Source organism: Henckelia pumila, chromosome 4 (genome assembly GCF_033568475.1).
Source record: "Henckelia pumila isolate YLH828 chromosome 4, ASM3356847v2, whole genome shotgun sequence".
NCBI classification, from domain to species: domain Eukaryota; kingdom Viridiplantae; phylum Streptophyta; class Magnoliopsida; order Lamiales; family Gesneriaceae; genus Henckelia; species Henckelia pumila.
Genome location: NC_133123.1, coordinates 151516063 through 151660241, shown reverse-complemented (window position 1 = coordinate 151660241; position 144179 = coordinate 151516063). Strand labels below are relative to the sequence as shown.

The 144179-nt window shown below is 36.8% G+C and overlaps 4 protein-coding genes across 7 annotated transcripts; 1 reads left to right on the top strand and 3 right to left on the bottom strand.

Moving 5' to 3' along the window:
- Positions 1 to 3171: 3171 nt before the first annotated feature.
- On the bottom strand, positions 3172 to 3867 carry LOC140862077 (uncharacterized). Its single transcript, XM_073265080.1, has one exon. It carries the CDS (start codon positions 3865 to 3867, stop codon positions 3172 to 3174), a length of 696 nt encoding a protein of 231 aa, XP_073121181.1.
- A 41659-nt stretch (positions 3868 to 45526) lies between these two features.
- On the top strand, positions 45527 to 122421 carry LOC140862926 (1-acyl-sn-glycerol-3-phosphate acyltransferase BAT2, chloroplastic-like). Of its 4 annotated transcripts, none has more exons than XM_073265955.1 (7): positions 45527 to 45663; positions 45754 to 45791; positions 119632 to 119701; positions 120465 to 120662; positions 120751 to 121157; positions 121361 to 121462; positions 121955 to 122421. In XM_073265955.1, the coding sequence occupies exons 1-7, from the start codon at positions 45597 to 45599 to the stop codon at positions 122159 to 122161; spliced, it is 1089 nt and encodes a 362-aa protein (XP_073122056.1). In that variant the 5' UTR covers positions 45527 to 45596; the 3' UTR covers positions 122162 to 122421. The 4 variants fall into 4 exon arrangements, with proteins under 4 accessions (XP_073122056.1, XP_073122053.1, XP_073122055.1 ...); XM_073265952.1 differs by having other exon boundaries at positions 119632 to 119707; positions 121955 to 122418; XM_073265954.1 differs by lacking the exons at positions 45527 to 45663; positions 45754 to 45791 and adding exons at positions 118714 to 118880; positions 118972 to 119009 and having other exon boundaries at positions 121955 to 122420.
- Positions 122422 to 122818: 397 nt separating this feature from the next.
- On the bottom strand, positions 122819 to 125526 carry LOC140862076 (putative late blight resistance protein homolog R1A-3). Its single transcript, XM_073265079.1, has one exon. It carries the CDS (start codon positions 125489 to 125491, stop codon positions 122819 to 122821), a length of 2673 nt encoding a protein of 890 aa, XP_073121180.1. The 5' UTR covers positions 125492 to 125526.
- Positions 125527 to 127090: 1564 nt separating this feature from the next.
- Positions 127091 to 129167, bottom strand: LOC140867509 (putative late blight resistance protein homolog R1A-3). Its single transcript, XM_073272586.1, has 2 exons — positions 129113 to 129167; positions 127091 to 128767 (listed from the first exon to the last, which is right to left on the bottom strand). Exon 2 carries the CDS (start codon positions 128090 to 128092, stop codon positions 127190 to 127192), a length of 903 nt encoding a protein of 300 aa, XP_073128687.1. The 5' UTR covers positions 128093 to 128767; positions 129113 to 129167; the 3' UTR covers positions 127091 to 127189.
- Between the last annotated feature and the right edge of the window lie 15012 nt (positions 129168 to 144179).

Genomic DNA, 144179 nt, shown 5'->3' with positions numbered 1-144179 from the left:
GCAAGCCGTTTTGAACTCACTGTCTCGCATGGTGAGGTGCTGCGCCCGCGCGGTAATAATTTACCGCTCGGGCATACTCAATAAAATAATAAAATATTATTTTAAATAAATTTTATTCAAAAAAAATAATCGGATCAGAAGACCACACCACACCACACCACACCACGCCTCGCCGCGCCGAGCCGGCCGCGCGTGTGTTTGTTGCATCGATTAGCGTCTTGCCCCTTTACAAAACATCAGGTGCCCTAAGGGCCCAATCCCATAAACCAAACATGGGTTATTTAAGGTGAACAACAAATTTGAGTTGTTCCAATGTGGGACAACCATTTTTCCATTTCCCTCCAATTTATTTCACCAAATTTTTGAATTTTTCAATAATTTGGACAAGGCTTTACAAGGCTTCAAAGCCTATTTGGGTCAATCATTTCAAACCCTTTCAAGCCCAATCACAATTCATTCAATATTTCCAACAGAGACGACCATCAGGAGTCATCCTCTGCTTGTATTGAACGAGATCCGAGGAAAAAAACACATATATATGTGAATATAATGTTAATCTACGAGATGAGATAAGACGTTCATATCTGAATATGAGACCTTATCAACCAGATATGTTAATGGAGTATCCGGGTACAAAATTTTGAAATCCAGAATCATCGTTTTCAAAAAAAAAAATGGTTTAGAGATTTCATTGGTTGGAGTATTCACCTTCAAAAATAAGGCATAATATTGTTTTTATTGTTTTATTTTAATGAATGATCGATGTTAATTTGACTAATATTTTAGCACTTGTCAATGAAGGATTTGACAATTGAAAAAGAGTAAACCAATGAAAAACATGTGCATTTCTTGCTCATATTGGTTCTGCAGCTTCTTCAGCTCACAATATGTGAAACTTCGGATGAAAATTTGATGAGAACCTCACATCATATTGACAAAGTTATGCATTCTCAATCTAAGGAGAAAAAGGAAAAAAAAAATCGTTTACGTTTGAGAACCTCAATTGTAGTTGTTTGCTGGCTAGCATTTCAAGGTTGTATCTTTAGAGGTAACGATGAATCTTAATCTTCATCTAATCGTGAGAATTTACTTAAATTGGTGAAGAGTTTTGCAAAAATGAATACAAACATTGATGAATTGTGACATTGATGAATGATATTTATGGTATTTATTAAATTCTAGAGACCTAAATAATCACATATCTACATAAATATACTTATCATTTTTTAATAATATTAATATTTATTTAAACAAAAACAAAAATATCTACTTTAGTAAGTATATATTATATACTAAGTAATAACATATTAAAAATACGACAATAAATTGTAGAAATGAGGCATTTGCGTAAGTACACGAAACGGAAAATATAAAATACTATCCTCAAATATATATATATATATAGAACCTCTCTTAGTGTCGTTAAAAGTGAGCTTTGATATCACTTGTTAGATGGTTTCTGCATGTTCTGGGAAAATTGCAAATTTAGTCCTGTATGTTTGTCACTTTGCGATTTTGGTCCTTTATGTTTTCACATTTCAGTTTTAGTCCTGTATGTTTCGATTTTTGGCAATTTCGGTCCTTTTTCTTCGAAAATGCTGACGTGGCACTGTACACGTCAGCTCCACATCAGCATTGAATTTGTGCCACGTCAGCGCCACATCGGAAAAAGGACTAAAATTGCCAAAAAAATAAAGATAGCGGACTAAAACTGCAATCTGAAAATATAAAGGACCAAAATCGCAAAGTGACAAACATACAGGACCAAAAAAGCAATTTTCTCGCATGTTCTTGACCGTAATAGACATACTTCAAATATCAGATTTTTAAAGATGTTATGTTTAGATGTTGTTGACAGTACTTGAGACAACATGTTTCGTAATAAATTAAAATATAAATAAAAACAAAAAATAGTAACAAACAAGTCAGATATAATTAATTATTAATTATTCATAAATACTTACAAGTACTTGCGCGCGCGATGCTAAATCCACCAACGATTCCTTACAGTAACGTAACTCGATGAGTTGAAGTGAATCTATTTGTATACGAAAACAATTTTGGCCTTAAACATCTTTTAATACTTAAATTCTGGAAAATTATAACAAAATTAGCCTTATCATTAATTTTACGGTTAAATATATAAGTTTATTATTTTTCTTAATTAAATTAAAATATCTACTTTAGTAATTAGATATTTTATACGAATTATTAACATATTAAAAATACGATACGAAATTGTAGAAAATAAATGAGGCATTTGAAAACAAAAAATATTTTTTGCGTTAATTAATTTTATTTTTATTTTTCATGAGTTAAATATTTAATATCATTTTTACATGAGTTAAATAATACAAAACTAAATTAAGATAGATTAAGACAAAATAATATTTACCAATTACAAAAATTAAATTAAAAATCAGATCAGATATGATAATTATAGATTAAATTACAAAAAAAAATTAATTATCTTTTATTCTGTAAAACATCATTATAAAAATACAAAAACATTTAATCGTAATTTAATTAAAAAAATCTCATAAAAACCTATTACAGTCAATTTTTTTATTTATCCAAAACTATCACAACTAAACAAATATTCTTTTATCTTATCTACACTTATGAATTTTTAAATGATTAAGTCTTAATTAAGATAAAAAAAAATATTACAATTTTTTATTTTAAAAAATCTATTTAAATATCATATGCAGGAGTTTTACAAAATTATAATATTTGAGACTTTTAGTCTTTAATATTTAAGATCATTTATATGAAAATACTTTAATTAAATATATAAATGTGTTATATGTCATATATAATATCTATATATTATGTCATATCTGTAGCAAGTGTGTCTCATCCTGATTAGTATTATTGTATAGACGAAGGTATAAATATATTATTTATTTAATTTTTACCAATATATTCAAGTATTTTTGGATCATCATCTTATTTGAAAGAAGAAAAAAATACAAAATTAATGATCCTAAATATTTGTTTTTAAACGAGATGATCAGTTAATCGTGTCAAAAAGTCCTCCGATTATTAACTCAAATAAAGGATAAAACAAAACTCTCGCTTCCAATTATCTATTCTATTCCATACCCCAAAAGAAAATAACATATAATAATATATACATAGTAAACTTGATGCATGCATGCATGCACCAAATTAAACTCCATCGAATGATGCAATGAAATCGCTTTCTCTCTTAATCACACAATCTTCCGGTTTTTTGGCTAGCTCGCCGGAGCTTCCGTCGCTCGGAACCCGGACGACCAAATCCGGGCAAAGAACCCTGTAAGTACCGTCTTCCGACGAATGATGACCCCACACTATCCCAGAAATGAACCACAAGTTGAAACTCACGTTCCCTTTCCTCCCAATCTCCCCTTTGATCCCATCTACCACCCATTGATCCACATCACCTGCAGCAAACTTGATCACCAGCGATGTCTTGTTCCGGGCCTTGTGGGAGAATCCGGGGATCCCTCTCTGGGAAAGCAACTCGTACTTGTAATACACGGAGGCCACAGTGTTTTCGTAGCTCAGAGAATATCTCACATTGGGATTCGACACCTTGAGCCGGACTTCGGAGTCCATGAACAACAGGCGGGATCCGTTGGTGGTGAAGGTGAAATTCGAGAGGGAGAATGAATCTACCGAGAAATCGGGCTCGATAGGCGGCGACAATCTAAGGATCAACGTGATGGCGACGATCGCTGATACTACCACAAAGGTAATGGCGATAAATATTCCCAGAGCTACTAAGATATTGCTTAAGTTGGCGATGAATATTGGTGCGGAGTAATTGGGGCGGACAATGTAGTCGGAATTATGAGAAGGAGCGGCGGCGGAGCCCTCCATCGGAATAAAATCTACCTGGAGATTTTTCTGTTTCTAAAGCCTGTTTCCTTAGAATATTAATCTCAATATATAAACATTAATAGAGTTTTTGTTATAGTAAGCTAAGGAAACTATCGACAAGGATAAGATTGAATATTTTAAAATAGGTAAAAACTTCTATGAGACGGTCTCAAGGTCATATTTATGAGACTGATCTTTTATATGGGTTATCCATTAAAAAGTATTACAATTTATGTCAAAAGTATTAGTTATTATTATAAATATGAGTACAATTGACCCGTCTTACGGATGAAACTGTCTCACAAGAGTGTTACTCTTAAAAATAAAAATTACTTTAAGATGATTAATATATATATATATATATATATGTGTGTGTGTGTGTGTAAATATGTCTTATTTATGACTAAGATATTGTAAAAAGTTATTTATTTTTCTTTGTCTGTAATTTTGAATTTTTAAACGATCCTATAATACTCGTAGTTCTAACATTAAGACATCGTTCTGTTCACGGTATTACTAATATAAGTATAACTCATTTCATCACATTCCACGTTCTTCTCATCATATTATTTATCTATATATTAACTATTTATTTTACATCAATCAAATCATTAATTATTTATCTAACATCTATCAAATCATTGAATTCAAATTACTATATTACCCCATATAAATAATATAATTTTTATTTTATTTATTGTTAAAAGGACAAAATAGTCATTTAACATTTTTATATAAAATTTAATCAATCAAATCAAATAAACCATAATCTATCAATCAAATCCAATATAATTTTAACTATCATTTTTTATTTATTTTTATTACATTATACTACTTATTTATATATTACTTATATCATACCTCAAACCAAACGGTGCCTAAAGAATGTTATAATCTAGATTTTTCACACACAATTATTTAACACACGGAAATTTTTTTTTAAATTATGTCTTTCTCTTCAAGAAATTTTTAGAGTTGTTTTGGGAAAAGTTTTGTCTTTCTCTTCAAGTAATTGTCGAGATGACAAAATCTCATTAGGGAAACTAACGTCCTTTAATTTGTACGTTTTTTCACTACATTAATCGAATTTCCCTTTTTTTTTTAATTCCATAATTATTCTTTAGTAGTGTCTTGAAATTTAATAATTCCAATATCATATATGTCCCATATTTAAAAAATTATGAACTTAATTTTCACCATGTCATTGAAAAAAATAATAACAAACGGATATCGAATTTTTAAAATAATTTTTTTAAAAAATCATCGGAGCAATGCATAAATATGCATGCTTTTGAATCAGTCATGTCAAATTTCGAATTTTTAATTTGGAATTGAATTTGATATAATATTCAAAATTTTACTTTGGATTGGGTAAGTATGGCGAGATAATGTTCGAATATTTGATACCTCAACGTTCAGTTGGCAATTACATTAATGACTGGGAGTCTGGGGACTGGGAGGGGTCTGCATAGATGAATAAGTAACAGAGAATTATCATATTTGAGACGATACGTGTCATTAGGATAATTTTGCAATTTGCAATCAAATTTGTACGTTACATATTTTTTTTTATTAACGAGATCCTACACTAAAGGTAATACTCAAATCATACGTCCAATTATTCATATATCTACACAGAGTACACATTGACGTAATTAATGATATATAATAAATAATAAAATATTAAATATATAATTAGGATAATACTCGTAAGATAGTGCGAACTCTACCACATTTTCTTTGGATTATTTGTTTATATCATTAAAGATTGGGAAAATTACTTTTTGGTTCTGTATATTTATCACTTTGCGATTTCAGTCTTTTATATTATCAAATTTCAGTTTTAGTCCGCTATCTTTATTTTTTTGGAAATTTTAGTCCTTTTTTCGACGTGGCGCTGACGTGGCACCCATTCAGTGCTGATGTGAAGCTGACGTGTACAGTGCCACATAAACATTTTCGAATAAAAAGGACCGAAATTACCAAAAATCAAAACATTCAGGACTAAAACTAAAATATGAAAACATAGAAGATCAAAATTGCAAAGTGACAAGTGTACAAGACCAAATGTGCAATTTTTCCTTAAAGATTCTTATATTTACAGAATTTGATTGATAGATTTGACTGCGTGACCTATGCATGGGCTCGGGTCGGTGGCCACACCACTGAGTTCCTCTCCCCGTGGAATGATCGTCTTAAAGTGAGACTTGCGTCTTGATTCTTGTTGGGCCAACTATTCTGGGCTAGCGATTCAGTAACATGTGAATTTCTTTTCCTTTTTTTTTTACTCCCAAAATTGAGTTCGAAATTGTAGTTGTGTTTAATATTGATAATGAATACTTGAACACAAAAATTCTAGTGAATATGGATAGATTGTTCAGGACCCGTGGGTCTTCTACCTCCACGCAACATTGCTACGTCAAGGCTTTCGCCCATTGCCGAAAATTTCTTACTGCTACCTCCCTACAAGAGTCTAGGCCGTGTCTCAATCCCAATGTGATTGATCATCCTCTCGCACCAGCTACTGAAGCTATTGTTTCATCACCAACTAGATAATCAGACACAAGTCTCTCCTAAGGCGAATTCCTCTTTTTGCTTCTCAGCCCATGGCGGAGTTACCCCAAAGGCTATGGTGAACTCTAGTCCTGACTTAATTATTTTTATTATTAGGTATATTGACATTTAATCTCAGCTCACTTTAAAATTTAGTCCAGCCCATTTAAAGATTTGGCCAACCCACACCAAAACATTATATTAACGCAGACCAATTTTAAGATTTGATCAAGTCCACTTCTCTCTCTCTCTCTCTTTTTTTTTTTTTTTTTTTTTTCCTGACACACATATTGATTATTTAATTATTGATGAAATCATAAAATATACTATTGAAATTGAGACTTAATTAAATTGCAAACTAAATATTTGGATCTATAAAATCATTGATGAGAGCAGAATATGATAAGAAAATTCAATTAGTGAAAGGTGAAAATTACATAAGGTGTTTTATCATCATGTTATATACAAATACCTGCATATTAATTATTGAATATCCGATTGTGTATTTTGATTTTTAATATGCAGTTGTTTTTATATAAGATGATGATAAAGAACACCTTCTGATTTTTAAATGACGAAAGCTAACTTTCACATTATAATCTCAATCCAAGTAAACAAATTGTCATGATTTTTGAGTTACTAAAATATTTATCTCTTTTTCTCTCGCTAATTCCACATGAATGTTTGAAAACTAAAGAATCATTTAGAGCTAGCCAGATAGTCTCTATTAAATATCGAGCAATAGTTGTAATTTTGGAGTAAAACGATAATTTAAGAATATTATTTATAGTCGAGATCAAGATAGATTTTTGGACTAATTAAATTATTTATTATATTATGTCATTGTAAAATATATTTGTAACTTTGACATTGTTATCATTAATTTAGCCTAGGAATATTTTTAAACAAAATTGACATTAAAATGATTTAATGATGACCACATCCCGCAAAATATAAAGAGTGAAAGATTTTATATTTATCCTAGTTGTTATGTTCAACTAAATCTGGCAATGTGTACACTAATATCGCAATATGGTGTTAATGAAAGAGATGCAATACTTATTTATCAGTCCAGGGTGGAAAAAAATTATGACTACGCCCCTGTGGCTCAGGCTACGGGGTATTAGCGGCCGTTTTCAACTGTTGTTCCCCTCCGAAAAGCAATTTCGTATGTGTTACTCACCTATATGTCACCAAAAACTTGTATCATGTATAGATAAAGATACGTAAAAATGTCATATAAAGGACCTATTCATACTTAAATAGGTAGTTCGAAAATACATGGATATTTAAGAGAAGAAAATTTCCTATCTGGCTGAAAATTTATAAAACAGGGAAACCCTTTAATTATTATTATTTTTTTAGAGTACAAGTATTACATGAAAACCCTTTAATTATTGAAAGGATTTTAATGCATAATTTGTCCTAGTTAATAAACATACATGATACATATTGTGTGCGTACATGTAAAATATTTTTTATGTAAATTATTTTTTGAAAAAAATGTTATATATATAAAATTCAAGATAAATAGTTACTAACCAATAAACCTTAAATCAAATTAACGTATAGAATAGTTATTTTGTTACTCATAGTTTCGTGTATTGATGTTTTTTTTTAAAAAAAAATTATTGCTTATGCATCCACTTCTAGTTAACTTGAGTTATTTCTTATAATATATATATATATATGGATTTTTTTTTATTTTTTTTAAATCTACGTATATTTCTGCGGGGTGAGTATATATTAATTCGGTTCAAAAGAAATCAAATTGCCATTTTCAATCCAATTTCATCTCAATTTGTGTTTACTGTAGTTTGATTTCGATTTATAACTTCATTAAAATCGAAAACAATTATTTCGATTAAACAAACGAGAAGATATCTTATATATAACAGGGTCTTACGCATGTAATTTATAACCCTGAGCTGGATGGATGGATGGATCTGGTGTATGTCTATGTCTTCAATTCGATAAATCCATCTATGATGGCATTTTGGGAAAATAAGTTTTTTAGGTTTTGGTTTATTAACTTTTTCGACGTGGATTTTGGTACACTAACTTTGCATTTTCGGTGTTTTTTTAGATAACTTGTGAAGCAAAATTAATCTTCCATCCAAGCAAATACAAATTCATTCAATTTCCTCAAATTCAAATACTCCCACATTGTTGTTCCAAAAATCAAACATTAATCACACGAACTTGGAAATCAAAGTTTCCGTCTTCACGATGCTGCATGCTCCCGAATTCGCAATGCTGAATCCACCAAAGATTCCTTACGGTAATGTAACTCGATCGATGGGTTGAAGTGAATCTATTAATTTCTCCTATCCGCTTTCGAGGCTTGGAAAGTACTCCTTTTCCAGTACTTCTCGTTTCACCAAAGAATCCAAGGGAAATTTGGGGAATTAAATATATATTTATACAAAAAAAAAAAAGAAGTAGACGAACATGTATTAAATATTTACTATTAATTATTTACATGAGTTAAATAATAATATTTAAATAAAGATATATTAAGATAATTAAATAGTATTGAGTAATTCAAAAAATTTAAAGGCAGATTAGATATAATCATTATAGATTAAATTACAAATAAGTTAATTATTTTCTATTCTTTAAAATTATTGTTATTATTTTATAGATGATGATATAGTTATACTTTTTATTTAATTTTCACCTACGTATTTAAGTATTTTCGCTCATCATTTTACTTGAAAAAAAAAAAACTATTCCTAAAATGTCCAATGCGAAGACCTGATGTAACATTCTATGTCAATGTGACAATGTGTGTTGAGTTCTATATATATATATATATATATATATATATATATATATATATATATATATATATATATATATATATATATATATATATATATATAATGCCTATTACATCATTAAAAACTTAACTTTAACAAGTAAAATTAACTTGTTTGATATGTGAAATTTTCTCCATAATTATTATCTATTCCATACCCGAGAAGAAAAAAAAGATAGAAAAAATTGTTTTTAATTTTAGTTTGGTATGTTTTTCATTTTGCGATTTTGATCCTCTATATTTTTAGATTTCAGTCTTAGTCCATTATCTTTATATTTTGGCAATTTTAATTCTTTTTCTGATGTGATGCTGATGTGGCACCATTTCAATGCTGACATGGAGCTGATATGTATAGTGTTATGTAAATATTTTCGAATAAAAATGACGGAAAAATTATTTTTTTGGTCCTGTATGTTTGTCACTTTGCGATTTTGGTCCTTTATATTTTCAGATTGCAGTTTTAGTCCGCTATCTTTATTTTTTTTTGGCAATTTTAGTCCTTTTTCCGATGTGGCGCTGACGTGGCACCAATTCAATGCTGATGTGGAGCTGACGTGTACAGTGCCACGTCAGCATTTTCGAAGAAAAAGGACCGAAATTGCCAAAAATCGAATCATACATGACTAAAACTGAAATATGAAAACATAAAGGACCAAAATCGCAAAGTGACAAACATACATGACTAAATTTGCAATTTTCCTTAAAAATGACTGAAATTGTCAAAAATCGAACATGCAGGACTAAAACTGAAATATGAAACGTAGAGAATCAAAATCGAAAAGTGACACACATGAAAGACCAAAATTCTTTTTTTTTCCAAAAAAATAATACATACATACATAGTAAACTTCATATGTTTGCACCAAATTAAAATCAATTGAATCCAGGGCAACGTCTTTCATTCCGGATCGCACAAATAGTGTTCGACTCGCCGGTTAGCCCGCCGGGGCTTCCGTTGCTCGGAATCCCGACTTCCAAAGCCCTGCAAAGAACCCTGTAAGTACCGTCTTTCGATCGAATGATCAGGCCAGACTATCCGAGAAATGAACCACAAGTTGAATTTCACACTCCCACCCATCCCAATCTCCCCATGGATCCCATCTACCACCCATTGATCCACAATATTCCCATCATCACATGCAGCAAACTTGATCACCAGCGATGTCTCGTTTCCGCCTCGTGGGAGAATCGGGTGATCCCTCTCTGGGAAAGAAACTCGTACTTGTAATACATGGAGGCCACTGGGTTTTCGTATCTCAGAGAATATTTCACGTTGGGATTCTTCACCTTGAGCCGGACTTCGGAGTCCATGAACAGGCGGGATCCGTTGGCGATGAAGGTGAAATTCGAGAGGTAGAACGAATCTACCGAGAAATGGGGCTCCATGGGCGTCCATCTAAGGATCAACGAGGCGACCACGAAAGCGGAGACTGCAATGAAGGTCAGGAGGATGAGGGTTCTTCCCACAGTTTTTAAGATCTTGCGTAAGTTGGCGTTGAATGGGACGGAGTTGGGACGGACATTGTAGTCGGAATTCTGAGAAGGAGCGGCGGCGGCGGAGGAGCCATTCATCGGAATAAAATCAACCTCGAGATTTTTTCTGTTTCTAATTATCCGGTTAATCCGAATATATTAACATTAGAGTTTTTGATGACAAAAATATGTAAATATATCTTATTTATGATTAAGATATATTCTAAAAAGATATTTATTTTTCTTTCTCTGTAAGTTTGAGTTTTTAAATGATCGTAACACTCGTAGTTCTAATAACATTAAAAAATTTGTTATAATCTAGATTTTTCATACACAATTATTTAACACACACACAAAAAAAAAAAAAAATTTAAACATGTCTTTCTCTTCAAGAAATTTTTAGAGTTGTTTTTTTGGGAAATTTTTGTCTTTCTCGATCTTCAAGAAATTTTCGAGATGACAAAATCTCATTAGGGGGGTAAATTCCTTCCGAGTAATGCTACATGTACAACTAAATTTGTACAACAATTTTTACACCACAAAAAATTCAATACAAAATTTAAATTTATCAAATCTCACGATACATTGAATGCAAAATCTCACGATATCATATCAAAATCTCACGAGATAATAGCAAAATATTACAACATAATTCTTGTAAATATCGTTGTGCAATATATTGGTTGTACCTCTAGCATTATTCATTTCTTTAACAATTATAAATATAAATATAATTGAGCATTTATTAACAATATTTATTCTAATTACATAATTATAAATATGCATTAACTAAATTATTAATTTAATAATAACTTTGGTGATTTCGAGAATTTTTGTCAAACTTAATTATAATAATAACTTTGACAATAATTATATAAATTAAGTATTCGACAACAATAAATAATAATAATAATATTCCCTCCGTCTCAAATACATAGTCCTACTTTTTATTTCATACAGATTAAGAAAAAATTATTGGGAAAGTAAATTTTATACAAACTTCCTATTTTATCCCTATTTAATGTATTAAAAAATGATTTCACAATTTTCAATGTGTAGTTAATAGGGGTATATTAATAAATGAGTGTACAAAAAAATTACTAAATATGGTATATGACTATGTATTTGGAACAAACAAACAAGAAAACGTGGACTATATAATTGAGACGAAGGGAGTACTAATGGTTAGATGTTAATTAATACGATAATAAATTTTTTATGAACGACTTATTTATGAAAATAAAAATAAAAATAGTAATGGATAGATATTAATAAGATTAATGAAAAAAAATATTTAATAATACTATTAATCTAAAATAAAAGAAATAAATTTCATAATAGCGAAAATTGTAATTTAATACCAGAGAAACATTCACAGATTTATAAATACAACATTACTTAATCACTTTGCACGTCGAAGTTTTCGTCGCTACTTTCTTGTACATCTCCGGTCCCGCTGTCTGTGCTTAACGCGGCAATTTCATCGTCAAAGTTAACAGTGGCATCGACAAGGTTTTCTGAATTCAAAAGAAATTGTGTTTCAACTTCATGAACTTGACTTTCATTATTTTGAAACGCACTTGTCGCGTCGGTCTGTACGTTATTGTTAGTTACGATGTCTGCAACATAAGCCCTCTGTCTCAAACCGCTTACATAAAGCCAAGCATAAGGGGTTCTACCTGAAGTTGGGTATTGCAAGAACACGACCTGTGAAGCTTGTGTAGCGAAAACGAAGGGTTCGTTTGTGGGAAGATGTCTGGTCCGGTTCACCTCAACAATTTTGTACTTATGGTGTACGCGCTGTTATGGATTATGCCGGAGCGAACATGACGATAATAATAATTGCGGAATAAAACAATCAACAAGAACACCAAGATTTACGTGGTTCACCCAATATAGGCTACGTCCACGGAGCTGCTGCAAATATTTATTATCAGAAAAATATTACAAGTGTAAACAAAACACTATATCTCTCACACGATCCCAACCCCGAGTATTACTGAGAAAAATTGTTTCTCTAACTCACACAAGAGAAACATTCAACAAAACCTAAGAAAATATTTTCTTTCTTTTTTTTCTTTTTCTCTCTATTTAAGAAGCTGATTTGCTTCTTGTTGGGATAATACGAATGGGGGGAGAGACTGCCTATTTATAGGGGAAAAGAAACGCGTGAATTAAATGCAGAGGCATTTAATCCACTTCCCCCACTCCCAACCACTACCATCCACCTTCCATCATCCTACCAATCACCTAACAAATCTCCCACTTGAAGACTTGATTTCAATCATGGCTTCACACAGTCAATGTAGCAGCTCATGTCTTTTCTCTTATATTTGCATTCCATCTCGTCTTTCATGGCTAACTCCCACTTGATTGAATCATCATTTTGCATCGCTTCTTCAAAGGTCTCCGGTTCACCTTTATCAGTCAACAAAATATAGTGAAGTGCAGGGGAGTATCTCTCAGGTGGTCTAATTGTTCTTGAAGATCTCCTGAGTTCAATCACCGGAGTTTGTGGATCAACTTCTTGTGCAGTTTCTTCTTCCTGGTTACTATACTCCGACTCATTCATAGGAATATCTATCAATGGCACTTCATTTGACTTCTGGACTTCTGGACATTTATCTCCTGCTGCAATGTCTGACTTGTCATTGTACAAAACTTGCTCATTAAAAATGACATCTCTGCTCCGAATGATCTTCTGATTTTGTTCATCCCAGAACCGATAACCAAACTCATTATCTCCATAACCAATAAAGAAACACTTCTTTGATTTTGGATCAAGTTTCGTTCTGCTGGCTGAATCAATGTTAACATATGAGAGACAACCAAACACTTTCAAGAACGAAAGGTTTACTCCTTTGCCGCTCCAGACCTCCTCTGGTATTCTGCAATCAAGTGGTACCGAAGGTCCTCTATTGATCAGATATGCTGCAGTGTTAACTGCATCAGCCCAGAATGATTTCGGCAGTCCAGCGTGCAATCTCATGCTCCTGGCTTGTTCATTTAGGGTCCTGTTCATCCTCTCAGCTACACCATTCTGTTGAGGGGTACCTGAAATGGTTTTCTCCATCTTGATCCCGTTCAGTGCACAATACTTCTTGAACTCAACATCTTCATATTCTCCTCCGTTATCAGACCGTAAACACTTCACCTTCAAGTTGGTCCCATTCTCCACCATGACTTTCCACCTCTTAAAGGTTTCGTAAACATCAGATTTATTTTTCAAAAAATAAACCCAAACGTTCATGCTCGAATCATCGATAAATGTGACATAATATCGTGAGCCTCCAAGGGATGTCACAGGTGTTAGAGTAGATGCCCTGCAAGCCAAATGTTGGTCAGGGATTTTATTGACTTAAGTGTAATAACAATCTTTATTTTAATATAATTAATCTTTTATTTGACATTTTCTTTATCTGTATACCCATGCAAGTTGCATAGATAAAAACCTTGAATATACTATAGTAAGATATGAGGTTGTACATGTGATGGCAATCATGAAACACATATTATTAATTAATGTATATTCTAAATCAAGTTCCTAGTCGATTGAGCCGTCCAAAATAAGGATAAGGATCGCTCGAGCTCGAGACTAGAATCTGTGATGATGTGTACCACATTTCATTGGTATGGACATAGAGATGTTCAATCATACAGATTGGTGCTCATACGATGAGTTCACTGAACTACCCTCCCTCTAACTTTCCAAGTGGTTATCATTCATCGAGTGGATAAGTCCGTGGTTATGGTTGTACACCATTAGTCCTTACGACCCGGGACAACACTGAGGCTCTACATGCTAGGACTTTACTTTGACTCGTTTACCGACTCCATGAGGGTCATCAGGTGGCGAGGTTGGGTACAGTTGCGACACATGTAGGAGCCAGTGCATTGTAGTCGGGGATTCACTGCTCACCTACGGGTGTGGATATCCTATGTGATCAAGTGAGATAATAGTGCATGTAATCTCTGGCCAGAGTGTAAGATGTGTAGTAGAGTAAAATGTTTACCAAGTTACACATGCGATGCCACTATATATTCTAAAAGACATCACATCGTTATCGAAATTCATATGCAACCCTCGATGAACCAATGGTTGCAGTTTCGATCGGGATATATGAGATGAAGGGACTGTACTGTACGTTAACCATAATCGACTGGTTCTTGCAGGCACTATCAGTGATACCTAGAGAATCATGGGGCGGTGCTACTTAACGCTCTTACCATGATTCGATAAGTTAAATCAAAAATGAGTTCTGACATTTTATGATCAAGGAGTTGATGCATAGAATGAGGCTAATAAGGGTAAGCCTAGACCCACAGCTAGCTGTATCCCTGAACCATTGAGGGTTACACAAGTACTGGTTTCCCTGTTCCAGTTGAGATAATAAATTCAAAGAGTTGAATTTATGATAAACAAATTTGACTGGATCGATAGATAAGCTTTATAAATGGTTTATAAAGGCTTATAGAAATTTTGAGAGCAAAAATTAATTAAAATGGTTTAATTAATTTTTCCGAGTTGGACTCGGATTTAATGACTCACACAATATATATATAAATGCATATATATATATATATGGATATATATAATAAATATATATTTATGGATGTGGGACCTTATGTTTATAATAATATATTATATTATTATAATAATTTAAAAAAAATTAATGAGTTGTCGGGAGACAACTCATTAAATACATTGCAATTGTGAATTGCAATCAGAATTTGATTCATTCAATTTCCTTCGGCTTCCTCTCTGCTCTCTCTGTTTTCGCTCTGGTTAATTAGAATTGATACGATCAATTCTTAAGTTCGATTTCAACGCAAAATTTCTTCTTCTTTTAAGTGCAATTTAGAAGAGGAACAGGAAATCCGGTCGTGGACCTGATTCGGAGATTAAAAAAGGAGATAATCCAGTTGATCGTTCGTAGGGATTTACAACAAGAGCTAATTTCGAAATCGTTTCGAAATAGTTGGAGCCATCGTCAATCTTTTAAGATTGATAGATATAAATTTCATAAACACCCTACGTACATTTATTTAAACCATACGAGTGTCCAAAAAAATTTTGAACGTCAAAATTAAATTTAAATTTCCGCTGCGTTTTGGGCACGATAGAGATCCGAGATCCAACAGTGGTATCAGAGCCAGGTTCTCTATATCGTATGGTTTATTTCATGTTGAGTATTTTTATTTCTAACCGCATAAGAAAATTCATATTATTCATATATATGTGTTTAAATATATATATATATATATATATATTAATAATGATAATAATAAATATGTGGGACATATATGTTTATTATCGTTATCAATAATAAATATGTGGGACACATATGTTTAAATATATATATATATATACGACATATATATATATATTGATAATTATAATTATAAATATCGGGATGCCAAAAGGTTTTGGACCCAATGCGATTTTAAAATTATAAAATTTTCTTATGAAATAAATAATTGGAATGTGATTCTAATTATTTATAGTAAAAGGAGTTTTACAGAAAATCAATTATTATTGAATTTATTAGAAATTAAATAAAGGAGTTTATTTAATTTATTAATTCGTTTAATAATTTTGGCGGTTAGTGATAAAAATTACAAGATACATGAAATTGATGAAATATATAATATGTGATATTATATGCATGAATGATGATCGAGAGCCATGACCAATATGCTAGGTGTATGTTAGGATATTTTTCATGTCTCAACTTGTATAATTTTATTTGATAAAATTAAAGTGAGCCTGGTTTATGGCTCGTTCCCACCCCTTGATATGTATCCCTTATGTGTCATGACTATTCAAATGTAAATATTTGTAATAGTGGGAGATCAAGATTGGAAGATGGTGGACCCGATGATCAATATGACGACATGTAAAATATTGGAAGCTTATGTAATAAGTTGCAATTGCATCCCTGCATTTACCTAGGATTTGGACCTTGATCCATGTTTGGCTCACATGGATCAAATAGTATTGGCAATCGGTCATCCTTATTTAATTGTCATATTATGATATATGCGATATATAGTAATATTCATGTATGTATATTATTCGATAATATAGTTGCATGAATCCGGCAAACATACAAACTCATGGCACGCGATTCTAAATAAAATGATGAGACAATTTCAAAATTAAAATCCCTCATTTTGAATATGATTCAAAATTTATATCAAGCCATAAAAGTAAAAATTAAAAGAGTTTAATTTATTCTTGTCTTCCATCAACGGTGGTTGCATGATGAACGCTACCCGCGGTCAGTGTCTGGCTCATATTATTGGGGAGACCTGGACGCCGGAAAGCTGTGACTTCCACTGACATAGGTGATGTGAATTGGGTGGAACTCCCATGACTTTGGCTTATATTATTGAGGGAAGTCATGGCGACCGTCTACTACGATTCAACATTGATGGGTCGGCTTGACACTCGAAGATAAACGATGTCATATTATTGGGTCTTTATCAAGAGTGAGACGAAACACGTAGAGGTTGCATGGGGATGCAATTGGGCTCTATCTTTTAGAAATTATGATTGGCTGATATTATTCGGGATCATAGTTGTCTAGATTGGACTCTACGTGCTCACTAAGGAAATACGATTTCCCGTTTTCATCAGAGTGTGGTGAAAATGTAAAAATAGTGGGAGGAAATTTATAAAATTAAAGTCCATATTTTATATCTTATAATTATTTTAAAATAATTAGTAACGATTATCTGTTTTCAATTTCAGTATGTTTAAGATGTCGACGCGCAATCCACTTTCTGCTATTCTCGAACAAAACAAGCTAACCGGACCTAATTATCAAGACTGGCTAAGAAATCTAAAGATTGTTCTAAACTCTGAGAGGATTGCGTATGTGCTTGAAAAGAAGCCACCGAAGGAAGCAGCTCCTAACATCAGTGAGACTGAGTTAGCCAAGCTTGAGAAATGGTGGGACCATGATCTCCAAGCTAAGAGCTACATCCTGGCTTCTACGTCGAATGAACTGCAAAGGTGGTTCGAGGATGCTGCGAATGCTGCTGACATTCACTTTCATCTGAAAGAGTTATACGGTGTTCAAACTCGATCAAAAAGACACGCAACTGTGAAAGAACTCATGACTACACACTTGCGAGAAGGGGCTTCGGTCCATGAGCATGGTGTTAGGATGATTGGGTTAGTTGAGAAATTAGTGGGACTCGATGTGGTTATGCCTCATGAGCTCTCGACTGATATTCTCTTGTTGTCTTTACCTTCCTCGTTCGACGGATTTGTGGTTAATTTTAATATGAACAAGATAGAGACCACCCTTGAAGAGTTGGTCAATATGCTTGTTAATTATGAGGCCACAATCAAGAAAGAAAAGCATATTCTGCTTTTGGGCTCGTCGTTTGGGACGAAAAAGGGAGCCCAAAACAAGGGAAAGAAGCGTTCTGCCCCTACAGTTAAGAACAAGACTAATAAGAAGCCATACAAGAAACCTGCTCAAGGGCCCAAAAGGCCAAATAAATCAGAACAAGTCTGTTTCCACTGCAACAAGCCTGGACATTGGAGGCGTAATTGCACTGAATATCTTGCCCAGAAGCGTCCTGGCCATGGTATGTTTTATATTGAAATTAATATCTCAATGAATTCTTCTTCTAGGGTATTGGATACCGGATGTGGTTCTCATCTATGCAATGATTTGCAGGTGATGACAAGAAGCAAGAAACTTAGAGAAGGTGAGACCTTTCTAAGACTTGGAAATGGAGCAAGGGTTGCTGCCAAGGCCAAAGGAGATATTATTTTAATATTAAACAATGATTTTAAGTTGCTTTTGAGAGATGTTTTGTATGTTCCTGATTTGGTTAAAAACATTATTTCTATTTCTATGCTTGATAGAGATGGTTATTCTTGTGTTTTTGCAAAAGGTGTTTGCAATATATATAAGAATGAATGTTTGATTGGAACTGGTGAATTACAAAATGATCTCTATAACTTAAAATTAAAAGATATTCCATTAAACAATGTCCAAACAATAACAACAAACAAAAAAAACAAGATAGTCAAAACCCTGCACATATATGGCACGCTAGACTAGGTCATATTTCTCAAAGAAGGATGCACAAGTTAGTGGGAGAGGTCATGTTCGACATGTTAGATATAAACTCTCTGCCTACTTGTGAATCTTGTCTGAAAGGAAAAATGACCAAGAATCTATTTAATGGGAATGTAGAACGTGCACATGGTCTTTTGGATTTGATCCACACGGACGTATGTGGCCCGCTAAATGTTAGCACTAAATATGGGCAGTCCTACTTCATTACCTTTACCGATGATTTTTCGAGGTATGGGTATGTGTATTTGATGAAATACAAGTCTGAAGCATTTGAAAAGTTCAAAGAATTCAGATCTGAAGTAGAGAAACAATTGGGTAAAAGTATTAAAACACTCCGATCTGATCGAGGTGGAGAATACTTGAGTACTGAATTTTTGGAGTATCTTAAAGAGAATGGGATTCTCTCACAGTGGACTCTACCAGGAACGCCACAATTGAATGGTGTTTCTGAACGTCGAAATCGAACTTTGATGGACATAGTTCGATCTATGATGGGATTCACTGAATTGCCTAGATCATTTTGGGGCTTTGCGCTTGAAACTGCGGCAATGTTGTTGAAAAATGTCCATACAAAGGCAGTGGATAAAATACCATATAAGATATGGATGGGAAAGGTTCCCAAATATTCTAATCTGATAATATGGGGATGTCCTGCTTACGTGAAGCAGACAGTGGGAGACAAATTGGATAGTAAATCCATTTTGTGCTACTTCGTGGGATATCCAAAGAACTCTGCTGGATATTATTTCTATCATCCAAAAGAAGCAAATGTGTTTGTTTCTAGAAATGCCACCTTCTTGGAGAAGGAGTTTCTATTAGATAGAAAAGGTGGAATGATAGAACTCGAGGAAATTCGAGATACGACCACGACTATAGAAGTTGAACCCAATCTCCAACAGCCAGTAGTTGAATCACACATACCTAGAAGGTCTGAAAGAATAATCAGACCGCCTGCAAGATATACTCTTCTTCATGAACAAGGCCATGATGAGCCTAGCGATGGATGTGATCTACGAAACTTCAAAGAAGCAATATCTGATGCTGAATCATCTAAATGGCTTGAAGCTATGCAGTCTGAAATGGACTCCATATATTCGAACCAAGTATGGACTTTAGTAGATCCACCTGAGGGAATTGTTTTCATAGGATGCAAATGGATTTACAAGAGAAAACTTGGGGCGGATAGGAAGGTATTGACCTTCAAAGCAAGACTAGTGGCAAAAGGCTATACTCAAAGACAAGGAGTTGACTATGAGGAAAACTTTTCACCAGTTGCTATGTTCAAGTCAATTAGAATATTGCTAGCCATAGCTGCATGGTATGACTATGAAATATGGCAGATGGATGTGAAAACAGCATTCCTCAATGGAGACATTAAAGAAGAAATCTATATGTCTCAACTTGAGGGTTTCACATCAGTGGGAAGTGAGCATAAGGTATGCAAACTTCAGAGATCGATCTACTGTCTCAAGCAGGCATCTAGGAGTTGGAATCTCAGATTTGATAACACTATCAAAGAGTTTGGTTTTGTTAAAAATCCTGAGGAACCATGTGTGTACAAGAAAGTTAGTGGGAATGCAGTGACATTCCTAGTACTTTATGTTGATGATATCCTCCTCATTGGGAATGATATAGGATTATTACAATCAACTAAAGTATGATTAGAAAGTAAATTCTCCATGAAAGACATGGGTGAAGCATCTTATGTATTGGTAATACAAATCTATAGAGATAGATCAAAGAAGATGTTGGGGCTCACCCAAGTCACGTATATTGATACCATACTTAAAAGATTCTCTATGGAAGAGTCCAAGAGAGGATACTTACCAATGTGTCATGGTGTTACTCTATCTAAATCAATGGGCCCTAAGACTGATGAAGAGATAGAGATGATGACACGTGTTCCCTATGCATCAGCAATTGATAGTATCATGTATGGTATGATATCAACGCGTCCTGGTATAGCATATGCTCTGAGTGTTGCAAGAAGATATCAGGCTAACCCTGGTCCATTGCAGATATCAGGCTTAGACAAAGAAGACATAATTTGATTTACAAAGTATCCAAAAGGGAAATGGCAATCCCTATGGAGTTAACAAGTAATCAAATAGATGCAGTTAATTCCTTTTGAAGAAAGAAGAGAGGAATTGCAAAATTTGAAAGGTGAGGTAGCAAGGACGATGTCTTGGATTCATATTGGAGCAATCCAAATAATGATTAAGGCAACTTTTAAAGAAGGAATAGATTCACCCATAGATATCGTAGTATGCGATAAAAGAATGGGGAATATTCAAAATGCTGTCCTAGGTACTATCTCGGGAAATCTTTGCGCAGGAAAAATTGTAAGAGTTATTTATCCAAGAATAGCCTACAATTTAGCTGACAGAGACTTTAGTCGAGCCTTGATGTTGCACCAAAACTTCAAGGAAAAAAGACTAATGAAGGAAGGTAATAGGCCATATTCTATTACGTATCAAATTTCATATGCTCTTTCTAATACCCACCATTCTGAATTATTTATTAGAAATGAGTTCATTGAAATTCCAGAGATCTTTGGGAAAGTTGCTCAAGCAATATACCCGGAAAGAATTGAGTTTTCTTTAATTCAGGAAACAGACATTCAAATTCAAGACAGACCGGTTCTATACAGAGACCTTAAAATAGAACCCCAAAGGTTATCTTTCCAAGGAGACCGAATGACAAGCAGGAGATGGGACAAATCTCCTATTCAAGAAATTCCACCAGAAGAAAAAGAGTTTTCTATAATAGGAAAACTTAGATCTCCAGAATGATGGAAAGAAGTGAAAATAGTATTCGAAATTACTAGTCATCAGAACCAGTTCCCTTGTAACTCGATTTACTATTTGTAACAACAGGAAAAAGGAACTTACCAAGGAGTGATAAATATTGGAGAATTGGAAGTTCAAATATGGGGAATTCCAGGAAAAGAAGTGGATCAGCTCATTCTTGGTCTAGAGTTCCTGGAGGATCATAAACCATGGAAACGCCTTGAAAAAGGAATAGAGTTCATGGCAAAATAAAAGACTTGGAGGATTCAATAAGAATTCTACAAGATGAAAAACTAAGAGAATCGGATAAGGGACAATCCCTTAATCAAATTCGAGAACTCTGTTCACAAACAGAGAAATAAGCAACTTTTGAGATTAGTAAATCATGAGCATGATTTACTAGAACGCATTGAAGAAGTAGAAAAGAGTTACAATACTCTACCTACTGAGGCCTTAAAATTATTAAGGCTAAATAGTCTTAATCGGATTACTGAGTTACAATACAGTTTACTAAAAATGGCAGGACCATTTAGTAATCCCTTTAAGTAAAATGACAACAAGTCCTTTCTCCATCTACATTCCAATTGGGATGTTATACGAACAATATAAGGCTGAATACTTTGCAGCTTATATTGACTCGGGAGCAGGATTTGTACATCAAAAAGATGAGTCTTTCCTTAAGATTGTGAAGAGGACTTGCCAAAAATTGCTGGACGAGATTTGTCTCGAAGAATTTTAATTATTTGCAAAGGAATAAAACAAGCAGAAATCCTTGTGGGAGGAGCAGGTCAAACACCTTGGTACAAGGTAAAGACACCACCAATCTATTTCCATGATACAGAAGCTGATATCCTGCTAGGAAATAACTTCTTACAAATATTTAAGAAGTACACACAAGACAATGAGTCAAGAAGACTTATGTTCACTACAATTTGTGATCATAAAATTATCGTTCAAAGACTCAAGATTGCTTTTTATCAACAATTGCCGATAATATTTCGCAGCCAGCGTGGTGTTAAAGGAAAATTTTTTCACCCAAAAATAAAAGATCCAAGAAGGTTTGGAGAAACCATGTTGAAGATAACAACAGAATAAGAACTCCGAACAGAGGATATGGAGCTTCTCAACGTAACTCTAAATCACAGAGATATAGAGTTAGAAAATAATGTATCCCTTGAAGATGTCAAAAAGAGGCTCAAAGAAAGTTATAATGAGCATCCTTTGGAATGGTGGGATAGAAATCAACTCAAAGCCAGCCTTACTCTAAAGAAAGACAAAGAGTATGAATTCGTCAGATATAAGCCTATCCCGATGAACATAACAGATCAAAGGGATATGAGAATGATTATCAAGGAATATTTGGAACTTGGTCTAATCAAATAAAGAGTTTCACCATATAGCAGCCCAGGTTTTCTGGTAAAAAATCATAGTGAAATAAAAAGAGGGAAAACCAGGTTAGTTATTAACTACCAAGGTATTAATAAAATTCTGGAGTTTGATGGGTACTTCATACCGAGTAGAGAACACCTAATTAGCTGTGTACAAAATGCTAGAGTATTCTCAAAATTTGATTGTAAGTCTGCATTTTACCAGATTCGAATGAAGAAAGGCAGTAAGAAATTCACAGCCTTGTCTACTCCACAAGGGCACTATATTTGGGAAGTTATGCCTATGGGATTGGCTAATGCACCCCAAATATTTCAAAGAAAGATGGATAATCTTTTCAAATATTATTTCAATTTCATGTTTGTTTACATTGATGATATTCTTATAGCATCAAAAAACATCGACGAACATGTTAAACACTTAGAGATTTTCTTTAAAATTTGTAAAGAAGAAGGACTGGTTTTATCTGAAAAAAAGCAGTTATAGCAACAAGGAAAGCAGAGTTTTCTAGGAGTAGTTAATTTTGCAGGGATATTCATTAACAACCTAGCAATGTACAGAAAGGTGTTCAGTCCTTTGTTAAAAAAGGATGCTAGGTTTATATGGACCGATGACCATACTAAAGGGGTAAACCAATTAAAAGAGATATGTAAGAATCTCTAAAAAATGGCTATACCCGTAGATGAAGATGATCTGGTATTATTTTCGGATGCCAACGACGATTGGTGGGCAGCGGTCCTTAACAAGATCACTCCGGATGGAGAAATACCATGCAGATACTGTAGCGGTCTTTTTTTCAGAATCAGAGGCCATCAGATGGCATATCAACGAGAAGGAGTTTTATGCAGTAAAAAGGGATTTCGAAAAATGACCATTATTTTTACTTGCTAAAAAATTCATACTGAAGGTTGATAACACCCAGGTAAAAGCTTTCCTGAGAAATAAGATTGAATCTAAACCTGAGAAAGCTAGGTTATTAAGATGGCAAGCATTATGTCAAAATTATATTTTTGATATTATTATTATTAAATCTCATGAAAATATTCTTACAGATTTCTTAACAAGAGATGGAAGGCAGTGAAGTAGATTTCATCATGAAAATGCAGAGGCATCTCAGGGAACACCTTGGGTTGCTTCAAACCGAGTTCAACCAGTTAGCCATTAATGCTGAAATGGCCGGCAGGTTACAACAAGCTGATCGGATCAAAGTATCTAATCGAATTACAGGATGTATGCAAGCTCAAACACAACTATGGGCTGCTATTCAAGGGCCAATTGTGAAGGCTATAGAGAAACCATTGGTTTCTCATAAATAAGATATGCTAAAACCATTGGTTTTACAAAAAACAAGAAATACAACCACAGGTTGTGAAACTAGATGTTGAGGAAACAAAAACTCAAGAAACAAGTGCTAATCTATCATCAACCTTTAATGATCTAGATAAAGCAACAATTGATGAGGTGAGGATTCCTCATCAAGTCAACCCTCCGCCTTTGGGATAAAAGAGGAAGAGATCAATCTTAGGTCCAACACTGACAAGGGCAAATCTAAGATCGATACTAACCCAGCTATTATTTCTTCATTTCAGGTTTATCAACAGAGGTGGGAGAAATTAAGTACAAGAAGTGAAATTAACCCTAACACTTGCAGGGTTGATGTTGCAGGAATATATCCAAGGGTTTGGCTAAAAAACAATGTCAATCCTAAGGATGTAAAGCTCTGGTATGAATTTGGGGCTTTGGCCTCAGTTTATACAATGTCACCAAACTTCCCGGAGATATCACAGTTACCAAAATGGATTCAGGAAGCAGTTCAAGAAACATGGACAAATAACGATCATTTGTCCAGAGGAGATGTGCTTGAATTATATTTCTTTAGTGCAGCTCCAGAACCAACAGGGAAAGGATCACACGAGCCCTTTCATTTCATCAAGCTAAGGAGACCTGACATGAATAATCAAAGATTCATCAAGGACCCTCTATCTGAAAAAATACCATTAGTGTCCACATTTGGAGAAAATGAAATTTCAACCAGAAGGGCATGGGGTATTTGGGTTTCTCTCACCGAGATGGACAAAGTCAAGTTTTCATTCAAATTTTATCAGAATTCTGTGAACGGATCATTCCTGTTAAACACAATGACAGGAAAATCTACGGTTTTTGCGGAAGAACTCTTCGAAAAGAAGAGAAACTTTTTGTGGAACAACAAGCTGCCGGGGAGTAAAGAGACTCGCCGAAAATTTTGTAACATGACTCATATCGGAATATGGTCAGAGAACATCTGCCCAGAGTGTCCAAACCAGAAGGAGCCAGAATTCGGAAAAAACTTCAAACCCCGAACGGATCGAAAGGAATTTTCCGAGACAAGCAAAGGTGGACATGGACCACCAAAGATGCGTTTTCCCAGGGAACCACTGCAAAAGCAGAAGATGCCCCGACAACAATAAAGAAGTCATGTGAGGAGGATAGAGCCAAAAGAAAAAGGACGGCATGTGACTCCTCCACCAAACGATGCCATCAATAATGGCATAACATGACAAAGTGGATAACGGGTGACTCATCCAGTAGCTAAAGATGCCATTAATAATGGAATAGAAGGACAATACTAATGAGTTGTAAGATTCCCTGAAGTTTCTCGGTGAAACGAGTGGAACCTCAGCTATAAATATAAGCGTTCAAGGAAGCTGAAGACATCGATCATTTCCTTCAGTTTTCTTACAAATAAATTGTTGTAATATTTCTCTCTCTATTGTATTAAGTTTTTTTTATGTATTTCAAGAACAAGGCTACTATGAGTAGCTAAACAAGTTGTCTTCTCTTCTTCAAAGGAGTTGATTTATGTAATAATATTATGTCTGAATAATTTTTCTAAAGTCTCCTGTTCTTTCATGCTCATAATTTATAATTAAATTCATATACCATACGCCTTAAGGTAGAAAACGAATTAAGGCTGTGCTGGGTGTCGTTGAAGGAGTTTGTGCAGAAACCATCTGTTGCGACTGTGTGGTTGGAGTGTGAGGATCACTTCGTAAAACTCGGCAGGTATGACCCAACGACACTTTGGTCAAAGAGGTTTTTGAATTTAATTCATCTTACGGAAGCATGTTGGACCCTAATTAGGAGTATATCGGCTGGAAACCTTGCGTAACTGATAGTCTTGCATGGCCGGGACTGGTTCGATAGGTTAACAATGCCACGTACAAAGGATTAGTTGCTAAATAATATTTAATTAAAAAATGAGGACCACTAGGGAGTTGAAATAAAGAAAATTGTGGTTAGGGAGTTAAGATAAAGTTTGAAGGGTTGGTAGGGATTTTTAAATCATTTACCCATAAAATAAATTAATTAACAATAAAATATTTTTTTTAGGTTTTTTTTCGTCATATTTAAAACATAAATTAATTTGAAATAAAGTTTTATTAAAAAATTATAACCGTCAAAATAAAATAAAAAATTAATAATGATAACTAAAACGTAGATCGTATATTGTATAATTATCTGAACGATTTTTTAAAAATGTATTTGAATATCCTTAATCAACACATTAATAAAGCAATGTAAATAATAACCTATAATTCACTAGCTATCGATCAAGAGACAAGCCAAATTCATCAAGAAAGAAATATAAAAAAAATAAGATCCAAAGTTGTACTTACTTCAGCGAATTAAGAAGCCGCAAATAATTTTGTAAGTGAAGGCAAGCAAAGACGGCGATGAACGATGGCTGTAGGAATTGGGTTCCATGGAAGAAATTCTAAAATAAGAGAAATTGATACTAAAAGAAAGGCCCAAACAAGAGGATTTCGGAACAACTCTCCGATCTAAACTTCGATCACCGACGAAATTTTTATTGACGGTCAAAGCTGCTTTTTGTTGACAGAAGAATATGAAAAGAAAAGAAAGAAAGAAAGAATAGCGATCGGGAGAGATGAAGTGTGTGTATATAAAATGGTTATTTAGCCACGCTTTCTAAAACCGTGGCTATTTTAGCCACGTTTTGAGGACCATGGCTATTTAGCCATGCTTTTTCAAAAACCGTGGCTATTTTAGCAACGGTTTTTTAAAGCGTGGCTAAATTTAACCACGGTCAGAGTAAAATGTGGTTAAAATTAGCAACGCTTTTTAAAACCGTGGCTATTTTAGCTAGAGGTGGAATAGGGTCGGGACCCGTCCCGTAAACCCTTTACCCATCTCTCGTTCCGAAAAGAATCGGGAAACTTCTTTTTTCTACCGATTCCGTACCCGAAACATTTCGGGACCCGACTATTCGGGATCCCGAATGTTCGGGATCCCGTCGGGTTGGGAGAGAAAATCCCAAATTTTTTTTTCATGTTCAAGATTTCGTTTAAAAAATAAAAAAAAAATGTGATAATTTTTTTAAATATACTATTTAGAAACTTATATTTATAAATAAAAATAAATATTCAACTTAAAGCATATACTATTAAAATATTCCGAATAATGTTTCAAAGTTTTGTTAAGATAAAAAATGCTTCGGATAATTATTAATAAAATGTTCGGATATAATTATTAAATAAATTTTGTTAAATAGATTGTCAAATTAATATTTTGAGTCTTTTTCTACATATTTGTTCTAATTAGATAATTATAAATATGAATTAATTAAATTATTAATTTAATTTTTTAAAAAAAATACACAAAAATAAAATGACATTTCGCGATTTTACAATTTGATCGTCCCAACAATAAAAATTATTCGAATTAAGTCCACAATTAAGTGTTATATGAGTTGAAACCTAATAATATTTAGCTTATTATATTAATAAAGTTATTAATAAAATATATTATTATATTATTTCAGGACGGGTCGGGAATCCCGTCGGATTAAGGTTTTATTCCCGATCCCGCTCCCGATATTAATCGGGATGGGAAAAATCCCGAAAGTTTGGGTCGGAAAAATTTCGGGTTAGAATTTTTTCGGGACGGGAATGGGATGAGATTCGGGAAGAGTCGGGATTTCGGGAATTTTTGTCACCCCTAATTTTAAAAACCGTGGCTAAATTTAACTACGGTCAGAGTAAAATGTGGTTATTTTAGCCACGGTTTTTTAAAGCGTGGCTAATTTTAACCACGGTAAGATTAAAACGCGGTTAAAATTAGCCACACTTTTTAAAACCGTGGCTATTTTTAGCCACATTTTTAAAAAACCGTGGCTATTTTTAACCACGCTTTTAAAAAACTGTGGTTAAATAACCACGATTTTGTAAATCGTGGGTAAATTTAACCACACTTTTTATAAAACCGTGGTGAATGTAGCCACGTTTTTTTAAACCGTGGCCGTTTAACCACGGTTTATATAAAAGCGTGGCTAAAATATCCACGGTTTAAAAGGCGTGGTTATTTTAGCTACGGTTTTTAAAAAAGCGTGGCTAAATAGCCACGATTTTTTTTTAAACGGTGGCTAAATCAATGTTTTTTTTTTGGCAGGAATCGAATTTCCCTTTTTTTATTCCATAATTATTCTTTAGTAGTGATCTTGAAATTTAATAATTCCAATAGTCATTCATATATGTCTCATATTTAAAAAACTATGACCTTTTCATCATGTCATTGAAAATATAATAATGACAAAGGGATGTCGAATTTTTTAAATAATTTTTAAAATATCATCGGAGCAACGCATAAATATGCATGCTTTTGAATCAATCATGTGAAATTTCGAATTTTTGGAATTAAAGTTGATGTATCAAATTTTACTTTGGATTTGGTATGTCAATATGAGATTAACATATTTGATTCCTCAATGTTAAAGTCAACAACCCCGATATCTGAGCGGTGACCCATAAATACGAGCCATTTGATCGAAATATGTTAAAATTATCCAAAGTTCTTTGCATTTTATTTTCAGTTTTATCATTCACTCATTAGTTTTAACTGAAAAACTGAAACTTGAATGACAATTGATTTCGAAACATGGATGCTGATTAAATAATTTACAAATCGTGCCAATCGGTTTCATAAATGTTACGATCAGAACTATATCGCATGAACTTGCCAGTAGCACGAACCTTAAGGTGGGTATTTCCAAGGTCTTGTTGTTCCTCTCTTATCTTCTTTGCAGAAGAATCGGCTGAATCACTGCAGTACGCTAATGAAATTGATCCAAGTGTTGGTATTTCTCCGATACCATATGGGATTTCCTTCAAGTAACAAAGAAAGCCAAGATAAAGTTTTTCAAGGCGTGGGAAGTGAGAGCTGTCTGTTATCCACTCCTCAAGATTTGAATATTCAACTCTCAAGGACTTCAATTCAGGGAATTGTCCTTCCACAGGATTCCACACACGCCCTTTTACTGCATAATGCTTCAAATTCAGAACTTGAAGATGAGGCAGTGACCCAACCACCCTCAAATATTCCCAAGGCAATTCGCAGTTCTCCAATGTCAACTTCTTGAGGGAATGTGGAAAGCTGAGAGTTTGCGGCACTTTTTCTGCACTCTTCAAGAATAGTGATTCCAGGTTATGTAAACAGGCAAGATTATGAACTTCATAGTCATCCCATGATCCTAAGCCATCGGGGAATTCCCTGTAAGTGATTCCCAGTTTTCTCAAGTTTGGGATTCTACCAACAACCTCATCCGTACACCTCAAATTCCTTATCTTGTAGAGTTTTTGCAGGTGTTTCAAAACAATAATATCTCGCCTCCCATTTTTGCTCGGAGGATCAGGCAAATAAAAGTCTCCTTCTTCCTTCTTTAGATACCTGAGTTGTGGCATTTCCCATATTTCAGCCGGTAGATTCATTGGCATCTGACTCAAACGGATATTCGAACTCCAACTCGAACTCCAACCAGTAACAATAATAGTCTGCAGATTCCATATCATGGATAGAGATTCCAAGGTATTCAACAGATTTGAAAAACTGTCAACATGGAAATCAATGTATCTAGAGTTCACTAATCGCACAATTTCTTCATCAGAGCAGATATAGCCCATCTTCACTACTTTCCGCAGTCTCTGCAGCTTTGCAAATGTGGATTTTAATTCCTCTTCTTCAGAACTTTGCTGAATAACAAGCCGACGCTCATCATCTATGACTCTGCTGTCATTGTTGCTATGCATCGTAGTGACACAACGAAATTTCTCCTTTTGAGCTTCCCTGAGGCATAGGTCTCTGAACAGATCATGGATGGTGCAAGTTTTGATTTTGTTTGTAGGGCCGTAATCATGAACCTGAATAAGATTTCTATCTATTAGTTCTTTTAAATTTTCCTCCGCAATTTCCTTCAAACCTCTATAACTTTTCGGTTTAAGAATCCCCTCCGCTGCCCACAGTTTAGCAAGCTTTGGAATTCTGATCTTATGGTCTTCCGGAAATATGGCCAAATAAAGGAAACACGGTTTTAGATGAACAGGTAAATGCTTATAGCTTAAATATAACATCTCAAAACAGACCCCATCACCTTCCTTATGTAATGCCGCATATGTATCCTTAGCAACGTACTCCCAATATTCAACTGTTCGACTAGATCTTGCAAGAAGTCCACTGATAGCAACAATGGCTAAAGGTAGTCCTCTACAATTTATCACAATTGTCTCTCCTACTTTAACTCCGGAGGGCAACTTTCTTTTCCAAACATCTTATCACAAAACAAAACCCAACTTTGATCCTCGTCTAGAAAATGTAGTTGATGAGGGGTACAAGCATGGCTCGCAATCGCGGTCACGGACATCGTCGCGGAGACCACCGTTCCAGTTACAATGAAATTTCGCGGAACGGTCGCGGAACGAATTTTAATTTTTAAATATTTAAAAACTTAAGATTTCATAAAATTATTTAGATCTACCAAATTGAAATGAATATCATAAAAATAGATTATTTGAAGTAAATAAGAAATTAAATTAATTTATAAAATTTTATGTAACACAACTTAAATCATTAATACATATAAAATATTCGCAACTCTTCAAAATTTAAATATATTATTTAAAAAATTTAGTATGTAACCCTTTGAATTTTTGAAATTTTTTCAGTTGGAAATTTATATGTTCATCATAACTAAGATCAATTTAACGTGATAGACTAATATTATGCATAAAATCTTAAATAACATGGTGTTACAAACTATTAAACATCAATTTAAATAGAAATACTTTAGAATTAACTTGGTTTATTTTTATCACACTTTCTAATGAAAATTTCTCAATAGAAATAGTTAACTCTTGGTCTCCTCTTTATTAATCTTTCGTCGATGGATGAGCGGAAAGAAGACCGAGATTCACCATCTTACATCGATTGTTGTTCTTTACTTTCCAATGTTCCTAGTCAAATCAATGTTAAACATACTAAATTACACTTATGAAATGAGAATAAAATGACACTGCTAAATGAAATATAAGTCAAAAAAAACTAATATATTTACATATAAATTGTTTTAACAATATTTATATAGAAAAGTACCTGTAATGTCATCGACATTAATACCATGATGAATGGCGTGGAGGAACAAAATCATCAGTGTACTCTCTACCGAGATTAAGTTGAGAAAATTGATCTCCATCATATCTTTGTGGATATAAACTAGTGTTCAATTGTTCACCTGGATATTGACTGAATAGGGGATTTGAAACCGAATTGGTATTGTGTGATGAACGTGGATTTAATAATGTGTCGTCACGACGGTGATAGCCTCCAAATTCTTGATGCCCAAAAGAATTACTAGCGCCACTTGAAGATATCGAATTATGATCATCATGTCTAAAACCAGTTGCTGCGAATGATTGATGATCATTATATGTATTTTGTCCACTACTAGAATACTCTTCAAATTGATTATTTTTGGAACTGGTGTATTTAGATGACCCATCAAATCCATAATTTCCGATTCCCCTTGCTTGAGATGATAAATGATCCCGTCTTGTGTTATAACCATGAGAATACCCAAATCCTGGTTCATCATATCCGCTGGCACTATGACCAAAAGATTGAGAGTTCCAATAGTAGTTTCTCGAATCATCTCCAGATTGATATTGATGGTGACCCCCCAAGCCAAGATTTTTTACTTGTTCTTCTACACCCATATATGAATGTGAAGATCCACTCAAATTTTCATCATCTTCGGCACTCGAGAACCCTGTCAAACTTGCTAAAAAGCGACGTTGTGCCTCTATCCCAGGGCGATACCCATGATCAGTGTCTTGTGTGGCATAATAATTCTCTTTCCCTCGTGCCCATGACATGCTAGTATCATATTCATTATCTTGACGTCCTTGATCATCATCTTGATTTTTTTTACCACTTTCTTGATTGTTTCCATCACCACTAGCATCACTGTCATCACTGTCATCATTTTCAGATTCATCCCTGTCACTTAAGACGATTTCTTTGCCTTTTGATAATCTTGAGCTCCTCTCGTTGTTCGTCTTCTTTGAATGACTTTGACCACTAGGTGTGATGTTGTGATGTTGGGAATTTGAAGTTTCATGGTCTTGATCTAACCATTCTAAGTCATCGTCTTGCAATACAGGAGGTTCATTATCTCTTGTCCATTCATTTAAAATATCATCATCTTTGAATATGTGATCAAGATCTATAGGACTGTAGTAATCATCATCTTCATTTTTATGCATCAAATTTCGCACTCTTAATCGCATATTGTAATGGACATATACCAATTTATGCAATTTTGCTATTGCCAAACGGTTGCGAAGCTTGGTATGTATCAAAGACCATGTACTCCAATTTCTCTCACAACCAGAAGATGAACATGTTTGGCTAAGGACTTTAATTGCAATTTTTCTCAGATGAGGAGCTTCTTCACCATACTCATTCCACCATTCAGCTGATAGAAAAACATATGATATATATTGTACATATTTAATATTTATGGAAAATATAAATAAGCTCAAACCTGGAAGACTTTTTTTAACTGCCATTTTTGCAAGTGGGGACCCAAACTCTCCAATTTGTTCCGTGAACAATTTAATCTGTAAAACATGTTTCATAAAACAATAGTGTACTCAATATAAAACATGTTATGTAAAATTTATAACTATCATACCTCATTGATCATTGAAGCCTGTGCATTTAAATCGGGTTCTAATCTCTTGATTACTATCTTCAATCCCCGTCTTACTTCATCGGTATAAACACAAGTTCCAGAATATTGGAGCATTGGATTCAGAAAATACGCTGAAACAATCAATATATTAAAAATATATTATCAACTAAAATAATAAATTTGTTTTATGTAAATATAACCTCATTTACCTGCAGCATGTAGGTGTTGGTGTAATTGATTATACCAACGATCATCAATCACATCCCAATACAATTTCCAGTCCTTGACACTTTCTTTTATAGACAACTTAGCTCTATCCATTGCTTCATATATAATTGACAGAGTTGGCTTGTTGTCTTGGTCAACCAACTTCAGAACTTTTACAAGAGGTTCCATTGCTGCGCAAATGTCACGAGCTGACTTCCAAAATCTCGTGTCCAAAATGATTGCTGAAATTTTTTCGGCAACGTTCCTTCTCTTGCTTGTATTGTTGTACTCAGTCCACTCAACTGAAGTACACAATCTCTTCAAATCTTGACAATACCGAACGAGACTTTCCAAGGAAATGAATTCCGTAGCAAAGCGAGTGATTCCAGGTCTCAGTAGTTCACGATCATTTGTGTAGATTTTCATTAAGTTCACGACTTTGTCACTGTTATATATGAAACTTGTTATCTGCTTTGCTTTGTCAATGCACTTCTTTACCTTTGTCATCTTACCAATATCTTCAAGCATAAGATCAATGCAGTGTGCTGCACAAGGTGACCAAAATATGTGAGGTCTTTCAATCATCAATTTCTGACCAGCAGCCTTATTTGCACTTTCACTATCTGTAACCACATGCACAATATTTTCCTCTCCAACCTCGTCAATGACTTTATTCAAAAGAGATAATATAAAATCAGATGTCTTCCTTTTGTTGGTGCAATCCACTGAACTATGAAATATCATGTTGCGGTCACAATATATCATGAAATTGATGATAGGGTGTTTGTTGCGTGTGCTCCAACCATCGCACATTATTGTACATCCATACTTTGGCCATTTGAATTTTAATGTATTTAAATATCCATTAATATCCTCCACCTCCTCTTCCAAGAAAACACCACCTATTTGACGTCCTGAAGGACCTTGTATTCCAGGTCCAACATCTGCGATAGTATTAATCATTGCTTGGTAGTATGGACCACTATCTGCCGCATGAAATGGAATTGCATTGTATATAAACCACTTGAAAATAGCCTTTCCAACATCTTTAACCTTTTCAGGAGCAAACCAACTTTTTATACTCTTTCGTTTCGATGGAAACATGTAAGAATCAATTCCTTTCGATGCTAGCTGAGCTCCCTCTCTCACGCTGAAGCTACGAGATATTTGTTTTTGTAATTTAGGATTTGCACCAAGTGATGATGAACTACCACCAAAATTTCCTGAAATTAAACAATAAGTTAATAACAAGCATTGGTATTTTTATCTATAAAAAATATTACTTATATATATATATATATATATATATATATATATATATATATATAACGAGCATTGTCTTAGCCTTTATTTACCTGGACCATATCGTTTATGCATCTCTTCTTCAAATGCTCTTGTTTTACGACTTTCTTTCATCGCTTTTCGCAATGCCCTATTTTCCATATCTTCTAAAGCATCTTCATTGGTATCATCAAACGTATCATTATCTTCACTCTCACTGCCACTATCGAGTCCATGTATGCTCTGTTGAATTGCATTGATTGCAATCTCTCTCTTTTTTTGGATTATATTTTTTTGGGTTTTAGAATCTTGAAGATGTTTTCGTAACATCAATAATATCTCCTTCGGAGCTTTAGTGCACGACTCAACATTTCCAGAAATATGTGCAATATGTTGTTTTAATCTTGTGATTCCACCCGTTACAACTTTTCCACAAAATTTTCATTGTATTGTTTTTCGATTATCTCCGATGGGTTTACCAAACTCCCAACCAATATCGAGTTTTGGATCCATTGTTCAAAAAGGTTTACTGATTCACACTATATTCTGGTTTGAAATGTAAATACAAAAGATAGAGAAATCAAATGATGATATTATAATTTCGTTGAATTCTTTCAATAGTAATTTATTAATCATATCTAATCTTAGAATTATAATTTTAACGTTTACAAATTTAAATTAAATATAATTTCTATTAAGTAGACACCATATTTAATTTTGTTGCCATAAATTCACAACCGTGGCCTTTAATTAAAAGTTATATTAAGTCAAAAAAAAAATTAACTTTACGTGATCTTACAAAATTTCTATTAACCTTACGTATGCAAATATGTATGATTTTCCTACACTATTTTAGCACGTAAAGTTAATGGTGTACGAAAATACATAATCTAAGATTCAATAATTATCTTTAATCTAAGCACAAAATTCTTAAGGAAAATTTTTAATTAAATTAAATTCATTTTCAATATTATATCTCAATAAAATTAACCAAAAATATAATTTACAGGAAAGTAAAATTAAACATAGATGATACTTACCTTTAACATGTACGAAGAAAACACGAGAAGATCAAGAGATGCGTAGCAGAGTTCAACGAACTAATTAAATTACACTATGATGAGTAATAAAAAAATATTAGATCAAAATCTAACTAAACAAAAATATCATTATAACAAAAAATTATTATTATAATAATCGAAATTTAAACATTACTTATCTCTTAGGAAATAATGAAGACAAGAATAACACTGAGAATAAGAGCAGAAATCGATCGAATATATATAGAGAGAAATAGAATGCATAGGAAGATGTTGGTTTTGCCGTGAATTATGATGAGAATGAGAGAAGAAATCGATCCGATATATAGAGAGAAATAAAAAGATGAGGAAGGATAATTCACGGGCGAACTGTTTATTGAATAAAAACATCCGACTTTTTACGAAACAAAACAAAAAAAAAAGTTTTCATCATTTAAAAACAATAAGATAGGACATAGTCAGTGAGTCACAAGACTCACAAGTTACAACATGCTAATGTCTCTTTTTCTTCTTAGTTTTAATTTTTTTATTTTCACTAGTCAATAGTCATGTCTCAATAATTTTCCTCTACTAAATGTCTATCTTCTTCTGCCTTCTGGGCCTCGCAGAAAAGACTGGATTTCCATTTTCCAAATATTAATACATGGAAATGGGCAGAAATTTATCTTCAAAGTTCCCCTTGTTCCGATCCCGATCCGTTCCACCGTTCTATCGCCCGTTCCGTCGTTAAATCGTCGTTCTCATCACGGAAAACGCCGAGCCAAAGCATCTACCATCGTTCCAGTTACAATGAAATTTCGCGGAACGGTCGCGGAACGGATTTTAATTTTTAAATATTATAAATATTTAAAATAACCTCTTTATGCCATCCCAAACCTCGATACTCCACATGTCATCCATTACAATGAAATATCTTATATAGAACAAACTTCTATGCAGACGTAATCCTAATTCGTCATCATTCTCTTGAGCGATTTCTTCACCTCCCCACGCAAGAACTCCGATATTCTTTAATAGGCCAAGAAGAATTTCGTGGACACTATATTGTTGAGATATTGTAGCCCAAGCACAAAGATCAAAGTGATTCACAATTAATGGATTTTCGAAAACATTTTTCGCGAGGGTAGTCTTCCCAATGCCACCCATCCCAACAATGGGAATAATCTGGAGATTAGATTCGTCCCCAGTGAGCATCTCCATTATTTGTATCAAATCTTCATCAAATCCCACCATAGTGTTCTTGCTATTGGAAGCACCTCGTATGAAAGAACCAGCAGTGGCAGCTTTTCTTGGCTGCTCCATGATTTTGATCCCTTCAGTTTCCTTGATCTATCACATCTTTCTTCATAGAATCAAACTCTTCGATCACTTTCTGCAAATCTTGACAGAACAGAGTGGAGCTGCTACTTTCACTTCCAGCGTCAGAATCTTCAAGAATTTTATCCACCACACGTCTTTCGATGATATCTTCTGCTGCATGTGCTGAGCTAGCAATTTTTTCCTCCAATGCTTGAATCTGATGCTTTCAAGCAGAGAGTCGATCTGGGCTTTGTGAAGAAGAGCCATTTGGTTCGGTGGGTGTTGCAATAAGTGGTCAAGAATATGTCCGATAGAGAGAAGAGATGCATAAGCTGCCATTGTTTGATTTCTGATTTCTCCGTACGCAAACTCAATCAACCTGTGATTCCTTGCATCCACTTTGAGTTATTAGCACAAATAATAACTTAGTCCTTTTGGTCGAGCACAAATTTTTACTTTAAAAAAAATAAATAAAAAGAGAGAATAATAATTGAGTGAGTTCGGCTGTTCGGGCCATTTTCAGGAATATTTTCCTATTTCAATTTATTAATTAAATTTTACATTTCTTTCTAATATTTTTAGGGTTTTAGCAGGGTGTCAATTCGGGTGGATTCTGATTAGGTTGACGAAAATAATTTTTAAAAATTTCTCAACTCAAACCCAAATCCGGCTAACCCGAATAATCCAGTCAATCCGAATCAACCCGATCTTTTAAATTTTTTTAACAAAATAATTAAATAAATTTCAAAACACACAATAATAATAATATTTAATTTATCTCAAAATAATAATAATAATATTTAATTTAATCACATAATAACAAAATTTAAGATTATATCTTTACTATATTTTCTTGTAGATAAAGTGAATATATTTTTTTCACAAATATTTTTAAAAAAATTCCACAAAAATCTTAATTAAATACTATTCAGTTTGTTAAAAGATTGAAACACCAGATACTTGATTTTATTTTTATTTTGCAGATAGAATAAATATATTTTTTAAATTTTTTTTACATATTTTAATTTGTGTAAGGACCTATTGAGGTAAATAATTATATCATGAGTTCATATTTAAATATAAAAATTATTAAATAAATTTAATTAGAGTCAAGTTTTAATTTAAAATAATAAATAAAAAACACACCAACACACACATCATATATATAAAGTTGAAATTAAAAAAGTTAGCTAATTTTTCTCCTCATAAAAGCTAAAACCATTAAAAAAAATTATGAGACAATCTTGCAATTAATGAATAAATATTAGATACACCAAAATAAATAAGAATATGCATTTACTCTCAAAATAAAAAAAAAGATTGAAATAAAAGATGAAATGTAAATGTTTTTAATTAATGACATTTAAAATTCAATCAAAAATTTCAGCAACGAAAACAATATAAGAAAAAGAAAATAATTAGATTTTGAAAAACAATAAATTAAAAGAAAAGAGGATGTCCAACAATTACATTAATCATTAACGATATTGACATACAAGTAATAGAAGACGATACATACCCGAATGTAGTTGAAAACGATGCAATTATTTTTATTCTTGTAACTAAAACTTTTAGCAATGAAAAAAGTATGTCCAACGAAAAAATAAAATAATAACGATAGAAAAATGTAAATGATTGATGGAGAAATAAATCATCACAAAAATTCTATTAAGATAATGTATATATTGATTCTTTCATAGAGAAATAAAAAAACGGATGATAAATAAATAAAAAGTGAGAGAGAAAAATTCAAAATATAAAAGGACAAAATAATTGTGCAATAATTTAAATTAAGAATTAGAAATTTAGAATACATTATCTATATTACATTTGTTTTCCATAAATCAATAGTTACAAAATAAATAATCAACACATAAGATAAGAAATTATAAAATAAATATTTAATTTAATTAACTTATCTCACTTATTAACAAATACAGAATAAATAACATTGCTTGAAGCATACCTACATGAGTTAGAAAATAAAACGAATTCATGATACAAAACAAACCATAATTGCTCAAAATTAATTAAAAAAAACAATAGAAAACACTAGTTGTAATAATTGCATAGATTTCACTATCAATATTGTGACAAGGCAAAACTACATTAAATATTATATTAATTTTAAGCTTACATGAGTTATTGATAATGTCTTATTCTAAATTGTTAATGTAAATATAAAATAATGATGATCATAAAAAATAAAAATATATATTGAAACTCGGGGGTCATATTGTTCGAAAATATTGCAAACTTTTTTATTAATTGCAATGTTAAAGATTATATTGATTCCATAACTAAAAATTTTTAGTTACAAGAATAATATTATTTATAAAGGGTAATACAATAATTTAAATTCAATTATTGATGTAAGAAAAATAATTAATGATTTGATTGATGTAAAATAAATAATTAATAAATGGATAAATAATATGACAAGAAAAACGTAGGATTAGATAAGATAAATTATGCATAGATTATTAATATAGGTAACCAAACGATGCCTAAATTTAATCATGGTTGTATCTCGATGATTTGTAGTTAAAAAGCGATGTACTAGATTGAAAATTGTGTATTAACAATTTAGCATATTAAATTTTTATGTAATAATTGGGTTTCGGTTGTATATCCATTAAAATTGTTTTAAATGCGACAAGATTCCTTTAAAGTTCAACCTTTATACATTCGAAGATCTATTTTTTTTTTAGCTAACTAGAACTCGTCCATCACCATGAGATCTAGCCATCAATGAGAACATTGCAAATTGTGTCTATCTTTTCAAATTTAAAAAAAGACTATTTTTTTGGGGTAAAATATATATATGTATATGAAGATATTTTTCTTGACCTTGTACGATTGACAAAGTTTCTGTAGAATTTTTCTCTCTGCTCCTCCATTCATAGCAACGAGGAATATAAATACAATTTACAAAAGACTTCCTAAACCACAAAGATTTATTTACCTAAAATACAAAAGCTAACACAGAAAAATATACGGAGAATAAACCTCAAACAAAGAAAACAAAATCCTTCCTAATACAGACCCTCTCAAGTTGGAGCGTGAAGATCTCGAACACCCAACTTGCCGAGCAGAAACTCAAATTTAGCTTTTCCCAGTGCTTTGGTAAAGATATCTGCTAACTGAACACTGGTGGAAACATATGATGGACAGATCATCCCTTCATTCACCGCATCTCGAACCAGATGACAATCAGCCTCTATATGCTTCGTTCGTTCGTGAAAGACTGGATTTTGAGCAATATACAATGCCGACTGACTATCACAATACAAATTTTATACCTTTCGAATGATGCACACCCAAGTCACCTAAAAGTTGTTGAAGCCATTTTAACTCACACACGGTTGCTGCCATGGATCTATACTCAGCCTCTGCAGATGATCTAGACACTGTCTGTTGCTTCTTGGTCTTCCATGACACCGGAGAGTTACCAAGTAGCACGAACCATCCTGTCAAAGAACGACGGGTAAGTGGACAGCTAGCCCAATCTGAATCGCACCACCCTTCGAGACACAAATCACTATCAGCACGGAGCAAAATCCCTTGCCCTGGACTTTTCTTCAAATATCTCACAACCCTAAGAGCGGCCTCCCAATGGTCATCACGAGGTTGTTGCATAAATTGGGACAGAACATGAACCGAATATGCAAGATCAGGTCTCGTGACAGACAAGTAAATCAATCTCCCAACAAGTCGTCTATGCGGTGCCGAATCCGTAAGGAAAGCGCCCTTAGCAAGAGCCAAATTATGATTTTGCTCCATAGGGAATGCTGCAGGTTTTGCTCCCAATAAACCTGTTTCAGCAAGTATTTCGAGATTGTATTTTCTTTGGCAAAGAAATATTCCTTCTAGATTACGGGCTACTACTAACCCCAAGAAGTATTTCAAAACGCACAAATCCTTCATATGAAAACACCTTCCAAGGTAATCTTTAAAGATTGCCAAAGCAACTTTATCATTCCCTGCAATAATTAAATCATCAACATAGATCAACACGTGGATCTGAGTTTTTCCTTTGCACAACCCAAACAGTGAATAATCGGAATAGGCATGCACAAATCCATAGTTCTTTAATGCTGCGGACAGTTTTGCAAACCAACATCGTGGAGCTTGTTTCAAGCCATACAAAGACTTTTTCAATCTGCAAACCATGTTCGGATTTGTATTTTTGAAACCTGGAGGAACCTTCATGTATACTTCTTCACGTAAGTCACCGTGAAGGAAAGCATTATGTACATTCATTTGATGGACCTCCCAATTTTTAACGGCAGCAATCGCAAGAAAAACACAAACTGTTACCATTTTCGCCACAGGAGAAAAAGTCTCGTTATAATCAATTCCTTCCACCTGATGATTGTCAAAGATCACAAGTCTTGCTTTGAGTCGCTCGATGCTACCATCGGACCGATGCTTGATTTTATATATCCACTGGCTCCCGAGTGCTTTCTTTCCAAGTGGAAGAGGCTCCATTACCCAAGTCACATTGTCTTCAAGTGCCCGTATCTCCTTATTCATCATGTCTCGCCATCCTGCGTCTTTCATAGCTTCCTTAAAATTCCTTGGCTCATGCCCCGCTGTTATTGCTGCAAGAAAATTTCTATGTCTCACATAAAAACGTTCACAATTCACAAAGTATGTTATAGGATAGGGCGTACCGGAAGAAGATGAAGTAGCAGATGAACTCTTAGATGGACTTATTTTCCGTACAGTATGAGTAACAAAATCACGATACCGTGTGGTAGGAATTCTGGCTCGTTTCCCTCGTCCAAGCTCGTCTTCAATATGCACATCTTGATTAATCAACACATTCTCCAGCCCTGTATCATTTACTGACTCATGATCAGGATGCTGTACGGGCTGCGCTACACTAATACCAGACTCCCCCTCGAGGGTGGCCGCTGCCTCCAATCCCCTTCCAACGCCCACAACACACTCATCGAAATCCTCATCTTCACTCCATGCCCCATCCTCACTATTCATCAGCACAGGAGTCACCATATTTCATGATGAATTTGGCGCAAAAGGAAATTCTTTCTCAAAGAATTTCACATCCCGTGAGACAAAGTATTCATGTGTTTCTAAGTCATACAATTTCCAGCCTTTCTTCCCAAACGGATAGCCAACAAAGATACACTTACGACTTCTGCTTGCAAATTTATCACCTTTGTGTCGTAGATTATGAGCATAGCAAAGGCAACCAAACACATGAACAGCAGCATAAAAAGGCACTTTTCCAAACAACAGTTCATACGGCGATTTAGTTTTAAGTAAAACAGATGGTGTTCTATTAATCAAGTGGCATGCTGCCAACACACATTCTCCCCAAAATTTGATTGGTAAGTTTCCTTGAAATCTTGAAGCTCTAGCCACATTTAAAATATGTTGATGTTTTCTCTCCACCCTCCCATTTTGTTGTGGAGTCCCAACACAAGAACACTCAAAGATAATTCCATTATGTTGAAAATAATCACGCAAACACTTAAATTCGGTTCTATTATCACTTCTCACATGTTTTATGACTTTCTCAAATTGACGTGTAACCATAACAACAAAATTCAGAAACACAGATTCAACTTCCATTTTATTGCAAAGCAAATATACCCAAACTCCTCTTGAAAAATCATCTAATATTGTCAAAAATTAGGTAGCCCCACACGAAGAACGAGTCTTGTAAGGCCCCCACAAATCCAAATGAACAAGTTCAAAAATTCTACTAGCTTTATTTGTGCTAATTGGAAAACTTGATCTAGGTTGCTTGGCACGCAGACACACGTCACAAGCTTTATTGACGTTCTTACAATCACTACTCACCACTGGAATCATCTTCAAGATTTTATCAGACGGATGTCCCAACCTCTGATGCCACAATTCGAATGATGAAACACTATCCAATGTCAAGACCTTCACTAGAGGAACACCACGGAAAAAAATAAAGTCCATCCAATCTTTCACCCGCTCCAATCACCTTCCTCGTCGGTTGGTCCTGTATAACACACAAATTATTAGTGAATTGTACAACGCAATTTGATTCATCAATTAACTGAGTCACAGAAATTAAATTGCATGTTAATTGTGGAACATAAAGCACATTTTCAAGCTTTAATCCTCCTGGTAGCACAACACTTCCCTCTTTATTAGCTTCTGCCGTATTTCCATCCGGTAATCCCACCGGACAGTGCTTCACCGATCTCATATTTTGCAAAACAGACACGTCGCATGTCACATGGTTCGATGCTCTAGTATCGATAATCCAACTAGAATTAACATTCTTACCATGTAGTCGATCATTTGATTTTGCTAGATTCAAAAAATCGTGAAGTTGTTGTAGTTGTGTTGCTGAAACACCCGCAAGACTAGCAGCTTCAGTCGCACTCGACAGCCCCTGTGAGTTTCCTGCCTGCTGTCTAGAGGAGTTTCCAGCCCCTCCAGTTTCATTTGCACGGACAGACGGTGCACCATGCCCTCTACCACGGCTAGCACCTGTACACCCACGTCCTCTTCCTGTTCGTCCACCACGACCTGGTCCCTTTCCTCCACGAGGTCGGTCCCCCCACCACTTGGGGAACCCATGTATTTAGAAGCAAGATGATTCGTCGTGTCCGTATCTATCACAATGATTGCAAAACTTGTCAGTATTATCCACAATACGAGAGTTACCTCGTGTATCAGGTTGAATTGTGAAGGCCATGATATTATCTCGTGCATCCTTTGAAGAAAACATCTCTCCACCATGCAAACGTTCTGCTTGAATCACTTGTTGATACGCTCGATCAAGTGTTGGCAATGGTTCTTGTCCAAGCAGATTTGTTCGAATTGAAGCATATGCTCCATCAAGTCCGATAAGAAAGTGATGTAGATAGTCCTCTTCTCTCAATTTTTCTACCTGCGTGACGATGTCACACTTGCAACTTCCACACTTACAAATCGGCACTTTTACATATGTGATCAGTTCGTCCCAGAGTTTTGTCAAGCGACCAAAATAAATGGCCACGGTCTCTATTTTTTCTTGCTTGCACTCCCCCAAGGACATTTTTAGTTGGCAGATTCGAGTGCCACTGACCACACAAAACCTGTTTTTAAGATTGATCCACAGAAGTTGTGCATCATCATACTCTCCGAGCGTCGACCGAACGGAGGGCTCAATGGTATTGGTCAGCCATGATACCAACATAGAATGTACAGCTATCCAATCTTCAAGTTTCTCCTCTGTTGTTGGCTTTGGAATCGTCCCTTCCACAAATCCAAATTTACGCTTTGCTTTTAACGAAGTTCGGATTGCTCTTGCCTATTCATCATAATTCTCACCACGTAATTGAATCGGGGTGATGATATTTCCCGGACCGTCGCTAGATCCAAGGTGATATGTCATATCCACCCTTTTTTCACTATCTCCTTTCTTCTCTCCCTTTTCTTCAGCCATGCTCTCTCGTGAAGCGGAGACACTACAGAAAGAGATTTGTGTGTGCCCTAGGATCTCCCTTGAAGCTTTGATACCATGACAAAGTTTCTGTAGAATTTTTCTCTCTGCTCATCCATTCATAACAACGAGAAATATAAATACAATGTACAAAAGACTTCCTAAATCACAAAGATTTATTTACCTAAAATACAAACGCTAACACATAAAAATATACGGAGAATAAACCTCAAACAAAGAAAACAAAATCCTTCCTAATACAGACACAATAATATCGGTAATATTTATGCTATATATAAAGCTTGAGATACTTATAATAACCGATTTAGTGATGTGACATCAAAGTCAAAGTGCAGATCTGATCATTCATTTCTATAGAATAAGAGCAAATGGTTGATATCAAAATTTCTCTCTATTATTTGATATAATCATTATCTTATTGAATTTAAAATTTTTAAACTGCTGATCAACTTCTTTTCATTTGATATATTTTTTTATTTCCTTCTTCGATTTTTTATTTACGTAGTTTTTTTAATTATATTGCATATGTATATTAACTATCAATGCACACACAATACATGTCATTTGGTTTTCATCAAATTTGATAATTCTCTAACATATAAATGTCCATATTATCATGTCCACGAGAAATTTATAATTGTTTATATTCCACGAACTAATTACAAAAATTGATGAAACTAAAAAAAACTACAATATAGACATATAACGCATGCATTATGATAGAAGCTATACTTTTAAGAAAATGTTTAAATAAATTCAATTTTTAAGTATTTTGATAAAAAAAATATAATAAGGATTTTATCGTTCAGATAAATGTTAAAAAAATATATATGTTTTTATTTTAAAAATAATTAGAATCAAAATATTAACAATTAGGAGAATACGATTTTAAGAAAAATGTTTTTTCTAACCCCCAAAAAAAAAATGAAAAAATTTGACCATCTGACTTCTCAAACAATAATAAATAAATGCTAACCAACATGTCTATTAGAAAATGGTGACTTATTGGAAAAATTTTGGAAGAAGAAATAAAAGAAACAAAAGAAAAGTAATTTGGCGTAATTCTCAATGCGGAAAGTCTCGAAGGGTTTGGACCATGCTATCAAATTCGGGCCCGAACGAGGATCCAAGTACTCATGTTTTTTGAGATTTTATATGATCTTATTTCAAATAAAATTATATTAAATCTAAAAAAAAATTGGGTTCTTGATGCCGCACATGAACCACCGTGCTAAAGCCGTCTCGAAGATGAAAATGTTAGCGACCCAAAGTCTCAAAATACCCTCGAACAACGAGAAATGGAGCTCTCCTTGCAATTCAGCCGTATCCACTTCCCCACAGTTTCATCGTCTCCACCTCACCCATGTGAGCTCTCCGTGTTCCCAACAATCTAATCACTATTTGCTGTCCAATGAATTCAATTTTATGGAATTATTTTTTTTCTTGATTTTGTAGCCAAAAGAGTACATGGGTTCTTTGTTCCTAGTCGATCAGTAAGTTCCCAACTTCTCTCTTGTATTGGTTTATTCGTGTGTGATTAGTATGAGTTCTACTTTCGAACTTTTCTTTAGATTAGATATTTTAGTTACAGAAGAAATTTGTTGTTAATCAACGGTTGGAATGATGATTTCCATCCTTGATTGTTTCTCACCCTATGTTTATTATGTTTCTTGTGGGGGGAAAGGGACAATCACGCGGCTTTGATGAATTTGATGAGATTTTCTTGGTTGCAGGCTCACAGCTTGTTCAGTGGTTAATCCGTAGCGTATTAGGCTTTGTAATATTGCACGTTCACTAGTAGATTTATGTACGGTAGAAATGTTGCACATAGCTCGCATACGTATTTGAGTGTTAAGGAGTGTGATGCGAATGTCCGGGGTGGGTAAATTGCCTGGAGAAACAACAAGTGAGTTCCTCGTCTTTTTGAAGATGAAGCCTACACGCTGGAAAACAAGGAAACTCGTAAGTGGAGAGCCGGAATGGTTTCCGGCGTCGTCACTCCGATGCTTAAGTCAGACTCAGATGTATGGAATGAGCTTATAGTATTTGAGAGAGTGAGTGTGTGCGGAAAAAATGATAATGATAAGTGAAATATTCTTGAAGAAGTTACCTAGGCCAGGCGCCCGAGCCTGATCTTTATACTCGTCCGCCCAGGTTATCAATGTTTACTGGGTATGGACTTGCTGACAACTTTTAGGGCGATGGGATAATTACCACGTGTGATTTAGACATCCCATAATCTCAGGAAAGAGCTCATTCCGTTGAAACGTGATTGGTAATGATTTGGTCTGGGTTTAGAACCTAAAATACTCCAAGTAGACATGGCCACTTCCTGGCCCTAGGAATAGAAAAGCTCGGGTCCTACCAGCTTCCCTTCTTTTCCTACCTTTCGAAGGCTTATTCCTAGATACCCGACTCCCGTGCTTTTACCCAGGCTCCTCTCGGTCTTTTGGGATCTCCTAGACTTCCCGGGTCTTTGAGATGGCCCGGCTGCCTAAACCCTTCGGGTTATCTTACCAAGATATCACCACGGGGTTCCAACACCCGGGTGATCTTACCTCGGCTGTCCCGAGGACTATTTGTAAGCCTGGGCTTCTCTCAATCTCCTGGGACATCTCTAGAACTTCCCGGGCCTCGGACTTTGCCCGGGTCTTTTAAACCTCCCGAGCTATCTTATCAGCCGGGTTATCTCTTGAGGATATCACCTCACTTCCTAAAGATAGTCGGGCTAGGACCCGCTCCGCTGTCCCGAGGACTCTTTGTAAGCCTGAGCTTCTCTCAATCTCCTAGGACATCTCTGAAACTTCCCGGGTCTTTGAAACCTCCCGGGCTATCTTATCACCCGGGTTATCTCTTGAGGATATCACCTCACTTTCTAAAGATAGTCGGGCTAGGACCAGCTCCGCTGTCCCGAGGACTCTTTGTAAGCCTGGCCTTCTCTCAATCTCCTGGGACATCTCTGAAACTTCTCGCCTGGGTATTTAAAACCTCCCGGGCTATCTTATCACCCGGGTTATCTCTTGAGGATATCACCTCACTTTCTAAAGATAGTCGGGCTAGGACCCGCTCCGCTGTCCCGAGGACTTTTGTAAGACTGAGTGGTCTACAAGCCTGACGTCAACTCTAATCGCTTCGTAGTGTGTGTGTCAGAGGTTTTGTCAGGGATCGCTTCAACTTATTGAGCACGCTTCGCGCATCGCCATTGTTTATTTCAAAATGATTGGCCTAGATTGCTTAGCTATTGAACGCATTTAATCTTCACATCCTTTCATTTCTCTTCCCACCGTCTTCTCCATCACGTATTTGTCTTTGGGTCTTCTGCAATTCTTCTCCAACATCTGCCGTTCGTCCTTTGCGATCCGCCATCTCGTTTCCCCTCTCTGTAAGTTCTCCTTTTTTCTTCATGTCTTCTGGCACTTCTTCTACCTCTGGTGCAAATGCCAAAGGCTCACCCAGAGATGAGGAGCCAAGCGGTAGCTCGAGTGATGCTCTCTCCATTTCTGCTCTTCCCACCTCCCTCTCCAAGAAATCCTCCCGCCTCACTACTCGTGCTACTGCTACTTCCTCCTCTCACCCCAAAGGAAAAGGAAAAACAAAAATCCGCAACCCAAGACCTCTTGCCTCTATTCCCCCTTCTCCTTCTAAATCCCCTACCCTAGGGTGGTTCACCTTCCTCCCCAGTGCTTTATCACAGGGTGCTGCGGAGGAGCTTCGTAATTCAGGGGAGATCCCTTTATCTTATACTATTTACCGCCCCTTGAAAGGGAGTACCCCCGATACACCACCTGAAGGTTGCTACACTTTTTTTAGGGATCAGGTTCGTAGTGGCCTCCGTTTTCCTATCCCCCTTTTTTTTCTGGCCGTTGCAGATTTTTTTGGTGTTCCGGTCAACCAATGTCATCCAAACTCTTTCTGCATTATAACCTCTACCTTCATTCTTTTTAGGATGCACAATCTGGCCATCACTCCTCTTGTTTTGCACTACTTTTTCACTAGCCGTTTTAATGAAGGAGTCTTCTCCTTGGCCGCCCGGCTGAATAGTCGCTTCCTTGCTGATATTCCCTCCTCCATGAAAGGGTGGAAAGAGAGGTATTTCTTCATCCGTCCTCCAGTCCCTTTTCCTTTTAGGACAGGGTTCATAACGGGCCTCTCGCATCAACCCGAGCTCCCGGATCACTATAAAACAGAGGAGCCGTACATTCGTAGTCTGGTGTTAGTAAAGAATAGAACCTTCTCCTCCTCCACTCTTCTTACAAATGAAAACATGGTTTCTTACGGGTTGAGTGCCCGGGTGGCAAATCCCCTAGACCAGGTGATCGACGCATATCGTGTCCCGGGGGCTCAACCTGGTAATCTCTCCCGCTTTTGTTATGTACCCTGCCCCCATATTACGCATACCATTGAACTTACGTATTTCATTTTTGCAGTTTTTCTGCCGTAGATTCGGCCGACATGCTGAGGGAGAGTTTGCGAAGCGGGTAACTGAGAGACAGACTGTTAAGGAGAAAACCCAGGCACTTGCAGAGAGGAGAAAAAAGGGCCAGAGTAGGGGAGGGAGATTGTTCCTCCCTTCCAGTGGTTCAGGAGAGAATGTGCTCTACTCCTCCAAGGCAATCCACCCCACTGCCGTCTTCTCCCCCGGCAAACGTTGAAGTCCCGGGCACCAGAGCGTTGATAATGGCCCCTCCTTTGCTAGGGTCCCAAGTCCAGCTGTCTCTTACTACAGAAGACTTGGAGGATGAAATCCCCCTTTCCCAACGGAAGAGAAAAATCACTGGAGCGCCAGAAGTGGTTCTTTTGAGTGATACAGAGGAGAATCTGCCCAAAGAGACTCCCTTCCCTGCGGCTTCGAACTTATCTATTGTCCCTACTGCAGTAGGCTGGGAAGTACCCGCTTCCAGCGGCAGGCCAGATGACCGTTCCTGGGGTGGTCAGATGAGTGTCACCACTTGGGGTTCTCGATACCCCCTCTTTTTGACAGGGACAGCTTCCTCCAAGGTAGCGACGATCCAGAGCCTACTGGCCCCTGAGGACCATGCCCTGCTATCAGCCGGGGCATTACGTTCAAACTCTCCGAGGGCATATCCCATGCTTACACGGTAAGTTTTATATTCTTTAGATTATAAATAACGGCCGGTCTTTTACTTTCTGACCGTTTGTGCTTCCAAGTACAGGGTCTATGCATAATGGTCAATGCTCTGGACGAAGCAAATTCTGGGCTTATCAGGGAGGGTGACAAGATTAGCTCTTTCGAGGAATATATTGCTCGACTTCGTCGCAGATGACTAACGTGCAAGAGGTCCATGAAGCAGAACTTTAATCTTTGCGGGGGGAGTTGGAGAGCTCCCGGGCAGACATGGCTTGGGTGCAAGAGACATGGAGGCTGAAGCTGGCTGAGGTCCAGGATCGTCGATCAAGAGAGATGAAGGCCCTTCAGGGCCAAGTAGAGAAAGCCACTGAAAAATTTCTCCTGGTGGAAGAAGAAAAAATCCTGGCTATGGAGGAAGAGAAGAAAATCCGGCTATCGACGACCATAATGCAGGATAAATTGATTATGGCTCATACAGAGGCAGACCTATACCACTCCCTGGCCATGGATGCTGCCACTAATTTGGAGCGATCTGTCTCTAAAGCCGGGTGGAAGGAGTCTTTTCTATCTTCCAAGGAATTTGAAAATATAGTTATAGACAGATCCTTTGACTTCTTTGCTCAAGGCTTCGAGCTGTGTGCTGCCCAGTATGAAGAAGCCGGGCTGCTTCAAGAAGGAGTTCCGGACCTTAATCGGGCTATTGCTTCCCTCCCGGCTGGACCTATTGATAACGAAGGAGCTCCTCCAGAGGCAGGACCTTCAGAACTTGAGCCAAAGGCTGACCCCCCCACCCCCACCCCCCCCCCCCCCACTCCCGTCCAGTATTTTAAGCAATAGATCAGGACAATTATTAACTCTGTGTAATTTTTTGAATATTGTTGGTGTTTGTTTATTCTTGCAACAAGATTTTCTTGTTTTCCATTATTCTATACTTTGTGTTATTCTTTTGATATAAAAACCATAGGGTCGCGCCCAAAGAATAAACCTTAGTATATAATTCGCATCTAAGGACGTCAGGACGATGGTTCGCTATAGGCGCCAGGGTGATAGACCACATTGACTTATATTGCTCGTGAATTACCACGGGCTTTGAGTACCAGGGTGGTAGATCACTTGGGTTTTACGGTGCCAGGGTGGCGGATCACTTGGACTTACATTGCTCGTGAATTACCATGGGCTTTGAGTACCAGGGTTGTAGATCACCTGGATTTTACGGTGCTAGGGTGGTGGATCACATGTACTTACATTGCTCATGAATTACCACGAGCTTTGAGTACCAGGGTGGTAGATCACCTGAGTTTTACGATGCCAGGGTGGTGGATCACCTGGACTTATATTGCTCGTGAATTACCACGGGCTTTGTATGCCATGGGGCTGCCATGGGCTTAAAGTATTTACAATAGACCAAAATGCATTTTTATTCATATAACAGGAAGAAACATAATTTACAAGGGAGCTTGTGCTTCAAGAATAGTAAAACTTAAGATGCACTGTGTTTTGTAAGGTCCTTCCCACTTTACTTCCAGCTTTTTTACCTCTCCTGCGGGTTAACCTTTCTCAACACCAGGTTTCCTATCTGGAATTCTCTGGACTTGACCTTTTGGTTGAAAGCCTTTATTATCCTGCCCGAATAAGCTTCCATTCGTATAGCGGCCCGTTCCCTTTTTTCTTCAATCAAGTCTAGCTCCTGTGTCCGGACCATGTTTTCTCCTTCCTGGTAAGCTTTTACCCGGGAGGACATCTGTCCAATCTCCACTGGCAACATAGCCTCAGACCCGTATACCAAGCTGAAAGGTGTTTCTCCTGTGGCCATCCTTGGGGTAGTATGATAAGCCCATAGTACACCAGGAATTTCTTCCACCCAACTTTTACCAGCACAAAAAAGTCGAGTCTGCAAAGACTGGATGATTGTCCTGTTGGTTACTTCAGTTTTCCCTTGGCTCTGGGGGTAGGCTACTGAAGTGAATGCCTGTTTTGTCCTCATCTCGGTGCACCAATCCTTTATTCTCCGTACTTGAAACTGCCTCCCATTGTCTGAGATGAGCTTCCGGGGTAAACCAAATCGGCAAACAATGTTTTTCCAGATAAACCCCAACACAGCTTCTTCAGTAATTTTTGCCAAAGGCTCAGCTTCCACCCATTTAGAAAAATAATCCACTGCAACCAGCAAGAACTTATTTTTCCCGGGACCCATAGGGAAAGGCCCCACGATGTCTAGACCCCACTAATCAAAAGGGCAAGACGCCCACACCGCCTGCAACTCTGCCGCTGGTTTGTCAGAAAAGTTTCCAAACCTTTGACATCCTTCACATGTTCTGACTGTCTGCCGGGCATCCTGCTGTAGAGTAGGCCACCAGTATCCTGCCAAAAAAGTACGCCGGGCTAAGCTCAGAGCCCCTCCATGATCTCCACAGCACCCTTCATGTACTTCCTGAAGTACATAACCCACTTCTTCCTTGGACAGACATCTCAATAAAGGGCCCTGAAAAGATCGTCGATATAATTTTCCATTGATCAGGGTAAATAGAGTTACCTGTCTTTTGAGCTTTCGGGCCTGTGCTTCTTCTGCATGAAGGATCCCTGTTTGCAAAAAATTGATGAGGGGAGTCATCCAGGATCCTTCCAAGGCTTCTTCTACTCCTTTTCCTATGGCCATCACTGACCCCTACTGTTGTATCACCTCCCGGATATCAATACTAGTCAGAGATGCTGCCATTTTGGCTAGGGCGTCCGCCTCAGAATTATGCTCCCGGGGAATTTGCTCTATGCTCCAGCTAGAAAATTTCCCTCCTTGTTGCCTGACAAGCCCCGCATACTCCTGCAATATTATTTCCCTGATGCTAAAGGTTCCCTAGACTTGTTGCACTAACAACCGAGAATCAGAATACACAATTACATGTCCGGCTCCTGCCTCCCGGGCCAATTTCAAACCGGTGATTATTGCCTCATACTCTGCTTCATTGTTAGATTTAGAAGGCGGTAGCCTTACTGCCACCTTGGTTTTCTTTTGGGTGGGGGAAATTAGGATCACGCCTACCCTGCTTCCATACAAACTTCTGGCCCCATCTACAAAAATTCTCCACACCTCCTCCTGACCGAAGGTGATAATCTCAGTCAAGAAGTCGGATAAATCTTGTGCCTTGATAGTTGTTCGAGGCTTGTACTCTACATCGTATTCTCCCAACTCCATCGTCCACTTGACCAATCGACCTGAAGCATCCGGATGAGTCATCACCCGGCCCAAAGGGCTATTGGTTAAGACTGTGATCGGGTGAGATAGGAAGTAAGGTCTGAGCTTCCGAGCTATCAGGATGAGGGCCAAGGCCATCTTTTCCATTTCACTGTATCGGATCTCTGGCCCTTTCAGAGCATGACTCACATAATAAACTGGTTTTTGGTCTCCCCCCTCTTTCTTTATCAACACCGTGCTCACGACATACTCTGTGATGGAAATATAAACCCATAACCTCTCTCCGGGATCGGGTTTAACCAGGATGGGCAGATTTGCCAAATGCTCCTTCAACTTCTGGAAAGCTCGTTCACAATCTTCACTCCATCCGAACATTTGAGCCTTCCTCAACACCTGAAATAAGGGATGACTTTGATGGGCAGACCGGGCAATGAAACGAGACAAAGCGGTGATTCTCCCGGTCAACCGCTGGACTTCCCTGACGGAGGAGGGTGATGGCATCTCTCTCAAGATCTTTACTTTCTCCGAGTTCACCTCTATTCCTCTCTCAGTTACTACAAATCCAAAAAACTTCCCACTCTTAACCCCGAACACACATTTAACCGGGTTAAGCTTCACCCCGTACCTTCGCAAGGTGCCAAAAGTTTCTTCCAAGTCAGAGATAAAATTATCCCGGGTTCGAGATTTCACCAAAATATCGTCCATATATACCTCCACATTCCTGCCTAATTGGCTTTGGAAAACTTTGTCCATCATCCTTTGATATGTGGCTCCTGCATTTTTTAACCCGAAAGGCATAACCACATAACAAAACGTTCCTCCGGATGTAACAAAACTGACCTTATCTTGATCCTCCCGAGCTAAAGGGATCTGATGATATCCCTGATAAGCATCCATGAAGCAAAGCAGCTCGAAATCGGAAGTAGAATCCTCCAATTGATCAATCCGGGGTAGAGGATAGCAGTCCTTGGGGCAGGCCTTGTTCAAGTCGCGGAAATCAATGCACATTCTCCACTTTTATGTACTCTTAGGTACCAACACCACATTAGATAACCAAGTAGGAAATTGTACCTCTTTGACGTGTCCTGCTTCTAACAGCTCTCGGACTTGATCGGCAATGACCTTATCCTTCTCTGTCCCGAAGTGTCTTTTCTTTTGCTTAATAGGTCGGGATCCCGGGAGGATATTTAGCTTATGCTCAGCCAAATGAGCCGGGATTCCAGTCAGCTCTTTGGGAGACCAGACAAACACATCCATGTTCTGAGCCAGGCAAGCTCTTAACTGCTTAGCCAATGCAGACTCCAAACCCCGAGCAATCCTGGCAATCCTCCCCGACTGTCAAGGCACTAACTCCACCTCCTCGTATTCTTCTTTCACTTCTCCCACTGCGCATACCTCTTCCCACCTAGAACCGTCCCTTCATTTCTTTCACCGGGCTTTCTTATTGTCCACTCGGACGGTTTCCGCATAACACCGCCAGGAAGAATGCTGATCTCCTTTTACTTCACCAACTTGATTGCCCACCGGGAATTTGATCTTTTGGTGATACGCAAAGGCGACAACCATAAAGGAATTTAGGGCCAGTCTCCCTAAGATAATATTGTAGGAAGATGGGGCTTCCACCATGGTGAAAAGAGCCATGCCGGTCTTTTTTATGTCATCCGATCCCAAGGTGATAGGTAATCACACTTCCCCTCTAGGCCGGATGGTATGTCCAGCGAACCCATACAAAGACATTTTTACAGGATTGATCTCACACCCCTGCAAGTCCATTTGCTCGAATGCTTCCTGGAATATGACATTTACAGAACTCCCGGAATCCAAAAACACTCTTCTTACATCATAGTTAGCCACTCGAGCCCGAATGAGCAAAGAGTCGTTGTGAGGTAAACATACTTCTTCTAAATCTCTCGGCCCAAAGGTAATGACAGGGCAGGGATCTAGCCTCTGGGTCTCTACTCCCAGAATTTCTCTTTTACTTCAAGATTTCCAAGCCCTATTAGAATCCCCATCCGTAGATCCCCCTGAAATCATGTTAATCACCCCTTTGGAAGATCCTTCTCAGGGTTCTTTGTCTGGCCTCCGAGGTGTCACTTCTCGGGCCCTTGGTGGGTTGGGCTTATTGATCCATGGGGCGACAGGTCTCGGTGCCCAGGGGAGTCCCCTATGCTTCTTCTCCACGTGTCTTGCTTCCTCGGGTATTAGGCCGTTCTGGCTCTACTATGAGCCTCCGACACTCACTGGTGTCGTGGGTATTTACTCGATACACCGAGCAATATTTTCCCGTTCTTTTCGGAGGCAGTGGTTGGGCATTCTCCTCACACAGATGAACCCCTTGATCCCGGGCTATCCTATGAGGAGCGTAGGCGGCAAGCCTCCCCGGTTGATCCTGCCTTCTCCTCCCTTGACTACTCTGGTTCCCCTTCTCTCTGTGTCCTTCCTTCCTGTCTTTCTCCCTCTTCTGTCGTTGGGATTCCTCCATATTGATATATTTCTCGGCTCGAGCCAAGAGGTCCTCAAATTACCGGGGGGCCCTCTTGACTAAAGACCGAAAGAATTCTCCTTCTCTAAGTCCCTGTGTGAAGGCGGTGATTTTGATTTCTGGAGCACACGCAGATACCTCTAGGGCTATTTTGTTGAACTTTTTAATGTAAGCTTCAAAGATTCCTCGCCCAGCTGCTTTATTTCAAAAAGGCTGAGAGTAGTTTTTTTTATACCACTTGCTGCTGCTGAAGTGTTGTAAGAAGACTTCTCGAAATTCTTTGAAAGTATTAATACTACCCTCTTCCAAGTTTTCGAACCACCTTTGAGCGGAGTCCACCAAGGTGGTCAAGAATACTTTGCACTTGATTTGATCTCCATAACAATGTAACATGGCTACATTTTCAAATCGAGTCACGTGCTCCTCCGGGTCGGTGCTACAATCATACTCCTTGATTTAGGCAGATTTGAAATAGACCGGCAATGGATCCCTAATGATCTCCGGGGAGAAAGGGCAGCCCAAACTTTTGACCCGATTTCAACATTTCCAGTTCTCCTGCCATAGTGATATTTGCAGACCCAGCATGTGAGTTCCCCTCCTCTTCTAAATGTATGCTTTCTTTGTTCCTATCTTTTTTAGGCCTCGGCTCCTGTTCTTTTTCTCCTTCTAGCACTTTTTCGTTCTCCTTCCCTTGGCCATCATTTCCTTCTTCTTGTTGTATATCCAAGATTCTTTGTACAACAACGTCTACCATAATGTTAATTTGTTCTTGAATTGCAGCAACTGCTCAACGAGAGCCTTCTGGATCATCCATGATGGTCATATCTGAAAGAGTGGGTGCCCGGTTAGCCAACTTGTGGCTAAGGGCTTTTATGACTCTATGTATAAACAATCTTTGTTTAATATAATTTACATTCATTAATGGCATTTTCTTTGTCTTTCTTCATATTGTTATATTGTGATATACTATTGTTGTTTTGATAAAGACCTTGAATATACTATAGTGTAAGTAAGATGAGATAGTGAATAAAGAGAGATCACTATTATGAAACACATCTTATAGTCACTGTATATTCTAAACAGTTCCTAGTCAATTGAGCCGTCCGCTAATAAAAATAAGGATCGCTCGATATTGAGACTAGCATTTGAGATGCCAAGTACCACGTTTCATTGGTAATGAACATGGAGATGTTCAAAGCATGCAAATAGATATTTATATGATGAATGAACGAACTACCCTATTCGAACTTTCCAAGTGGTTATTATTATTTGAGTGGATAAGTCCGCGGTTTTGGTTGTATACCATTAGTCCTTACTACTTGAAATATCATTGAGACTCTATATGCTAGTACTATACTTTGACTCGTTTACCGACTCTATTGGGGTCATCAGGTGTCGGGATTGGGTACAGTTACGACACATATATTGAAAGAGTGGGTGCCCGGTGAGCCAACTTGTGGCTAAGGGCTTTTATGACTCTATGTATAAACAATCTTTTGTTTAATATAATTTACACTTTTATAATGGCATTTACTTTATCTTTTATCATATTATTATGTTGTGACATACTATAAGATGTTTAGATGAAGACCTTGAATATACTATAGTGTATGTAAGATGTGGTGGCACATAGGGATGGCTATCATGAAACACATCTTATAGTCACTGTATATTCTAAACAGTTCCTAGTCGATTGAGCCATCCGTTAATAAGGATAAGGATCGCTCGAGATTGAGACTAGCATTTGCGATGCCGAGTACCACGTTTCATTGGTATGGAACATAGAGATGTTCAAAGCATGCAAATGGATATTCATACGATGAATGATCGAACTACCCTATCCGGACTTTCCAAGTGGTTATCACTTATCGAGTGGATAAAGTCCGCGGTTTTGGTTGTACACCATTAGTCCTTACTACTTGAAACATCATTGAGACTCTATATGCTAGTACTGTACTTTGACTCGTTTACCGACTCTATTGGGGTCATCAGGTGTCGGGATTGGGTGCAGTTACGACACATATAGGAGTCGATGCTTTGTTGTCAAGGATTCACCACTTACTTTCTAGTATGGATATCCTATGCAATCTGAGGAGATATTAGTGTGACGAATCTCTGGCCAGAGTACATGATGTGTTTTAAGAAATGGTTTCTTAGTAGCACATGCGATGTCACTATTTGATCTTCAAGATGTATTGCATAGTTATCGAATCTCGAACGACTCTCGATTTACCAATGGTTGTTGATTCGATCGGGATATTTGGATGAAGGGACCGTACTGTACGCTAACCAAAATCTATTGGTTCTTGCAGGCACTATCAGTGATACCTAGGGAATCATGGGGCGATGTTGCTAGGCGCTCTTACCATGATTCGATGGGCAAGTCGAAAATTGTTGTTTCGAGTCACAAGGAGTTGTGAGCCCACGGCTAGCTGTATCCCTGAACCATTGAGGGTCACACAAGTAATGGATTTTTAATCCCCGTTGAGATAATTAAATTTAAAGAGTTAAATTTAGTGAATAAAGAAGTGGGACTTCTTATTTAAGAGTAGAGGGAGTAAGATTTTCTAAAATGACATAGTGATGGACATTTTTGGAAACCACTGAATTCGGATTCAGAAAATTTATCTTGACTCTAAAAGATGCAGAAATGGTTTCTGTGCACGTTGGTGAAATTGTTTTATCAATCTGAGTCACGATGAATTTTATATTAATTTCTGAATATGCGGGCTTTGCTTGTCAGGCTTGAACTTATGACTAATGGGCCCTAAGCTGTTAGCAGCCCACATTATAAATAAGTTATTGCAGTATAGAAATTACACAACAGAGGTCACAAAATTTTTCCGAAAACCCTAGTTTTTCCCTACTGTGGCCGCCGCCCCTCTCCCTTTCTGCTCGAAAAATTCCAGCCTGTGAATTTTGAATTTGCAGTCTGGTTTAACGGATCAAATTCGTTAATTCTCTTCGTAGAAACTTCTGATAGATTTTCTAGTGCAATCTATCAGAGGGATTAAACTTCTGTTCGTGGACCTGATTGAAGAATTGTTCGTCCATCAGTTCCTGGGATATAAAACAAGAGCAGAGTAATATGTTGGTGTTCATAATCTCGTTTCGAGATTTCAAGGTAAAAATTTAATTGTTATTTAATTTTTACACGCACAATTTAATCGTAAAGTTTTGATACCCATGATATGGAATCGTTCCATATAAAATTTTAAAACTTCCGCTGCACCGGGTATAATTCTGATTGATCTGATCACCGTTCTCCAACATATAGGAGTCGATGCTTTGTTGTCAAGGATTCACCACATACTTGCGAGTGTGGATATCCTATGCGATCTGAGGAGATATTAGTGTGACGAATCTCTGGCCAGAGTACATGATGTGTTTTAGGTTACTCGGTTTTCCTAGTAGCACATGCGATGTCACTATTTGATCTTCAAGATGCATTGCATAGTTATCGAATCTCGAACGACTCTCGATGCACCAATGGTTTTTGATTCGATCGGGATATATGGATGAAGGGACCGTACTATACGCTAACCAAAATCTACTGGTTCTTGCAGGCACTATCAGTGATACCTAGGAAATCATGGGGCGATGTTGCTAGACGCTCTTACCATGATTCGATGGGTATGTCGGAAATTGTTGTTTCGAGTCACAAGGAGTTGTGAGCCCACGGCTAGCTGTATCCCTGAACCATTGAGGGTCACACAAGTAATGGATTACTAAACCCCGTTGAGATAGTTAAATTTAAAGAGTTAAATTTAATAAAAGAGAAGTTGGACTTCTTAACCAAAGGGAGTGGAATTTCCTAAAATGACATAGGGATGGACATTTTTGGAAATCACTGAATTCGGATTTAAAAAAATTATCTTGACTTTAAAAGGTGCAGAAATGGTTTTTGTGCACATTGGTGAAATCGTTTTATCAATCGGAGTCATGATGAATTTTATATTAATTTCTATAATAACGGGCTTGACTTGTTGGACTTAAGTTATGGATTATGGGCCCTAAGGAGTTAGAGTCCTAATATATTTATAACTTAATCTAGTCTAGAAATTATCTATAAATATAGGTGTAGTGTTCGAAAATTGAAGGCATTCCATCCTTGAGATTTTCGAATTACACAAAATATTTTCAAGGGGATTTTTAGAAAATCCTCTACTCCCTTTTGAGGAAAATTCGGTCTGTGATTTTTCTGAAAATCACTTTCTGAATTAACAGATCAAATCTGTTTATTCTCTACGATAAACATCTGATTGATTTCTAGTGCAATCAATCAGAGGGTTTTTGTTGTCTATTGTGGACCTAATTCCGGAGATTGATCGAGCAAGTCATCAGTTTCCGGGATTTACAAGAAGAGCAGATTGAATTCTGTTGGAGTCCATAATCAAGCTTTATCTTGAAGAGGTAAAAATATTTAATTGTGTATTTATATTTTTACTTGCAAGATTTTAATCGTTAGGATTTGATACCCACGATATGGAATCGTTCCATATCGAAAAATAAAATTTTTAAACTTCCGCTGCTCCGGGTATCACATCCGTGTGAACAGAGAACGCATGTTCCAATAGTGGTATCAGAGCCAGGTCGTAAACTTTGATCAAACGATTAAAATTAATCAATTGTACAAAATTTTTAGCCTCGGTTTTTGAAACAAAACGAAAAATTTTTAAAATTAAATTTGAAGGGAAACAAGGGCAATCGGGCAGCGACGAGCTGCCCACCTCCACGTGGGCAGCCCTGTCCCACGTGGAGGCGGGGCTGCCCGGAAATGTCCCGGGCAGTCCGGAAATTTTAAAATTTGATTTTTTGGATTTTTTGAAATTTTAGTTTTTGGTCCGATCGAAAATTGTTTTTGATTGGTCCACGAGGCATCAGATCAAATTGTTTGAGTGCGAAATTTTTAAAATTGATTTTTGGATAAATTTGAATTTTTGGAAAATTTATAAATTTTATCCGTTAAATTAGATTTTATAAAATTAATTATTTTGGTACAATTGATGATAAGATATGATCTTATGAAAGGATAAGATAAAATTTGATTTTATCTTTTTAATTATGATGTCATTGCATGTTATCCAATTATTTAATTGTTGAATTAATTATTGGATAAAAGGATGATCGATTGTCATGACCAATATTATAGGTGTATGTTAGGTTGTTTACATTTGGTTTTATTGTTGTTGGGTTTTATTAATGGGCTTGGTTTATGGCCCAATTTGAATTGTCATTTGTAATAAAAAGTTGGCCTGGTTTATGACCCTTTCCCACCCTTAAATATGTATCCCCTACTTGTCATCGAAATTTATTGTAAATTTATTAGACGTAGTGGGAGATAAAAATTTAAAGACAAAGGTGAGCCCATCAGATAATAAAGACCGAAGAAATGTAAATTGGAAGCTCAATATAATAGGATTGTACTACATACTTGCATATCACCTAGGATTGGACTTAGACTCGTGATTGGCAACCATAGGTCGATTAGTGATTGGGATCGATCATCCTTTAAATAATATATGATATTATTGTTGTATGCATGTTTAGACTAAATTGTATGAATCCCGCAAGCATACAAATATTGCATGATGAGACAATTTTCAAAATTAAAAATCCCTCATTTTAAATATAATTTAAAATTGATATCAAGATAAACAAAAGAGAATTAAAATATTGTTTAAATGTTCCTACCTTCCATCAACGATCAATGTATGAGATGCTACCCACGGGCACGGTCCAGCTCATATTATTAGGGGGGCCCATTCGTCGAAAAGGTGTACATTTGATCGACACATGTTGTAAGTTGGGTGGAACTCCCATGGGATTGGCTCATATTATTGGGGATCCACATGGCGACCGTCCATCACAACTTAATATTGATGGGTCATCTTGACATGTCACATTAAACGACGTCATATTATTGGGCCCTTATTGGACATGAGGTAAAAACATGGGGGTTGCTTTGAAAGCAATTGGGCTCTATCTTTTGAAAATTATGGTTGGCTGATATTATTCGGGACTATAGTTTGTCAATTGGACTCCATGTTCCCATTAAGGAAACAAGTTTCCCGTTTTCACTAGAGGGTAGTGAAATCGTTAAAATAGTGGGAGTGAAATTCATAAAATTAAATCTCGCCATATTTTATGTCTTAGTAAATTAATTAAACTATCATTGATTATTGTCTGTTTTTTTTCAGTATTTCATTACAATGAATTCGCGCAATCCACTATACTCAATTCTCGAACAAAACAAATTGACTGGCGCAAACTATACGAAATGGTTCCGTAAATTAAAGATTGTTCTAAACTCGAAGAAAATTTTCTACGTGTTAGAAAAGAATCCTCCAAAGGAAGCACCGGCTAATATAAGTCCGGAAGAATTGGCAAAACTTGATCAATGGTGGGACCATGATATCATGGCTAAATGCTATATGCAATCTTCAATGTCTGATGAACTCCAGAGGCGATTTGAGGATGCCGTGAATGCTGCTGACATACACATGCACCTCAAGGAACTTTTTGGAGCTCAGTCAAAGTCGGAGAGGTATGCCACCGTCAAAGAGCTCATGAAATGCCGCATGCGAGATAGGACTTCTGTCCGTGAGCATGGGGTACACATGATTGGGCTAATTGAGAAGTTGGTAACACTCGATTTTACATTGGAGCATGAATTGAATACGGACTTATTGCTTCTTTCACTTCCTTCGTCGTTTGACGGATTTGTGGTTAACTTCAATATGAACAAGATAGAGGCCACCCTTGAAGAGATGATCAATATGCTTGTGTCTTATGAGGCCACATTAAAGAAGGAAAAACCGATACTCTTGGTTGGCTCCTCTTCTTACTCTAAGAAGGGGCCAAGTGGAAAGGGTAAGAAACGTTCTGCCCCACCCAAGAAAATTGTACCAAAGAAGAAGGGCAAGACAAACGCTTCAAACGTGAACATATCTGGAGATGTTTGTCATCACTGCAAGAAACCCGGTCATTGAAAACGTACCTGCAAGGAATACCTCGAGCAGTTGCAAACTGCAAAGGGTATGTTTTACATTGAAATAAATATTTCACTTAATACTACTTTTTGGGTATTGGATACCGGATGTGGATCTCACATTTGCAATGATTTGCAGGTGATGACAAGAAGTCGTAAGCTTAGGATGGGTAAGACCCAGCTGAGGCTCGGAAATGGTTCCAGAGTTGAAGCCAAAGCAGTGGGAGATGTTTATTTAGTTTTGCAGAACAATTTTAAGTTATTTTTTAGAGATGTTTTATTTGTGCCAGATTTAGTTAAAAACATTATTTCTGTTTCTATGCTTGATAGAGATGATTTTTCTTGTAATTTTGTGAATAGGATTTGCAATATTTACAAGAATGAATGTTTGATTGGAAATGGACAACTTGAAAACGATCTATATAACTTAAAATTAAAAGACGTTCCAATTAATTATGTTGATAAACCGGTAACAACAAATAAAAGAAAAAACGATAGTCAAAACCTGGCAAACCTTTGGTATGCTAGGCTAGGTCATATTTCCTTAAGGAGGATGAACAAGCTAGTGGGAGAGGGCATGTTTGATATGTCTGATATTAACTCTCTACCTACTTGTGAGTCCTGCCTAAAAGAAAAAAATGACTAAATCTCCTTTCAAAGGGATGCCTGAGCGTAGTCAAAACCTGTTGGATTTGATCCATACAGATGTTTGTGGACCATTTAGTATCGGTACTAAATTTGGACACACCTACTTCATTACCTTTACTGATGATTATTCTAGGTATGGGTATTTATATTTAATAAAATATAAGTCTGAATCATTTGAAAAGTTCAAAGAATTCAAGGCTGAAGTAGAAAACAAACAAGGTAGAAGTATTAAAGCACTTTGATCGGATCGAGGTGGAGAATACTTAAGTACCGAGTTTTTGAGCTATCTAAAAAAGAATGGGATCCTCTCTCAGTGGACTCCTCCTATGACACCTCAGCTGAATGGTGTCTCGGAGCGTCGCAATCAAACTTTGTTGGACATGGTTCGATCTATGATGAGCTTCATTGAGCTCCCTCCTTCGTTTTGGGGCTATGCACTTGAAACGGCGGTATTAGTATTGAACAATGTTCACACCAAAGCAGTGAATAAAAATTCATACGAGTTATGGAATGGCAAAACTCCTAAGTATTCGTACTTGAGGATTTGGGGATGTCCTGCTTACGTGAAGCAGACAGTGGGAGATAAGTTGGATGGTCGATCCACCTTATGTTATTTTGTAGGATATCCAAAGAATTCAATCGGATATTATTTATATCATCCTACCGAAACAAAAGTGTTTGTTTCGAGGAATGCCACCTTCATGGAGAAGGAGTTCTTATTAGATAAGAAAGGCAAGATAATGGAACTCGAAAAAATTCAAGAAGAATCCAAGATACAAAATAACGATCCCACACCTCAAGAACTTTCAGTGGACACGCCTACACCTAGGAGATCCGAGAGGACTTCTAGACCTCCTATTTGATATGCTCTTCTTCTTGAAGGGGATCAAAGTAAGCCCGACATTGGATGTGATCCTAAAAACTTCAAGGAAGCAATTTCTGATGCGGATTCGAATTTATGGCTTGATTCTATGCAGTCGGAAATAGACTCGATGCATACAAACCAAGTTTGGTATTTAGTAGATCCTCCCGATGAAATTGTTCCAATAGGGTGTAAATGGATCTACAAGAGAAAACTTGGGCCTGATGGCAAGGTACTAACCTACAAGGCACGATTGGTAGCAAAAGGTTATACTCAAAGACAAGGAGTTGACTATGATGAAACCTTTTCACCAGTCGCAATGTTCAAGTCCATAAGAATCCTTATTGCCATAGCAGCATGGTATGACTATGAGATATGGAAAATATATGTGAAGACTGCATTTCTTAATGGAAACATTAAGGAAGAAATCTATATGATGCAGTCCGAGAGATTCACATCCATGGGAAGCGAGCATAAGGTATGCAAGCTTCAGAGATCAATTTATGGTCTCAAACAAGCATCAAGAAGTTGGAACCAGAAATTTGATGAAACAATAAAGGACTTTGGTTTCATCAAAAACCCGGAGGAACCGTGCGTGTACAAGAAAGTATTTAAGGATGCGGTGACGTTCTTAGTGCTTTATGTTGATGACATCCTACTCATTAGGAATGACGTAGGGATGTTGCAGTCAACAAAGATATGGTTATCAGGTAGATTCTCGATGAAGGATTTGGGTGAGGCCTCCTATATTCTAGGGATACAGATCTATAGAGTAGATCTAAGAGAATGATAGGACTCACTCAAGCAACCTACATCGACACCATATTGAAAAGGTTTTTTATGGATGAGTCCAAGAGAGGACATCTACATATGTGTCATGGAGTTTCTCTATCCAAGTCTATGTGTCCCAAGACTGATGAAGAGATATAGAAAATGACACACATACCATATGCGTCAGCCATAGGTAGTATTATGTATGGGATGATATCTACCAGACCGGATGTAGTCTTTGCTCTGAGTGTCACGAGCAGATATCAGGTCAACCCCGGTCAAATGCATTGGAAAGCCGTGAAGGATATTCTTAAGTACTTGAGAAGGACTAAGAATATATTCATGGTTTATGGAGGAAGAGAATTGAAATTGGAAGGCTATACCGACTCTAGCTTCCAAAGCGACGTGGATGACTCAAAGTCAATCTCTGGATTTGTATTCATGCTCAATGGCGGTGCTGTCTCTTGGAAGAGTTCCAAGCAGGATACCACAGCGGATTCCACCACTGAGGCAGAATACATTGCAGCATCAGCTGCTGCTAAAGAGGCCGTTTGGATGAGGAATTTTGTCCAAGAGTTAGGCATAATTCCTGAAGCTGTTGGTCCAGTTCTGGTGTACTGCGACAACACTGGTGTCGTTGCTCAGTCAAAGGAACCAAGGTCTCATCAAAGATCCGAACACGTACTGAGGAAATACCATATCATCCGGGAGATTGTGGAAAGAGGAGACATCACTGTCGAGAGAGTGGCCTCTACAGACAATATCGCTGATCCACTTACTAAGCCCTTGCCAGGACCATTGTTTGACAAACATCGCGAAGCAATGAGATTACGTAGTATGACTAGTTGGCTTTAGGGCAAGTGGGAGATTGAAAGGGTGGGTGCCCGGTTAGCCAACTTGTGGCTAAGGGCTTTTATGACTCTATGTATAAACAATCTTTGTTTAATATAATTTACATTCATTAATGACATTTTCTTTGTCTTTCTTCATATTGTTATATTGTGATATACTATTGTTGTTTTGATAAAAACCTTGAATATACTATAGTGTAAGTAAGATGAGATAGTGAATAAAGAGAGATCACTATTATGAAACACATCTTATAGTCACTGTATATTCTAAACAGTTCCTAGTCAATTGAGCCGTCCGCTAATAAGGATAAGGATCGCTCAAGATTGAGACTAGCATTTGTGATGCCAAGTACCACGTTTCATTGGTAATGAACATGGAGATGTTCAAATCATGCAAATGAATATTCATATGATGAATGATCGAACTACCCTCTTCGGACTTTTCAAGTGGTTATTATTATTTGAGTGGATAAGTCCGCGGTTTTGGTTGTACACCATTAGTCCTTAATACTTGAAACATCAATGAGACTCTATATGCTAGTACTGTACTTTGACTCGTTTACCGACTCTATTGGGGTCATCAGGTGTCGGGATTGGGTACAGTTACGACACATATAGGAGTCGATGCTTTGTTGTCAAGGATTCACCACATACTTGCGAGTGTGGATATCCTATGCGATCTGAGGAGATATTAGTGTGACGAATCTCTGGCCAGAGTACATGATGTGTTTTAGGTTACTCGGTTTTTCTAGTAGCACATGCGATGTCATTATTTGATCTTCAAGATACATTGCATAGTTATCGAATCTCGAACGACTTTCGATGCACCAATGGTTGTTGATTCGATCGGGATATATGGATGAAGGGACCGTACTGTACGCTAACCAAAATCTACTGGTTCTTGCAGGCACTATCAGTGATACCTAGGGAATCATGGGGCGATGTTGCTAGACGCTCTTACCATGATTCGATGGGTAAGTCGGAAATTGTTGTTTCGAGTCACAAGGAGTTGTGAGCCCACGGCTAGCTGTATCCCTGAACCATTGAGGGTCATGTTGGAAAACAGTGTTCAAATCAATTAGAATTGATACCCAATGCAGCGGAAGTTTAAAAATTTTATTTTATTAATATGGAACGATTCCATATCTGGGTATCAAAACTTTTACGATTAAATTTGTGTAAGTAAAATAAATAATCACAATTAAATATTTTACCTTAAAATCTCGAAGCGAGATTATGGACACCAACAGAATTTAATCTGCTCTTGTTGTATATCCCCGGAACTGATGAACGAACGTTTCTTCAATCAGGTCCACGAATAAAAAACAAAACCCTCTGATTGACTGCACTAGAAATCAATCAGAAGTTTGCGTAGAGAATAAACAGATATGATCTGTTAATCCGGTTTGTAATTTTTCACAAAAATCACAAGATCGAATTTTCTCCGAAAGGGACAGAGGATTTCGAAATTCCTCTTGAATAATCTAGACTGATTTTCGAAAATTCAAGACTGAAAATCACACACAATTTTCGAACACTGCAGTCCTATTTATAGATAATTTCTAGATTGGATTAAGTTATAATTATATCAGGACTCTAACTCCTTAAAGCCCACAATCTATAACTTAATCTCAACAAGCCAAGCCTGTTGTTATAAAAATTAATATAAAATTCATCGTGACTCCGATTGATAAATTGATTTCACCAATGTGCACAAAAACCATTTTTGAATCTTTTAGAGTCAAGATAATTTTTCTGAATCCGAATTCAGTGATTTCCAAAAATGTCCATCCCTATGTCATTTTAGAAAATTCCACTCCCTTTAGTTAAGAAGTCCAACTTCTCTTTCATTAAATTTAACTCTTTAAATTTAACTATCTCTACGGGGTTTTAGTAATCCATTACTTGTGTAACCCTCAATGGTTCAGGAATACAGCTAGCCGTGGGCTCACAACTCCTTGTGACTCGGAACAACAATTTCCGACTTACCCATCGAATCATGGTAAGAGCGCCTAGCAACATCGCCCTATGATTCCCTAGGTATTATTGATAGTTCCTGCAAGAACCAGTAGATTTTGGTTAGCGTATAGTACGGTCCCTTCAACCATATATCCCGATCGAATCAACAACCATTGGTATATCGAGAGTCGTTCGAGATTCGATAACTAAGCATAACATCTTGGAGATCTATTAGTGACATCGCATGTGTTACTAGGATAACCCATTAACCTAAAACACATCATGTACTCTGGCCAGAGATTCATCATACTAATATCTCCTCAGATCGCATAGGATATCCACACTCGCAAGTATGTGGTGAATCCTTGAAAACAAAGCATCGACTCCTATATGTGTCGTAACTGTACCCAATCCCGACACCTGATGACCCCAATAGAGTCGATAAATGAGTCAAAGTACAGTACTAGCATATAGAGTCTCAGTGATGTTTCAAGTAATAAGGACTAATGGTGTACAACCAAAACCGCGGACTTTATCCACTCGATAAGTGATAACCACTTGGAAAGTCCGAATAGGATAGTTCGATCATTCATCATATGAATATCCATTTGCATGCTTTGAACATCTCTATATTCCATACCAATGAAACGTGGTACTCGGCATCGCAAATGCTAGTCTCAATCTCGAGCGATCTTTATCCTTATTTGCGGACGGCTCAATTGACTAGGAACAGTTTAAAATATACAGTGACTATAAGATGTGTTTCATGATAGTCATCCCCATGTGCTACCACATCTTACATACACTATAGTATATTCAAGGTCTTTATCAAAACAACAATAGTATATCATAATATAACAATATGAAGAAAGATAAAGTCAATACCATTATAAAAGTGTAAATTATATTAAACAAAAGATTATTTTACATAGAGTCATAAAAGCCCTTAGCCACAAGTTGGCTAACCGGGCACCCACTCTTTCAATCTTCCACTTGCCCTAAAGCCAACTAGTCATACTACGTAATCTCATTGCTTCGCGATATTTGTCAAACAATGGTTCTGGCAAGGGCTTAGTAAGCGGATCAGCGATATTGTCTGTAGAGGCCACTCTCTCGACACTGATGTCTCCTCTTTCCATGATCTCCCGGATGATGTGGTATTTCCTCAGTACGTGTTTTGACTTTTGATGAGACCTTGGCTCCTTTGCCTGAGCAACGTCACCCGTGTTGTCACAGTACACCAGGACTGGACCAACAGCTTCAAAAATTACACCCAACTCTTGGATGAATTTTCTTATCCAAACCGCCTCTTTAGCAGCAGCTGATGCTGCAATGTATTCTGCCTCAGTGGTAGAATCCGATGTGGTGTCCTGCTTGGAACTCTTCCAAGAGACAGCACCGCCATTGAGCATGAATACAAATCCAGAGGTTGATTTCGAGTCATCCATGTCACATTGGAAGCTAGAGTCGGTATAGCCTTCCAACTTCAATTCTCTCCCTCCATAAACCATGAATAAATTCTTAGTCCTTCGCAAGTACTTAAGAATATCCTTCACGGCTTTCCAATGCATTTGACCGGGATTGGCTTGGTATCTGCTCGTGACACTCAGAGCATAGGCCACATCCGGTCTGGTAGATATCATCCCATACATGATACTACCTATGGCTGACGCATATGGCACGTGTGTCATCTTCTCTATCTCTTCGTCAGTATTGGGACACATAGACTTTGATAGAGAAACTCCATGACACATTGGTAGATGTCCTCTCTTGGACTCATCCATAGAAAACCTTTTCAATATGGTGTCGATGTAGGTTGATTGAGTGAGTCCTATCATTCTTTTAGATCTATCTCTATAGATCTGAATTCCTAGAATATAGGATGCCTCACCTAAATCCTTCATCGAGAATCTACCTGATAACCATATCTTTGTTGACTGCAACATCCCTACATCATTCCCCATGATTAGGATGTCATCAACATAAAGTACTAAGAATGTTACCGCATTCTTAACTACTTTATTGTACACGCATGGTTCCTTTGGGTTCTTGATGAAACCAAAATCCTTTATTGTTTCATCAAATTTCTGGTTCCAACTTCTTGATGCTTGTTTGAGACCATAGATTGATCTCTGAAGCTTGCATACCTTATGCTCGCTTCCCATGGATGTGTATCCCTCAGGCTGCATCATATAGATCTCTTCCTTAATGTTTCCATTAAGAAATGCAGTCTTTACATCCATTTGTCATATCTCATTGTCATACCATGCTGCTATGGCAATAAGGATTCTTATGGACTTGAACATTGCGATTGGTGAAAAGGTTTCATCATAGTCAACTCCTTGTCTTTGAGTATAACTTTTTGCCACCAATCGTGCCTTGTAGGTCAAAACATTTTCATCAGGCCCAAGCTTTCTCTTGTAGATCCATTTGCACCCAATTTGAATAATTCCATCGGGAGGATCTACTAAAGACCAAACTTGATTAGAATGCATCGAGTCTATTTCTGATTGCATAGCTTTAAGCCATAAATTCGAATCCGCATCAGAAATTTCTTCCTTGAAGTTTCTTGGATCACATCCAATGTCGGGTTCACTTTGATCCCCTTCAAGAAGAAGACCATATCTTATAGGAGGCCTAGAAGTCCTCTCGGATCTCCTAGTAATAGGCGTGTCTTGTGATGATTCTTGAGGTGTAGGATCACTATTTTGTATCTCGGGTTCTTCTCGAATCTCTTCGAGTTCCATCATCTTGCCTTTCTTATCCAATAAGAACGCCTTCTCTAAGAAGGTGACATTCCTTGAAACAAACACTTTTGTTTCATTAGGATGATAGAAATAATATCCGATTGAATTCTTCGGATACCCTACAAAATAACATAAGGTGGATCGACTATCCAACTTATCTCCCACTGTCTGCTTCACGTAAGCAGGACATCCCCAAATCCTCAAGAACGAATACTTAGGAGTTTTGCCATTCCACAACTCGTATGGTGTTTTATTTACTGCTTTAGTGTGGACGTTGTTTAACAACAATACCGCCGTTTCAAGCGCGTAGCCCCAAAACGAAGGTGGGAGCTCAGTGAAGCTCATCATGGATCGAACCATGTCCAACAAAGTTCGATTGCGACGCTCCGAAACACCATTAAGCTGAGGTGTCATAGGAGGAGTCCACTGAGAGAGAATCCCATTCTCTTTTAGATAGTCCAAAAACTCGGTACTTAAGTATTCTCCACCTCGATCCGATCGAAGTGCCTTAATACTTTTACCTAGTTTGTTTTCTACTTCAGCCTTGAATTCTTTGAACTTTTCAAATGCTTCAGACTTATATTTCATTAAATATAAATACCCATACCTAGAATGATCATCAGTAAAGGTAATGAAGTAGGTGTTGCCACATTTAGTACCAATCCTAAATGGACCGCAAACATCTGTATGGATCAAATCCAACAGATTTTGACTATGCTCAGGTTTCCCTTTGAAAGGAGATTTAGTCATTTTTTCCTTTAGGCAGGACTCACAAGTAGGTAGAGAGTTAATATCAGACATATCAAACATGCCCTCTCCCACTAGCTTGTTCATCCTCCTTGAGGAAATATGACCTAGCCTAGCATGCAAAAGGTTTGCCGGGTTTTGACTATCGTCCTTCCTTTTAATTGTTGTTACCGGTTTATCAACATAATTAATTGGAACGTCTTTTAATTTTAAGCTATATAGATCGTTTTCAAGTTGTCCATTTCCAATCAAACATTCATTCTTGTAAATATTGCAAATCCCATTTACAAAATTGCAAGAAAAGCCATCTCTATCAAGCATAGAAATAGATAAAATGTTTTTGACCAAATCCGAAACATATAAAACATCTCTCAAAAATAACTTAAAATTGTTTTGCAAAACTAAATAAATGTCTCCTATAGCTTTGGCTTCGACTCTAGAACCATTCCCGAGCCTTAGCTGGGTCTCACCCATCCTTAGCTTACGACTTCTTGTCATCACCTACAAATCATTGCAAATGTGAGATCCACATCCGGTATCCAATACCCAAGAAGAAGTATTAAGCGAAACATTTATTTCAATGTAAAACATACCCTTTGCAGTTCGCAACTGTTCGAGGTATTCCTTGCAGTTACGTTTCCAATGACCGGGTTTCTTGCATTAATGGCAAACGTTTTCATCTTTTATCCCAATTGAAGCCTTGGCCTTTTCCTTCTTATTTGGTACAATCTTCTTGGGCGGGGCAGAACGTTTTTTACCCTTTCCACTTGGTCCTTTCTTAGAGTTAGAAGAGGAGCCAACCAAGAGTACCGGTTTATCCTTATTTAGTGTGGCTTCATATGTGACAAGCATATTGACCATCTCTTCAAGGGTGGCCTATATCTTGTTCATATTGAAGTTCATCACAAAACCGTCAAACGATGAAGGAAGTGATAGAAGCAACAAGTCCGCGCTAAGTTCATGCTCCAAAGTCAAGTCGAGTGTTATCAACTTTTCAATGAGCCCAATCATGCGCACCCCATGCTCACGGACCGAAGTCCCATCTCGCATGCGGCTCTTCATGAGCTCTCTGACGGTGGCATACCTCTCCGACCTTGACTGAGCTCCAAAAAGTTCCTTGAGGTGCACGTGTATGTCAGCAGCATTCACGGTATCCTCAAATCGCCTCTGGAGTTCATCAGACATTGAAGCTTGCATATAGCATTTAGCCTTGATATCATGGTCCCACCATTGATCAAGTTTTTCCAATTCTTTCGGACTTATATTAGTCGGTGCTTCCTTTGAAGGATTCTTTTCTAACACGTAGAAAATTTTCTCCAAGTTTAGAATAATTTTCAACTTACGGAACCATTTCGTATAGTTTGCGCCAGTCAATTTGTTTTGTTCGAGAATTGAAAACAGTGGATTGCGTGGATTCATCGTAATATAATACTGAAGAGGAAACAGACAATAATCAGTGATTTGTTTAATTAATTTACTAAGACATAAAATATGGCGAATTTTATTTTATGAATTACACTCCCACTATTTTAACGATTTCACTACCCTCTAGTGAAAACGGAAAACTATTTTCCTTAGTGAGAACATGGAGTCCAATTGACAAATCATGATCCCGAATAATATCAGCCAACCATAATTTTCAAAAGGTAGAGCTCAATTACTTCCAAAGTAACCCCCATGTTTTTACCTCATGTCCAATAAGGGCCCAATAATATGACGCCGTTTATTGTGACATGTCAAGATAACCCATCAATATTAAGTTGTGATGGACGGTCGCCATGTGGATCCCCCAATAATATGAGCCAATCCCATGGGAGTTCCACCCAACTTACAACATGTGTCGATCCAATGTACAACTTTCCGACGAACGGGCCCCCCCCAATAATATGAGCCGGACCGTATCCGCGGGTAGCATTTCATACATTGATCGTTGATGGAAGGTAGGAATATTTAAACAATATTTAAATTCACTTTTTATTAATCTTGATATCAATTTTAAATCATATTTAAAATGAGGGATTTTTAATTTTGAAAATTTGTCTCATCATGCAATTTATGTATGCTTGCGGGATTCATACAATTTAGTCTAAACATGCATACATCAATAATATCATATATTATTTAAGGATGATCGATCCCATTAACTAATCGACCCGTGGTTGCCAATCACGAGTCTAAGTCCAATTCTAGGTGATATGTAAGTATGCAATGCAATCCTATTACATTGTGCTTCCAATTTACATTTCTTCGGTCTTCATTGTCTGCTGGGCCCACCATTTCTTCAAATCTTTGTCTCCCACTAAGTCTAATAAATTTACAATAAATTTCGATGACAAATATGGGATACATTTTTAGGAGTGGGAACGGGCCATAAACCAGGCCCACTTTTATTACATATGACAATCATATTGGGCTATAAACCAAGCCCATTAATAAACACCAACAACAATAAGACAAATGTAAATCACCTAACATATACCTAAAACATTGGTCATGGCAATCGATCATCCTTTATCTATTAATTAATTCAATAATTAAATAATTGGATAAACATGCAAAGGCATCATAATTAAAAGATAAAATCATATTTTATCTTATCCATCCATAAGATCATATCTTATCATCAATTGTACCAAAATAATTAATTTTTTATAAAATCTAATTTAACGGATAAAATTTATAAATTTTCCAAAAATTCAAATTTATCCAAAAATCAAATTTAAAAATTTCGGACTCAAACAATTCAATCCGATGCCTCGTGATCTAATCAAAAATAATTTTCGATCGGATCAAACACTAGAATTTCAAAAATTCAAAGTTTTTTTAAAAAATTTTAATTTTCTGGGCTGCCCGAGACAATCCCGGGCAGCCCGTGCCCCTACTGGGGCTCGGGCTGGGCAGCCCGTCACTGCCCATTGGGCAGCGCCGTGCGCTGCCCTTGGGCAGCGATTGGGCAGCGATCCGATCGCTGCCCGTGTTTTGCCCATCAAAATTTTGATTTTTTAAAAAATTTGTTTTGTTTCAAAAACCGAGGCTTAAAAATTTTGTACAATCGATTAATTTAATCGTTTGATCTGAGCAACCTGTCTTTGATACCACTGTTGGAAAACGGTGTTCAGATCAATTAGAATTGATATCCAGTGCAGCGGAAGTTTAAAAATTTTATTTTATTAATATGGAACGATTCCATATATGGGTATTAAAACTTTTACGATTAAATTTGTGTAAGTAAAATAAATAATCACAATTAAATATTTTACCTTAAAATCTCGAAGCGAGATTATGGACACCAACAGAATTTAATCTGGTCTTGTTGTATATCCCCAGAACTGATGAACGAACGTTTCTTCAATCAGGTCCACGAATAGAAAACAAAACCCTCTGATTGACTGCACTAGAAATCAATCAGAAGTTTGCGTAGAGAATAAACAGATATGATCTGTTAATCTGGATTGTAATTTTTCACAAAAATCACAAGACCGAATTTTCTCCGAAAGAGACAGAGGATTTCGAAATTCCTCTTGAATAATCTAGACTGATTTTCGAAAATTCAAGACTGAAAATCACACACAATTTTCGAACACTGCAGTCCTATTTATAGATAATTTCTAGACTGGATTAAGTTATAATTATATCAGGACTCTAACTCCTTAAAACCCACAATCCATAACTTAAGCCCAACAAGCCAAGCCTGTTGTTATAGAAATTAATATAAAATTCATCGTGACTCCGATTGATAAACTGATTTCACCAATGTGCACAAAAACCATTTCTGCATCTTTTAGAGTCAAGATAATTTTTCTGAATCCGAATTCAGTGATTTCCAAAAATGTTCATCCCTATGTCATTTTAGGAAATTCCACTCCCTTTAGTTAAGAAGTCCAACTTCTCTTTCATTAAATTGAACTCTTTAAATTTAACTATCTCTACGGGGTTTTAGTAATCCATTACTTGTGTAACCCTCAATGGTTCAGGAATACAGCTAGCCATGGGCTCACAACTCCTTGTGACTCGGAACAACAATTTCCGACTTACCCATCGAATCATGGTAAGAGCGCCTAGCAACATCGCCCCATTATTTCCTAGGTATTACTGATAGTGCCTGCAAGAACCAGTAGATTTTGATTAGCGTACAGTACGGTCCCTTCAACCATATATCCCGATCGAATCAACAACCATTGGTATATCGAGAGTCGTTCGAGATTCGATAACTATGCATAACATCTTGGAGATCTATTAGTGACATCGTATGTGTTACTAGGATAACCCATTAACCTAAAACACATCATGTACTCTGGCCAGAGATTCATCACACTAATATCTCCCCAGATCGCATAGGATATCCACACTCGCAAGTATGTGGTGAATCCTTGACAACAAAGAATCGACTCCTATATGTGTCGTAACTGTACCCAATCCCGACACCTGATGACCCAAATAGAGTCGGTAAACGAGTCAAAGTACAGTACTAGCATATAGAGTCTCAATGATGTTTCAAGTAATAAGGACTAATGGTGTACAACCAAAACCGCGGACTTTATCCACTCGATAAGTGATAACCACTTGGAAAGTCCGAATAGGGTAGTTCGATCATTCATCATATGAATATCCATTTGCATGCTTTGAACATCTCTATGTTCCATACGAATGAAATGTGGTACTCGGCATCGCAAATGCTAGTCTCAATCTCGAGCGATCCTTATCCTTATTTGCGGACGGCTCAATTGACTAGGAACAGTTTAGAATATACAGTGACTATAAGATGTGTTTCATGATAGCCATCCCCATGTGCTACCACATCTTACATACACTATAGTATATTCAAGGTCTTTATCAAAACAACAATTGTATATCATAATATAACAATATGAAGAAAGATAAAGTCAATGCCATTATAAAAGTGTAAATTATATTAAACAAAAGATTGTTTTACATAGAGTCATAAAAGCCCTTTGCCACAAGTTGGCTAACCGGGCACCCACTCTTTCAGGTCACATAAGTAATGGATTACTAAACCCCGTTGAGATAGTTAAATTTAAAGAGTTAAATTTAATGAAAGGGAAGTTGGACTTCTTAACTAAAGGGAGTGGAATTTCCTAAAATGACATAGGGATGGACATTTTTGGAAATCACTGAATTCGGATTCAGAAAAATTATCTTGACTTTAAAAGGTGCAGAAATGGTTTCTGTGCACATTGGTGAAATCGGTTTGTCAATCGGAGTCATGATAAATTTTATATTAATTTGTATAATAACGGGCTTGGCTTGTTGGGCTTAAGTTATGGATTATGGGCCCTAAGGAGTTAGAGTCCTAATATAATTATAACTTAATCTAGTCTAAAAATTATCTATAAGTATAGGTGTAGTGTTCGAAAATTGAAGGCATTCCATCCTTGAGATTTTCGAATTACACAAAATATTTTCAAGGGGATTTTTTGAAAATCCTCTACTCCTTTTTGAGAAAAATTCGGTCTGTGATTTTTCTGAAAATCATTTTCTGAATTAACAGATCAAATCTGTTTATTCTCTACGATAAACATCTGATTGATTTCTAGTGCAATCAATCAGAGGGTTTCTATTTTCTATTGTGGACCTAATTCCGGAGATTGATCGAGCAAGTCATCAGTTCCCGAGATTTACAAGAAGAGCAGATTGAATTCTGGTTGAGTCCATAATCAAGCTTTAGCTTGAAGAGGTAAAAATATTTAATTGTGTATTTATATTTTTACTTGCAAGATTTTAATCGTTAGGATTTGATACCCACGATATGGAATCGTTCCATATCGAAAAATAAAATTTTTAAACTTCCGCTGCTCTGGGTATCACATCCGTATGATCAGAGAACGCATGTTCCAACAATATCTACGCCTTGAACTCACTTTCCCATAGACGGCGCCAATGATGCGATTATCATAAAAATGGATGCCCAGGGGTGGGTAAATTCCCAGGCAAAACAACAAGCGAGTTTCTCGTCTTTCTCGAGATGAAGCCTACACGCTGGAAAACAAGAAAACTCGTAAGTGGAGAGCCGGAATGGTTTTCGGCGTCGCCACTTCGATGCTTAAGTCAGACTCAGATGTATGGAGTGGGCTTATAGTATTTGAGAGAGTGAGTGTGTGTGGAAAAAATGATAATGATAAGTGAAATATTCTCGAAGAAGTTACCTAGGCCAGGCGCCCGAGCCTGGTCTTTATACTCGTTCACCCAGGTTATCAATGATTACTGGGTATGGACTTGCTGAAAACTTTTAGGGCGATGGGATAGTTACCACGTGTGATTTAGACATCCCGTAATCTCAGGAAAGAGCTCATTCCGTTGAAACGTGATTGGTAATGATTTGGTCTGGGTTTAGAACCTAAAATACTCCAAGTAGACGTGGCCGCTTCCTGGTCCTAGGAATAGAAAAGCTCGGGTCCCACCAGCTTCCTTTCTTTTCCTACCTTCCGAAGGCTTATTCCTAGATACCCGGCTCCCGTGCTTTTACCCAGGCTCCTCTCGATCTTCTGGGATCTCCTAGACTTCCCGGGTCTTTGAGATGGCCCGGCTGCCTAAACCCTCCGGGTTATCTTACCAAGATATCACCACGGGGTTCCAACACCCGAGTGATCTTACCTCCGCTGTCCTGAGGACTCTTTGTAAGCCTGGGCTTTTCTCAATCTCCTGGGACATCTCTAGAACTTCCCGGGCCTCGGACTTCGCCCGAGTTTTTTAAACCTCCCGGGCTATCTTATCACCCGAGTTATCTCTTGAGGATATCAGAGTGCGTGTAAGGATTGATCATGTATTGGCAGGCATCCTAAGGACAAATCTACTAATTAGTGTTATTTTCTTATACCTTCCAACATTATGCCATTTTAATGTTACTGGATATTGATGCAAGCAGTTGGGCTCTCATCATGATGGTTTTCAGTGACTAATATATGAATGTATAAAAATATAACTCATGCATAATATTTATATGAATGAGGAGTCACACTCTTGTGAGAATGTGTCATCCGTGAGACGAGTCAATCATATCCATATTTATAATAATAAGTAATACTTTTGACATAAAATGTAATATTTTTTAATATATAACCCATATAGGAGATCCGTCTCAGAAAAATGATCATTGAGACCGTCTCATAGAAGTTTTTGTCAAGAATGGGAGGGGTCAATTACTTTGTTAGGCTATAACTCTAATTTGTAGAGGTTTCCTTAAGAAGATAAGGTAATTTACTAGATTTGATGATCCAAATCGGAGCTTAGAATATTATAGTAGTAGTTTCTATAGAGATTTTCGGCTCGTGTCAGTCGCCACGCTATTGGGCTGGGCTCTTCACCTCTTGATCGAATGATCGTCTTAAAGTGGGACTTGGGTCTTGAATCATGTTGGGCCAACTATTCCGGGTATGGATTCAATAGGGCCTAGAGTGTATTGGTCTTAAAAATGGATGACGTTCATGTGCTAGATCTGATGACTTTTTTTTTGGTACGCAAGAGGAACATCTCACGCAGTGGCGGAGCCACGTTCAAGGGCCACCCAGGCTTTAGCCCGGGTGGCTCGAATTTTTTTTTTGAATTTTATATATAAAAATTTTGAATAATTTTGGTATAATTTGGTGTTAGTTCAGGTAGCTCAATTCAAAATATTAAAGGATACGAAAGCTTCGAATTTTAGCCCGGGTAGACTAAAATTTTTGGCTCCGCCATTGATCTCACGTCTAGAAAAATTTAGCTATCGGATTCTCATTTGGCTACTGTCCAAATGGTGTAACATCAAAAAATCCCTAGAGATTGATTGGGAAATCATGTACCTTTAGATTGATGAACATTGCGATTACATCAGATAAATCTAGCCAAATTTTATTGAGATACCAATGTAAAACTTAAAAAAACAAGTTATATTTAAACTTTAAAGGAGTGGTTGACATGCTCTAGAAAAACTGATTATTCAACTTTCATTATAAAATAAAAAATAAAAAAAATTGTGTATGTTAACCCCAAATTTTATTTTTGATCATCATTAACTTTATGAGTAATGCTACAAGTACAACAAAATTGTCCAACAATTATTACGCTAAAAAAATCTATACAAAAATTTTATTTATCAAATATCATGATATAGTGAATGCCAAATTTTTACGATATAGTTATTGTAAATGTCATTGTATGTATGATTTATTGGTGGTAGAGTTAGCGTTATTCTAATTTTATCAAAGTCGAGAAATTGTTCACTTTGTGATTTTGATTTTTCAAAAGTAATTCTGGTATTTTGGTAAATAAATGAAATTTTTCAATAGAATTTTTTTTTGGTTTAATTAACAAACTAATATTAGAATCACTTAATTATCAAACACATGGAAATTCATCTTTTCATGACCTCATTTTCAATCTATACATTTAATCCATTACACTAAAAACATATTTCTTAACCAACACTCCACAGACCCGGCCTTGTGGTCTCCTGCCATCACTGGTGTAATTGTAGCCAAGATGTATTTCCCTGACACACAAAAGAGGGAATAAAGACACATTAATGACTCACTAAATTTGATGGCACTTGGTCACATTGATTCTCAATTTTATTGCAAGAACATATATTGCACGCTAACGTTGTAAATATTAGATTAAAATAGAAAGAGTTGTGAGTGAAGATTCGGTTTTTCTTAAACAATTCGATTTCGTGCACTTGATTGAATTTTGGATATGATATGAATGGAGGAAATGGCCCCCATTGCTTTTGCTCATAGCTTTACTTGAATTGTGAAAGATTTTGGCTCAAAGAGATTAGATATGATCATTATATATTAAATTACAAATAAGTTAAATATTTTTTTATCCTTTTTTTTTTTTTGAAAAGAAAAGAGGATTTTATAACTCCACAAAATCAGAAATTACATCAGAAATCAAAGAAGGCGATGGAATAATCCTGCCTTCATAACCAGACAAAGAACCAGCCACTCTAGCTAAAGCATGAGCCGCATAATTCACTGATCTACGTACAAAAGAGAAAACACAAGCTTGTAAGTCAAACGTTAGGACTAAACAATCTTCCAAAATCAAACCATGGCTAGAAGCATCCCCTGATGGGTTAATAAGAGCATTAATAACCACAAGTGCTTCCAATTCGACAATCACATTTGAAACATTAATATCTTTTATCCAGCTCAAAGCCTCACGAATGCCCAGAGCTTCTGCTGTAGACGGAGAAAAAGACCCAAGAATAACACCATGAATAGCAGCTAAAACCAACCCAAGATGATCCCGTACGATACAGCCAAAACCCATCCTTGGAGGATTCTCAAATAAAGCGGCATCAACGTTGCATTTAAGAGAAGGATAAGTTGGTTTTAACCAATGAACATCAGCCAAAGACTCTTGAGGAAGACTCGAAGAAGATTGCCTCTGATGCGCTAGCCCCCACTGAGAAAGCAAATCCAATGCAAATTGAAGAATTAAAGCTGCTAGTTTATGTTTGACATTCCAAACAACTTCATTTCTATTAAGCCAAATACTCCATAATACCACTGCCACCACTTCTAAATCTGCTCCACCACTATGCATCACCCACTGATTCCACCAATCTCTAATTGAGCCTGTGACCCCCATGTATCTACCAAGAGAAGTGAGATTCCAGACACTACGCGCAAAAGGGAAAGAAACTAAAGCATGTAACTCATCCTCCGGATCATGGCGACAAATGGTACACCACTCAACATTGACTCGACGTCGTTTTAACGCCACCATCGTCGGGAGACAAAAAGAAAGGGTTCTCCAAAGAAAATTCTTAACTTTAGCAGGGACCTTTAGTTTCCAGATCAAAGTCCAATTAATCCCTGAGCTTTCAACAAATGGAAACTGAGGAGATGTCAACAAGTTATATCCACTCTTGACAGTATAATGACCCTTACGATCGTCACCCCAGCACCAGCTATCCTCACTACCTCTTCTACTCAGTGGCATAGAACAAATTAACCTCGCATCCCTCTCTTCAAAAAGATCATAAAGAATATCCAAATCCCAGCTACCATCCACCAAAGACCGCAGAGAGCCAATAGCGGAGCTCTGCAGAGAAGCCGGGCAAGGAGAAACAATATACGGAAAATGAGGGTCTGGTAGCCATGGCTGTCCCCAAATCAAAGTATCATTGCCCGTACCTATACCTGGCCCCTTTCCTAATCAAATCCTGCGTCGACAAAATGCTACGCCATACATAGCTCGGATTATATCCAATCTTAGCTTCAAAAAAAGTCGAACGAGGATAATATCTGACCTTGATGACCTGAGACATTAGAGAGTTAGGCTCAGTAACTAGTTTCCAGCTTTGTTTTGCCAACAAGGCCTGATTGTACTCATGAATTTTCCTAAAACCTAGACCTCCATTTGCCTTGTGAGCTATGAGTTTATCCCAACTCTTCCAGTGTAGGCCACCTCTGTTTTGACTTAAGGACCCCCACCAAAAAGAGTTCATCATACGCTCCAGATCCTTGCATAGCATCAGAGGCAGTAGAAAAACACTCATAACATAGGACGGCAAAGCTTGAACCACTGATTTAAGAAATATTTCCTTACCGGCACGAGACAAGATTTTATGCCTCCAACCATGCATGCGGCGCCAGGATTTTTCTTTAATGAAGGCTTACATCCGATTTTTTGCGACCAATGAGGGAAGGAAGGCCTAGATAATCACCATGGTTAGTAGTATATCTCACTCCAAGAGATTCACAAATATAATTCTTCATATCGGCAGTCACATTTGAGCTGAAAGAAATTGAAGATTTTGAAAAATTTACCATCTGACCTGACGCCGACTCATATTTCCTTAAGCAATTTTTGACATGATCACTTTCAATCTCCTTGGCTCTGAAAAATAGAAAGCTGTCATCCGCAAAAAATAGATGGGATATAGAAGAAGCATTACGAGCCACTTTAACCCCATGAATATTACCACGGATCATTTCAGCTTGTAGAAGCAAAGATAAACCTTCAGTACAAATTAAGAAGAGGTACGGTGATAAGGGGTCTCCTTGACGAAGTCCACGATGAGGAGTAATCGGACCAATATAATGTCCATTGTGATTCACCATATACCTTACTGAAGAGATGCAAACCATGATGAAATTCACGAGCTGACTATGAAAACCCAATTTCAGCATCATATTTTTAAGAAATAACCATTCGACACGATCATACGGATTTGACAAATCGATCTTCAAAGCCACCTCCCCTTTTAATCCTTGAGTTTTACGCTTCAAATAATGTCCAATTTCAAAGGCTATAATCACATTAACTGTACTACCTCTTCCTGGAGTGAATGCACTTTGCATAGGAGATATAATAGAATTCATAACACTCTTCAATCTATTCGCCACCACTTTAGACACAATTTTGTAGATCACATTACATAAATATATGGGGCAAAGATCAGATAAGGTAATCGGCCTTTTTTGGTATAAGAACTATAGAAGTTTCATTAATCACATATGGGAGGAAACCTTGGTTCAAGAAAGCAAGACAGGCGGCAGTAACATTCGAACCCGTAATATCCCAGAATTTTTGATAAAAACCTGGGTTCATCCCATCTGGACCAGGGGACTTATCATGATGCATAGAACGTAGAGCGCTCACTATCTCTTCTTCCACATATGGTTGAATAAGAAATTGATTCTGCGCATCTGAAATGCGACAAGTGACATGATCCAAGATATCTTGGTCATTGCACCCTCTAAAAAAGTATACAGATCCGTAAAATATTTGTAAATAAGCTCTTGCAACCCCTCTCCCCAAGAACACACATTCCCTTGCTCGTCTTGAATCTATAGCACAGTATTTTCCTACGACGAGAAGAGGCATAGCTGTGAAAAAGTTTGGTGTTAGCATCTCCTTCTTTAAGCCAAAAAATTTTTGCTCTCTGTTTCCAGAAAATCTTCTCTTGTGCCAATAAACCAGCTAGCTTCGATTTCCACTCCTGAATTTGAGTATCTGCCATATAAGTTCTTGACGCTTCAGAGCCTTTATATGATCTCGACAATTTGAAATAGCTTTTTTGAAACGAATCTTCACTTTCTCCCCCCATATTTGTAAATGTTGGCCGTATTCAACTATCTTTTGTTGTATATCCCCTACATCATTCGAGCGCCATCCCTGCTGCACCACTGCCTTACATTCTGGTTCAAGTGTCCACACATTTTCAAATCAAAATCTTTTCCTCCTTTGAACTACCATGGGAACAGTTTTAAGGAATATAACACTATGATCAGATGAGGCTACTTCCATATTGATAACTTCGGCAGTGCTAAACTCATTCATCCATAAACCATTAGCCAATGCCCTATCAAGCCTTTCTTCCACAAAATTATTTGTCCCGCGACTCCTTTCCCAAGTAAACCAGTGCCCTTTCATCCCAAGATCCACCAACCCACAATCTTCTACCGTTTCTCGAAAACCATTAATAAGATTACTAGGGTGAAGAAGTTTACCTCGCTTCTCTGTCTGTGATAAAAGATCATTAAAATCACCTATACAGCACCATGGAAGACTAGAGCGACGAGATAACAAACGTAATTGTGAGACCTTGCTTCTAAACAACTAATCTCGGATTAAACATTTAATAAAGCATACAATAATCCAAGGTCCATACAATAAAAAAAATTAAAATTTTCTTTTAAAAGGCCTCGCGCTTGCGCGAGATGAACCTCTCGCGCGCGCGCAGGCTAAGCATCCAGAGTCCCAATTGAAGGCTCGCGCCCACGCGAGATTTCATCTTGCGCGTGCGCGGGCCATCAATCCAGAACTCTGGATAGCCACCCCGCGCTCGCGCGAGGTACCATCTCGCGCGTGCGCGGGTAGTCTGGGCAGAAATGCCTAGACCAAAAATCAAATCTTCCCGCGCTCGTCTTCAACATGCATTCCAATCCCAATTCAAATCCATTAATACAACATACAACATGCATAAATCCAATACAAGGTAGTTATAAAGTTATACAATCTCAAACTAGTAGAACATGCTTCAATCTAACTTATTCAAACAATACAACAACAAGAGTTCGAATACAATCTTAGTTCGATTACAAATTCGACTCCCAAAACACCAAGTCTCACTTCTAATCGACTCAACCCTTAGCCATGCTGCCTCTGACTCGGTCTTGCCCCACCTGTTGCCAATCACACATACAAAGACAAGACAAAAGCCAGATAATCCGGTGAGAATAATATTCCCAATAAAAGAGACTAACATGCAATCTCACATAAACATATCACAACATGATATGAATGAACTTCCACATAATATATCAACTCAAGATATACATAAGAAAGCCGTTCAAATGCGGAATTAAAATGATATGCATGACTTTAAAAATCCGGGATTATCAAGACTCGATAATCAAAAGGTACTCCGGTTATTCTCTTCCTCTTATTGGGATCCCGAGGATAAAATATCACACAAATCACACCGACTCTCCCCTAGAGGTGGATAGTGTATATTTCAATCCTCTAGACTCTGAAGCAACTATATAGAGTTAAGTCGGTCATTGCAGTAAATCCCCTGCCAATGCCTCCTACTATAGTTCTCAGAACGTCTAACTCAAAATGAAATAAAATCCATTGGCTCAATATGAATGCAATGCAAATCATAACTCATTCAATAAATTCAAGTAAATCAATTAACATGCAAGTAAGTGATTTTTCCGGAACACTAAAATCAAGTCGGATTCGAGTCACTCGTTCCATTCCAGCCTAAGTCGTCTTATACCTCTTTCAAATGCCGATGCTCCAACCGACTAAAATCTCTAAAACGATACAACTCCTGCAACCTCGCAACTCAACGGCCTTCAAACGAATCTTCAAAAGAAGTAATAAAGGCCCGAGATTAACATACAACTCAATCGAAGACTTGGCTCAAACAATTCAAACCGATTGACAATCCAAAACTCAAACCGGCGGCATAACGGCTTGATTCTGATCAAACCAAAAACGTAGACAGCATTAAAATATCGATACCAACTCATATCAACACCAATACAGCAAATAGAACTCAAACCCATCAAATCTAAAAATCCACATTTTCGAATAATCTTCCAAAAATCATAACAAATCCAAACGACGGTCTATTTCAAAATCGACAGAGAATAAACGATCAGAACTCTGCCAAGAACAACATACTCGAAACCCAATCAATTCTAACAACATCCAAAAACTAGAATGTATCTGATCGGAGAAATACTTATGATAGAATGAAGCTCTCGCAGCCGTGATCGCTAATCTGCCTTCAAAAATAAATTCCAACGGACGGATCAAGCTCGGACTGAAATCCCAAAGCTTGGAAGGGGTTTGGGGCATCTACAATGGAGGAGGGAGACGTTGGAAGGGATGAAGAATGGAGGAGAAGAAGTCAACCATGCTTAAATATCTATTTAAGTCCAAAATTGCATTTTAGTCCCTGAAAAATCCAAAATTTGCCAAAAGGACCCTGATCAAAATCAAGTCGGCTCTTGAACTCTGTAATCTCCTATTATCTCAAATAAATTAAATTAAGATAATATTGGGGCGTTACAATTCTCCCCCTCTAAAAAAATATTTTGTCCTCGAAATCATCCACGGCTCCTACACAACTCTGTCTCTCAAATTACTCCTTCAAGTCAGTCAATCAAAAGTCAACTCATCTAATCTGGTTGTCCGTCGTTCTGAGGATATTGAACTAAAATAAGTTGTAAAATCAAACAACAAAAGTCTCTTCGAAGTCTATGCCGAAAGAACGAGTGCATCGAGGATCTCTGTCTAAACTGACAGACTTCGGCAAAACAAGACATCTGATGACCTCTGACAAAATATCAATCCTCTGATCCTGAATAAAAGTCATTCTGTATGGAATACGGTAGCAGATTTCATCAATCAGACAATCATAAACAGATAATAGATAAAATAAGATCAAATCCTATGGCTCAAGACATCAGTTGTTGCATTCAATTCCTCAGGTAAAGATTCGCAGTCAGAAATCTCAAACAATCTAATTCTCTTCTCTGCCTCCAAATCAGTTCTGTTTGCGAAAAACGAATATTCCAACTCTTAAGATTAGAAAAGATCGCTGAAATCTCCTCATAAGAAAATAGATAACAGATCTTCTAATCAATAAGATCGCTGCGAGCTCAAAGTCCAGATTCAGAAATTGAGTCTCGAGCTTCTTCAGTTGTCTCGATGTCTAGACTAGAGCGTGATTCCTCTGAATAAGAATACATCCAAAATCTCGATAAGAAGAATAGTCAAGTACTGAAAGTTCATCAGTACCGAAAACCAAGAATACTGAAGCGCTGCTCAACGAAATTCTATCACCAGATAATATGACAGAGGAGAGAAAACTTGACCCAATCAGAATCCATACATCGAAGAATAGCATGCAACTGTTCGGCAACCAAATCTGTAATACGATTCTCAAAAGCTATGTATGATCAGTACAATTCTCATTTAAAAGGACCAGAAAAATCATCGATAAGAATTCCTCACTTCTAATAATACTTCTGAAAGATTAGGCTACCACTCAGGACTTCCGCAGAGGATTTCCACTCGTCTAATGATTCGGATCTGAATCTGACAACTACGGTAATAAAAACTGAACGTACAGTTGAATCATAATACTTCCTCAATAAGAAAGAAATGAATTTACCAGAATCTACTAGTAAGAGAAGAAAAACCAAAGTCGAACGGTTACCTGCTAGGTCATCTCCTGGTGCATTCTGAGTCTGTGGATCCTCAGATAAAGCAAAAATTTGTGATTGCTGTCTAGGAGGCTGGTTCACATTCTGGTTACCTCCCGGACTATTCTGTTGCGGTGGTTGGAAAGAGTGGACCGATGATGTTTGCCACTGAGGTTGAGTTGTCTGTCTCGAAGAACTTCCACTTTGTGCTTGCTCAGGAACACGCTGAGGACACGCTCTGGCAAAGTGCCCCGCCTGGTTACATATATAACAGCTTCCAAAAATACATCTACACTGATCACTGGAGTGACGACCTCCCCAATTGGCACAAGACATGCCTGATTGACCCGGACTCTATCCCGATCATACTGCCTCGAGCCACTAGAGCTCGAAGAACTGCTTCCGTGCTTCTTAAACTGCTTTCCCTTTCGGATGATAGTAATCCTTCCTATTACCTCCACTGCTCCCACCCTCAGATCTCGATGGTTGATTCTGAAATTGAAAGGATTGATTCATATTGGGACGGTTGGTTCTGTTATTGAGCAGGTTGTGCCTGGAACTGTCCTTGCTGCTGTTGAGGCACAAACTGACTTCCTCTCTGTCTCAACAGTCCTGCCTCAGCACCCTTGACCTGATCCATTGCGTCCGCAAAATTGTTCGGCCTACCGGTTTTAACCAAAGTAAAGATCTCAGGGTTCAAGCCATTAATGAACTGATCGGCCTTTGCTTCCTCATTCGCAGCGATATGCGGCGCAAAACGCAACAAGCTATCAAACTTGGCAACATACTCCTCAATGTTCAAGTTCCCTTGCCTCAGAGAAGCAAATTCCGGACCTTTGTCCTTACGGTACGAAACTGGGAAAAATCTCTTATAGAACTCAACTTTGAAAAGATTCCAAGTAATGACTGTACCTCGATTCTCCATAGCTCTCTTCATCATGGTCCACCAGTTCTTAGAAACACCATGCAACTGATGAATGATTAACCGGGTTTGACGGTCTTCAGAATAATCAAGAGAATCAAACAGCTGGTTTATGTCATCCAACCAACTCTCACAGTCAACAGGGTTTTCAGTACCCTTCAAATTCGGTGGCTTGAACGACTGAAACCTCTTCAGCAAGATTTCCATAGAAGTGGTTGTCGCATCCATCCGCTCAGCCTCAGTACTACCCTGATCCATCGGAGTAGTAAAAACTGGTCGTCCTTTGTTCGAACCTCATCTAGGAGCCATATCTGATACCAAAGGGGTTAGGATACATGTAACTCAATTCAAATAATTTGGTGCACAATCATTCCTCTTCCTTGATTAATCCAACCTTCTCGAGGAGATTCAAATTCGATTCAGGAATTCCAACAATTGATATCTCAAGTAATTCATGCTTTATAAATTTAAATCACATAATCATGTAATTCAAATATTTCTCAATTAATAAAGCATGCTCGCATGGTATTTAATCAAACAATTAAATAACTCAATCACATGCGAGAATTCAATTCATGCGGACTCGATCTACCCCGCTCACTCTAATTCAGTCCAAGAAACTTATCGCTCTGATACCACTTAATATGAGACCTCGCTTCTAAACAACTAGTCTCGGATTAGACACTTAATAAAACATACAATAATCCAAGGTCCATACAATAAAAAAAATTTAAAATTTTCTTTTAAAAGGCCTTGCGCTCACGCAAGATGAACCTCTCGCGCACGCGCAGGCTAAGCATCCAGAGTCCCAATTGAAGGCTCGCGCGCGCACGGGCCATCAATCCAGAACTCTGGATAGCCACCCCGCGCTCGCGCAAGGTACCATCTCGTGTGCGCGCGGGTAGTCTGGGCAAAAATTCCTAAACCAAAAATCAAATCTTCCCGCGCTCGTCTTCAACATGCATTCCAATCCCAATTCAAATCCATTAATACAACATACAACATGCATAAATCCAATACAAGGTAGTTCTAAAGTTATACAATCTCAAACTAGTAGAACATGCTTCAATTTAACTTATTCAAAACAATACAACAACAAGAGTTCGAATATAATCTTAGTTCGATTACAAATTCGACTCCCAAAACACCAAGTCTCACTTCTAATCGACTCAACCCTTAATCATGCTGCCTCTGACTCGGTCTTGCCCTACCTGTTGCCAAGCACACATACAAAGACAAGACAACAGCCGGATAATCCGTTGAGGATAATATTCCCAGTAAAAGAGACTAACATGCAATCTCACATAAACATATCACAACGTGATATGCATGAACTTCCGCATAATATATCAACTCAAGATATACATAAGAAAGTCATTCAAATGCGGAATTAAAATGATATGCATGACTTTAAAAATCCAGGATTATCAAGACTGGATAATCAAAAGGTACTCCGGTTATTCTCTTCCTCTTATTGGGATCCCATGGATAAAATATCAACACAAATCACACCGACTCTCCCCTCGAGGTGGATAGTGTATATTTCAATCCTCTAGACTCTGAAGCAACTATATAGAGTTAAGTCGATCATTGCAGTAAATCCCCTGCCAATGGCCCCACTATAGTTCACAAAACGTCTAACTCAAAATGAAATAAAATCCATTGGCTCAATATGAATGCAATGCAAATCATAACTCATTCGATAAATTCAAGTAAATCAATTAACATGCAAGTAAGTGATATTTCCGGAACACTCGAATCAAGTCGGATTCGAGTCACTCGTTCCATTCCAGTCTAAGTCGTCTTATACCTCTATCAAACGTCGATGCTCCAACCGGCTAAAATCTCTAAAACGATACAACTCCTGCAACCTCACAACTCGACGGCTTTCAAACGAATCTGCAAAAGAAGTAATAAAGGCTCGAGATTAACATACAACTCAATCGAAGACTTGTATCAAACAATTCAAACCGATTGACAATCCAAAACTCAAACCGGTGGCATAACGACTAGATTATGATCAAACCAAAAACGCAGACAGCAGTACAATATCGATACCAACTCATATCAACACCAATACAACAAATAGAACTCAAACCCATCAAATCTAAAAATCCACATTTTCGAATAATCTTCCAAAAATCATAACAAATCCAAACGACGGTCTATTTCAAAACCGACAGAGAATAAATGATCAGAACTCTGCCAAGAACAACATTCTCGAAACCCAATCGATTCTAACAACATCCGAAAACTAGAATGTATCTGATAGGAGAAATACTTACGATAGAACGAAGCTCTCGCAACCGTGATCGCTAATCTGCCTTCAGAAATAAATTCCAACGGATGGATCGAGCTCGGACTGAAATCCCAAAGCTTGGAAGGGGTTTGGGGCATCTACAATGGAGGAGGGAGACGTTGGAAGGGATGAAGAATGGAGGAGAAGAAGTCAACCATGCTTAAATATCTATTTAAGTCCAAAATTGCATTTTAGTCCCTGAAAAATCCAAAATTTACAAAAAGAACCCTGATCAAAATCAAGTCGGCTCTTGAACTCTGTAATCTCCGATTATCTCACATAAATTCAATTAAGATAATATTGGGGTATTACAGTAATAAAGCCCAAGATTGGCTTCTTCGTCCTCGTTTTGGAAATCCATAGTAACCAGTTAAACGCCATTCAACCATCCTTGGAACAGACACCTTCACATCTATAAAATTAGAGGAATAAGCCAAAAGAGTAGCCATATGATTATCTTGCCATAACAACGCAATGCCTCCCCCATTATTAAGACCTGGAACAAAAAATAGGCTCTCAAAACCCAATCTTCTTTTTAAAGCTTCAACTTTATTACGGATAATTTTAACTTCCATTAGGAAGACAAAATTGGGCTTTAATCTAGACACTAAGTCCACAAGCTCTTGAACTGTTCGTGGTTTGCCCAGCCCATGACAGTTCCAACTTAAGGTACTCATAATGTCTGGTGGGCCTGGAAACCAGAGCCCACCTCAAACGATGAATTCAAATTTGATTGGCCCATTACTAGCATCATATCTTCAGGCCCAGATGAAATTTGACCCACTTGACTATTATCTTCGAGTCTTCTTCTCTTTGGATCCACCATGAGGATACCCTCCATATCTTGTGATTGGGAAGTGTCCACGTAAGTTTCCACTGTAGTTTTTCCTTTCTCACTTGTGTCCCCAACTTTTACACCCAATCCTTCCATACCGCCTGTAACATCATCTTTATTTTTTGATTGACTATCATCATTACTTCTAGGAGGTTGCTTGTAAATCTCAATCTCTTGCCTCCTAACCATTGTTCCAGCAACAGATCGATTTGGATGAACCAAAGATGTTTCAGAACGGGGCCATCGCTCACCTATAGCGTTCTCAGATCGCCTGAAAGAAGCACGGAGCCAAGCACCAAAGAACTACTCTACCGATTTATCTGGATAATCGAAGAATTTCTCGCAAAACTTATCCGAATGTCCTATAATTCCACAAAAGAAACAGAAAGTGGGTAATCTTTCATATTTAAAATTCTCCCAGCTCCACTCGTGCCCCTGTTGTTTCGGTTTCATTCTACGTTTCAGGGGATTCCAAACATCCAAAGAAATTCTAATACGCATATATGTTCGCCAGATTTCAGTAAAATTATTTGGATCAGTTTCAACGTAACTTCCTATAAAGTTTCCAATCTCTTTCGCCACCTTTTCTGACATAAAACCACTAGGAAGATCATGAACTTGAACCCAAAAATTAACATTAAAGAGAGGAATCTATTGTGGTTGCTTTCCAAACTCCAACCGAGCCATGATTAACAGGTGTTGATCAAAAATCCACGGGTCATCGTCAATAACTCGGCACACATCCAATTCATGAAAGAATTGAAAAAGGTATAAATTTGTACCGAGAGTTTTAATGCTAACTCCTTTGACTGGGTGCCACACATACGCCAACGTATTTTGCATAGCATTGAAGTTGATAGGTCTTTCTGTTAGGAAACGACCTACAATGCAACATTTGAAATATTGTGTGTCCCCTTCTCCCCTCTTTGGATCCTCTATGATAAAGCCTCCTTCTTCCTCCAACGTGAGCTTCTTATATAGATCTTCCACCCCTTGGGTGGAAGTATGAGGTGTTTCCATGTTCCAAATACGTAGATTCACAAACTTGTGATCAAAAGGCCAAAGAGCAAAAAAAAAATGCGAAAAAAAGATGAAGCACCTATTAAAGAACAGGAAAACAGAACTTGTCACTAGACAAGAGTTTTTTAAAACAAAAAAAAACTATTATTATCGTATAGAACTATAGATGATAATATAATTATAAATTTTTTTTAAATTTTCACCAATGCATTTAAGTATTTTCGGTCATCATCTTATCTTACTTGAAAAAAAAAGTACCAATCGATCTAAATGTTTGTGTAGTGACCCTGCATGGTATCACCTACTAACTGGAAACTAATAGCATGCATTAAACTTAATATAACAAAATACTTAACAGAGTAAAAACGTGCAAAAACATAACCATAATTTACATATCAGCTTAGTAACATAATCCAGGCTTAAATTTGTAGTGATACAACCAAATCGAAAACTTCAACAGTAAACATTATACAGCTATATCGAATCCTGCTGTATAATAAAATCCTCAAGGCTCCTGGTCCCTAGTCCTACCTTGAACTACCAGCTCCGTCCATCCTGCGACCTGCCCCATGGAATAGGGTGTCCAAGATAATAACTAGGACGTGAGCGCTAACGCCCAGTACATAGACATGAGTAAACATATATATATAATGCATGCAACATGATGACTGGTACAGGGTCATCCGAAAAATCATGCTCAGAATTGGCGCCACATGATTGCTGCCACCGCACGGATCAACCTCTGGGTGCAACCACACTCGTCTAGTACACCAGAGTAGACAGACATAAATGCCCCCGCCGTCGCGGTACTCTCAGTGACAGACTATCGAGTATAGAGCTGAGCGGCTCTATAGTCAGGTATAACAAGGTATAGGCTCAACGTGTATATGCACATGACATATGAATATAGAAAGCGGTAAATCATATATTATTCCATACAATAATGCCAAATAAATGCAACATATAAACATGTATACTCGCTGGCAATCTCAGTCGATGTGTACGTACCTCTAGGCTAGTTCAAGTAAAGTAGGACCCTAGGTTCCAAGCCTATATTCAAAAGTTCACTGTATCACTACATAAATTCTATAAGTCTTAACTAAGCTAATAAGTACTCCCAAAACTTAAACAGATGCCCGGACCATACCTTTATCCGTAGTTAGCCCTTTGAAGTCGCTAGTCCTGGATGACTATAACCACACCTTGGTTATTCCAAAACCTCTATTATAACCGATAGGGCCCTCAAGTGTATATCTCACACTATAAAACTGAAAAAAGAAACTCGGGAATTCGTAATTCAGAATGAAATCGAACGAGCCCTATTTATAGGAAAAATTCACGGCCAGGATCGGAACTTCCGATTTCAGGATCGGAGCTTCCGATCCAGCTCATTGCGTGCATGCAGGACACGCCAGGATCGGAACTTCCGATCCGATGATCGGAGCTTCCGATCTCACCCCCGATCAATACTTGTCAAAACTCGCGGTTGAGTCATCGGGCAAAGCTGACAGCCGGAGATCGGAACTTCCGTTCCAGGATCGGAGCTTCCGATCTCTGTGCTTCCGATAAGGTTCCGAAGTGGCTAGGATCGGAGCTTCCGATCTGGGTTCGGAGCTTCCGATCCGGCCCAAAGTCAAAAGCCCAAATTCTCTTCCGAAGTCCAATAACACTCCGAAATTGATTAATTACCCACCCTTAATCATGTTTAACATATTATTATCTTAAAATAAGTTCTGGGTTACTACATTCTCCTCACCTTTAGATATTTCTTCCGCGAAATAACATCTAAAGACAAATTAAGATAACAATATGAAACATCAAACCATGTTTTATTACAACAACTATAATTACATCTTACATGATACATCAAAAGTACAAAGCAAAAAACTCAGGATATTCTGTTTTCATACGACTCTCAGTTTCCCAAGTTGCGTCTTCAACGTCTCGACGCTGCCACTGTACCATCACAAGTGGTATAGTCTTGTTCCGAAGAACTTTCTCCTTCCTGTCTAGGATACGGATTGGTCGTTCAATAAAAGACAGATCTGGCTCTAGCTGAATATCAGTAGACTGAATCACATGAGATTCATCAGCTATATACTGTCGAAGCAACGACACATGAAAAACATTATGTATACTGGAAAGATTTGGCGGTAACGCCAGACGATATGCAACATCTCCGATCTTCTCCAGTATCTGGAAAGGTACAATAAAACGAGGAGACAACTTGCCTTTCACGCCGAATCTCATTACCTTCCTGAAAGGTGATACTCGGAGAAACACATATTCACCAGGCTCAAACTGAAGTGGCCTGCGGCGAATATTAGCATAACTGGTTTGTCTATCTTGAGCAACTTTGATCCTATGCTTGATCAAATCTACCTTGTCTACAATCTGCTGCACCAATTCAGGACCCTCGACTTGTCGTTCCCCGACTTCATCCCAGAATAACGGAGTACGACACCATCGATCGTACAATACCTCGAAAGGTGCCATATCAATACTACGATGATAACTATTATTGTAGGCAAATTCGATCAAAGTTAACTGATCCTTCTAGGATAAGCCAAAATCCATGACAGAAGAACGTAGCATATCCTCCAACGTACGAATAGTGCGCTCTGACTACCCGTCAGTCTCCGGATGATATGCAGTGCTCAAACTCAGAGTGGTACCCAACGCCTCCTGAAAACTACCCCAGAAACGTGAGGTAAATCGCGGGTCTCTATCACTGACTATGCTCACTGGAATCCCATGTAATCGCACTATCTCCTGGATGTATAAACATGTCAAGCGATCATAAGAATACTCCCGGTTGTAAGGAATAAAGTGTGCTGATTTTGTCAAACGGTCAACGACAACCCAGATAGCATCACACTGACGTAACGTCATAGGTAAGTGGGTGACAAAATCCATAGTTACGTGCTCCCACTTCCATTCGAGAATCTCAAGATTCTGCAGTAATCCACCTGATCGTCGATGTTCATCCTTGACCTGTTGACAAACTAAACATCTCAAAACAAATTGATACACACTCCTCTTCATCCCTTTCCACCAGAATCTAGTTCGCAAGTCCTTATACATTTTCATGCTTTCAAGATGAACAGATAATCGACTCCTGTGAGCTTGAGATAGAATATCATTCCTGAGCTCCGCATCATTAGGTACAACCACTCGATTAGATAGGCAGAATAAACCATCTGCCTGAAAATGGAATCCAAATGTATTAACTCCATTGGCTAAACGTGCCAAACGCTGAGTCTTAACATCAGATATCTGAGCATCTCTGATCTGAGAATACAATGCTGGCTCAGATAGAATAGTATACAAACGAATCCCATTCCTCCCTTTCTTGTGCTTGAGCGTAAAACTCAATGAACAGCACTCTTGAATCATATGAGATACTTCACTAGTCTGAAGTGCAGAAAGTCTCACCTGCCGACTCAAGGCATCAGCAGTAAAATTAACAGAACCTGGATGATATTTGATTTCACAATCATAATCCTTCAGAAGATCCATCCAGCGTCTCTGTCGCATATTCAACTCCACCTGAGTGAATAAATACTTCAAACTCTTGTGATCCGTAAATATCTCAAATTTCTCGCCATAAAGGTAATGCCTCCAAATCTTGAGTGCAAATACAATGGCGGCTAACTCGAGATCATGTACTGGATAATTACTCTCATGCGTCTTCAACTGTCGAGAAGCATAGGCGATAACATGTCCATGCTGTGTCAGAACACATCCTAACCCCTGACCAGAGGCATCAGTATAGACAACATAACCTCCTGATCCAGAAGGTAGAGCTAGCACAGGTGCAGTAGTAAATCATCTACGCAGCTCGTGAAATGACTCCTCACAATCCGAGGACCAAATGAAGGTAACATCTTTCCGAGTAAGCTGAGTCAAAGGCCTGGCCAATTGTGAAAAATTCTCGATGAACCGACGGTAATATCCAGCTAGACCCAAGAAACTACGAATCTCAGCAACCGTCGTCGGACGAGACCAGTTCAGCACTGCCTCTATCTTACTAGGATCAACAGATATCCCTTCATTAGAAATCACATGACCGAGAAACACTACCCGATCAAGCCAAAATTCACACTTGCTCAATTTCGCATACAACTGCTTATCTCGTAACGTCTGTAAAATAATCCTTAGATGTTGTGCATGCTCATCCTTGTCATGAGAATAGACAAGAATATCATCAATGAAGACGATGACAAATCTATCCAGATACTCTCGAAATATTTGATTCATCAGATTCATGAAGACTGCCGGTGCATTCGTCAAACCAAATGGCATCACCAGAAATTCATAATGCCCGTATCTGGTCCTGAAAGCAGTCGTAGATATATCTGAGTCTCGTACCCACATCTGGTGGTAACCAGATCTCAGATCTATCTTCGAGTAAACAGAAGTACCCTGTAATTGATCAAATAGATCATCAATCCGCGGCAAAGGATACTTATTTTTGATGGTGACACGATTCAACTGCCTGTAATCAATACATAATCGCATCGATCCATCCTTCTTTTTAACAAATAAAACAGGTGCTCCCCACGGAGAAACACTCGGACGAATATATACCTTATCAAGCAAATCCTGTAATTGCTGTTTCAATTCCCTCATCTCTGACGGTGCCAGACGATAAGGTGCTCGGGATATAGGCGTAGTTCCTGGTACTAAATCAATACCAAATTCAACCTCTCGCACCGGAGGAAAACCAGGAATCTCATCAGGGAATACATCAGGAAACTCGCAGACAACCGGTAACTGATCAATACTCGTACTACTCATGGACATATCAACTGCATAGATGAGGTAGCCCTCCCCACCTGACTCCAAGACATGAATGCCTTCAGAGCCGAAACAAGTGGCATCGGAGGTCGCGCACCCTTACCATAAAAATACCAGCTATCACCCTCAACCGGATGAAACTGTACCAGACGCTGATAACAATCCACAGTAGCGTGATACAAATTCAGCATATCTATTCCCAAGATACAGTCAAAATCTGTCATCGCTAATATCATCAAATTTGCCGATAACGTATTACCCTCAAACTCCATAAGGCAACCCATCACTAGACGCTTAGTTACTATCTCTTGCTCCAACGGAGTAGATACAACTAAATCCATATCTAATGATACATAAGGTAATCTATGTCTTTTAACAAAGAGACTAGAAATAAAGGAATGTGATGCTCCAGTATCAATTAATACAAGTGCAGGAATACCACATAACAGAAAGGTACCTGCCAACATGCGATCGCTTCCCTCTGTAGCCTGCTCCAGAGACAGAGCAAACACCTGCCCTTGAGTCTGGGGACGATAACCAGAAGAACTCTGTGGTGCCGGCTGCTGACATGGAAAAGTAGAAGCCTGAGATCCAACCTGTGATCCCGATCCACTAGCAGAACCCATGCATTGAGGACAATCTCTCCGCAGATGTCCCTGCTGACCGCAAATATAACAAGCACCAGCAGCTCTCCGACATGAAGTTGTAGGATGCTTCCCTCCACAATGACTACAAAACTCCTCCTTCTTCTTCTTCTTCCCAAAACGGAACATACCTCGTGAACCACGAGATCCAGATGAAGTAGTAGGAGTAGAAGAAGATGTAGGTCCAGATTGCACAACAGATTGAGCTTGAGGCTCAAAAGATCCACTAGGCTGTGCTGTCATCAACAACTGTGCCCGCCTGTTGCTAGTTCCCACAAGACGGCAACGGTTCACCAAAGTCTCAAAAGATACCGGGTCATCACAGACGACAACCTGAGAGTAGATATCTTGGTTCAAACCTTGTAGAAAGATATCATACTTCGATGCATCACTCTCATTAATATGAGGACTGAAAGGTAGCAGATCAAGAAATTGTTGCTGATATTGATCAATAGTCATTGATCCTTGCCTCAAAGTAAGCAACTCCATAGATCGTGCTTGGCGAACAGCCGAAGAAAAATACAATTTCTGGAACTCCCGACAGAAATCCCCCCAAGTCACCTGTCCTCTCTCAGTACGTGCCTGAACAGCTTTGGCATCCCACCAAAAACGTGCTCGATCCTCTAGAACGAATTCTAGAACTTCCAATTTCTGATCCTCAGTACAATCGAAAGCACGAAAAGTACTCTCGAGTTTAGACATCCAACTTCTCTCCTGTTCAGGATTCTCGCCTCCCACCAAGGGTTTCGGTCCTACTTGCATGAACTTATTGATAGAGTAGCGACGTCTACCCTCATGATGACGATGATGATCATCATGATGATGATGGCGACGATGATGATGACCACCTCCCTGGCCAACACTACCGTGACTCTCGTCAGCCATATCCTGAAAAGAATTGCACATTAAAATCCCAAATGCGCAAGAATTACTCAAGACTAAACTAAATCCCAAGTACTAATCCCAAAATCGAAGCATGCTCTGATACCAAAAATGTAGTGACCCTGCATGGTATCACCTACTAACTGGCAACTAATAGCATGCATTAAACTTAATATAACAAAATACTTAACAGAGTAAAAACGTGCGGAAATATAACCATAATTTACATATCAGCTTAGTAACCTAATCCAGGCTTAAATCTGTAGTGATACAACCAAATCGAAAACTTCAACAGTAAACATTATACAGCTATATCGAATCCTGCTGTATAATAAAATCCTCAAGGCTCCTGCTCCCTAGTCCTGCCTTGAACTACCAGCTCCGTCCATCCTGCGACCTGTCCCATGGAATAGGGTGTCCAAGATAACAACTAGGACGTGAGCGCTAACGCCCAGTACATAGACATGAGTAAACATATGTATATAATGCATGCAACATGATGACTGGTACAGGGTCATCCGAAAAATCATGCTCAGAACCGGCGCCACATGAGTGCTGCCACCGCACGGATCAACCTCTGGGTGCAACCACACTCGTCTAGTACACCAGAGTAGACAGACATAAATGCCCCCGCCGTCGCGGTACTCTCAGTGACAGACTATCGAGTATAGAGCTGAGCGGCTCTATAGTCAGGTATAACAAGATATAGGCTCAACATGTATATACACATGACATATGAATATAGAAAGCGGTAAATCATATATCATGCCATATAATAATGCCAAATAAATGCAACATATAAACATGTATACTCGCTGGCAATCTCAGTCGATGTGTACGTACCTCTAGGCTAGTTCAAGTAAAGTAGGACCCTAGGTTCCAAGCCTATATTCAAAAGTTCACTGTATCACTACATAAATTCTATAAGTCATAACTAAGCTAATAAGTACTCCCAAAACTTAAACAGATGCCCGGACCATACCTTTGTCCGTAGTTAGCCCTTTGAAGTCGCTAGTCCCGGATGACTATAACCACACCTTGGTTATTCCAGAACCTCTATTATAACCGATAGGGCCCTCAAGTGTATATCTCACACTATAAAACTGAAGAAAGAAACTCGGGAATTCGTAATTCAGAATGAAATCGAACGATCCCTATTTATAGGCAAAATTTCCGACCAGGATCGGAACTTCCGATTTCAGGATCGGAGCTTCCGATCCAGCTCATTGCATGCATGCAGGACACGCCAGGATCGGAACTTCCGATCCGACGATCGGAGCTTCCGATCTCACCCCCGATCAACACTTGTCAAAACTCGCGGCTGAGTCATCGGGCAAAGCTGGCAGCCGGAGATCGGAGCTTCCGTTCCAGGATCGGAGCTTCCGATCTATGTGCTTCCGATGAGGTTCGGAAGTGGCTAGGATCGGAGCTTCCGATCTGGGTTCGGAGCTTCCGATCCGGCCCAAAGTCAAAAGCCCAAATTCTTTCCGAAGTCCAATAACACTCCGAAATTGATTAATTACCCACCCTTGATCATGTTTAATATATTATTATCTTAAAATGAGTTCTGGGTTACTACAGTTTGTTTTCAAACAATATGAATTTTCGGAAAAAAATATTATGTGAAGAACTAGTCTTTAAAAAATTATCACACTAATAGAAACTTAACAAGTAGAAATGTAACACAAAATTGTTACGACGATTGTCAAATCATGTGAAATTAAACTCAATAGATTGCAATGAAGAAAAATGCTACATGTACATCTTGTTTTACCCATTTATTAAAAATTTCCAACATTAAAGTAGTGTTTGAGAGAGCTTCTAGGAAGCACTTTATCAGTTTTTTGTTCCTACTATATAAAAACAAAACTACACATGATAAGAAATAAATAGAGGAAATTGCATATATCACCCCCGTGAAATCGCGTGTTTCCTGATAACTCCCTATGAAAATTTTTTGAGCTAGAAGCCCCTTATGATTCTAAATCTGTAGCATACACCCCCTTCTGGCTAAAAAATGACTAAAATGCCCTTAATGTTATAATACAATTTAATATTAAAATATATTTCGTGTATGACAAATATTATGATAAAATAATTATATATAATTTTCATAGTTATTTAAATAAAATTTGATTATTTTACTCAATTAAATATAGAATTATAAAACAAAATTAATTTAATTATTTATTTAAGTAAGGATATTTTTGTCAATTTTTAATCGGAAAGGATGTGTATGCTACAAATTTTGAATCACAGGGGGTTATTAGCTTAAAAAAAATTCATAGGGAGTTATTAGCAAACTCGAAATTTTACAGGGGTGATATATGCAATTTTCACAAATAAATATCTGGTTACGTATGTAAATGAAAACATTAATCTAACGTTATTATCCAATGAAATATCTGAAATATTTTCTGACCAAATACCACAATATTTGGGTTTGCCGGTTAGGCTTCCGGGGCTTCCGTATCTCGGAATCGCGACGACCAAATCCCCGCAAAACACCATGTAAGTACCGTCTTCCGACGAATGAGGACCCCACACAATCCGAGAAATGAACCACAAGTTGAATCCCACACTCCCTCTCCTCCCAATCTCCCCTTCCATCCCATCAACCACCCATTGATCCACATCACCTGCGGCAAACTTGATCACCAGCGATGTCTCGTTCCCGGTCTCGTGGGAGAATCGGGGGATCCCTCTCTGGGAAAGCAACTCGTACTTGTAAGACATGGATGCCACTGTGTTTTCGTAGCTCAGAGAATATCTCCCATTGAGATTCGACACCTTGAGTTGGGTAAAAGTGATTAATTTATAGATTATAAAAAAGTTAAGAAAAATCAAAAGTTGGTAGTGTTTGGAAACAAATGTGAAAATCTAAAAATCAAAGTTGGATAGTGTTTGATAAATAAGTGATTAGATTGATTTAACAATGACCTTCTTATTAGAATCACTTTTGGAGAATCATAATCACCACATTACTAGCTTTTGAATTTCAATTAAGTTAAGCATAAGCTAACACATAATCTAGGTTTAAAAAACACACAAAAATGATTTTTTTAAGCCAAAAGCTAACAATCACTTTTTTTTAGTGATTGCAAATACTCCCTTAATCACTTTTACAAAAGCACAATCTATTGCAAACACTCTCTTAGTATTCTGCAGAAATCAATTCGGAGCAATACTCCTTGTACTACGTACTATTGTATGTATTTCTTTCCTTTTTTAAGAAATATTTCTCCTGAAATATAGAGTAGAAAATATGAGACATGTATAAAGTATATATAGAATCAGTTATTTTTATGACTCCTAAGTATTCTGCTTTACCAGAGTTTATCTCACCGCTTTTCAACTTTCTTGTGCTGTAAAAATATTATTATTCTTAGGATCGTTGGAGAAGAGCTGATCAAAGATTGTGTAGATCTCAACATAAATGAAATTTCTACTTATGATCGCAATGGATTGGCTCGAGGAGAACGAATGCAAGCTTTTGAAATCGTCATTGCTCGTCGTATATGGATTCTTGCCTCGATAGATAGTTGTTATATTGTATGATTGCAAACTAGCTCGTTGATGTTTGTTGCTACACATGCAGTGATAAAGTTTGTCTTTTAGGCTTTGTATTTTTATTCTTTCTATACCCTTGAGTTATTGTGTCGAGTTCGAGAGAAAATTGCACGAGGGATCGCAGTCGCAATCGATACGGTGAATTCAACCAGCAGGGTTGGGGGTATATAGTGCCACCGTTGGAAGGGGTAGCATGTGATGTTAAAGGTGTCGATGGTGATGGAGCCGAAGTGCTAAAATAGATTTGTTTCATGAAATTTAATCATTGTTGTATCTCGATGGTTTGTAATTAAAAAACGATATACTAGATTGAAAACTTGTGTATCAACAATTTAGCATATGTAATTTCATGTAATAATTCAGTTTTGGTTTTATATCCTTTAAAATTGGGACGCGTCAAGATTCATTTAGGCCCCGTTTGGTTTTAAAAGCGGGCCAAAAAAGCACTTTTTTAAGTGTTTTTCAGTTAACATAGGCCCCGTTTGGCTTCAAAAGGCAGGTCAAAAAAGCACTTTTTTAAGTGCTTTTCAGTTAACAAGGTGTTTGGTTGACCAAAAAAGTGCTTATTTAAGCACTTTTTAAAGTCAAAATTAGAGCTTTTTTAAAAGCCAAAAATTGTAGCTTTTAAAAGCACTTATTTTAAAAAATCTCTACAAAATCCAAACGGGCTCATAGTGTTTGGTTGATCAAAAAAGTGCTTAAATAAGCACTTTTTTAAGTCAAAATTAGATATTTTTCAAAAACCAAAAATTATAACTTAAAAAAGTGCTTTTTTTAAAAAAATATCTACCAAATCCAAACGGGGTCTTAAAGTTCCACCTCTGTACATGTGAATATCTATTTTTTTTGCCAACTAGAACTGGTCCATCACCAATTCACCATGAGATCTAGCCATAAATGAGAACATTGCAAATTGTGTCTTAATCATCTTATACGATTTATAATATTTCTTTATATTTAAAGAATATATCTCTTAAACACCATATTTTTTTTATTTAAATTGTACTTACGTGATATACATATTACGGTTTTGTTTTCTTTTAATTTCTTTAAATTTCTGACATTTCAAATCACAGTTTAGTCCTCGATAATTTTTACAACTATGATATGACTTTTATTTGAATACAAACCTAATTAATTACAAAAAAAAAATTATACAATACACTAATCTCTCCCTATATATAAAGAATCTTCCCCTTAGACACCATCTTTTAAATTTCCGAAATTGCCCTTATGTAATATAAATATTATAATTTTATTTTTATTTGTTTTTTTTTTTATATTTCAAATTTTCATATTTTTATATTTATATATAACATACAATATTAAATATATTGCATGATTTTATACACACACAATGCATGTGCGATTATGCTAGTATACATAAAGATTGAGACACTTATAATAATCAATTTATTGGTGGGACATCAAAGTTGAAGTGCATATCTGATAATTCATTTTTATATAATAAGAGCGAGGGGTTGGTATCAAAATTCTCTCTATTATTAAGAAAAAGATAAGCGGTACTTAATGTTTAAATAAGTTCATTTTTAAGTGTTTTGATTTAAAAAAAATAATTAGAGGTGTCAAAATAAGCTAGGCTCGTCGGGTTGACCCGCCCCGTCATATAAAATAAGTGGGTTAGGTTGTGTAGTGACCCTGCATGGAATCACCTACTAACTGGCAACTAATAGCATGCATTAAGCAAAATACTTAACAGAGTAAAACGTGCGGAGACATAATCCATAAATTACATATCAGCTTAGTAAAATATATCTAGGCTTAATACTGTAGTGATACAACCATATCGAAAAACTTAAAAGTAAACATTATACAGCTATATCGAATCCTGCTGTATAATTAACTCCTCAAGGCTCCTGCTCCCTAGTCCTGCCTTGAACTACCAGCTCTGTCCATCCTGCGACCTGCCCCGTGGAATAGGGTGTCCAAGATAACAACTAGAACGTGAGCGCTAACGCCCAATACATAAACATGAGTAAACATATGCATATAATGCATGCACCATGATGACTGGTAAAGGGTCATCTGAAAAGTCATGCTCAGTATCGGCGCAACATGAGTGCTGCCACCGCACGGATCAACCTCTGGGTACAACCACACTCGTCTAGTACACCAGAGTAGTCAGACATACATGTCCCGCCGTCGCGGTACTCTCAGTGACAGACTATTGAGTATAGATTTGAGCGGCTCTATAATCAGGTATAACAAGGTATAGGCTCAACGTGTATATGCACATGACATATGAGTATAGAAAGCGATAAATCATATATCATGCCATATAGTAATGCCAAATAAATGCAACATATAAACATGAATACTCACTGGCAATCTCAGTCAATGTGTACGTACCTCAAGGCTAGTTCAAGTATAGTAGATCCTAGGTTCCAAGCCTATATTCAAAAGTTCACCGTATCACTACACAAGTTCTATAAGCCTTAACTAAGCTAATAAGTGCTCCCAAAACTTAAATAGATTTCCGGACCATACCTTCGTCCGTAGATAGCCCTTTTGGAGTCGCTAGTCCCGGATGACTATAACCACACCTTGGTTATTCCAGAACCTCTATTATAATCGATAGGGCCCTCAAGTGTATAACTCACTCTATATAACTGATCGAAGAAGGAAACTCGGAATTCGTATTTGAAAATGAACTCCGAAGACCCCTATTTATAGCCAAAATTTTCGGACACGAACGCTGCGTCCGTTCGGGTTCGTTGCGTCCGTTCCTGCATGTTTGACACTTGTCAAAACTCGTAGCTTAGTCATCAGGCCACCTCATGTCTGTCTGTATCTCAAGGAACGTTGCGTCTGTTGAGGAACATTGCGTCCGTTCTGCCCCTCCATTGTTGCGTCCGATGGCCAACGAAAGCTCTGTTCGTCAAATCATCTTTTTAGTTTATTAAGCTCCAAAATTGGTTAATTACTAACCCTTAATCATATTTAACATATTATTACCTTAAAATGGGTTCTGGGTTACTACATTCTCCCCACCTTTAGATATTTCGTCCGCAAAATAAAATCTAAAGATAAATTAAGATAACAATATGAAACAAAAAACCATGTTTTATTACAACAAACGGTAATTACATCTTTACATGGTAATTAAAAGTACAAAGCAAACAACTCAGGATATTCTGCTCGCATATGGCTCTCGGTTTCCCAAGTTGCTTCCTCAACGCCTCGGCGCTGCCACTGTACCATCACAAGTGGTATAGTCTTGTTGCGAAGCACTTTCTCCTTCCTGTCTAGGATACGGAGTGGTCGTTCAACATAAGACAGATTTGGCTCTAGCTGAATATCAGAAGACTGAATCACATGTGATTCATCAGCTATGTACTGTCGAAGTAACGACACATGAAAAATATTATGTATACTGGAAAGAGATGGCGGTAACGCCAAACGATAAGCAACATCTTCGATCTTCTCCAGTATCTGGAAAGGCCCAATGAAACGAGGTGATAACTTGCCTTTCACACCGAAACTCATCACCTTCCTGAAAAGTGACACTCGTAAAAATACATACTCACCAGGCTCAAACTGCAATGGCCTGCGGTGAATATTAGCATAACTGGCTTGTCTATCTTGAGCAGCTTTGATCCTCCGGTTGATCAAATCTACCTTGTCTACAATCTGCTACACCAACTCAGGACCCTCGACTTGTCGTTCCCCGACTTCATCCCAGAATAACGGAGTACGACACCGTCGACCATACAATGCCTTGAAAGGTGCCATATCAATACTACGATGATAACTGTTATTGTAGGCAAATTCGATCAAAGGTAATTGATCTTGCCAAGATAATCCAAAGTCCATGACAGAAGAACGTAGCATATCCTACAACGTACGAATCGTCCGCTCCGACTGCCCGTCAGTCTTCGGATGATATGCAGTGCTCAAACTCAGAGTGGTACCCAACGCCTGCTAAAAACTACCCCAAAAACGTGAGGTAAATCGCGGGTCTCTATCACTAACTATGCACACTAGAATCCCATGCAATCGCACTATCTCCTGGATGTATAAGCGTGCCATGCGATCATAAGAATATTCTTGGTTGTAAGGAATGAAATGTGCTGATTTTGTCAAACGGTCAACAACAACCCATATAGCATCACACTGACGTGACGTCATAGGCAAGTGGGTAAAAAAATTTATAGTCACGTGCTCCCACTTCCATTTGGGAACCTCAAGATTCTGCAGTAATCCACCTGGTCGTCCGTGTTCAACCTTGACCTGTTGACAAACCAAACATCTCGAAACAAATTGATAAACACTCCGCTTCATCCCTTTCCACCAGAATCTGGTTCGCAAGTCCTTATACATTTTCATACTTCCAGGATGAACAGACAATCGACTCCTGTGAGCTTGAGAAAGAATATCATTCCTGAGCTCCGCAACATCAGGTACAACCACCCGATTCGATAAGCACAATAAACCATCTGCCTGATAATGGAATCCAGATGTATTAACTCCATTGGCTAGATGTGCCAAACGCTGAGTCTTAATATCAGATATCTGAGCATCTCTGATCCGAGAATACAATGTTGGCTCAGATAGAATAGTATACAATCGAATCCCATTTCTTCCTTTCATGTTCTTAAGCGTAAAACTCAATGAACAGAACTCTTGAATCATATGAGATACTTCACTAGTCTGAAGTGCAGAAAGTCTCACCTGCCGACTCAAGGCATCAGCAGTAAGATTAGCAGAACCTGGATGATATTTGATTTCACAATCATAATCCTTTAAGAGATCCATCCAGCGTCTCTGTCGCATATTCAACTCTGCCTGAGTGAATAAATATTTCAGACTCTTGTGGTCTGTGAATATCTCAAATTTTGCGCCATAAAGATAATGCCTCCAGATCTTGAGCGTAAATACAATGGCAGCTAACTCGAGATCATGTACTGGATAATTATTCTCATGCGTCTTCAATTGTCGAGAAGCATAGGCAATAATATGTCCATGTTGTATAAGAACACATCATAACCCCTGACCAGAGGCATCAGTATAGACAACATAACCTTCTGATCCAGAAGGTAGAGCTAGCACAGGTGCAGTAGTAAGACGTATACGCAGCTCGTGAAATGACTCCTCACAATCCGAGGACCATATGAAGGAAATATCTTTCTGAGTAAGCTGTGTCAAAGGCCTGGCCAACTGTGAAAAAATCTCAATGAACCGACGTTAATAACCAGCTAGACCCAAGAAACTACAAATCTCAGCAACCGTCGTCGGACGAGACCAGTTCAACACTGCCTCTATCTTAATAGGATCAACAGATATCCCTTCACTAGAAATCACATGACCGAGAAACACTACCCGATCAAGACAGAATTCAAACTTGCTCAATTTCGCATACAGCTGCTTATCTCGTAATGTCTTTAAAACAATCCTCAGATGTTGTGCATGCTCATTCTTGTCATGAGAATAGACAAGAATATCATCAATGAAGACGATGACAAATCTATCCAGATATTCTCAAAATACATGATTCATCAGATTCATAAAAACTGCCGGTGCATTCTTCAAACCGAATGGCATCACCAAAAATTCATAATGCCCGTATCTGGTCCTAAAAGCAGTCGTAGAAATATCTGAGTCTCGTACCCGTATCTGATGGTATCCAGATCTCAGATCTATCTTAGAGTAGATAGAAGTACCCTGTAATTGATCAAACAGATCATCAATTCGTGGCAAAGGATACTTATTCTTGATAGTGACACGATTAAGCTGCCTGTAATCAATACATAATGGCATCGATCCATCCTTCTTCTTGACGAACAAAACAGGTGCTCCCCATGGAGAAACACTCGGACGAATATATCCCTTATCAAGTAGATCCTGCAACTGCTGTTTCAATTCTCTCATCTCTGATGGTACCAGACGATAAGGTGCTCGGGATATAGGCGTAGTTCCTGGTACTAGATCAATACCAAATTCAACTTCTCGAACCGGAGGAAAACCAGGAATCTCATCAGGGAATACATCAGGAAACTCGTTGACAACCGATAACTGATCGATACCCGGACTACTCGTGGACATATCAACTGCATAGATGAGGTAGCCCTCCCCACCTGACTCTAAGACATGACATGCCTTCAGAGCCGATACAAGTGGCATCGGAGGTCGCACACCCTCACCATAAAAGTACCAGCTATCACCCTCATCCGGATGAAACTGTACCAGATGCTGATAACAATCCACAGTAGCGTGATGCAAAGTAAGCATATCTATTCCCAAAATACAATCAAAATCGGCCATCGCTAATATCATCATATTAGCCGATAACACATTACCCTCAAACTCTAGAAGGCAACCCATCACTAGACGTTTAGTTACTACCTCCTGCTCCAGTGGAGTAGATACAACTAAATCCATATCTAATGATACATAAGGTATTCTATGTCTCTTAACAAAGCGACTAGAAATAAAGTAATTCGATGCTCCAGTATCAATTAAAACAAGTGCAGGAATACCACATAACAAAAAGGTACCTGCCAACATGCGATCGCTTCCCTCAGTAGCCTGATCCTGAGACAGAGCAAACACCTGCCCTTGTGACTGTGGACGGTAACTAGAAGAACTCTGTGGTGCTGGCTGCTGACGTGGAAAAGTATAAGCCTGAGATCCAACCTGTGATCCCGACCTACTAGCAGAACCCATACGCTGAGGACAATCTCTCCGCAGATGTCCCTGCTCACCACAAATATAACAAGCACCAGTAGCCTTCCGACATGAAGCTGCAAGATTCTTCCCACCACAGTGACTGCAAAACTCCTCCTTCTTCTTCTTTTTTCCGAAACGGAATGTACCTCGTGAACCACGAGAACCAGATGAAGTAGTAGTAGAAGAAGAAGACATAGGTCCAGATTGCACAACCGATTGAGCCCTAGGCCCAAGAGATCCACTAGGTTGTCCTGGCATCATCAACTATGCCCGCCTATTGTTGTTCTCCACTTGACGGCAACGGTTCACCAAAGTCTCATAAGATGTCGGATCATCACAGACGATAACTTATGAGTAGATATCTTGATTCAAGCCTTGCATAAAGATATCATACTTGGACGCATCACTGTCATTAATATGAGAACTGAAAGGTAGCAGATCAAGAAATCGTTGCTGATATTGATCAATATCATTGATCCTTGCCTCAGAGTCAGCAACTCCATAGATTGTGCTTGACGAACAGCTGGAGGAAAATATAGTTTCTGAAACTGCTGACAGAAATCCCACTAAGTCACCTGTCCTCTCTCAGTACGTGCCTGAGTAGCTTTGGCATCCCACCATAAGCGTGCTCGATCCTCTAGAACAAATTCTAGAACTTCCAGTTTCTGCTCTTCAGTGCACTCGAAAGCTCAAAAAGCACTCTCGAGTTTAGACATCCAACCTCTTGCCTGTTCAGGATTCTCGCCTCCCACCAAGGGTTTTGGTCCTACGTGCATGAACTTATTGATAGTGTAGTGACGTCTACCCTCCTGAGGACGATACTGATCATCACGATGGCGATGATGACGATGATGACCACCTCCCTGGCCAACACTACCATGACTCTCGTCAGCCATATCCTGAAAATAATTGCACATTAAAATCCCAAATGCGCAATAATTACTCAAGACTAATTCTAAATCCCAAGTACTAATTCCCAAAATCTATGCATGCTCTGATACCAAAAATGTAGTGACCCTGCATGGAATCACCTACTAACTGACAACTAATAGCATGCATTAAGCAAAATACTTAACAGAGTAAAACGTGCGAAAACATAATCCATAAATTACATATCAGCTTAGTAAAATATATCTAGGCTTAATACTGTAGTGATACAACCATATCGAAAAACTTAAATGTAAACATTATACAGCTATATCGAATCCTGCTGTATAATTAACTCCTCAAGGCTCCTGCTCCCTAGTCCTGCCTTGAACTACCAGCTCCGTCCATCCTGCGACCTGCCCCGTGGAATAGGGTGTCCAAGATAACAACTAGGACGTGAGCGCTAACGCCCAGTATATAAACATGAGTAAACATATGTATATAATGCATGCAACATGATGACTGGTAAATGGTCATCTGAAAAGTCATGCTCAGTACCGGTGCCACATGAGTGCTGCCATCGCATGGATCAACCTCTGGGTGCAATCACACTCATCTAGTACACCAGAGTAGTTAGACATACATGTCCCGCCGTCGCGGTACTCTCAGTGACAGACTATCGAGTATAGAGCTGAGCGGCTCTATAATCAGGTATAACAAGGTATAGGCTCAACGTGTATATGCACATGACATATGAGTATAGAAAGCGGTAAATCATATATCATGCCATATAATAATGCCAAATAAATGCAACATATAAACATGAATACTCGCTGGCAATCTCAGTCAATGTGTACGTACCTCTAGGCTAGTTCAAGTATAGTAAATCCTAGGTTCCAAGCCTATATTCAAAAGTTCACCGTATCACTACACAATTTTTATAAGCCTTAACTAAGCTAATAAGTACTCCCAAAACTTAAATCGATTCCCGGACCATACCTTCGTCCGTAGATAGCCCTTTGGAGTCGCTAGTCCCGGATGACTATAATCACACCTTGGTTATTCCAGAACCTCTATTATAACCGATAGGGCCCTCAAGTGTATAAATCACTCTATATAACTGATCGAAGAAGGAAACTCGGAATTCATATTTGAAAATGAACTCCGGAGACCCCTTTTTATAGCCAAAATTTTCGGACACGAACGTTGCATCCGTTCGGGTTCGTTGCGTCCGTTCCTGCATGTTTGACACTTGTCAAAACTCGTAGCTTAGTCATCAGGCCACCTCATGTCTGCCTGTATCTCAAGGAACGTTGCGTCCGTTGAGGAACGTTGCGTCCGTTCTGCCCCTCCATCGTTGCGTCCGATGACCAACGGAAGCTCCGTTCGTCAAATCATCTTTTTAGTTTATTAAGCGCCAAAATTGGTTAATGACTAACCCTTAATCATGTTTAACATATTATTACCTAAAAATGGGTTCTCGGTTACTACAGGTTGACATTTTCTCAACCCACCTAAAAGGTGGGCTAGCCGCACCGCACCGCCTAATGGGGGGTTTGGGTGGGTTGCGGGTGGCCCAGCGAAACCCGCCAAATTACACATAGGCCGGTTGGATTGGCTCATCCCACCATCTAAAATAGGTCTTTTGGGTTGATATTTTTCTAACCCGCCTATAAGGTGGGCCAGCCCTCCCCGCTCTGCCTAATGGAGGGTTGGGGTGGGTTGCAGGCCCGTCCCACCATCTAAAATAGGTCTGTTGGGTTGATAGTTTTCTAACCTGCCTAAAAGGTGGGCCAGCCCACCCCGCTCTGCCTAATGGTGTGTTGCAAAGCATTGTGGGTTGGCCCGTCCCATTAGGCCGTTTTGACACCTTTAAATATAATAACGATTTTATCGGTCAAATAAATGTTAAAAATATATATATGTTTTTATTTTAAATATAAATAGAATCAAAATATTAATAATTATAATTCCACGATTTTAAGAAAAATGTTTTTCTAACCCAAAAAATAAAAATAAAAAATTTGACCATCTGACTTCTCAAACCAAACGGATTCATAATAAATGCTAACATGTCTATTAGCTCATTAAAAAATGGGTTAATTGCCAATCACTCCCTAAACCAAACTTATTTATAAATTCCTACATAAATAAAACTTACTTTCAACTCCCTGGAGAGAGAAATTTTTGTTTCTAAATACCAATTTTACCTTTATCTCTTAAAAAAAATGAGAGAATGGATAATAAAAACAAAACTAATCCAAATAGTATATATATAAAAATTCAAATTAAAATCAAAGAACATAAACCATATCATATACATGCTTATGTTGATACAGGAGCAAGTATGTGTTTAGGAAGCAAGCATATACTTCCAAATCATTATTGGAAGAAATACGATAAAGGATTAAAAGTTCGAATAGGAGATGGATCAATAATCATGCTTAATACAGTAGCAGAAAAATTAAAAATAGAAATAGAAGAAACAAAATTTGTAATACCCATTATATATCAAATAGAATCAGGAATGGACATTATAATAGGAAATAAATTTTTAAGAGAATATCTTCCATTTACACAATTTGAAGATCACATAACTTTAAACAAAGGATCATCAATGATTTACATTCCCAAAATACGAACAGCATTTCGCGTAGGAAATGAAGGATTTACAAAGAATTTTCATAAACGAAATACAAATCCAATAGAACTAAAAATAGAAAATATTTTAACGATTAATCCTGAAAAAGAAATCATGAGAAAATTTCATGATATATGTTCTGAAAATTCTCAGGACAAAATTAAGAAAAGAAAACAATTCATTGCTTCAATAAAACTCAAAGACCCTAATATCACAATCCGTGAAGCACCAATAAGATGTAACATGGATGATGTAAAAATATTTGAAAAAGAAGTTCAAGAATTATTAAAACTTAAGATAATCATCCCTAGTAAAAGTCCACACTCTTCACCAGCCTTTTATGTCAGTAAGAAAGATACTGATAAGAAAATAATGATAATTGATTATCGAAATATGAATAAAGTAACAATTATGGATGGATATTATATCCCAAATAAGAATGATTTACTATCTTATATAGGAGAAATGAAATATTTTTCCAGTTTAGATTGTAAATCAGGATTCTGGCAAATTCAACTAGAACCACAAACACAATTACTTACAGCATTCAGTTGTCCAAAAGGACAGTATCAATGGACTGTATTACCTTTCGGACTTAAACAAGCACCAGGTATCTTTCAAAGATATATGGATGAATCTTTTAAATCATATATAGATTTTTGTTGTGTTTATATAGATGACATATTAATTTATTCAAAAACACTAGATCAACATTATAAAGATCTCATGACAGTTTTAGATATTTGTCATAAATATGGAATTATACTTTTTGAAAAGAAAGCACAATTATTCAAAACAAAAATAAATTATTTAGGATTACAAATAGAAGATGGAAAACATTGTTTACAACCGCATATACTTAAGAAAATTCATGATTTTCCTAGTGAAATCAAGGATAAAGATCAATTAAGAAGATTTTTAGGATTATTAACTTATTCTGGAAATTACATTAAGAAACTTGCAGAAATCAGAAAACCTCTTCAGGTAAAACTTAAACAGGACTATAAGTAGAAATGGTCGAAAGAAGATACTAATTACATAGACACTATTAAAAAGAAAATAATTAGTAATCTTCCTGAATTATATTTTCCTTCAAATAAAGATATAATAATAATTGAAACAGACGCTTCAAATGAATACTGGGGAGCATGTTTAAAAGCTTATACTGGAGAAAGAAATTTAGAAAAACTTACTAAAACAGCTACTAGAAATAATGAAGAATTATGCAACTATACATCAGGAACTTTTCAAGGTGCACAATTAAATTATCATTCGAATGAAAAAGAATTATTAGCTTTAATATTCACAATTAGAACTTATGAAATTTATCTTATTTCTAAACCGTTTTTAGTAAGAACAGATAATATGAATTTAACATATTTCAAAACAAGGAAAATATCAAGAAATGCAGGGAGAAATGCAGCAAGGCTAATTAGATGGCAATTGGAATTGAACCATTATCAGTTCGAGATCCAACATATCAAAGGAACGGATAATTCATTACCCGATGCATTAACCAGAGAACTTCATCCAAACTATACTATCCGTAGTAACGGAATAACAAAGGAGATCCTAAGTGATCCAAAAAATGACTGTGAGTCATCCGAACATGCCTCAGAAAACATGGGGAATATAAATTGATGAAATGAGATTTATATTCAGAAACATGAATTATTTTATGATTTTCAGTCATCCGAACATGCCTCAGAAAGCATGGGAAATATAAATTAATGAAATGAGATTTATATTCAGAAACATAAATTACTCTTTGAGTAAAATAATCAATTTAAGATTGATTCAATTCTTGCAAAAGAATTTATAAATGCAATGATACGAATAATAAAACTATCCGAATTACTCACGAAAAGAGTTATTTTACTAACCATTATATATATAAATATGTTTTCTTGTGCAGAGTATAATCAAGAGGGAGCAACTAAGTCAATTAAAGGAACAATTGATTGAATTGCAGGAAGAAATTCAAATTCTTCAACTAAAAGAAAGGAATTTGAGTAGAAAAATTCAAAGGACAGAAGAAAAGATGACAACTTCATCATCATCATCCTCACCAAGAACATCAATCAAAATGGCAACTCCATTTGACAAAATAATGGAGATAAAAGAGAAACAGTCAGTGGTCACAGCCAACACTGACAAAGAAAAAGAAAAGAAAAAAGAACCGGTGGACACAGCCAGCACCGAGAAAAATAAAAAAGAAGAAAGGACGTTTAAAAGTGCCCTTGAAAAGAAAGAAAGAAAGATGGTCAATCTGCGACCACAAAAACCAATTTTTGAAAAAACAAATTTTTCAGAAAAACTCAAGACTGAATTCTTTGAAACACTAAACTATTTGAGAATAGCCAAACCATCTGCAGAATCTTGGCTACAAACTTGTGACACACAGAGCATATCAAGAGCAAGAACACTGCAAGGTGCTCCAGCGCATGAAGTCGTAAGATTCTTTTCAAATGGATTATTAAATGGATTGGAAGTCAGTCCCAACAATCAAGAAATAGAACTATTTCCATATCAGTTGAGAAATAGTATCATCCAGTTCAAGAAAGCAGTCTTTAAGGACGATCCAGTATTAACATTGAGTATTCACTCAACCCTTCCAGATTGGGATGATAACAAATTCTATCAACCAATGGTATATATTCAATGTCGAAAACAAAAAGACAAGTTCTTATTCGAAGGATCAAATGAAGAGAAACCAGTAATGGATATCTCAACACTTCCTGAGATAAGAATAAAGATATTGATTGATATGATCTCAAAGGCAAGAAAGATTGATGGAAACTCAAAGGTTAAAATAAATTTTGCAACCAGTAAAATTTTATTAACCACTGGACACAAGGAGACAATCCAAAAGAAAGAACAAGCCATGTTAGCTCAATTCGAAGCTCCAATCTATGAAGCAAGAGTTGACATGACCCGAGAAACCCAACAAATGTTATGTTAAAGACTAAGAACAATGATTTCCACTCATAAATGTGGACATTGCCAACCCATTCAGACAGAAGAAGCAGATGTCAAAGAGGACAAACCAGCTGTCAAAGAAGACAAACCAATAAAGAAATGGTCCGAATGCACCAGTGATTCAGAGAGTGACACAATGTAAAAACAAATGAAATCGTGGACCACACCACATGTTAAAGGCATCCACTCAGATGTAAAATGAGCTGTTTCTATTATGTAGTGTCGGGTGGTCCCCCTCTTTTCTTTTATTTTTAATTATGTATGCGTTTCTCCACGCCTATAAAAGGAGATATTTTGTGCTGTAAAAGAGAAAGTGAAGTTTGAGTATCTCTCTCTTCTTAAAGTTTCTTACAATCTGGTTCATACAAGGCGTATGAAAACTATCAGAAACTAAGAAACATAAAATAGAAACAAAATAAGCCTTATGGCTAATAACTAAACAAGCAGGGCGTAAGAAGGATAAGGTTGGAAACCAATCATTGAATATTCATGGTTAAGAGTAAACCTGGAGATCCATAAAGCAAGTACCAGTTGATCAAGTGATCGTTAAGGGAAAGCAAAGATTTGGCCTCTGCTCAAAACCAAGATTCATTCAAACAAGGTAACCTTCCTAAACCTTTTGCAGCCCTTAATTCAAAGAAATAGTCAAAATACATTAATCACGTCATCATCCTTTATAAGAAATGGAAGATTAATAATAAAAAACTGGTTCGAAATAGAAGATGATCATGAATATGATACATTTCGTGAATATCGTTTAAATACTTCTGATTTAACCATATTTGAATCAATTTATCAACTAAAATTTGTATTAATAGCCCATGAATGGAACCAAACTAATATGAAAACATTTATCTGTTATAAATGAATCAGATCTATAAATCCATGAATCAGATCTGTAAATCCATGAATAAGAAAATTCATAAGAATTTGAAGAATTTCGCAACCTGGTATCAGAGCTTAAATAAAGCAGATTATTAATGCCTGGATTAACTTTAGATATTGAGATTAAAAATTTATTTGATAAAATAATCTTACTAAAATATTTACGTCAAATAGATCAATTATGAAATAAAATAAAAGATCTCCAAACCTTTTATTTCAAAAATCATAAAAAAGAACATTTTTCAAGCAACTGGAAAATGATAATTCAAATTTCTGAAAACGATGAAATTGAAGACATAACAATATGTTATGAATAAGAACAAACTTTTTTATCGAAATCCGATCAACAAAAACAAAATAATAAAAGTAACAATTTTTACTAAATGGAAAATGTATGAAAATACAAAAATGAATATCTTTAATTTATATTCTCAAAATATAAATTTTGATATAGAAAATTGTGAAAACAATTTGAAACATCTTAAAAATTGTCAATCTTCAATTGATAGTTTCGAAGATTTTCAGAATTTATTAGAACAGATAGATTCAACAAAAAGGCTTTTAATAGCCTTAAGAAAATTAAGAAGTTCTATCATCTGTTAAAATGACAGAAGTAACAATTCCAAATCAAAACAACCTGGTCGATGAATCTGAAGAATCTGAAGAAAACCAAGAGTATAATTTGAATATTATATTCAATCAAAGTAAGTTTGCTGAAATACAGAAAACAAGGTTTTCTAATTCAAAAACAAATCTAATAGACCAACCAGGAATACTAAGTAAGATTTCAAATTTTATTAATCTCAAAAAAAATTTAATTTATTATTTGATTCGTACAAAAGAATGATCTTGTAAAATAAATAACGAATCAAGGTCTAATACTCTGAAGTTATTAACAACTCAAAATATTAATATCATCATGGCAAAAGCCAGTGAAAAAGAACGATCTGAACTGAAATATGTTCATATCGGAGGAATTGAAATAATAATATCAGCTCACTATCGAGAAGGAATAGATACACCAATTGAAATAACAGTTCGTGACAAAAGAATACGTAATTTCGAGGATTCTATCCTTGGAAAAATTAAAGGAAATTTATGTTACAAAAAGATGAAATTTTGTATTTATCCACAATACAATATATCTTTTTTTGATAAAAACATAAATGACGTTTTAACATTAGATTATTACTTTTATAGAAATAATCTTATGTTAACAGAAAACCATCCGATCAATATAAACTATGTTGTCGGTTTAGCAATAAGTAATAATTCTCAAACAGGAATAATTTTAACAAAACCAACTATTTCTGTTGAAAGAATGTTTGAAAATATTACAAGAATTGAATACCCTCGAAAAGCATTTATTGAAGAAATAAATCCCTATAAAATATGGAGTTCAGATGACCTCCAAATCACAAAACAGTCTGTACCAAGAAGATCATTATCATTTGCTAGAAATGATGAAGATTTTCTTGATAAGATTGGAACCATGAATCAAAATATTCTTAAAATTAAACAAGCTATTGTTAATGAGTCAACCTCATCGCAATGGCGTCCTTAATAAAATTAGAAAAAGATCTAGGAGATTTAGAAAATAATATTAATAAGATCAATCTATCAATACAATAATTAGAGAAGAATTTCAAAGAATATATTGATTTAGCAACGACTAGATTAATAATTGAACAAGAAAGATATAGTAATGAAATATTAAACTATCTTAAGGAAGTTCTTCCAATAGATAAAGGGAAAAGAAAAATGGAAGAAGAACCACCATTCAAAATTGAATCATGGTATAGAAATCCTCTTAGTTATGACAAACATAAGTATGGAGATGTTTAGTGAAACCGACTCATCTGATTTTGAACAAATAGGAGTAAATACAGAAGAATTATATCATTCACACCAGGACTCAGAACAATACAGAGATATGGATATTTCAGAATCAGAATCTGAAAATGATTCTAGACCACGATTAAATCTACGAACGAATGTAGAAGGTAGTGGTGGAAGAGATGGTGAAGAATTTAAATATAACAGAGACCAATACTCTGGATCTTATAAAGATGTTAGAGATATTCTTAGAGAATAAAAAACATCAGGATTTGTGAAACAAAATATCTTAGATTTAGGTTGTTCAACAACCAAAGAAAGAAAATCAAAGATAGATCATTGGGCAAATGAACTATCAGTACAAATTCAATTAACACCATTATTAGACAAAAGTGAGAATATTCAAGTTTTAACTCATGGGATGATAAAAATGACACTGGTAGGAGCAGTAAGAACTTGGGCTGAAAACCTAGTAATTACTAATCTACCACAAGGAATGACAAGACATCGATATTTCGAACTATTTGTTGATGCCTTGTACCAAGAATTTTTAGGAGTTTCTAATAATGATGCTAATTTGGTAGCTAAAAATATAGAACAAAATAGAGCAATCTTTATATTAGATAATATTAAATTATGCAATTTATGTTACTTAGAAGAATTTATTTGTGATTATGAAACAAACTATTATCAATTAATAGATGCTGATAAAAATGAACATTATAAACTAAGTATCTTTAATAAGATACCTAATATACCAATACATAGTAAAGATGAATTCTTAACTAGTCCTTATGCTAAAACTTTAGGAGGAGCTATTAAATTCATCAAAGACATAATAACAAAGAAATGTCATGAAGTAATACTAAATAAAAGAATCTCTAAATCCTACAAACAAAACAATAAACTTTGTTGTGACAAAATGAAATTCACAGTAAAAGAATACGGTTGCAAAATAAACATGTCACACAAATATTTAAAACGACAGAAACAGAATAAATTTAATAAACCTTATAAATCTTTTAATAAAAAATTTATTCCCTATAAGAAAAAGAAATTTAAAAAGAATTTCTTCAGAAAAACCTTATAAAAGAAAATTTTATAAAAAGTTTGATAACAAAAAACCACCTTGCCCAAAGGGTAAAGAAAAGAATTGCACATGTTGGTTGTGCAACGAAGAAGGACATTATGCGAATGAATGTCCAAAACGAAATGAAAAGAAAAATAAAATTAAATTTCTTGAAGAAATATATACTATTGGATTCTATTCCGTAGAAACAATTGAATTTTCATCCGACGATGAAAATATTTATTATCTTGATGAATCAAGTGAATCAGATTTTGAATCCGATTCCACATTTGATAATTCAAGAAATAATAATGATTAAAATAACGACAAGGATATTTTTGAAAAAACAAATATAGGAAGTGAATTGAAAATTATATTACCCTTAAAAAATGGTGACTTCTTGGAAAAATTTTGGAAGAACCAATTTTATTTCTTATTTTTTTTTGAGGAGGGAAGAACAAATTAAAGAAACAAAGAAAAGTAATTTGGCACAATTCTCAATGCGGAAAGTTTTGGAGATGAAAATTTGAGCGACCCGAAGTCTCGAAATCCCCTCGAACAACGAGAAATGGAGCTCTCATTGCAATTGAGCCGTATCCACTTCCCCACGGTTTCATCGTCTCCACTTCACCCATGTGAGCTCTCTGTGTTCCCAACAATCTAATCCATATTTGCTGTTCAATGAATTCAATTTTATGGAATTATTTTTTTTTCTTGATTTTGTAGCCAAAAGAGTACATGGGTTCTTTGCTCCTAGTCGATCAGTAAGTTCCCAACTTCTCTCTTGTATTGGTTTATTCGTGTTTGATTAGTATGAGTTCTACTTTTGAACTTTTCTTTAGATTCTTTAGATTAGATATTTTGGTTACAGAAGAAATTTGTTGTTAATCAACTGTTGGAATGATGATTTCCATCCTTGATTGTTTCTCACCGTATCTTTCTATGTTATTATGTTTCTTGTGGGGGAAAGAGACAATCACGCGGCTTTGATGAATTTGATGAGATTTTCTTGGTTGCAGGCTCATAGCTTGTTGAGTGGTTAATCAGCGGTGTATCAGGCTTTATAATATTGCACGTTCACTAGTAGATTTACGTAAAGATCCAGATGCTTTTTGTGATTCTTTTTACCAGTTATCTGCTATTTTATTTGATTTGCACAGAATGAAGGAGTTAAGCTACTAGTCATAGTAATGGAATCGGGAATCGGCATGCCGAGAAAAAAATGTTGCACATAGCTCGCATACGTATTTGAGTGTTAAGGAGTGCGTGTAAGGATTGATCATGTATTGGCAGGCATCCTAGGGACAAATATGCTAATTAGTGTTATTTTTCTTATACCTTCCAACATTATGCCATTTTAATGTTGCTGGATATTGATGCAAGCAGTTGGGCTCTGGTCATGGATCTTGCTTCGGACGCATTCGTCTTAGTAAACGACCAAATCAGAGATTTTCAAGTAATTGTGAGTTGATGTTCAATTTATATGTTTTTTGTTAGCTTCTTGAATGGTGTTTTTCGGTCTTGAGGCATAATGTTGCTGATCCTTCTTAAAGAGGGTTTCATTGTAGGAACAAAGTATCATCTGATCATTCAACACATTTGAACTGTGAAAAACCGTAGATTCTGCTGAAGAATTCTGAAAATAGTCTTTTTTTCACTGTTCTGTTTCTCTTCCAATATTTATGGAACAAAATGTGACCAATTAACCAACCAGTAAAACTACTTGTTACAAATAACGTCTTGTTGTTGCATTCACGTTCTGTTATTGTGCTTGTCTTCTTGAATATGGACTTACCTTATTTAAAAAAAGTGAATAGATTTTCAGCAAGAAATTAGATCGATGGTTGGCCATCAATGTATTATGTGTCAAATGTTTTATTAATCAGTTGATAAACAGAAAGTATTTATGTTAGGTCTGTTTTAAGAATTTTTATGCTAAATAACTTTTGCGCAGAAGTCAGAACAAAGTTTTCAATTTGTCGCTACATGCCACACCATTTAGCTCTATTTGCATTATCAATACATAAGGTTATGAGGACAACATCCATTTCACTTTTATTTGGCTGTACTGTTAGAGATCATGAGTCTGTTAACTGTTGGTTCTGATAGAATGTTAACAGTAACTGATTTTGAGTCTCTTCGCTGTTGGTTCTGACATCTGATAAAATGTAAACTGGATATTTTTTTAATTTGTATTATGTCCATGTTCTCACATGCAGGTTGTCTTCCACATGAAGCGAGATTTGATTTGAGAAGAACCTTTCATCCACCTCAGAGCTCTCTGTATGATGAACCAGGCTCCAGTATAATGTGTAATGGTTGTGCTTGTCAGAGATGGGACAAATTGTCGAGAGACGTAGTTGTTAGATCTGAACTAGCAGGGACTGGATCCACTCAAGACATGCATGCATTTTCAGGTGCTCTACTAGTCCTTTTAAGTTTCAATTGAATTTATAAATTATCCTCTCTTATCCTCACCGCTTCTCTTTATAACCTTTGATTTAGAGATTTGGTCGAATTCAAAGGTCAGAGGAATTTGCTTTTACGCTATTACAGCGTTTGCTGCAATCATTTTGTTCGTGCCTATGTTCCTCGAGCATCCTTTCGTGCTCATGTTCGACCGATACCGTAGAAAAGTGCATTATCTGGTTGCCAAAACATGGGCATTTCTTACTGTTGCGCCCTTTGTCAAGATTGAGTATGAAGGATTGGAGAATCTGCCTGCAACAGATACCCCTGCTGTATATGTTTCCAATCACCAAAGCTTTTTAGACATATATGCTCTTCTTACTCTTGGGAAATGTTTCAAATTCATCAGCAAAACTTCAGTTTTTCTCTATCCAATTATCGGATGGGCCATGTTTCTGCTCGGTGTCATTCCTCTGAAGCGCATGGATAGCAAGAGTCAGTTTGTACGGGTCTTCTCAAAATCTTATTTCATGTTATAAGAAGTCTGTTAATTGTTGAATGACTAATGACTAACAGAAATCATCTACTGATTTATGAAATTGGAGATATCCTCCTCCTTTTAAGTTATTTTTGGCATCTTTCAATACATCTATCGACTCTCCTTTACACTCAAGCAACTTTATTTTTGTTCATTTGTTGAACTTAGGACTGCCTTAAGCAATGCATGGCCCTTATCAAGAAGGGAGCATCAGTTTTCTTCTTCCCTGAGGGCACTCGAAGTAAAGATGGGAAATTAGGTCCTTTCAAGGTAAATTTATTGCCCTGCCTTGAGTTATTTGCTAAGATTGTTACTTAAACTTGGGCATCTGGGCTCTAAATTGTTGTGAAAAATTTCAATTGTTATATGTTTGATGAAATTGTTTTTCACAGGCCTCATATACATTTATAGGAACCATACATTGTCAAATCCTAGAGGTGGAAAAACAGTTGAGTTCAAATAATACAAATTTCACAAATTCTAATTCTTCCCTAATGAACAACCTTGAAAACAATTAATGTTCTGAAGTATGTTCATTTCTCGAACTTGTCATAAAATTCACAGTATATTCTTGACCAAGGGGAAGATACTGATGATAAAAGATTCAAAAGCATATATGGAATTATAACTTTTGATCAATTTTTGGCATGTCGACCTGCCATACCATGATTGTTATATCAACAATCATTGTGTACTCTCTAAAATTGGTTATGTTTGTTTCTCTCACGTGTGTGGTATTGCGCCAATGATTTATTTATGTAGAAAGGTGCATTCAGCGTTGCGGCAAAGACTGGAGTACCCATTGTTCCAATTAGCCTGATTGGAACAGGTGAAATCATGCCCCCAGGATTTGAGGGTAGGTTGAATCCAGGATCATTGAAAATTATCGTTCACCCGTCTATAGTAGGAAACAATCCAGATACACTTTGTACTGAAGCTAGAAATTTAATTGCCAGTGGGCTTAATTGACATGGTTGATCCAAATTTACTGTTTTTGCCATACCTTCAAGAAACAAGGACCGCGATCGTGCGAACCGATCATATGACAACTATAGACAGATAAAAGTTTGAGAGAGTAAGTTTAGGATCGGTGAAAGCCATCATTCAATTTCAACAGTTTATTGTTGGTTGCAATTTAACGTAGAATTTCTGGTTATTTTTATATATGCATGCGTGCACCCATTAAAATTGCCACAAATACTTTACGTGGGCTCTTTTTGTCTTTTTTGCTATACAATTACTCAACTTTATAAAATTGTTGGCTAATTTGATAAATATTTTGTCAGATTCCAAAAATATTCCGCGGCAGCACAACCAACCAATGTGTATTTTGGGGTAATTTTGTAATTTTAAATATAATGTGTAACCGCGTCTTTGAATAACATGAATTGAAGACCAAATTCAGATTCTTACAGAATTAAAATCAAGTTAAAATGTCAATTACATGGTAGCGAATCCCACCAAATTCAGATTCTTACAGAATTAAAATCAAGTTAAAATGTCAATTACATGGTAGCGAATCCCCTTCCCAGTACATTTGGATCAATAGTCGAAACCAAATATCTTCGATATAAAAAAAATTCAAATTCTTGCAACCCCTCTTTCAAATGCTACCATAATAATTATTCAAAACAAAACCTTAACGACACGAACTTGGAAAGAATCATTTCCATTCTCATGATGTTGCTGCTCTATTTCTTTGGCTGAATTCACTAATGACTCTGTGCAGTTCTGTAATTCAATGAGTTGAAGTGAATCCATTTCTCCTACACCACAAGGGATTTCATCAATCCACAGTGCATGCTTGAGAATCAAGCTTTCAAGGCTAGGGAAGTGCTCTTTTTCCACTTCCCACTTCACCAAATAATCCAACGTAGAAAAAAAGTACTTGAGTCGAAGAAATTGACCTTCCACTGGGGTCCACTCAGAAGCATCAGCGCCTGGAGTGTCGATCACCTCAAGCACTTGTAGATTTGGGAGCGACCCGATTATGTCCATTCTTTCCCAAGGCAAAGGAATTCCGTTGAGAGTTAACTTTACAAGACTCGCTGGAAAAGCATGGTTCCATGTCATTGAGGGATTACTGCTGACAGAGACTTGTAACTCCTGGAGGTTTTGTAGACGAAAAAGATTGTCGAGATTTAAGTCGTCCCAACCGCCTTTCGGCGTGGCAAAAACAACTTTCAGTTTCTTTAGATTCACAACTAGTTTAATGGCCTCTTCTGTGAATCTGTAATTGACCACAGTCTCAAGTGTTTGTAGATCACTCTGGTGAAGTACAACAGGGCTTCTGTTAGAGGCGAAAGATAAACGAACCGGGGCATTCGTGATCAGATGTCTTAACTTGGGCATCTCCAAAATTTCACAGGGTATTCGCAATCGTCTGATGTTAAATATATGAGCAATGATTGTCTCAAGATTGGGAAGTCTAGATATTGAGGCAGGAAATCCATGGGGGCACGACGTCTCGTCTAATCTAAAAGCAATGTACCTTAAGTTGACGAATGTTGAGATTATATCAGAGAAATTCGGCCAAGTTGCTTCTGGTGCATCCAAGATACTGAGGCGCCTACAATATATGAATAATCTTGTCGTATAATACCTATCAGAGAAAAGTAGAACAGAACGTATGCTTGAAACTGGTATCATCCATTCCTGGAAGTCGTGCTTGCAATGAATTCTGAGGCGACGATTTCGATTCTCTAAGAATTCTTTTATGGCATTCCATTTGGATGAAACAAGAGAAAGAAACCTCTCTTCGTCAGCTTTTTTTATGCAAATATCCCTCAACATGTCATGGATCCCAACAATTTCGAGTTTTCCATCTGGTCCTTTTTGGCTCACTAAGAGCAAACTTCTGTTCACAAGATCCTCCAAATAACTTTCTCCCACATCTTCCAAGCACTTGGAGTGATCACTTGGTTTAAGAAACCCCTCCGCCACCCACAACTTGATTAGCTTAGAAACATCGATTTGAGAATCTTCTGGAAAAGCTGCGATGTAGAGGAAACATGGCTTTAATCGAAGAGGTAACTGATCATAACTCAGACATAAGATCTTTGAGCATTGCAGCTCAATTGTGGGTTCCTTTGAACTAATGTTTTCCGAGATATTTTCCCAAGTTTCTTCTTTTGTCAGGTTGCCGGAAGACAGGAGTAATCCTGCAACCACCACGATGGTAAGCGGAAGTCCCCTGCAATTTCTTGCAATCTTCTTCCCAATTTCCATCAGTTGAAGAGGACACGACTCTTGCCCGAATATCCTTTCCTTAAGTAGCTTCCAGCTTTGATCTTCGTTCAAAACATTCATTTGGTGGAACCAAGTACAAGAAGATCCTGCAGCATGAATAGCAATATCAGAAAGCCTAGTAGTAAGCAAGATCCGACTTGTACTACCATCGTTCGGAAAATTCAGCTTCAAATCATCCCAAGCCTTGGTACTCCATATATCATCGATCACAATGAGATATCGCCTACCCACGAGATTTTGGTAAACTAGTTTTGCTAATTGGGCATCGCTTGCACGGGATAGTTCATCATGATGAGTGGAAAGTTTCTCAAAAGATAGAAGAAGCTGTAAAAGAATCCCTCTTCGTTGATATTCACTAGACACCGTGACCCAAGCGCAGACGTCGAAATGTTGAGCAAGAAGTGAATCCTCGTAAGCTTTTCTAGCCAGAGTCGTCTTCCCAATTCCTCCCATCCCGACAATTGGGATGATCTGGAGCTTAGTTGGACCTTCGTATAACTGTTCTTTGATTGCATCCAATTCATCATCAAAACCCACCACCATTTTCTTGGGGACTGTGGATGAATGATCATCAACAGGAGAGGAATGAGTTCTGGAACGAAGATCTTGATCCGCAGCGTCTCTGTTCTTCATCTTCACCACCTCTTCCCATATAAAATGAATCCTTTCAACAGCTATGTTTAAATCTTGATCCAATGCCATCTTCTCCGACGAACTATAATTTGCTGATATCGAACACAGATACGATTCCATGAAATCTTGAGCTTCATACGCAGCTCTTCGGATTTCATCTCCCAAAAGAGCTATAGCTCCGCTGTACTTGTCGGAATAATCCTCGAGGAAAGTGAGGATAAAATGAACCTTTTCATGGAGGGAGACATTTTTTTCTTTGTACTTTTCGAAATGCAGAATCTGGTGTAGCGATCGAGCAAGGGAAAGAAGCGCAGCGTAAACGGCCATGGGAGACAAAGATAGATGAAGGGGCATATATACAAATGAGAGAGACGTTGGAATGCATGAATTTGTATCACTTAATCGATCATTTTGCATGTGGCGAACAAACAGCAGCTGGCTTATGTGTTATTTTATTTTATTTAAGTAATGTACTATTTTTATTTTTATTTTGTTTTTTTGTTTAACAAAAGAGCCCATACACATTATTTTTTTGGTAAACTCATGGACACCACACTAGCCAAATTAAACCAAATTAGATAAGTTCATTCGTCAAAAGTTCACATGCTCTACCATTAATTAACTACGTTATGTACTATTTATTTATTTATTAGTCAAGTTGATGTAGTTTTGTTTAATTATTATTAGCAAATGAATAAAAATAATTAAGGATTTAAAACATTGTCGATTAACCTATTTAATTAAGTAATCATCTAGCATGTGAGGATTTTTTTAAAATATTAAATGGAGACTTTCTCCATCGTTTCAGGTTCTGGTTTAGAGGCGATATATTTATTTTTTATTCTTGTTTGTTAAGGATACCACATATATTTGCCTGGGCAGCAAGTTATAAAAATTTAGATTTTCGTTCGTAGGGTGGTTGCCTGGTTGGATGCATGCATGTAATCTAAGGTCATCTTAATTGATTACGTTTTTTTTTTTTTTTTTTTTTGTGAAGGAACCAATTATCTAATCACTACACTAAAAGAAATATTCTCTATTATTTTATTTACAACTAATAATTTATTCCACAAATATTTATTAACTTAATTAAATATCAATACATTAATTATATTTAATTAATTTTTATAATGATATTGATTTAAACAATTAACTAATTTAAATTACTAATTAAAAAAATATTACTTTAAGAAATTTATATAATAAATTTAAAAATTGCATGGTATGTATAATCTTTTTACAGATTTCATTGTTATATACTTTCATCCGATTTCTCGATTATATAGTCCTGGTTTTTCACACATATTAAGAAAAATCATTTGAAAAATAAATTATATACAAACTTTCCACTTTATCCCTATTTAATTTATTCAAAAAATGATTGCTCATTTTCAAAGTGTAATTTTAATAGAGATATATTAGTAAAAAGAAATATAAAAATATTATTAAATATAGTTGAAGTCTATATATTTGACACAGATAAAAAAAAATGTGACCTATATAATTGAGACCGAAGGAGTAGCATATTAACTAATTAAAATTAGATTATTTTAAACAAATAAATATGTATGTTCCATGATATATGTATGTATCTGCTGAGTTTTATATTTTCCAAAATATTTTCCCAAAATCCTAGCTGGTTCCATGATATATGTATGTTGCCAGTAGAAACTACTCCTAACATGTTTCAAAATTTTAGTTCACAGAGCCGCGGCCTAAGAATCCAATATAACATAGAAACTTAACTAACAGACAAAAACAATGAACGACAATGATTTTATGCAGGAAGGAGAAGCTCTTCCGCTTGTAAATGTTGAATTCACTTGTGGGATCAAACTTGTAATCTTTAGTATGATGGACGAGAACTTGGAAAGCGTCGTTTCCATTTTCATGCAAAAGGACAGTCTCTGTTGGGCATCATGTGTCTTACATATATATATGGCTACACAATATGGGAATACTGAATACTCTATAACATATATACTTTGAAGTACTTAAAATAGAGACAGCAGAGGAAAATATTCAACTTTCACAATGCAAATGACACGCCCACTCTAAATAAGCTAACAGAAATAGTACACATAACATGAATGATCATGAATGATAATGGTAATTTTATGGAGCACGGAGAAGATCTTCCCAGCCCATGCGCTTGTAAATCGGGAATTCACTTGACAAACCAGACTTGTAATCTTTGGAATTATGGACAAGAACTCGAAAAGCTTCGTTTCCATTTTCGTGTTGCTGCTCCTGAATTCGCTCTGCTGAATCCACTAATGATTTATAACAGCTGAACAGTTCAATGCGTTGAAGTGAATCTATCTCTCCTATACCACAGGGGATCTCGTCGATAGAATATACTTCCCAAAGAATCAAGCTTTCAAGGCTTGGGAAGTGCACTTTCTCCGCTTCCCAACTCACCAGACGATCTAAGGAAGAATGTAAGTGCTTGAGACAAAGAAATTGGCCTTTCACAGGAGTCCATTTGGAACCTCCGGTGCCTGCGATTTTGGTCATCCGGAGCACTTCAAGATTCGGGAGTGACCCGATTATGGTCATGTTTTCCCAAAGGAAAGGAACTCCTTGTAGAGTGAGCATCTTCAAACTGATTGGGAATGCATGGTTCCATGTTATGGAGTGGCTACTGTCAGGCAAGTTGTTCACCGAAACATGCAATTCTTTGAGATTTCGCAGATGGAAAAGATTTTCGAGCTTAAAATCATCCCAATTATGATGGTGCTTCATATCATATTTCACCCTCAATTTGCTGAGATTCACAGGTAGTACTTTCACTACATCTTCGGTGAATGTGAAATCAACCACTGTCTCAAGTGTTCGTAGATCACTTTCACCACTCATTCCTATGTTAGAGGGATATGATAAACGAAAATGCTTGCCCATGATCAAATGCCTCAACTGCGGCATGCCCCAGATTTCATAGGGCACGGGGGATAAACGACTCCATCCGACGTAAGTTTCAATAGCAATTATAGTCTCGAGATTGGGAAGTTTGGACATTGAGATAGGAAAACCATTGGGGGATGATTTCACACAAATAATCTTGTGTTCACATATCTATCAGTGAAAACTAGAACTGAACGTACACTTTGATTTTGTATTCGTTTTTCCTGATGACTCTGTGAATAATGAATACTGAGACGGCAATTTGGATTCTTCACATCTTTGTTTAGCAGTTTTCGTTTTTTCGAGACTTCATACAGAAACCCTTCTTCTATAGCTTTTGTTATACAGACATCCCTCAACAGATCATGAATTCCAACTTTTTTGAGCTTCCCATACAGTTCTTTCTCGCTCGCAAGGATCAAACTTCGATTCACAAGATCATCCAAATACTCCTCCCCCACGTCTTTCATCACCATAATCATCGTTGTATTTCTTGAAAGATTGAAGAAGCTCCGCAAGAATCTTTCTTCTTTCATACTCTGCAGACACTGTAATCCACGCACAGATGTCAAAGTGGTGAGCAAAGAGCGAATCCTTGTAAGCTCTTCTGGCTAGAGTCGTCTTCCCGATTCCTCCCATCCCCACAATCGGGATAACTTGGAGCTTAGCCGAATCTTCGTATATCCCTTCTTTGATTGCATTCAAGTCATCTTCACCACTTGGGTCTTATCTTTCATTAAAGAGACCACCTCTTCCAGAACAGGAACCATGAATGGGCAAGGACAACACCTAAAAAGATCAAAAGCTGAATCGAGTTCAATATAATTTTAAGTGAGAAATTGACAGCACTCAACATCCATACTAGCTCAAGCAAGATTAAATTTATACATTCCATCTTTCTCCTCCCTAACTTGAATTAAATACATCGCTTTAACACATTCAATCTTCTCCCCCCGACCTAAACAAAATCTATCACTTTTCACCAAAATCAAACAACAAATTTTGAGTATTTAAATTTAAAATTAAAAAACTAATAATTCAAATACGAGACTCACGATTTCGAGAAGGATTCTTGGAAAAGTTCATTTTATGGGGTGGAAGACAAAAGAAGATTAAAAAAATTTAAATGCTCACCCGTAAAGAAAACAGACGATTTCTTGCATAAACAATCGAAGAGCGACGATTTGTGATGGGGCTCGAGTGCAAAACAAGCACTCACAACCTCCACTTTATTGTCCCAGCTAAGGTTACAGGCCCTCGCAATTGAACCCGCAAACAAACAAGTGTGAAAGTGATTTATAAATAACAAATTATTTATTGAATTCTCAATGTTAGAACAAATATATTTATGGATATAATTATAAATATTATGTGTTTTATTAAATTCTAATTATTTTACCATTGCAAAAAACTCTAATAATTATCTATGATAGATTTAAAATTCCTGCGTACACGCCTACTTCTAACAACCACGTAGTCAACAAGATCCGACTTCCGCTACCATTGTCAGGAAATATCCTTCAAATCATCACAATCCTTGGTACTCCATATGTCATCAATCACTAGGAGATACCGCCTACCCAAGAGAGTTTGGTACACTCGTTTCGCCAATTGGGATTCGCTCTCACCATATTGTTCATCACCATCATCATCGGTGTATTTCTTGAAAGATTAAAGAAGCTCCGCAAGAATCTCTCCTCTTTCATACTCTGCAGACACTGTAATCCACGCACAGATGTCAAAGTGCTGAGCAAAGAGCGAATCCTCGTAAGTTCTTCTAGCTAGAGTCGACTCGTCTTCCCGATTCCTCCCATCCCAACAATCGGGATAACATGGAGCTTAGCCGAATCTTCATATAGCCCTTCTTTGATTGCGTTCAAGTCTTCTTCGAATCCCACAAGCAAGTTCTTGGTAGTGATTTTGAATGCCGATTAATGGTCGACAGGAGAAGAATGCGAATCAACGGGCCGGAGATATTCCGCTGCATCGCTGTTCTTGATCTTCATAGCATCTTCCCAGATAAAACGAATCCTTTCCAGTGCCATGTTAAGGTGTTCATCCAAGGGAACGGCATCGCAATTAGTCAAGCTTTCCATGATTCTTGTCTGAATAATCTTTCCGAAGAAAGCGACGATGAAATCAACCTTTTCAATGAGGGAAATTAAGGATTATTTATTTGTGAAGAGGATCATTAATACGCTGTTTAAGGTTCAAAATATGGTGTAGTGATCCAGCAGCTGAAAGAAGCGCAGCATAAACAGCAGCGGCCATTGGAGACAAAGATGGTGGGTGGATAAGTTACATCCTACGTATAGAGTCACTGTCTTGAGATAGATTTAATGATGAATATTTATCAATAAATGTGAGATCCATTATTTTTTAGTGAACCCCGTATGTATTGATAAATGAGGACAGAAGACTCTTAGATCTATCATGGAGTAGGTTGAAATAAACCTGGTGGAAGCACCGAAATTAGCTGAGTGTGTGTTTTTTGTATCTTTATTATTTCTTTAATTAATCATATATTTAACATGGAAAACAGATGTTAGCATTATTTATTTAAATATTTAATCACATCATCATTAAGCAAACAGAAGAGCGTTCTAATCTCTTTCCAAAAAAGTAAAAGAAAAAGAAAATTAGGAAAAAGAAAGAGAAGAGAAGAGAATTCTAATCATTTCACTAATAAGATTAACTTTATATTTCTTCAAGAAAAAGATTAACCTTATACATGTTGCATGTCAAAGGGATAGATTTGATTTATATTTAATAAAAAATAATTTTTTTGTTTTATAAAATATGTAAACCGAGATAGATAAAGGTAAAATTTTAGTTAGGATATAAAAATAAATATATATTTTTATTATATATAATAATATTATTATTATAATAATATATCAATATGCATTAATGGCTTTAATTGAATTGCAATTAGTGAATCAATTAATTACATATTAACTAAATACTTGCACTTCGTTTACATTCATTTAATTTGATTTATCCCTTAAAATAATATCAATTTTAAAATCCTAAAAAAAATATATCAACAATTTCATCTTTTAAATAATTTATAAAATTTTAAAAAAAAATTGTTACCAATGTATTTGCACTTCAATTTTATTTATAATGCTACTATAATAATTCAAGAAAAAAAAAGCGACGTGAAGCCAAAAAAACACATAATTTAAAGTTTAGACTTTTTCAAAAATAAAAATGTTATTTCATTACCTATGATAGAGAGAAAGTTTCAAATTGTGAGATACCAATTTTTTTATTTTTATTCTATAGTATTATTTACTAGATTGAAATTAGTTTTGGATATAAATGTAAAAGTAAGATATTAGTTGGGGCATAAAATGAAGAAAACAAATTGTGGTTATGTCTTTATGACTTGCTAATATACTATATTGATTTGATTAATAATTAAAAAATGAAATTGATTATTTATTAATTGAAAATAAAATGAAAGTCAACGTGTGTAACTGGCAAGTTGCAATTTGGTGAAAATTGAAATCGGTAAAAACGTATTTGATAGTGTGTATGCAATATTAGATTAATTATATAGAATAATATTTTTTTTATTGTGTGAATGAAATATTAGATCAATTATATGAATAATTAATTAAAATATAAATTATAGAGTTTTGATACAATGGACAACCATATGTGCACTTATATGAGTAACAGCTGACGTGACACTTTATACATCTAATCATTGATTATCACGTCAACTGTTGTCCATATAGATACTCATGATGGTTGCACATTATATCAAAACTAATGAATTATACATACAACGATATTTTAAAATTATTAAATGCTAAAAACAATAAAAAATGTTATTTTAAATAATAATAACAATAAACATAAAACAGATTTAGAAAAAATGCTATTTTAAATAATAATAACAAAACATAAAACAGATTTAGAAAAAAATGATCGATCTTCAATGCTCCAAAATTTCTTCAGTAATTCTCTATGTATTTTGCTCTCTACGTTTTACTCTCTTATCTCTCGTATCTCTTCTCTCTTGATCGGTCCATGCACTCCCTTTTATAGATCTTCAATCATATAACTATCTGGTTATAAAAATAAGAAATCTTACGCGCGGAGCACATTTATATTACTAGTATATATATATATATATATATAAACAAAGAAATTAAGACAACTTTCAATTAATAACTTTTTTTTAGTTTAGGACATGAATTAAATGTAACAATTAATCTACCTTGAATAAATAAATGGATACAAATTAGTTATTCATGACTAATCTATAAAATGACATGAAAAACCTTCAATAACCTTGAAAATGATAAAAAAAATTAATTATTAAATGAAATAATGAGAACAAAATTATAAATTCATAATAAAAAATGACACTTATATATATATATATATATATATATATATATATATATATATTATCTATTATCTATTATCTATTACCTATTACTATTATAAATATATGAGTTCCAATTGTAAATTTTCGAATTTGCCCTTATTTATCTTACATAATATTAATTAAATATTTTTATCATTTTCAATGTATTTTTTGGTTTTTCCTTTCATTTTCTAGATTAGTCTAGAGTAATTAAATTTTTTTATTAATTGTTAACATTTAATTCATGTCTTAAATTAAAAAAAAAGTTATTAATTAATTAATTAATTAATAATTATAAATATATGAGTTCCAATTGTGAATTTTCTAATTTGCCCTTCTTTATTTTACATAATATTAATTAAATATTTTTGTCATTTTCAATGTATTTTTTGGTTTTCCCTTTCATTTTCTATAATAGTCTAGAGTAATTAATTTTTTTATTAATTGTTAACATTTATTTCATGTCTTCAATTAAAAAAAGTTATTAATTAAAATTTATCCTAAATTTTGTGTCTATTTAATTATTCAAAGTAAATTAATTGTTAAATTTAATTCATTTCCTAAACTAAAAAAATTATTATATTAATTGAAATATGTCTTAATTTATTTGTTATAATATATATCTATAAAAGTGACACTTTAGTTATTATCACTTTTCATTTCATAATTAATACTAATGTGTAATATTTTTTTAAAATTTTAGAGACTACAAATATAATCAACAACATCAATATTTTCCTATACAAGTTAAAAAATATGCTCATTTCTAGATTAGTTCAAATTGTCAATTTTCTAATTTGCCCTTATAATCAAATTTTAAGTTGATATTTGTACTACAATATAATAATTGACTAATAGAATCAATTAATACTAATAAAATAAAATAATTATACAAGTAGTTAATAATATTAAGTTAATATGGATAAATTGTTAAAAGAGCAGGACATATCATATTCAATATGATAACTAGACTAAATATGTAGTAACCCGGAACCCATTTTAAGATAATAATATGTTAAACATAATTTAGGGTTGGTAATTGATCTATTTCGGAGTGTTATTGGACTTCGGAAGAAGAATTTGGGCTTTTGACTTTGGGCCAGATCGGAAGCTCCGATCTTAGTTCGGAAGCTCCGATCCTGACCACTTCGGAAGCAGATCGGATGCACGGGGATCGGACGTTCCGATCAGGAACGGAGGTTCCGATCTCCGCCAGCCAGCAATGCTCGATGACTCAGCCGTGAGTTTTGACAAGTGTTGATCGGGGGTTCGATCGAAAGTTCCGATCCCGGAACGGTGGTTCCGATCCCGACGTGTCGGACATGCACAGAATGAGCTGGAATCGGAAGCTCCGATCCCGAGATCGGTGGTTCCGATCGTTGCCGAGATTTTGGCTTTAATAGGGCTCATTTGCTTCAGTTTTGAAATACGAATTTTCGCGTTTCCTTCTTCAGTTATATAGTGTGAGATATACACTTGAGGACCCTATCGGTTAATAGTGAGGTTCTGAAATAACCACGGTGAGGTTATAGTCATTCAGGACTAGCGACTCCAAAGGGCTAACTACGGACGAAGGTATGGTCCGGGAATCTATTTAAGTTTTGGGAGTACTTATTAGCTTAGTTAAGGCTTATAGAATTTATGTAGTGATACGGTGAATTTTTGAATATAGGCTTGGAACCTAGGATCTATTATACTTGAACTAGCCTAGAGGTACGTACACATTGACTGAGATTGCCAGCGAGTATACATGTTTATATGTTGCATTTATTTGGCATTATTATATGGCATGATGTATGATTTACCGTTTTCTATACTCATATGTCATGTGCATATACACGTTGAGCCTATTTCTTGTTATACCTGATTATAGAGCCGCTCAGCTCTATACTCGATAGTCTGTCACTGAGAGTACCGCGACGGCGGGGGCATTTATGTCTGTCTACTCTGGTGTACTAGACGAGTGTGGTTGCACCCAGAGGTTGATCCGTGCGGTGGCAACACTCATATGGAGCCGGTTCTGAGCATGACTTTTCAGATGACCCTGTACCAGTCATCATGTTGCATGCATTATATACATATGTTGACTCATGTTTATGTACTGGGCGTAGCGCTCACGTCCTAGTTGTTATCTTGGACACCCTATTCCATGGGGCAGGTCGCAGGATGGACGGAGCTGGTAGTTCAAGGCAGGACTAGGGAGCAGGAGCTTTGAAAGTTTTTATACAGCACGATTTATTAGCTGTATAATGCTTACTTTTAAGAATTTCGATATGGTTGTATCACTACAGATTTAAGCCTGGATTATATTACTAAGCTGATATGTAAATTATGGATTATGTTTCCGCACGTTTTTACTCTGTTAAGTATTTTGCTGTATTAAGTTTAATGCATGCTATTAGTTGCCAGTTAGTAGGTGATTCCATGCAGGGTCACTACATTTTTGGTATCAGAGCATGCATAGATTTTGGGATTAGTACTTGGGATTTAGTTTAGTCTTGAGTAAATTTTTGCGCATTTGGGATTTTAATGTGCAATTCTTTTCAGGATATGGCTGACGAGAGTCACGGTAGTGTTGGCCAGGGAGGTGGTCATCATCATCGTCGCCATCATCATCATCAGGATGATCAACATCGTCCTCATGAGGGTCGACGTCGCTATACTATTTATAAGTTTATGCAGGTAGGACCGAAACCCTTAGTGGGAGGCGAGAATCCTGAACAAGCTAGAAGCTGGATGTCTAAACTTGAGAGCACGTTCCGAGCTTTTGAGTGTATTGAGGAGCAGAAACTGGAAGTTCTAGAATTCGTTCTAGAGGATAGAGCACGTTTTTGGTGGGATGCCAAAGCTGCTCAGGCACGTACTGAGAGAGGACAGGTGACTTGGGGGGATTTCTGTCGGGAGTTCCAGAAATTATATTTTCCTCCGGCTGTTCGCCAAGCACGATCTATGGAGTTGCTTACTTTGAGGCAAGGATCAATGACTATTGATCAGTATCAGCAACGATTTCTTGATCTGCTACCTTTCAGTCCCCATATCAATGAGAGTGATGCGTCGAAATATGATATCTTTCTGCAAGGTTTGAACCAAGATATCTACTCTCAGGTTGTCGTCTGTGATGACCCGGTGTCTTATGAGACTTTGGTGAACCGTTGCCGTCTTGTGGAGACCAGCAACAGGCGTGGACAGTTGATGATGCCAGCACAGCCTAGTGGATTTGTTGAGCCTCGAGCTCAATCTGTTGTGCCATCTGTACCTACGTCTTCTTCTACTCCTACTACTTCGTCTGGTTCTCGTGGTTCACGAGGTACTTTCCGCTTTGGGAAGAAGAAGAAGAAGGAGGAGTTTTGTAGCCACTGTGGTGGGAAGCATCCTGCAGCTTCATGTCGGAGAGCTACTGGGGCGTGTTATATTTGTGGTCAGCAGGGACATCTGCGGAGAGATTGTCCTCAACGTATGAGTTCTGCTAGTGGATCGGGATCACAGGTTGGATCTCAGGCTTCTACTTTTCCACGTCAGCAGCCAGCACCACAGAGTTCTTCTGGTTTTCGTCCCCAGACTCAAGGGCAGGTGTTTGCTCTGTCTCAGGAGCAGGCTACTGAGGGAAGCGATCGCATGTTGGCAGGTAACTTCTTGATATGTGGTATTCCTGCACTTGTATTAATTGATACGGGAGCATCGCATTCCTTTATTTCTAGTCGCTTCGTTAAGAGACATAGATTACCTTATGTATCATTAGATATGGATTTAGTTGTATCTACTCCGTTGGAGCAGGAGGTAGTAACTAAGCGTCTAGTGATGGGTTGCCTTCTGGAGTTTGAGGGTAATGTGTTATCGGCTAATTTGATGATATTAGCGATGACGGATTTTGACTGTATCTTGGGAATAGATATGCTGACTTTGTATCACGCTACTGTGGATTGTTATCAGCGTCTGGTACAGTTTTATCCTGTTGAGGGTGATAGTTGGTACTTTTATGGTGAGGGTGCGCGACCTCCGATGCCACTTGTTTCGGCTCTGAAGGCATGTCATGTCTTGGAGTCAGGTGGGGAGGGCTACCTCATCTATGCAGTTGATATGTCAATGAGTAGTACGGGTATTGATCAGCTACCGGTTGTCAGCGAGTTTCCTGACGTATTCCCTAATGAGATTCCTGGTTTTTCTCCGGTTCGAGAGGTTGAATTTGGTATTGATCTAGTACCAGGAACTACGCCTATATCCCGAGCACCTTATCGTCTGGCACCGTCAGAGATGAGGGAATTGAAACAGCAGTTGCAAGATCTGCTTGATAAGGGATATATTCGTCCGAGTGTTTCTCCGTGGGGAGCACCTGTTTTGTTTGTCAAGAAGAAGGATGGATCGATGCGATTATGTATTGATTACAGGCAGTTGAATCGTGTCACCATCAAGAATAAGTATCCTTTGCCGCGGATTGATGATCTGTTTGATCAACTACAGGGTACTTCTGTTTATTCGAAGATAGATCTGAGATCTGGATACCATCAGATGCGGGTACAAGACTCAGATATATCTACGACTGCTTTCAGGACCAGATACGGGCATTATGAATTTCTGGTGATGCCATTCGGTTTGACGAATGCACCGGCAGTCTTTATGAATCTGATGAATCAAATATTTCGAGATTATCTGGATAGATTTGTCATCGTCTTCATAGATGATATTCTTGTCTATTCTCATGACAAGGATGAACATGCACAGCATTTGAGGATTGTTCTACAGACGTTACGAGATAAGCAGCTATATGCAAAATTAAGCAAGTGTGAATTCTGGCTTGATCGGGTAGTATTTCTCGGTCATGTGATTTCTAATGAAGGGATATCTGTTGATCCTAGTAAGATAGAGGCAGTGCTGAACTGGTCTCGACCGACGACGGTTGCTGAGATTCGTAGTTTCTTGGGTCTAGCGGGATATTACCGTCGGTTCATCGAGAATTTTTCACAGTTGGCCAGGCCTTTGACTCAGCTTACACAGAAAGATGTTGCCTTCATTTGGTCCTCGGATTGTGAGGAGTCATTTCACGAGCTGCGTAGACGTCTTACTACTGCACCTGTGCTAGCTCTACCTTCTGGATCAGGAGGTTATGTTGTCTATACTGATGCCTCTGGTCAGGGGTTAGGATGTGTTTTGACACAGCATGGACATGTTATTGCCTATGCTTCTCGACAGTTAAAGTTGCATGAGAGTAATTATCCAGTGCATGATCTTGAGTTAGCCGCCATTGTATTTGCGCTCAAGATTTGGAGACATTATCTTTATGGCGAGAAATTTGAGATATTTACGGATCACAAGAGTTTGAAGTATTTATTCACTCAGGCAGAGTTGAATATGCGACAAAGACGCTGGATGGATCTCCTGAAGGATTATGATTGTGAAATCAAATATCATCCAGGTTCTGCTAATCTTACTGCTGATGCCTTAAGTCGGCAGGTAAGACTGTCTACACTTCAGACTAATGAAATATCTCATATGATTCAAGAATGCTGTTCATTGAGTTTTACGCTCAAGCACAAGAAAGGGAGGAATATGATTCGTTTGTATACTATTCTATCTGAGCCGGTATTGTATTCTCGGATCAGAAATGCTCAGATATCTGATGTTAAGACTCAGCGATTGGCACGTCTAGCCAATGGAGTTAATACATCTGGATTCCATTTTCAGGCAGATAGTTTATTGTGCCTATCCAATAGAGTGGTTGTACCTAATGTTGCGGAGCTCAGGAATGATATTCTATCTCAAGCTCACAGGAGTCGATTATCAGTTCATCCTGGAAGTATGAAAATGTATAAGGACTTGCGAACTAGATTCTGGTGGAAGGGAATGAAACGAAGTGTTTATCAGTTTGTTTCGAGATGTTTGGTTTGTCAACAGGTCAAAGCTGAACATCGACGACCAGGTGGATTACTGCAGAATCTTGAGATTCCCGAATGGAAGTGGGAACACGTGACTATGGATTTTGTCACCCACTTACCTATGACGTCACGTCAGTGTGATGCTATCTGGGTTGTCGTTGACCGTTTGACAAAATCAGCATATTTCATTCCTTATAACCGGGAGTATTCTTATGATCGCATGGCACGCTTATATATCCAGGAGATTGTGCGATTACATGGGATTCCAGTGAGTATCGTCAGTGATAGAGATCCGCGATTTACTTCACGTTTTTGGGGTAGTTTTCAGGAAGCGTTGGGTACCACTCTGAGTTTGAGAATTGCGTATCATCCGGAGACTGACGGGCAGTCAGAGCGCACTATTCGTACGCTGGAGGATATGCTACGTTCTTCTGTCATGGATTTTGGCTTATCTTGGCAGGATCAGTTACCTTTGATTGAATTTGCCTACAATAACAGTTATCATCGTAGTATTGATATGGCACCTTTCGAGGCATTGTATGGTCGACGGTGTCGTACTCCGTTATTCTGGGATGAAGTCGGGGAACGGCAAGTCGAGGGTCCTGAATTGGTGCAGCAGATTGTAGACAAGGTAGATTTGATCAAGCATAGGATAAAAGTTGCTCAAGATAGACAAGCCAGTTATGCGAATATTCGCCGCAGGCCACTTCAGTTTGAGCCTGGTGAATATGTTTTTCTGCGAGTATCACCTTTCAGGAAGGTGATGAGATTCGGTGTAAAAGGCAAGTTGTCTCCTCGTTACATTGGGCCTTTCCAGATACTGGAGAAGATCGGAGATGTTGCTTATCGTTTGGCTTTACCGCCATCTCTTTCCAGTATACACAATGTTTTTCATGTGTCGTTGCTTCGACAGTACATAGCTGATGAATCTCATGTGATTCAATCTACTGATATTCAGCTAGAGCCAGATCTGTCTTTTGTTGAACGACCAATCTGTATCCTAGACAGGAAGGAGAAAGTTCTTCGGAACAAGACTATACCACTTGTGATGGTACAGTGGCAGCGCCGAGGCGTTGAAGAAGCAACTTGGGAAACTGAGAGTCGTATGCGAGCAGAATATCCTGAGTTGTTTGCTTTGTATTTTTGATTACCATATAAGATGTAATTACCGTTGTTGTAATAAGACATGGTTTGTTGTTTCATATTGTTATCTTGATTTATCTTTAGATGTTATTTCGCGGACGAAATATCTAAAGGTGGGGAGAATGTAGTAACCCGGAACCCATTTTAAGATAATAATATGTTAAACATAATTTAGGGTTGGTAATTGATCTATTTCGGAGTGTTATTGGACTTCGGAAGAGGAATTTGGGCTTTTGACTTTGGGCCAGATCGGAAGCTCCGATCCCAGTTCGGAAGCTCCGATCCTGACCACTTCGGAAGCAGATCGGATGCACGGGGATCGGACGTTCCGATCAGGAACGGAGGTTCCGATCTCCGCCAGCCAGCAATGCTCGATGACTCAGCCGTGAGTTTTGACAAGTGTTGATCGGGGGTTCGATCGGAAGTTCCGATCCCGGAACGGTGGTTCCGATCCCGACGTGTCGGACATGCACAGAATGAGCTGGAATCGGAAGCTCCGATCCCGAGATCGGTGGTTCCGATCGTTGCCGAGATTTTGGCTATAAATAGGGCTCATTTGCTTCAATTTTGAAATACGAATTTCCGCGTTTCCTTCTTCAGTTATATAGTGTGAGATATACACTTGAGGGCCCTATCGGTTAATAGTGAGGTTCTGAAATAACCACGGTGAGGTTATAGTCATTCAGGACTAGCGACTCCAAAGGGCTAACTACGGACGAAGGTATGGTCCGGGAATCTATTTAAGTTTTGGGAGTACTTATTAGCTTAGTTAAGGCTTATAGAATTTATGTAGTGATACGGTGAATTTTTGAATATAGGCTTGGAACCTAGGATCTATTATACTTGAACTAGCCTAGAGGTACGTACACATTGACTGAGATTGCCAGCGAGTATACATGTTTATATGTTGCATTTATTTGGCATTATTATATGGCATGATGTATGATTTACCGTTTTCTATACTCATATGTCATGTGCATATACACGTTGAGCCTATTTCTTGTTATACCTGATTATAGAGCCGCTCAGCTCTATACTCGATAGTCTGTCACTGAGAGTACCGCGACGGCGGGGGCATTTATGTCTGTCTACTCTGGTGTACTAGACGAGTGTGGTTGCACCCAGAGGTTGATCCGTGCGGTGGCAACACTCATATGGCGCCGGTTCTGAGCATGACTTTTCAGATGACCCTGTACCAGTCATCATGTTGCGTGCATTATATACATATGTTGACTCATGTTTATGTACTGGGCGTAGCGCTCACGTCCTAGTTGTTATCTTGGACACCCTATTCCATGGGGCAGGTCGCAGGATGGACGGAGCTGGTAGTTCAAGGCAGGACTAGGGAGCAGGAGCTTTGAAAGTTTTTATACAGCACGATTTATTAGCTGTATAATGTTTACTTTTAAGAATTTCGATATGGTTGTATCACTACAGATTTAAGCCTGGATTATATTACTAAGCTGATATGTAAATTATGGATTATGTTTCCGCACGTTTTTACTCTGTTAAGTATTTTGCTGTATTAAGTTTAATGCATGCTATTAGTTGCCAGTTAGTAGGTGATTCCATGCAGGGTCACTACAAAATAATTGAGACAATCCCACAGGGGCATAGGTGAGTTGGTAAGGTCTGAGGTGACGTGGGAAGAGATTCTCCAGCGTTGCGGGTTCGATCCTCGTATGGAGCATATTCCCTGCTGAAATATTGTGGGGGTATGCTCTGGGATTTGGCCATGTTGCTCCCTCCTTCAGGTCTCTGCCGCTCGTGCACATTCCTCGATTTAACCTCCGCATGAGCCAATGGGCCTCTGACTCGTGTGGAATGGGATCCCCTTCGTGGTCAACCTTTATATATATATATATATATATATATATATATATATATATATATATATATAATTGAGACAGATAAAAAATAAATGTATTTTAAATAAGTGAAACAAAGAGATCGAGTATGATTATGACTAAATTTCATGTGGATATTTGTATTACAATATAATACTTGGCTAATAGAATTAATTAATGTTAATACTTATAAAATCGTAAAATATTGCGTGACAAAACTTAAAAAATCACACTAAATTCAAATCGATTTTAAGTTAGACAAGCTATTTTTATATCTAAGTTACTTGAATGATTTATTATAAAAGTTTTTAACTGTTTAAAATATGATTGTTCATCCTCTAAAAAAATATTTATCTTCACATTTTTTAGTCTACTCAAATTTTTATTGCAAATAATATATTTAACATACTATTCTTAAAAATTATAAATTAATTATCACACTCATATATAAATGTTTTTTATGGCATGTACAACAACATCTACTTTAAATGTATATAAAATTTAAAACAACTCAATTGGATTATTATTGAAGAAAATTAAGAATAAAAGCATATATTCGAGTCAAAAATTGAGATCGAACTTTGTTAAATTGTCAAATATCACGTCAGCAATTGAACTAACAATAGTCGAAAATTAAATGTTGGTGCACCAAAACCAAATTTGACAAATCAATTGACTAAAACTCAAATTTAGATAAGTTAATGAATCAAAAAATCACTTATCTGAAAAAGATTACTGTAGCAAGTTAATCTACAACAATTGTTGGTTTATCAGAGAAAAAATAATATGTGATTTTTATTTACTTTATCAATGGAAGATCAACTTTCATATCTAAATAAAAGCTTTTAAATAAAGAAAAAATAGTTTTTTTTGTTCATTAACTTATTTAATATTATGATTTGGTCCACTAAGTTTACAAAGTTTATTTTTGATACGCTAAATTTTTAATTCGGTTATTTTAGGTCTAATTGGGTTAGAGGCCCATTGGAAAATACTGACTTATAATAAAAAAAAAATACTGACATGACGTAAAAATGCTGAAGTGAGATCGAACATTGTTGAATTGTCAAATATCAAGTCATCAATTGGACAAACAATAATTGAAAATTAAATGTGAGTGCACCATAACCAAATTTGACAACTCAATGGACTAAAACTCAAATTTGGACAGTTAATGAATCAAAAAATCATTTTCCTAAAAGAAATTACTGTTTTTTTCCTTAAAAATCAATATAAGTAAAATTATCATTTAACATAAATTGTTTAAGCTAGGATGCAATAATAGTCTCTAAGAGAAATCGAAACACGATGCTTGAGATTTTGTAATATTTAAGATATTTGAATCGTATTGTCACCATCAACTATAAATTTTGGTAAAGCGATATGTATTCGGTCATACAATTAATATCAGAGTCAAGACCATAGTTTCGATTCACATTGATTGAAAGCACAATTATTGGTAAGGTGATTGTTTGGGTGCAATAATTGTCCTCTTGGGTTGAACAACTGAAAAATATGTATTTGTTTGAACTGTGATACGATCTAAAAGATTCACGTTACATAATTATCACCAACTATAGTTTTTAGTAAAACACAAATCTCTTGATCCTATCGTTTGTAACAATATAAATATTTTACATTTTTCAATAAATATATAATATATGTTATTGCTTTAAAGTTGTTAGCTTTAAAAATAAAACTTAATGAATAAACATATAATATCACTAAAAAAATGTCTATCAGAAACCGACAAATATAACAAAAAAGAAAGTTAAATAGGTCATATGATAACTTTAGTAGCTAATTAGATATTGAATCATAGTTACTGAAGTTTGAACTGACACCCGTAAAAAATATAACACTTGATTTTAATAAAACTAAACATTCAAAATTTGATAAATCCGATCAAAATCAAATAAAATTGTTATTACGTGCAACGCACGTACATTTTGCTAGTATATATATATATATATATCTCTATAAATATACCAGTTTGATTGTGATTTTACAAGTACGTCCTCATAATCTTCTCCTAAAATTGTTGTTCTTCGAGGCTTTGTTTGTCCTTTCCGGTGCATCAGTTTGACTATGATTCTTTGAATACATACGGTGCATTAATTATTATTAATTATTATAGTAATTATATTATAGTAGTAATGGTAGATAAATAGTTGAATGCATGCATTTGCATTTCTTATAGTCATTATTCTCCTCGATGCATTTACTGCTTTAAATGACACCCTGACCGTTCAATACATAATTAATTTAATTAACTATTATTTTAAATTATATTAAATTAAATGATACTCCAGGATGCATGTATTTATTCACGTAATTCTCTATCCTTAATTCAACGACTTCTCATATTACGGCTATGACTGAAAAAACGATTTCCTACAGCCTTCAGAGGTCGAACTTCTGTATTTTCTTTTGTTTATCGTCTTCGTGTGTTTTTATTGGTGTGTTCGTTAGAATGTGTCGTACAAGGACAGTTGGTGTATTTATTGTCTTTTTTTCATGTGTTTGGTATGCAGATTATTTATCGTCTTCGTGTGTTTTTATTGGTGTGTTCGTTAGAATGTGTCGTACAAGGACAGTTGGTGTATTTATTCTCTATCCTTAATTCAACATGTTAATGGTTTGGTATGCAGATTATTTATCTTTTTTAAGAATTGGGTCACTTCATTTTACTTGTTCGCTATTATTATTTGTTCGTGTATTTATTGTCTTTTTTTCATGTGTTGAGTTACTGTTATGATGGTTAATCTTGATTGTTTTGGTGTTTTGATTTTTTACTTTTTCTTATCTCATATTATTATATGTTGTTTTGTGGTTTCAAGTGTGGTGTGTGCATCTGTCTTTTTTTTTTTTGTGGTTTGGTTTTTTGTTCCCTATAAATATACCAGTTTGATTTGTGATTTTACAAGTACGTCCTCATAATCTTCTCCTAAAATTGT

Bases quoted from the DNA above. Each gene is read 5' to 3' on its own strand.
- LOC140867509 (XM_073272586.1), bottom strand. From the start codon at position 128,092: ATGTCCAAACTTCCCAATCTCGAGACTATAATTGCTATTGAAACTTAC.
- LOC140862926 (XM_073265952.1), top strand. From the start codon at position 45,597: ATGGAGCTCTCCTTGCAATTCAGCCGTATCCACTTCCCCACAGTTTCA. The intron at 45,664-45,753 runs GTGAGCTCTCCG...TTGATTTTGTAG, and splicing joins ATCGTCTCCACCTCACCCAT to CCAAAAGAGTACATGGGTTC. The intron at 121,158-121,360 runs GTACGGGTCTTC...TGTTGAACTTAG, and splicing joins TGGATAGCAAGAGTCAGTTT to GACTGCCTTAAGCAATGCAT.
- LOC140862077 (XM_073265080.1), bottom strand. From the start codon at position 3,867: ATGGAGGGCTCCGCCGCCGCTCCTTCTCATAATTCCGACTACATTGTC.
- LOC140862076 (XM_073265079.1), bottom strand. From the start codon at position 125,491: ATGCAAAATGATCGATTAAGTGATACAAATTCATGCATTCCAACGTCT.